We start from the raw sequence: 120,212 nt of genomic DNA, 5'->3' as shown, positions 1-120,212 counted from the left end.
ATCTAGTTTTACTTCGATTTTCAAGACCTTTATAGAAGAGAATGTATGGTTTTTCATTGCACACAAAGTCCATCAGCCACAACAAAATGATCTCAAGAACTTTTTATATATGCTCTTATTCCATACCAAGCTTGAGACAAACTATCACAAGAACTGTAACAAATCCATTCACACTTCAACCTTTTCTACAAAATCCTGTCTAGCTTTCTGCACACTAAGCTCATGCAAGATCTCTAAGGGTTTTACAAGATTAAGAGTGGCAAATATCAGGCATCTTTTTCAAGCATTTTTTTTTCCTTTGTACTTCAGAATTCATGCAACCCTGAAGTATAAATAAATGTATAAATAAAATAAATAAATAAATACAAATAAAAGTATATTTCCAATATACTTCAGAATTCATGCTTCAAATAGAGGCAAAGAAATCTATTTTTCCATTTATCCTACAAAGAACCTTCCTCTCTGAATTCTAACATCATTCTTGTCATAAATTTCTTCATTCTACCTAAAGGGCAATTTCTACAAGAATCTAAACTAACAGTAGAAAAAACAAATTTGCAACAATTTAACTGTATCTACAAGACACAAGTGTAAGATGCCAATCTACAGCAGTAGTTCATACATTTCTTGTATATATATCATAGAATGGAATCATCAAATCATTTAGATTGGAAAAGATCCACAAGATCATGAAGTCCAACCATCACTTAACACTACCAAGTCCACCACTAAGCCACGTCCTTAAGTGCCATATCCACACATCTCTTAAATATCTCAAGGGATGGCGACTCTACCACCTCCCTCAGCAACCCATTCCTATACCTAACCACCCCTTCTCTGTGAAGAAATTCTTCCTAGTATCCAATCTAAATCTCCCCTGCCACAACCTGAGGTTGTTTCCTCATGTCCTGTCACTTGTCACCTGAGAAAAGAGACCAACGAGAAACCAACCTTGCTGCAACGTCGCAGGTCATTGCAGAGAGCAATGAGGTCTCCCCTCAGCCTCCTCTTCTCCAGACTAAACAGCCCCAGTTCCCTCAGCTGCTCCTCAGTTCCACCTAGCTCTCCATCCATTGATTGAGCAGTCTGAAAATTCCAGCCTGAATCAACACGATCGAGTTTCAGAAGGTTCTGTGTTATAATTATACACAGAACCACTGTCAAACCTTTATGTATTATTTTAAACTCTTTGAATGACAAGGCCATGGAAATATATATATATATTTTTAATATTTTCACTATTGCTAAAGCTTTTTAACATACAATAAGTACATTTCAGCTATTCAAGAACTGCAATCATGAACTGCAGAGCAATGCTGTGAATTAACATAATCGGAGACTGCATTAAGAAAGGAATAATGATGATAATGGTATCTTGCAAACGCAGAAGAAAAGATAAGCATTACAGATGATGTAACTGAAGTTGACAAAGATCATCAAAGTCAACAAGGTTGTATTCTAACTTCTTTGGAACTGGGGCAACTTAAAAACAAATTGTTTAATGAGCACAGGGATGAAGAATTAAGTAAACTATGAGCTGGGGATCTTGCCAAAAATCACTTCTATTTAATCATGAGTTCAACAAATTACCTGGAAACAACAGCTGGAATATGTTTTAAGTACAGTGTCTTAGAACAGCTTGTAACCCACTCTTTGTTCATTACAAAACATGACAGCAGACTAAATGCTGGAAGCTGAAGAAGTGTTTAACAAGCACAGTTATTATTACAACTCTGCTAACACCATCACTAAAACATGATCTTCCAAAGAAAAATAAAGAGCAAGTTGAATCAAAAAATACAGGACACCAATGACTTGAGTTTTGGGACAGTAACTTCAATAAAAATAACACAAAATACTATTTTTCCATTTATGCGAATACAACTATGTACTTGTTTATTGATATTTGGCACGATTAAACACTTTCAGGTTGTTTTAAATTTTATGGGCACTATTGCAAAAACAGTAAATACTACAATTTATCTTAATATTCTTAATATTGAAATGCAAAATTAAGTAAGGAATTGTAAAAACTTAAATTTTAAAATTATATTATTCCATGTGCTTCACATATTGGTGAGAGCTACTTGTGATGCAGTTTAAGTATTTTAAGTAAGTTCTCATAACTGTGAGGAACTTTACAGTTATAAGAACAGGCTTCAGTAGCAGTTACTCCAAAACAATCAAGGAGCCAGAGGAAAGAATTTATAGACTGATGATAATTATCTCAAATGTTTTTCAAACAAAATCTAGGGTTGCGAGATTGACAGCATATCACTTTGCTTTAAAAATAATGAGAATAGGGTAGAGTTCAGAACATGCCTATAAAGCTGTGAGCCTCATACCAATAATGTCTTTTTTTTTTAAATCAATATTATAATTTATATCATGCATGTCGTATAATGGATGTCCAACCAAGTGGAAAAGTTCAATATCAATACCAACCCTAGGCAAATTCATTAAGTTGCCTGTTTATAACAGAAACTGTAACTATCCAAATACAGTTTCTCAAGAGCTCTGACAGATTCTCAGCCTTTGCCATTTTTAAACTTAAACATCATGTGCTTTTTCAGTAAAATATGGTTCTAGCTCAAACACAAGTTAACATATTTCAGTACGTAAGTAATGATTCTTTTTGAGATAAGGAAAGAAACAGTGAAGCAAAGCTACTTCACCAGCTGCTTATTGTACAGGATTTGCTGCATGGGTAGATGCCATCTCTCCTGAATGTCTGTTTGGAATTTATCATCAGTATGCAATTCTCTCCTGAAAAGGAATTTCAGCCGTCAAACCTATAAACATTATTCCACTTAGCTCATGGGTCAACCTCTCGATACTGCACATAGTTTTCCCTACAGTTGGTACTATGTCTATTATCATCTGATTTGTATAATGTATAAAGGCACTAGGTTTGTAGTGAAGTCTGTGGCCTCTATTATTCTGCTTTCTGCCAAATTTTAATATATATATATATATATATATATGTATCAACAATTAACTTGAGATATAATGCTGCTTATTTAAAAGGCTCTTAAGACAAATTAATGAATTGCATTCATTGGCACTTACTGATTTGTACTGCACAAGTCTCTTTTGGTTTAACAAACTCTCAGTAATCCCAAAGAGATGAAATTAAGAAACCCTAAAAAAAGCACAAACCAAAAGAGAATAGGCATCTAAATGATAAACAAAGTATATAAGCAAGATTCAGAGTGGCAGTGATATGTCACCTGACAATCTGGCAGTTGTTGCACAAAAATTTAGAATATGGCAGACTTCCAAGGGGAACAAACTCCAAAAGGTGATACCTTCAGATGGGAAAGAGCTGTCATCTTCCTCCTCAATTTTCTTCCCCAAAACCTGTAATGCCATCTCAGCTGTCACTATAGGATGAGGTAAAAAAAATGCAAAATCCTCCTGGGCCTAAAGCATGCAAGGCTTTGAATATTGGTAGCCATTAGTCAACAGTACTCTGACTTGCACACTGAAGTGAGTAAGAAGCTAGTGCTGTATTTCACTGTTGATATAAAATCTGTAAAGATTGCTGTTTATGAAAGCCAGTATTTCAAAATCATTACTGCAGCAGAAGATTGTCTATAGACTCATTTTGCAAGGAGAGAAAACACAAAGTTTACTTTCACATACCTCTCCAGATTGACTCCTCCTCATAATTTGAAACAGTAGGAGTATGTGTCATTATCTGGTTCAAGAAATCACACATGATCTGTACAAGTATAATAACACATTACCATTTCATTGTCATCTCAAGGCAATTGTAGGTGTGCATAGAAGTACGCTGTAAGGCAATAGTTGTTTCTGTATGCAGCATTAGCATTTAGTGGTAGGATGGTTTGAAGAGTAATCTCAAGATCCAAAAGGAGTTTTTTCATTTTTAGTTGAAGTTCAAGTTTTGTATGAACAAAACCGCTATCAATAGATGTTAGTTAAGCACATATTAAGCATAACAACTGTGTTTTACCTGTAGGAAATTCTTTTGCAGATGAGTTACAGACTTAATGTTTTAGTGATTCTAAAGATCCCCCCCATTATACTTTATATCTTATTATTATTTGCATGCATGCAACAATTTCAGACTTGTCTAAGGGAAAGAACTGGTACCACAGGCAATGCTCTAGACATTTGCTCAACTCACCTACCTCATTAGAGATAAAATTAAAAGCAATTTTGCATTTGCTGAAGAGCAAAAAATGAAACCTGAATGTTTCTTCATGAAGAGCAAAACCAAAACTGGTTACTATCTGATCCCCTAAGACACTTTATAATGGAAGCAGAACACGTCACTTTGATACAACATTGTCTCCTGAGAAGGACACAGATCTGAAAGAAGCATAAAGTGTACACTACATAAGAACTTATATTTGGCTCCAAGCTCACTATAACAGGCTGCCATCCCTGAAGCCAACTATGCATCTGCTACTTCTGGGATTCAGGAACAAAGGTACAGAAGACCATATTTGCTGCATGCATCATAACTTTTCCAAGTATCTGTATCTCTGTTGTGTTTGATTTATCGCATTTCCATGGCACTAGATATGTTGTCTGATTTGACTTTCCACTTCAGAAAAAGTTTTGAAATATTTCATAAATGTGGTAATATCACTTTCTAGTAAAATAGTTATATTGTAAGCTAGTAACTGAACAATTTACTGGTTTGCATTGTCACAAATTATGTGACAAGCTGATTTTGTTGTATTCTTGTTGCATCTTCTGGTGAAGTAATGGGGAGTTTTGTTATTTCAGGCTTGACTCTGTGTACTGTATCTTTACAGAGGTAATGCTCCACCATCCAAAAAAGGCTGAGAAGAGAATAAGAATTTACCTTCTCAAAATGTTTCCTGCAGAGCATACCATAGTAGCTCATCCTTAATGCAGCTGAAGCAGTCTATAGAATGCAACAAAGAGAACATGTCCCCATTTCTCTTAGTGACACATTTCAGGTTTCATAAGATTTCATAGATAGCACTGACATCCTCCAGAATCTGCAAAACCTGACCAGCTCAGGTTGTTTAATCTTCTCTGCCTTCACAGTGCTGTGTTTGCCTAACACATACCACATCACCATGAGCCTTCTCTTCTACCTTTACTAGCATGTAGTAAAAGAAAGACATTAACACATAAATCAGAATATACAGATTGTCTGCTTCTTTCCATCCTGTATTGTTCCTCACTCATTATTACCCTTGCACAATAACTTTTTCTAGCTTCCAATTAAGAAACCTACATTGTAATGCTGCACTATCACATGCCATGTCTTTCCTTTCTGATAGATAAAAGGATTCATATTTAGGAGGTGTTCTTTTTGTTTGTTTTGGTACATTTTCAAAAACAGAAAATTATCATAACATTCAAAATAAAACTGTAAACATTCAGCTGCTCTCCTCAGGAAAAAGAAAAAAAAAAAACATAATCATATAAATTATTGATCCATTAAGGAAAAAAACAACCAAACAAAAAAAACACAACACTAGTGCACGTTAAGCCAGGTTGTACTTTCAATAGCTGTAGGATTTTGCAGACACCAGTAAAGCAGCAGCTCAATAACATGCTTTTGGGTGCCTATAGCAACCACCAATAATATAAAAATCCCCAAATTATTAACATTTCAGCAATTTTCCAAAGTATATATGAAATTACGTTTTTAAAAGAATGTCTGGGATATTGGGGAAAATATCCTACAGTAGACAAAAATGAGGAAAAAGAGTCTACGGTATATATTTGCTGGCTAAAATATATGCATTCCTGGAAGAGGAACATAACCAGCAGATTATTAACATGAAGTGGTGACAGCGTGTTGCTATGTGAATCAAAGTGTCTGTTATTCTTAAGAACACAATTAATTTTCTAAAATGTTGTGCTAGGCTGACAGATAATTATAAGAAAGTTTAAGAACTGGATCAAGTGCCAGAAAATGGCAGTGGAATAAGAAATGTTAAATCATCTGATTTTAGGTACAAAGATTGGCAGGAGAAAAACAAAAACAGAAGAGAAAAATGGAAAGAAAAAAAAAGGTGTAGGATATGACATGCCTTTTTGTGCTGACATTTTTTACAATGCATCTGCTTCTCAATTATTTTTTGGAAGAGGAACCTTTTGCAAAGGTTGAATTTCAAGGAAATAAATAAATAAATGTACAGTTTTGCTCAGAAGTGCACAGAGACTTTACTCCAAAACAGAACTAGTATTAGAAATGTGTAGTAGTTTTGTCACTTTCTGAAAACTAAACAAGTCATCTGTCTCTCTATAGGCTCTTGCATACATTTAATTATTACACTGAGAACCTAGTGCCACATCTATCATGCAAACCACCTCTGACATAATTCAGACTGCACTTTAAATACTGGTTAACTGTTCTCAGTAAGAAAATTATTTTAATGTATTCCATCCTTTTGAAATTTAAAAAAGAAAAATAATCACGGTCAAAGGAAAAAGTTTGTTCCTTTTAGTCCAAAGAGAGGGAAAAGATCTTAGATTGATATATCTCAATTTTTAAAAAAAAAAACTTCTTTCTTACCATCAGAACGATGAGCATTTTAAAAAGTACAGTCAAAACTCAAGATATTTACTGTATACAAATTGTGATCTGCCTCCCTCTTCTCTCATGATTTTGGAATACTGAAATCTGCTATGATATATCAATTTAAGAAATAACTTCTTAAACTTTGTCATTTCACTGATTGATTCAAAGAAGAAATTCTGATAACATTCCAGTAACAAGAAATATTAAGACTGCCATCGACTATAATTTTTTTTGTATCGACTTGCTCAACATATTATATGTCTTCATTGCTGAGACCTCTTGCTTTAAGGCAGGGGTACTTTGTAAAGTTCAATAACAACTACCCATACAATTAACAGATAGACAAAACCGGTGCAAATTCTGACTTCACAAAGAATGCCTTGTAAAGCACAACAAAGTTTCAGCATAGCTGCAGCAAAATATCAGAAGGGCCTAAAGACTTCTCTATAGTACATCTTCTGTAAAGTTCTCCATCCATGCTTCTATATAGTACTTCTTACAATATTGCACTCCTCCAGACATAGACTAACCCAGATTTACCAAAAGCTCTGTATCTTCTGAAAACATTCAGCTATTAGAGCATAGAGATCAAGGGTAATAAAAATTTTCTCCAGCTAGAAGAAGAATGAAAAAAAAAAAAAAGGACAAATATATGCAAAGTTCAGAGAGCATACATTAAAATAAAATAAAATAAAATAAAATAAAATAAAATAAAATAAAATAAAATAAAATAAAATAAAATAAAATAAAATAAAATAAAATAAAATAAAATAAAATAAAATAAAATAACAAGAACTTAATTTCTTCTGCAGCTACTCAAATTTAATCCCACAGTTAATTCTGGGTTCAAAGGAATGAAGACAGAATTTGGCCACTGCCTTGGATGTAAGAACTTCAAGTTCTGTATAAAGCCTGCCTGAAACTACCAGAAGCTAGATATCAGCTATGTTGAATGAACAAAATAGACAGACCCTGCTGAACTGTTTAGCTTCGACTTTTCCAATGAAGAGTAGTATATCCATTTTCAGCCACAGTAGCTAAAACTTACAGAGTAAACCTGACTATAATTTTACATCTGAAATCTCCCCAAACATTGATTCAACAGAACATCTATGCATGCTGTGAAGCCACAGTGCTTTCTTTGGGTATCAAGAATTAAACTGCAGGTTCAAGTCTTCATGCATCCTTCCAGAAGCACAGAACAAGGCTCACAGTCACAGAAAAACAATTCTGTCAACAATAGTGAGATTCCAAGGCTTAAAACCTCCATTTGCAGGCATAGAAATGCTGTTTGGTAGCTGGTGATAGATAATTCTTTCTGCTCAGGAAAGCAAAGGGAAAAGTACCTGCTTTTTTTGCTTGACTGATCAGATTCTTAATTCAGTCACACCTTCAAAATGCCACTGTCTCCAATAATGTTACACAAGCATAGCCAAGAATAACATTCAGGACCACAGACTTTGGATAATATGTAAACATAAATTACTACCAAAGGATAACAATCAGCACAGAAGAATGTATTGTATAATCCCCTTGTGCAGCATCAAAGCAGAACTAGTGTGATTAAAATAGAAACCTATATATTTTACTAGGAATTAACAGGGAAAAAATGCTTCTTACTAAACCAGGATCCCCGAGGATCCATGAAATATGTACCTCAAACCCTGTGGATAAAAGAAGGACTGTGCTTCTGCTGTCTCTGACACTGCAGAATACTGACAACTCTTCTTCTAAAAATGTAATCACGTCACACGGATTGCTATAGGTTAAATCCTGATTTTTGTAACATAGACAATAATCCAGAAAAGTTCCATTGACTACTGCTAAAAGACAATCTCCTAAAAGTCCATTTAAAAATACTAGGACGCTAAGAGAACAGTAGTAAATTTACATATATCAGTTAAGTATCTGGAACAAATGGAGCTAAGCACAAAGAAAAGGCAGAACACAAACCTGAGAACAAGAAACCTGAGAATCCTATGTTATGAAAAACAGTTGATATATGGCGAAAGTCAAGCCTGTTGCAATGATGGGTACATCCATGCAGCATAAACTGGACTTAAGAATAGTGTCACACATTGAGCTTTTAACAGAATTACTGTACAGACAATACGGTTGATAAAATTGTCAATGCATGTTATAGTCTGCCAGCTTTGTAAAAGAAAAAAATATAGGAATATAGTCCCTATATTCTGAACTTTTGCCTGCATGCATGGACCTGAGAATACTTTTTTCTTGGACAATAGGGATTTTCCTTCTTTAATATTATCCCTATCAGGAAGCTTCACAAAGCAAAGAAGTTTTTAGTACCTAGATTCTATTCACTCATTTTCTATTAACTAAAAATGTGCTGAGTCGGTTTTATAGACAAAAAAAAAAAAAAAAAAAAAAAAAAAAAAAAAAACCAGCCTATGGTACAAAAAGATTACAAACTAAGCCTCATATACTGTAACTCAGTGAGTGCATTTGGACAGTGTTTGAGTAGAATTTGATGGGGTGGAGCTCCCCACTTGTACAGAATTTGTGGGTTAAGCACTTACTAATAACTTAATATTTTAACATCAGAAGTATTGTTCCAATATAAGCATTAGAAAATTCCAGTGCATAATCATGACCTAAACAGACATGGCTAAGTGATGACAGGACACAGAGAATGAAAACGAAGGCACGTTAATCCACGTGTAAGAAAACACCAGAAATTACCTTGAATGCAACACTGCCATATAAAGAATTATCCTTTACTTGAGCAGAAAAAGAATGTTTAAATTGTAAAATATAATGTACATCCTGTCAAGTTACACAATTACATAGTGGACCCAACAGTATTACAGAATAACAACAAAAGCAGTAAATTATAGTTAGGGCAGTACGTTGATTAGTATTACCTCAAGTATATGTCAAATCACTCAATGGCAAATGTTGACTTCACTAGAGTTAGAAATCATTAGAACTCATTAGTCAATTAATAATATTTCACATTCTTCATCTTATGAAACACATACCCACTGTAAATCTAACTTACTCAGCTTAAATACAGTTTTCCTCAATAACTCTAATAATCAGTAGCAGACAAATAATTTAAAAAAAAAAAAACTCTGTACAGAGGTAAAAGAAAATATATACATGAAATAGGAAACGGAATGGAAAGGAAACTTAGTACTGTATATACTGAGGAGAACCACAAGAACTAAAAGTTGGAAGGAACTGGTATGTATTTCATATGCTTTAAGGGATATTTTATAACAAGTACTATTTGCAGAGGCCTGTTACAGAGTCAGGACTTGAGCAAAGGCTTCCTTCAAAGCAGGCTGCACAAACAGACTGAGAAATCAACGGAATTCAAGGGCCTGAATTGAGGGCTCCCACACAGTTCTTATTGTCTTCAGCAACAGTAAAGGTTGTTCACTAAATTATAGTGTGAATAAAATTAAAGTCAGAGGACTAATATGATGAACAGAAACACAAGTTCAGCAGTAAAGTCACCTCTAAATTTGATTTCCCTTTCCCCCACTGGCTTGACAGAAGCTGTGAATCTTTATGATGCTACCCCTCAGCAATGGTCTGCAAACTGAAAATGTGGCTACCATTCCTCTATCCTCATATGGCAGTAACAGGAAAAGCAAGCTATTAGGCTTGTACAGGCAACAGAAGTCAGAGCAATGCAACAGCTGGAAGACAACAGAAAAGAAACCAGCACTTTAACAGGGAGCCAGAGGACTTCAGTGAGCTAGAGAATATGAAATAGTGCTATTAAGGATCCACATGCTGCTAACACAATGTTTTGTGTGTGCATGTGTACATGTGTAATTGTGCTGAACAGCTGAATTCTTCAATTACTTTCCTCTCTGCCACATCTCATTAATGTTTGTACATGTGAATGTCTGTGCACATAACCAAAGCACATTTTGGTTAGTCTTGCTTTCTGTCTTCATTCTGTTTCAAGACCCTCAGCAGCAAAGTAAGCACAATTTCTAACAAATATCTCTACATGGGTTATCAGCACTGTTCTGCATAACACAACTGTTCCTACTTTATCTAAGTCCTGACTCAGGTAATAGAATTGCACTGATAAAAATAAAAGGATCTTAACCTGAGGATCTAAGATACTTTCTAGTCATTAATCTGTGAAGAGAGGATACTGACTTGCATCACAAGCAGCTCTAAATTATCTTTGACTATATTAATTAAAACATACAGCCTTGCAAACATCAATATTACTATAAAACAAACAAACTTTGAGTATCTTTTCAAAACAGACAGCTGCGTCTCTATAGACTTCTGGGCTCTGTATCTAGGATACAAGGATGGTCCCATCCTTGTCACTGTCTCATCATTTGCAATGCAGCCATCCCACTTCATGGCGAGTTAACTGGCACACATAGTGGTTAAACAGTCTGCCCAAGGCTTAGGCTTACAAACTGCAATGTCACACACAGCTACTAGATCACTCTCCCTCTGATAGCTACAATACTCTGCTTATATGAAGCAACTGTCAGGTTTATGGTATAATAAGCTTTCCTTTTCTCTGTTCTCATACAGAATAACTCCAGGAACAACCTGGACAACATGTATAAAAATAACTTCAGGAACAACTATCAAAAATGATATCAACTTCATATAAGGAGTTTTGGTCATTATTGCAGTTAAAACTGTCAAGAAGTAAAACACATCATGAATAATGCTCTATTCTGCTCAAGAAACTTCAAAAGAAAAACTTAAGTCTGAAGTACCTAAAGCTTAGACATTGTTTGCTTTCCCTTACATTGATTTTATTTCCAAAGCTGTGTTAAATTTTGATGTTTATGATTTATCAATATAGTTTCATAAGAAATAATAACTATTAAAACTAAAACTATTGAGATAAAATAGATAAAGAAAAAAAAAAAAGTAAACTTTTAAGCCGTACAAAAGAAAACTGTATTTGCAGATTTAAGTGGCATTCTTCACTCTAGGTTCTTGGCTCTATGGGTAACTTTCCAATATATACTTACATCCTTGTCATTATATCAAATCTGGGAATAAAAAACATTCCTCTCCTTATAGCCATCTTCGAGGCCTGTGGACTGATAGATGCATAGATTCTAGGAAGCAGAGCCCGGATCTCCCTTGTCTTCAACTTTTACTAGGAGATATGTTTTCTCTCTTAATGAATTAACCTGCAGTTTACATAAGCAAAGAACTAAATGTCCTAAATGTTTGGGGCATGTCAGAAAGATATTACCTCCCAAGATGGCAAAAGAAACAAATAAGAATCTACTGCCAAGGTGCTCTGAAAAGATCCCAGGCAGCTTGTCTTGAAATGAAACTTCAGCTTCAGCGGAAGGCTAAAAACTAAGGATACACAACTCCTTTTTTTCCACACAAGATATAACTTATACAAGCAGGATTCAATAAAAACTGTCATCCTAAATTCAAACAAGGATAACAAGTTACTGATGCTTTAAAAATTTACCTCTATTCCACTAGCATACAGTGAGCTAAATGAATAGGAATTATATTCATGAGTACAGCCAGGCACAGCAGTAGAGCTGATGTGGACTTTTAGTGTTAACAATGTATTAACACTAATGAGTACCAGGATCTTAAAAAGAAAATTCTCTGAATGATTTTATTTAGAGAATTTATTAATGAAAACAGACAAACCGGTCAGGAAACTCAATTAACTTTGGTGCACTGAAATAGTATAGTTATACAATTTATTTCCCTCCTGCCAACAGGCTGAAAGTTGATAAGATCCATCATGCAAACAGAATCCTGAGGCACAATCAAGTTTAAATTTGAGTACAGGATTATGTTCAGTCCACTATTTGATTAAGTTAATCCTGATCTTTAGAGCTGGCTTCTTTCACCAACTCATTCCAGACCAATGAACTGCTGAGAAATACAAAGCTTCTGAAAGTGGCAGTTATAGGCAGAAGAGAACATTTTTCGCTCAATGAAATCCATGGACTTCCTTGATTTATGCTTCCAACTGAACTGATTTGATTAAAATTTTGTTCCATTTTCTTTTAATTGGTCAGGACAGCTTAAATTAATTATTAGCCTTAAGTATAGAAGCAGTATCAGGAAGTTCCATGCAGGCTGCATACAAACATGACACTAAAAAATAAAACAAACAAAAATGTTTAGTATAAATATTGTTCAACCTAAGTTAAAAAGCAAGATAAACTGAAATGTATTATCGATTTAGCTTTATAGATAAAAATTTCAAAAACACAGGCCACAGTTTAAAACTCAGTGATTTAAATGTTGTCATGGTCAGGGCTGCAGAAAGAAACACACAAAACTCTGCCTACTGACACTGGGTGTTAAGTAGGAGGTTAACCCCGTGCAGTCACCAGCCTGGAGCAGTCACTGCTCTCCTGATTACAAGGACAGAGCCTGTACGTGAACCTGGCTCAGGGACAGCAAAGCAAAAGCTCTCTGTTTTCCGCCTCCACTACCTATTTGCATAAAGCTAAATACAATCTAGTACACATTTAGATATGAGTAAGTTCTGAGGTACTCAATCGAATTCTACTGAGCTATAATCTGTATAAATAAAAGCAAAACCTAGTCTTAATTGCATAAATGCTATCTATATTGCTAGAATATATAGGCATTTCTCATGGACAAATGGACTGTTGAAAGTTATTGGCATAGCATTCACTGTTAAAGCAGTTAAATATGCTGACCTAATTTGTCTTTGATGGTTACATCACGTTAAGACAACTGAGGACAAATCTCACTTTCCGGTGCTACTGTTTCAAGCTGTTCTGTAGCAAGCACCAGTAGATAACAAGCACCACGCTGAACTCTCACAGTCAAAGCTGCCTGAAGAGAGGTATGCCTTGTTTTAGCCAAAATAAAAAATTGATTGGCAAGTTGCCAAAGAATCAGTTGTAACTTAAGTCTCCTATTTCTCTAAGACAAACATACATGGAATACCCTCCCCTTCATTGTACGTAGATACAGAGCTCCTTCTTTTTTCTACCAACCATAGCTGTTTTGTGTCTTTCTAACTACTGAGTCACAGTCCAAAGCACAGCTTTTCAGTACTTTTTACTTCACAGCTGGTATCTATTTTATACAGGAATATTTTACTTGCTGGCTACAGTAATTTTGCTTTACACTGCAGTAGCCATACTGTATTATATATTGTAGTGCACAGTTTGCATATTTTACCATAACAATTGCAGCCGGATAGCTAATATGGTAAAAAATACAGTCCCCAAGAAAGAAACTATAGAAGAAATTGCTAGGACTGGAGCAGTATGCTAGTACACTCTAGAAGTAACCTCACATGCCACACTTGCAAATTAGTGGGAATAGGAAGCATAGGTGCCTATTAAAATGTATTATTTTCCATGTAAGAGGTTCCTATATGTATGACTTTAAACGTGTTGTTTTTGTTTTGTTTTTTTTTTTCCTTTTACCTTGTATTGAAAGCTTGGCATTCCAGGCTGTGAAGTTTAAAAAAGCCGACCTTGAAAACACAGTCACATTTATTTTTGAATGTTAGTTTACTTTCACACCCTGGAACTGGTTTCCTGCCTTCCAGATTTTGCTGAACGTGGTATGACCAGCCATGCCTGAACCTGCTGCACAGCTCTGCTCAGGCTGCACCACAATCCTAAAGGACCTATCCTCTTATGGCTTGAAATATGAAAAAGGTCTGTTTTACTAACCAATGCTATGATGCTTATCACCTCCTTCAAGGAAAGAATGATCTCATGGCTCACACACTACTGCTTTTGGACGTGGCAGGCCAACAATATTTTTCTGAGATCTTCCCCAGCCCTGGAAGAAGGAGATTTTTACTCCCACATAGGTTTCATGCAGTGCTGTCACTGATTTCACAACAGGTAGGTATTTCAAAGATACCTACCTAGGGAACCTTTCTCCATGAAGAAAAAAAAAATAAAAATTTCATGCACTGTGCAGATTAAGCACACCACAGTACACTCTTGCACCCTGCTAAGCTGTGAGAATGTTTGTTCATTAAAGCAATCTGTTGGGCTAATGTAAGGGTGAAAGGGTTGCTCTGTGCTAACATGAACTTGTAAAGAAACATTTCCATGAGACTTCCCTAATGACAATCGGGCTACTATCTACACAGCAATTTTGATAGCACAGCGAGAAGCAAAACCTTGACTATATATACAGAGTGTTCTACAGGGAAATGTGGGATTATAGCAATGATGTTGATACAGCAGGAGTAGTGATATATGTACAGCACTCAATGCAGGCATTAAGTGTATGCTCCCAAACGTTCCCAGACACTAAGGATGCTGGCCTAAAGGCACTCAGAAATAGACACAATTCCCAAAGATGGCTGCTCAGACACTGAATGCTGCCCTAATTCCTGAGATTTCCAGTTAGCTTCAAGATCTGCCCATCTACATTTGACAGCTGTGAAAGAATCAACAGCACATTACATGTCAATTTATATTTCTTTCATGCATGACCCAATTTAGACAGACTTCCTTGAGAAGTATTTTCCCATCTTACAAAATGCCTTATTCACAGTTCAAATGGACCTAATTCTCACCTCACACTTTGCATCACGTTTAGCTTCATATTTAATTAGATTTACAGCACTACTCCTGATATGCATTAATGTAGTTCATGACTAGGAAATAAGCACACGACCTAGCAAAACCAGGATAGAGTAGCTTACCTGCTCTTGCTTGTCAGATGAGCTATTATAACTGATTGTATGTACAGACTTAGCTTATCCCCATTATGAAGTAAAGCAGGCTTACTTAAACCTGAATTGAAGAATGAGAAGATAAAACATAGCTGAAAACTTATTAACTTGCACTGAAGCTACTAGTCATCACCTAATAATGTTACAGAGGAACATTATTGACGTGAACAGTGAGAAATCACCCTCCACCACCAAATTCTCAGGGAACAATTACTGCAACTCATGATGGGGGAAAAACAATGGGAAAAAAAAAAAAAAAAAAAAAAAAGGAAAATAAGCATTAATTATAATGCTCCTGCGTTAGAACAGAGAAAAAAAAATCTGCTGCTCAATTTTTTTTTGTTTTTCCTGTTCTTACCACTAGAATATATATTGTGAAAATAAAACTTCTATGTCAACTCTCATCTGTCAAATCACATCTACCTCTTAGCCACTTGAATCATTTACACAGATTTATTAGATTTAAATAGTCCACGCAAGCTTGTACCCAAGCACATCACTTTGATGAGAATCAGACATCTGCAAGTTTGGCATAATCACAGCAGTTGAGGTAGGATAGAAGAGTACAGTAGCTCAAGCTGGAGTAGCTCAAGTAAAGCAAACAGGCTTCAACAGTGTTGAAATTGCTGATACTGTAGGCATCAGAATCCAGCACTGCTGCAACTTCTAAACCACTAGTGTCACGTCAGGAAACAAGCAATGGTATTAGGAAAAATGGTCCAAAATCAACGTGAAAATATTTGAGAGCAGGACACATTTTTGAAAAAATAAAATAAAATAGATCAGAAGTCTTCCAGTGGCTTCATGCTTTGTTGGTATAAAGAACTTCCCTTTACAACACACTACTTCTCCCTTGCTCCCTCTCCTGCCCCTCACTCCCCCGTCCCACACACACTCAGAGGCAAAACACACTTGCAGACCCCCAGTCTTCTGACTGTAAAGTCTACAGACATCAGAGAGAGCTGCCTGGCCAGGGAGAACTGCACATATTGCACCCCCATTCTTCAGGTGGAGGCAGCATACATGCCTAAGTGACGTTGCTCCAGAAGGCATCATTGCCGAATGGCTGCAGCTGAAAAGTTTGTCAGGGTGGTATTGCTGAGCTAGGGCTTTAACTCAGTTCTTTCTTCAGCAGTTTGAAACTTCCAATTGTAAAACATGTGCCTCAGAGGTAGGAGAAATTTTGTGACTCCTTTAAAATGCGGGTCTTAGTATATTGAAACAGATTCCAAATCATTTGGTTAGTGTATGGGGTATAATAAAGAGGTTCATTGTGGGATCAATTCATCTTATCTGCAAGAATATTGGAATCAGCATTTTTATAAGTTTAATTCTGAGTAACCAGAAGCAGTGCCGTTATTTAACAAGCCATTACATTAGTCCCTTCTAAATACACAAACATTAGAAAACACGAATTTCAGATTCATTTATGTTTGGCTCATGAAAGACTCAATATTTGCTTGACTCTTACCCCAGGTAGTGTGGTATGAGTTTATTTAACTCCATTTAAATAAATGGAGTACTGCCAATTACTGCTAGTTCAGGAGTGTGACTCTATATTAAATGAACATTTCTAAATATCTTTTTTTTTTTTTTTTTTTTTTTTATCTTAAGCAAAACTAATGCTGAGCTATCTAACACAGCATTCTAGCTTGTCAGAATAACACTTCAGCGCATGAGGGTTGTAATTCTCCCCACAGAGATGGGCTGAGAACACTGAGATCCACAGCAGGTATGAAAACTCAGCTCCACAACACTGACAGAAGCAAACTGCAAAATTTCAACATGGTAAACTACACAGCACACAGGCACAGAGCCAAAAAGCATCTGTCATTTAGAGATTGCTGTAAAACATACAGAAATATGAGAACAGCATGTTCTCACTCATTCTAACAAACTGGCAGAGACCCACTATGAATGGAAATTAATAACTACTACACACACAAAAAAAAAAAGCCAACCAATTTTTTAGCCTTTTTACAGCTCCCCATTATATGCTGTGCCAGTACCACAAACAGACCAAGAAAAGTAGTTATTGGAACTGGCAGACAGTCATAAATAACATTTAGTGGGTAGCATCAGTTATGTGATTTAACACTGGGGTCAAGTTGGTTTCAAAACCACAAATATTTATAGATAACTGGCTACAAACATTGGAAACAACCAAATAGCCAGAGAACGAAAAATTGGTTGTTTCTGGACAGAGCGTAGGCTTTCCCAAAATCAAATGCGTAACAGTTTATTTCAAAGCATCTAGAATAACTGCTGAAGCCAGTGTTTATATAAGATCTGAACAAACTTGACACAGATGGAAAAACTGCTTTGAGTTACACACATACAGCTAATGTGAAGAGCAGAATTTGTCCCCAAGGACACGTACTGTACCTCAGAGCCAGAAGTAATGTAACTGGGCGCAGTTCCATTCTCAGCTATACCCTGTTAACTGTGTTTTCATAGCATAAAGAAACATGGCACAGACTTCTTAAAAACAACCAAGTCAAAGAAAGAAGGTATTTGAAAAGCCACTGTCAGATCTTTGAGGAAAACCAAGGGGCCACCTACCATCAATGACAGCTTAATAATGCAGGTAAATAAATACTGGCAGCATTTTTGGTGGCATATTTCCCCAACTTTAGTCACACAGCAGACCTTCTAGAATAAACATAAAACTTCAAGATGTTTGTAAGGTACAGACAAGAAAACCAGATTTATGCTAAACTGTACAGAAAACTTCAATCAATCTCACAAAAAACACTGGGGCACATTTAAAAAAAAAAAATAGTACAAGAGGAAGCTTGGGAGGCAAGCAAGAGGAATAAACTGCGGTAGGGAGTTTAAGTTGACAAATAATTGTAAAGCATATCCTGTAAATCTGGAAAGCCAAAGCAAAACAATGTTTTCTACCTCCATCTATGTTACATGGCTCGTGTGTCTGACTACAACCCTGTAATTTGCTTTGTTTTTGCCAGTTCTCCAGAAGTTGCTTCTACATTTTTCTATTCTTCAGCTCTTAAATACTGCAGTCCTTTTTCTTTATTCTTGAGTCCCTCTTTCAGCACTGCTCTCAGCCCTTTTCAGTTACTGGAGTATTCATTCATCAATTTTAAAGGAGCTCAGGGAGCTCAAGAATGATTTTAAAAATTTATTTCTTTTGCAAATTATATTACAAACATTCATTCTTTTGCTCATTCTACCACTTCACTGGTCTTCTAACCAAGCATTTCCTGAGTATTCTCCACTTTGTCTAAATTAAAAGCTTGTCTTTGAAACTCTTCAGCATACTGTTGTTTTTACTGCCTTGCATGGGAGCTGAAATCACATGGGTCTGAATTTGCCTAAACTTTTACTGGATTGGCAAGTAAAATTGTCATTCATTTTAAAGGAATATTTTAAGAATGACAGTGCCACACTAACAACTCTCTGTGGTATTACCTTCCACAAGCGTGAGCCTCAAAACATTCCTATGGATCTGAGAGAATTGTTTTGCTGAATTATTGTTATCTGCAAGTTCGTGCCCATTTGTAGTGTCTTTCAAAGCACCTCTGATCACCAAACATAGAGATTTTTAAATTGTAATCTGTCCTTTTATGGTACTGTGATGGTTGCTTTCACTTGCTGACAGCATCTGCAACAACTACTTTAAATGTTTATAATCCATCTTGGTGTAATGTTGAAGTAGGTGTGGTGAAGCCATAGGAATGCCTCCTCACAAACTCCAGCAGTGCAAAGCAGCCCTCAGAACAGCATTTAAAAAAAAATAAAAAATAAAATAAAATAAAATAAAATAAAATAAAATAAAATAAAAGCCCTGTCAAATACACACAGAGCAAATTTTGATGTTAAATAACCTTCAATGTTATTGACAGCATTGGAAACTGCCGAGACACTACCTGCCAGCATCCCTAAAAGCCTGATTACTGAGGAAAATGAAGGAAGCAACAAACTTGCCTTTGGAAGCCATACAAACACAAAGACCTAAGGCAGAACGACTGCAGTTGAACTCCAACTAGCAGGAGAAAGTGCTGGTCTAGCTTTGTTGGGGAAGAATGACATACCAAATAGCATGAAAAGGCACAGAAAGAGGGAAGAGTAAGACTAATCCCCCATGATTTCCTGACAACATCCTTTTCCACAAGGACTAGATCTCAGCATTAAGTTGTTACTCTGGGAAATGACTGATAGAGCTCAACAGTTTTTGAAATATTCACATAAAGTATGTATAATTAACACAGTCCCTCAGCTGCAGTTTATGAAATAATATTTCTTACTGTAAATGCAGAGGGTATCATATTTAAATCTACTATCAAACGATAACACAGTTTAATTGAATAAATCGAATTTCTTTCAATTTAACTTTTTTTGCCTAAACCAGATGTATGAATAATCTAAGGTTGGTGCATCACCTTCCTCCTGATTACAAACTTCTAAAAATAGTGTCTTAAGCCAAACAAGATCACAAGCAATTATACTCTAATACTATCTTGAACCGCCTTCTACATTACCCTCTCCAACTCTTTTTAATTCATATGCATTTCAAAGCAAAGATTACTGCACTGGCTGACCGCAGTGACTTACTCATCTATCACACACGTGCATTGCTTTCACGATACTACATAAACAACACTCTGCAGGAAGTTCACAGCAGTTTCTGAATGTCTTGCTTCTGGGGTCACTCTTCTTTACACTTTTAGCTCCTACCGCCTACTTTGCCATGCATTTCCTGAACAACAGGAGAGTCAGCATTCTGACTTGGAAGACAGTGAATGGGTTTTCTGCAGCTTTACAGAAGTGTAGAGAAAGACACTTTTTTTCTAGCCTAACAAACCAGGTAGCAAAGGGCTGTTGTCATCAGGTGATGCACTTTACTGAAAAGACAGGGGTCAATATTTACTAGTCTACAAGTGAGAAAAAAAAATCTATAGCACTGCAAGTGGGAAAAAATGATTTCTATAACATTAAGTAACTGGATACAGAGGTCATAAAAAGTGATGTAAGACAAACTACAGTGCATGCTTCCTAACATCTGTGAATTAATGTCCATATGTGGATTTTTTTTTAATTTTTTTTTTTGTTAATTCAAAAGTATTCTGAAGATTAGCTTATGGCAGAAAGACACTATAATAATTAATCACTGTAATGCACCAAATATACAAATATCACACAAAAACTATTTTTTAAAAGTTATATAATTTGCATACACAAACTAAACCAACATCCAGCATTAAATGTTGCAGTGTTACCTCCATTAAATAAGCAAATCTTCCAGAGAGGCAAGGAAGAAAAAGCCACATTTCTGACAAAGAAGTTCCTGACTAACTATAAACTATTTGTTTAACTGTCAAACTGTTATTCCTCCAGCAATTATGATGTGAAAATAACTAAATATTTCAGCTACTAAGTCAGAACAAAAACTGTATTCATAACCTAGAGGCTGGTTACTAGAAGACTTTTTCCAGTGCAAACAATGGACCACAAAGATGAGCTTTATTTTCCAATACCTATCCTTAATTAATGATCTTTCCTCAAAAGTTGCATTTACACTATTTACATTTTCTGTAACTAAGTCTTACACAAAATTGTATAATTTGTCTGTGAATCTATATTTACACAGAAATCAATAGCTAAGTTATGAAATGGGATCACTTCATTTTATATAATACAATTGCAAATGCTAACTCAGGATAACAATTGCAGCCAAGTCAGAAAGAAGTTAGGATGCCTGTATGAGAGTGGATGTTTGTGGTACATGCGAACACAGAAGACAACTGACAGGCTACTATAAACTGTGGTAATGACTAAAAGTATTTCTAATCAGTATTGAATCCTTGATCACCACAATAAATTAATCAGTATTTTCTAACCAGTACAGACAGAGAGAAGGTGGTACAATAAATCTTTGTTTAAACTAAACAAAAAAGTAAAAAAAAAAAAAAAAAAAAAAAAAAAGTAAGAAGTCTTCTCAACCAGAGGACTGTGCTCAGTACGTTTTAGCATTGACTGGTTTGTCTTTACATTTTAAGAATTTTTTAATTGTGTTGAAACCTATGTGTATTCGGTTACTATGTTATAATTGCAATTCTGTTCTTTTGCAACTTATTTCAAGGCTAAAGTTCTAATAACTACATAAACATCAATATAAGACACTATGCTATTCTGGACAGAAATTCACACTTTGCAGCACTAGGCAAAATACTTCAGTAAATTTAGAACCTATCCATAATAATAACGTACTGCATATTTAAGCCATCTTGTGTCATCAGTTCCTGAACAGAACATATTAGTGACTGATAGCACTAATCAGAGTGCAGTAAAGCTTGATATTGCTTTTCATAATTAGAATTTTTTTAGTCATTTTAGGAACATCAAAAATATTATAACAACCAAATTCCCCAAACTTTGTGGGACTTAATTTTCCTCACTTCTCATAAAAGTCATCTTTCTTGTATATCTGCATTTCTCCATAGTCCTTATAAGAACGTCATCATAGCAAGAGAACCACAGCAAAGAATGGACTAGAAACAAAAGTAAAAAGAGAACCTTTAGCAAGATATTGAATTCACTTTTATATTGCCATCATTTTCCAAGTCAGATAGCATTTTACAATTGCTTTTGAGTTTATTTGTATTCTTTGACTACTCACTTTCCTATGCAGCTAAGTAAAAGACACCTGAAAGAGGTTAGTAATGATATTCTTTACTGTAAAAGAAACCAAATACATCCAATGTAATTTGTTCTCTGCTAAAATGATACTTCTCTTGTTAGTTACTGAGTTTTCTTACTAGGTCACGTACAGTTAAGAACACTGAAAAAACGTGTAGATGTAGTGCTTAATGACATGCTTTTATGGTGGACTTGGCAGTGCCAGGTTGGACTAGATGATCTTAGAGGTCTTTTCAAATGGAAATGATTCTATATCCCATCAGTTCATTTTTGTGACAACAGAACATTACCTCTCCCCTTCCAAGGCTTCAGATAGAAAAAAAAAAAAAACATAGCATATAGAAATGTCTCTTCAGTGATCACCTCTTAGCCAACCAAGGGTAATTCAGTTAAAAATGCATGCTGATACAGGCTGAAAAAGAGATGACCCTCAAGAAGTAAGTTTCATAACTGGTAATCACTTTGGATTAGGAAGAGAAAAATCTAGCTAATGGAAAAGAAAGGACTCCTCATCTCAACTGTCATATCTGGTGCCTGAAATTCGCTTCTTCTATCTGAGGAAATTGCCAAGCAGTTATGTACTTAAAACCTGGTAGGACAAATCATATAGTTCTGGAAGAGTTGTCTGCAAAGTAAATGATGAGTAGAAAACAAACAATATCCCTCATTCTTTATAATCACATGTAAGTAAGGGTTACCTATTCTCACAGCACTCTCTTCTACCCACCCCCCCACCCCCCGAAGTCTCTTTCTTATAAAAGAACGCAATAAAGACTGAGTGGATTCAGGAGCAACAGGTAGAGCATGCCCAAATAGATTTATAATTTCTGCAGCTCCTCAAAGAATCCTCCTTTGCAGTAATACAGGCTGTAATCATGGAGAAACACTGCAAATAGGCAATATTGGTAGTGTGCTGGACCTGCAAGGAGTACCAGAGCCTTTGCAGAAATGCATCATTACTGAGTGGTTCATTTTATCACTCACGACCATTTTGGATCCATTAAATTTGAAAATAGCTCTTCAGGGAGTTGGATGTAATATATACTTTTCTTTCTACAGTAACGAGAGAGATACTATGAATGGAACCTCCTAGATGTTATGATGGCAGATGATAATCTAAATCACTTTTTTTAATTTGGTCTGCAGTACCATTTAATGTTTTATGTTGATGATGGCCAGTCCACCAAACTCTGCATTTATAAAATAAATGGAAAAAATTCTCCATGAATGTAACAATAGCAGAAGGAACTACTGAGTAGTGTGAGAAATTCTGTATAAATTTAACTACAGCATTAAGAATCAGCATATTGTTCATTTCATACAATCTCCTTTGTATAGACTGAAAATATAAAATATTCCTTAGTTTAGAAATCTCAAAACAGAAATGTTTGGAACAAGTAAATGTTGTATTTATAAAAGTATAGCATTCACCAACCATGTGTAAATATTATTCAGTCAGAGTCGGTTCCCTGTACTCTAGTGCTCTGAATACATGCCAGCATGATTATGGCTTATTTGCAGGATGTTTGGTGAGGAAAAAAAAGAACATAAAAACCACCATATCTCATATGAAAAATACATAAACGCTTTCAGAAAACAAAAAGCACCCATAGAACAGGACTGTTGTGTCCCTAAAATAAAAATGCAAAAAATAGACTCTGATCAATAAAATCCAGTCAGCCTAAAATATCAACTATATCAGACTCCCAGAACATAAAATAAGTGGATATGCAAATAAGCACACAATTTCCCAAGAGCTGTAAAATCCAACTTGTTGCAACTGCCTGTGTCTAAAGAAAATATAAAACTCAGTTCATGACAAATGTATACAGATGCTTGTTCTTATACAAATCAATTTATCATTTAAAGATCTGACTGAATAATGTCTGTAGACCAAAAAGAAATAGTTACAAGTCCTACTCCTCTATTCTCTTCTCAGCATCATTCTATTGGTATTAGAGTACCAAATCTTGTCTGCAACATTCTTAGCAGTAGAAAAACAAAAAGTGAATCCAAATGAAAACAGAAACAAATCTAAAGGGAAGGCAGGGGAGGAAAGTTTGTACTAAACTCTTAAAGAACAAACAAAGAAAAAAAACAGAAGGCCCACTCTTTCACAGGGATGTTCCTTTTCATTTTAGTTCCATCTCACAAAGAAAATAAAAATATCACTTCAAGAAAGCATTCCAGAAATCCACAAATGTTATATTAATTTACTCTAGCTGATAAGCAGGCACACACATTAAAAAAAAATAAATAAATATCTCTGTAGCACAAAGCAATAACTTTCAAAGGGATTTGTGTTATCTCAGGACAGGAAACGTTACAGAAGATACATTTCACAGTGACCCACACAAATAGCCCGTACATTCTGGGCCTGGCTGTACCAGCTTCTCAGCAAATCTGTTCAGAACCAGCCCAAATACCTGAGCACTGCGCCATGTCCTGTACATGCCGTGTCGCGTTAACATACTCAGAATTCCACTTCTGCATTTGTGATCTCCTCCCTCTCTCAAAAAATAAATGCTACTTTTACATGGCCCAATATTAAAGTCAGTGGTATGAAAAGAAATGAGGCCAAGCTCCAAAACATGTTCCTCCATGAACCAGTTCGGTTCAGACTTTTGGGGATCAGGTTCTGCAAAATGATGCAGATCTTCCTATCTTTGTAAATAAGGTTCTTAATCCTGCAGAATGTAACGCCCTGCTTGATGCTCATCTCTGCATAAGAATGTATATATATTATATATGGAGCTACATTTAACCATATAAATTATCCTATAAATAGTGATAAATAATTTAGTGGGGTTTTTTTGTTTTGTTTTGTTTTTTTTTCCTTTTAGCACAGAGAGCATGCATGTTTGTATGGGTGAGGAAAACAAAATTCTGAACGTGTTTGTTACAAGTCTATTTGGGTAATAACATCTAGTAAAACAGAAACATGATCTACCTTAAGTGATTTCAGGCAAGTATTACCTCAGACCACTACCTGTGAATCTATCTGAAAAAAGGTATCTGAACTTTCAGAAAGAAAAAGCAAAGTATCTCCACAATCTGAAGCATCAAGGGTCACTGCAGATGCAAAGTAATTCCTGACAAGTTCTCCACAATCCTGGGATTTAAACGTATTTTCCCCGAGTGTATGAAATATTATCAATGTGAAAAGGTTTAGTATCTAATACTAGCTGTATCAGCTCAAAAGATCTACCCTCAGCATTTCTTCTCACAGTGTGTGAGCAGAAGGTATATAGGTTCAGAGCAATGCAATGACACTTTTTTTTTTTTATCCTGTTTGAGCTGAGCTGAGCTTCTGCTGAAGGAACAAGGTGCAAATGCAGTCACCGGGCAGCTCCTCCAATTCACTTCCAGTGAGACTTCTTCTGTAGCCCTCCCTTCCTCCAAGGACTGAGTACCACTGACAAACTGCTACAGCACTGCCTTAACAGCATGAAATTACAGGACATAAACTGCCTATTTATATAAACAAACAAAAAGGTTCCAAATGAGAAAAGGATGCTAATCCTTCATGTTGTACATCAGGAAGTGCTCAAAGTATTGTATTTCAAAGACTGGAGAGAGCATAATATGAATCTACCTCTGAAGGCAGCTGTGAATCTCTCTAATTAAAGTATTTTTTTTAAGTTGTTAGTGAAAAATAATTAAAAAAAATCATCTTCTCTCACAGCATACTGAATTTGTGAATTTTTCTGTCATTCTGCACGAATTCTGGACTTAGTTTCTGAACCCTCTTGGACTCATTTATCCTAGAAAGCCACATAAACTAAGTGCTCCTCACAGAGAAAGGATCCAGAGAACACTCACAGCACTGTGCCAGACGCTGTGAGTTCACAGAAAGCTAAACTTTTGGGTTCAATCTCCTTTTCAACGGCTAGTCATATTCTACCTGCAGAAATGACATACAAGCTGCATAAGTCACCTCCCACCCTTGGAAAACAAAATGAAGATAATCCTGGCATTTTTTATGAAGCACAGAAAACCACTAGTTATCTCAGTCAAAAGTTATAAAAATACTACCTAAAACTCTGTAACACCTTTCTAGAGGTCATTCCAAATCAGAGCATCCTTAATTATTTCCCAACTTCCCAATAACAAACAATAGCATCTTTGGGACCCCACCATTCCACAGCTCAAAACCAGCTTTGCCTTTGACGAGGTTCTGGACAAGTAATTTCTCTCCACAAAACAAACAGCAGCACGGGCTAGGAGAATAATCATAGACATACCAGCATCAGCAAAGGTAGCTAAGTAGAAGAAAGGAAATGCAGAAGAAATAAGACTCAATGTTTAAGAGACAAAAATCAATCCAACCTGCAGACTGACTTCTTGGCTTGACCTTAGACAAGGTCGTGCCTTGTCACCACAACCGTGGTGATGTTCCAAGCCGTGGGCTGCCCCTGTGTGCCCCTGACAGTCCTGCCCTGCTACCTCACTTGGGGCGCAGCTGGAGAGGCCCCTGCCCTGCAGCTGTGTGATCACGCCCAGCTCCTGGCTCCCTGCCCCCTAGGGAAAAGCCACTCCTCACTGCTTCCTAGTACTTTTTGCCACCTCAACTTGCTGTTCATGTTACGTGCATTTTCAGTGTAAGTCTGATATCTTATATATGAAAAGGGAAGCTTTTCATACATAGAGCGGAGGTCAAAAATATTAGAAGTATTTCTTTAGACAATGCTACAATCTAGCACACATTAAAGCATGCATAAGGCAAACCTTTTAAGTCACTCTATTGTTTCATGTGCCAGTACAACCAAGAGCATGCTTAAAAACATTGTGGATTCTCTGGTCACCTCCCTTAGACATAGTTCAAAACTACTAAAAGCCGCAGAAATCAAAAATGTTGAAATATGTCTTGTTCTTTCCTCCCAAGAAACAAAATCAGTAGAGTCATCAGGATAGAAATTTTCAAGAAGAGCTAGTGATCTGAACATCCTAATTTCTGTGTGCCATGAACTAGACAATTTAAAATGCTTTTTTTTTTTTTTTTTTGCATCCATTTGAAAGCAAATCTGTTCAGAGAGACACCATTTCACTTGAGAATTCACTTCACCAGTATCACTAAACAAGACTAGAAATATTTTCTTGTAAGATAGGTCAAGGAGCAACAATTCAGTATTACTTCTACTTACTAGTGTCTTTTCCCATTTTCACCATATTTCAAAGCTAGGAAAAACATTGATCCTCCATTAAGCTATGAGCAATAAGAAAATATTTTCCTAGACAGAGAAAACACATTTGCCTTCTAACCTATTGAATCAGCATATCACTTATTAGAGCAGATGTTCACAAATTAACATCATCTAGAAATTATTCAGAAGAATAAAATCTCTTTTACTGAAACCCTTGTAGCATTTTTGTCTTTAATTTTGCGATCTGTAAGTCCCAAATCACAATAGTGCTGATAAATAACAGAGATATATGGATGTAGAACTATATCCTGAACTATAAATTGTTATATAATACCTGTAGCATACTCTCTGCAGTGAGATAAACATTATTTTACTGAAAATCTGTTTGCTACAATAAAATATGATGATGCTTTTTAAACAGGCAATCAAAAATCTTTTCTACCCCTTACTTGTGATCAAAGCATATTTTTCATAGTGTATCTGCAGCTCATATTTAATAATTAACAGAGGAGCTACTATCCCTTAGCCACCTTAAATTTGAAAGATATGATAGATTTCTGCCTTACAATCCTTGCCTTTTTCAACGCAAAACAGATCAACTTTCCTCATGCTTGAGACCTGAAAAATATTCAGTGTCTTAAATTCCAAATGAATTCAGGGCAAATCGAAGGCACTTTGAAAGAGCACACCCATTAAGGAAACAGAATTTATATACCCTGACGAGTACAGTCTGTGGAATGTGTAACTTGTTGTAATGCAAATATATCTTATTGTATTTGGAAAAACAAAAGGTACCTTTATTTCACATCAACAGTCCTCTGCAGTTTTCTCTATTCAGGCTCCACTGTGCAAGAAGAAACTGTCACTGAATGACACCCTGAATTCATTACAAAGCTGTACCAATAAGGAGACAACAAAAGGCAGAAATTAAAGTTCATTCATATGGTGGATGCACCACACTAAGGGCAGATATCATGGGCTCTGACTGAAATCAAATCTTCAAAGACTTAACTAGAACAGAAGTGAGACATACGGTTGAGGCTACAGAGTAGGGCAAGGATATAGCAGTGTATTGAGCAAGCATTTTCCCTTGATTGTACAAGGCAGAGAAGAAAGGGCAACGATGCCTCTCCACACATGTGCTTGGATTTCTTTCCAAAGCATATTGTGGGGTGTTGGTCACCTATCAATGAAGATACACACACAGTGAAGCACTCTGGAGCATCCCTTCTCTACAGCATAGATCTGCATCACAATTCGATAAGTATAAATACATACAAGCAAAAGCAGTTGTCTTCTCCATTGTCATGTACTGCGTTATTAGGTAGAGTATTATCTGTTATTGACACAACAAGTTTTATATGACTTCAGTGCAAAAGCATTAGACTCAAATCCAGCATACTTAAGGCAAGTTAGAAACACAAGAGTGATAGCGAATATCTGTGATTTGATTTTCTTCATTCTCAGCTAATGTCCACATCCAGAATGGTTAATTCAGAGTAAATGTATGTTCTTCCACTGAAATGGTTAGTTCTTTGGCTAAATAAAGAGTAAGCTTACTGTGACAGAAGAAAAAAAGTATCTAAAAGACTCCTTTGACCTATCCTACTGAATCTATTCATTCTTCTTCTCGTCTCAACACCCCATGAAACTTCAAACAGGATTGAAAACAAAGAGAGACCTAAATCTATCTTCAATATGTGCTGCCACTTCCTACACTCCTTGGGGAACCACTGTAACACTTGGGAAACACTTGTAACTCCTGCTCCACCACAGTCTTCATTTTGACCTTAAGCAAATCGCTTGGTCCCAGCTTCATTTTGCAACCTAATTCCTAATGAAATGAATGGAAGTAAGGTGTCTGAAAGTACATTTCACGAGCGTGGACCTGAATCCCTCTGTAGCTTAGGAGCTAGCTAGCTAGATTGGAAGGTTTAGGACCTCCCTATCTGAAACGGTCACAAGGCATTCAGAACAAATAATCAAAAAACTGTTTGGCACTCAGGATAATTGCGGTAGGAGCACAGATCTACCAGATAATAGGCTAAAAACTTCACAATATCCTCTCTGCCCCACTTGGTCCTACCTGGCACAACGAGTATCTTCCCAGTTACATGATGTACTAGCATCAGCTGAACCTCTATTGGCAGCTGATGAAGTTCCTGAGATCTGAGTACCTTGAATAGACATAATGCACGAAGAACCTCACTTGCAGCTGCAGATTTAATCAAATTGCCCCTGATTTGTTTTCAACTGAAGTACTGCACATGCAGAAGTGAGTAAATATTAAAAAAAAAAAAGTTTTTACTTACCTTCTTTCCCTCTATTAGAATGTTTTATCAGATTTTGACATGTAACTTAAGATTTCTCTTCTTTCCTTCTTATACACTTATGTATTTATTTTCCAAAGAACCTGTTGCAGAAAAAGGTCTCAAGGTACATTATAATTTTACAGAAAATAATTTAAAATAAAAATTAATTCAACCATCTCAGTACATAATGCTTTAATGACTTTTCTTTCAGAATTAGTATCATCAGAGTTCTGAATACACAGAAAGCATGGTTGCAATATGTAAAGTTTCATGTTTGTACCTGGTTACCAGGCACAAAACATTTATGCGCTTTAACCCAGAATTAATATGTCAACAGTTTTTTCCACATTAGATGATCTCTGTGGAAATTAATTCTTTTCAAAAAAAGAATCTCAACTTTTCTAGAAGCAGTTGTTTCAAACAGAGGTACACAAACATGGTAAGTCAATAAACTAGATCTTATTTGTTGCAAAATCAGAAATATTTGACCACTCAGTTATAGCAACAGGAAAATGCATATCCTGTCTGACATCTACAGATGTTACAGGCTGTCATTTAGGTTTATTTTATGACAATAAGAATATGTAATTTATATGCTGGGTATAATAGATTTTTTTTGTAAAATCTTTGCTTTCATTTTATTATTGTTTTTGTCTTATGCCAATTAATTAAAAAAAAATAGGCCTGTATTTATAACTGGACAAAATGAAAGGAGAAGTGATAAGGAACCAGTAAGAAATAGACAGAGGAAGCTAGTTACATAGTCTAAAGCACCATGAATAGTTCATATTTAATTTGAGGACTATCAATTACCTCTGTAAAGCTTATGTTAAAAAGTCATTTACACTCAGAATTAGTTTTACAAGTCTGGGATCACCATAAAGACACATTTCCTATTCCAATGCTGTGTAGGAAATACTTTCACAAACTAGTTACACACAGAATAGACTTTCTGACATTTTTCTTCCTGTAACTCCACAGTGCATTTATCCTATATTTAACCAAATACAAAAAGTAAGTATTTCATAGTCTTGGGCAGCTTAATGCTGATTTCTCATGTCCCAGGTCAAGTGACTTTCAACTCCTGAAAGCATACTTGACAGGAACTTTCCATGTCACCAGTAACAAGATAATTTTTCATTCAAGATTATGACCTGATCACAAATTCTTTGAACACCAGTATTATGCAAAACAATCATTTTCATGTTCCAAAGCTAGTTCAATAGTTTTGCTGACTGCAACCACACTCAAGTCTCGTGACCACAAGAAGTTTGTAACAGCCATTAGTATCCCTAGACGCCAAGAACATCGTTGTCGTGAATTAGATGTAATCATGGCAGCAGTGGGTTCCTTCACTCCCTTGAGATCCCAAAATGATTTCACGCTATTTGTATGTCACAGAAATGGACAGTGCACAATAAAACAATGCAGGAGAATTTTCCTTCAAATACAAAAAAAAAAAAAAAAAAAAAAAAAAAAAACCTACACTGTCCATCAAATGGAATTGGCCTCTTGTGGAATCATTCTAAGAAAGCTTAACCAGACACTTAGCCAGGAACTGCCTAGCAGGGTGACATAACACTTTTTTCAATATAAATTTCAGCATCCAGGCTGAAATTTTCAAGTAATCAAAGAAGCATCATAGAACTTGATGACTATAATACAGAAAAAGATATGCATCTCTGAAGTCATGCGTTAAATCCAATTCTTCAGCTGGCAAACACCGTCCTTCCGTGCCTGGCCTTGGCACTTAAGACTGCTATAAAAAGATTTATGAATTTCTTTACATGAGGGCCAGTAGACATTTAACTATGAACCTATATTTGAAATCTGATTGGAATCTGCTGTGATTTCATGAATTCAGATGGAGCTTCTCAAGTTTTTTTTCCTACTGCAAGTGAACGGGAAATATCAAAATATCTCATTTTGCATTATTTTTAGCTGAAATGTATGTCAATGTGAAATAATTTGAACTACATTACTAGAACTAAAACATTCCCTAGTGTAACTCCCATTCACGTCAGTTACACCAGGAATGCATTTCACCACTATAATTTAATATGTAAAAGCCCAAGTGATTACAAAATTATTTTTTCTGATAGTTGTATCCAGTCACACTGGATAAAAAAACTCTGAGAGGAGCAGTAGTAGTAGTAATTTGGAGCCATAACGGCTCAAATACAGTGTTTCTGTAGCACACAATTTCAACCTAAGTGATACTTAAGGGAAATTTCAGTCTCTTGCTAAGCACTTGGGATCTTTGGGTTTTAGCATGTTAGGGGTAGGACTTTGGCATTTAAAAGATGACTTGCAACTGCCTGGACTGATGGGTAGATGAATAATCAAATTAAAAGCTAGCCCAAGTGAAGGTATTTGCTTCCATTCCAAAATGCTCAATTCCGTGCATTTCTGTGATTCAGAATGGTCTACCAAACTGGTAGTACAAGCTAGCATGAAGCTATACTAGTTCTTATTTATAATGACAGTTACAAGTACAAAGGCTTATACGTTGCAGGAGGCAGAGCAGGCTCCACTATTACCTTAGGATATGTTTCCACAGTACTGCAGTATGCAGTGCTGACACACCCAGAATGTTGCTCTGCAATGAGGTCCTCCAGGAAGAACTTTTCTTTCAAGGAGTAAGGTATTGCTACGGTCACAGCATAATGTAGACATCACCGTGCTTGCTTTAAATTAAAAGATTTTGTACTGGTAGCAGAACACCTGCAGGACTTATTGGATAAGCTGGGTAACTACTTAAGCAGATACCTCATGCGGAGCTCCGTGTCCAATGTGTGAACATTCTCAAACAGTTATTCAAAGAGCTTTCTTCTTTATTTCCATTAGACATCAAAAATTCCCTCTCTTATAATCCACCTTCCCTTTCAACCAGTTAATACCGCAAAACCATACTACTTATTTTCTCTGTGTACTTTATTTGCCTAGTTATTTCTTTTATTCTTACATTCTTGCTATGGTCCACTCCTGGTATTATATGGTTGTTGGTACTATGCAGAACTACTGGCAAACTAGCTTACAAGGGAACCTTTATGCCCCTTACCTTAAAACTGTAAAAGCTGTTAAAGAAACACTCATTTACAGATTTTTGCTGGATTTTATAGAATGCTCACACTCATTGCTGATATTGCCTCTGTACAAAAAAAAAAAAAAAAAGCATTTAGTACATTTACCCAGGTGAGCTATAAAAAATGCAGTATTTAATTTTGGCAAACATCTATGCATAAAATTACTGAGGTGTTTGACTCAAAACATAGTTGGAAATAATATTATCATATTAAAAAGGAGCTTTGTTTAACAGTTTACATTAAAAATATAGTGAAGCCTGCTCTATGATTTTAAAATAGGAATCAGATATTTACAAACAAGTTTCAAATCAGGGCTCAGCACAATGCAGTCTTTTCTGTGTCTTGTTTTTTATTACTCCTTCTGAAGTGATAGAAGACGAGTGGAGAAAGTTTTCCAAGAGGTGATTCACAGAAAATCCATGAAAGCAAAAATCAAAGCTTAAGGAAAATCCTGTGCCTCTGGTTCTGTTCTGTATCACTCACTGGATGCTGCATACAGCAAGCAAAGCTTATCTGATAGATTATGCATACCGTCACAGGTACCCAATTTGGACTGTTTATATTGTTGCTTTTCAGCTTCAGAACTGCAAGTCACTAACTAGTTCTCCCCCACAAAAACCCCTTCACAGCTTTAAATGGATATTGCAAAACTACTGGAATTCAGTAGTGTTGGTAAGCCCTATTTTCTCTCACAATGTGCTGTCCCGGCCCTTAAAGTGCATATGCCGATTTGGTTCAAGTTTTATGATTTGGAATGTTCCACAGTACCTCCTCAAAAACAGCTTCAGTTTAATTGTGCCTTCCCCAGACAATTTTGAGTCTGAAAAAAAACATCTGTTCTGAATCTATTATTTATGCTAAATACAGTAATATCTGACTTATTTCATTCTGGAGTCTGGATGTGCTGTAGGTCAGATAATCCTTAACTAACTTAATCTCCTATAAAGGGCAGTGGAAGTTTTTGACACAGGAAGATATGGCTGGTCTAAGAATTACGGAAAAGAAATCATGGGATGTTTTCCCTAGGACTACATGGGACCCAACATGTTCATTGTGAATCCCAGAATGTCTATTTAAGATCTTAATTGTTGCTTCAAATGCACACGGGTGAAAGCTGTAATTAAGGGAGAAAATGCAGCACCAATAACATGTTAGAAGTCAGCAATTTTGAATTGTCAGAACTGTAACAACTGAGTATCTTATTATTTTTGCCTTCTCCTCGCATACCCTGAATTACTTCAATACTGACAAAGTGCATGTACTAACCATTGCCTCTCAATGTTAAACTAACCAGGCAAAAAGATGTAAGATGTAAGATATAGGTTGGTGTTTCTTGAGAACGTCTATAGAAAAGAGTGATTTCAAATAATTTTGATTATAAAATTTTACTTCACAATCCTTTTGCAGATCACAGATATTCATAATTAAAAGAGTATGGAATTAATGTAATGTTAGCTGTTTTGCCATCAGCATCACATAAAGGAAAAAATAAAAAATAAAAACAAACAAACAAAAAACAATAAAATATGATGCAGAATTCACTCTTCCAATGATTGTCATTGAACTATTACATTAGTAAACATTCACAGTATGAAGTCTCTTTCAATATATCTCCAGCATATAAAGTAGTGCAAAAAAGCATTCCAGTCATTTTGCCTTTGCAGTCAGACCAGGTTAAATGATTCTCTTACTTCATTTCTTCCATTATTAGACAACAAATGCTGCAATGCCTCCAAAGAGAGTTATAAAAATAAACAATTTCTGGAGGTTCAGCAGCCTTTTCAAAGTAAATTTCCAGTTAAAAACAAGCATTATAGATTTCAAGAAAAAAATTTAGAACTATCTTCTGTAGAGTATCTTTTTACAATAAATTTGAAAAACAATGACTATGGTATCCAATGATTTATGGTAGCTGCTATTAAAGCACTGATAAATAGATAAATGACTACCAAACTTCATTGCTTCTTACATAGTAAATACCTCTGAATGCCAACTTTTACCACAGAGCTGTTATTAGTGATGTCGACAGTTCATGCACCCACTTTAAAACTGACTTGGTTTTAATAAATTTTTCAGCCTCATGTGCAAAACACTTGCATTCTAATAAAAATATAGTCAAGTTATATCAGATCTAGCAATCCCTTCCTCAAGTTATATCACTTACTTGATATGTTATACAAGTTTAGCAATGCTTTTTATTTGTATTTAACCATTAAATGGCATACTACTGTATGCTGTGGACTTCTGTTTGCATATTTCATTATTTTCACTGCACTCTTTAATGCATAAATATATTTGGAAACATTCAAAATTACACATCAGTTTCCACAGAATTTGAATTTACACAGTTTTTCTTCTCTGACTCACTGCTATTCCCCGTGTCCTGACTTTTTTTCTCCTTTACACAGAGAGATTCTTTAACTCCTTCTTCCATCTCCAAATATTCTGATTTATCCTCTGTGGATGAAGATGATGCACTTCTAAATTTCTTCAGTAAATTTGTTGGGAGGTAAGGGCAACTGACTGCATTTTGCATCAGCTGCGTTTGTTCTTCATTCTCAGTCTCTCTGTGGTAGAAATAGTTAAAATTGGAGACAATCACTGGCACTGGTAAAGCAATGGTTAACACTCCCGCGATGGCACACAGCGACCCAACAATTTTCCCACCCACAGTTATGGGTTTCATGTCCCCATAACCAACTGTAGTCATGGTCACTACAGCCCACCAAAAGGCATCTGGGATGCTTTGAAAATGGGTGGCAGGCTCATCAGCTTCTGCGAAGTAAACAGCACTGGAAAACAAAATTACTCCAATGAAAAGAAAAAAAATGAGGAGGCCAAGTTCCCTCATGCTGGCCCTGAGTGTGTGACCCAGGATCTGCAAACCCTTGGAGTGCCTGGAGAGCTTGAAGATGCGAAACACCCTGACCAGACGGATGATCCTCAGGATGGCAAAAGACATGGCCTGTTGACCATTACTGCCCTGCTCCTGCGCCAAGTCAGTGCCCAGAGTAATGAAGTAAGGCAAGATGGAGACAATGTCTATGATGTTCATGATGTTCTTGAAGAAGTGTGCTTTGCTTGGACATGCAAAGCAGCGCACTGTAAACTCAAAGGAGAACCAAATGATGCATACTGTCTCTACAATGAAAAAAGGGTCATTGAAGATGGTGTGCTCCCCAGCATCCAGGTGAAGTGACTCATTGGAAAGCCCCTTCCCTAAGCTCAGGGACATCACGAATTCCTTATCGTCTCTGAACTCTGGCAAAGTCTCCAGACAAAAGATGACGATGGAGATCAAGATGACCAAGACAGAGACAATGGCAATGCCTCTGGCTGGACTGGAGCTCTCCGGGTACTCAAACAGTAGCCAGACCTGCCTCTTAAATTCATTCTCCGGCAAAGCTTTGTCCTCTTCCTCTTTGACAAACCCTTCATCCTCCCTAAACTTGAGCATGGCCTCCTCCCCAAGCTGGTAGAATTTCACCTCCTCAGTGAAGATGTCAAAAGGTACATTGACTGGCCTCTTCAGCCGACCACCACTCTGGTAGTAGTAGAGTATGGCATCAAAGCTTGGCCGGTTCCTATCAAAGAAGTATTCGTTTCTGAGAGGGTCAAAGTATCTGCCTCGCTTCGCTGGATCACCCAACAACGTTTCCGGGAATTGAGCTAACGTCTTGAGTTGAGTTTCAAACCGCAGTCCTGACACGTTGATTACCACACGCTCACAACACTCGTACTCACTGTAGCGAACAGAGCTGTAACCCCCAGGGCCTCCACCATCATCAGGTGGCTGGTCTGAATATGAGAACTCATCCTCCCCATAGTCAGCACCGTAGTACAGCTTTCCTTCTTCCTCATCGTCTTCATCCTCATCTTCATCCTCCTCTTCCTCCTCACTCAAGTCCTTCAGTATTCTCTCTTCAGAACCACTCAGAGGCAGCAGCTCAGAACAGGGGAAGGAGGCCCCGCACTCCCTACTTCCCAAGTGGTGACTCCTCTTTTTCCCTTTCTTCCATCTCTTACCACTCTGGCGGTTGGGCAGGCTGCTGCGTGATGCATTCCCACCGTGAGAAGAGGATGCACCTCGACTCTGTTCCTGATGGTAGTGGTGATACGGTCCACCTCCACCTGTTGCCCCTGCTTCTACTGCTGCCGTTGCTGCTGCTACGGCTGCAGCTGCTGCAGCTCTTGACTGTGCCAGCCGCTCCCTCTCTCGGGCCCGAGCTTGGACTGCATATCCATAGGGCATGTGGCTGTTGCACCCAGAGCTATCTGCACTCACCATTGCAACCTCCATTTTGCAACTGCTTTTTTTTTTTTTTTTTTTTTAATCACTTAATACAAAAGCTTATCTTTACAGTGCAAACTTAACTTTCAGCATAGGAAGTTCAAAGCCATTTGCATTTGGAGGACAGTGCACTGGACACAGCGCAGGGCAATACAGTTATAATGCTGAATCTATGTTCTGCAAAACCACAGATCTGCATTTTCTTATTGTCCAGAACGTTTGACACAAACTACTGTTTTGCTAATACGAAAAGATGAAACTCTCAAAATTGGAGCAGGGAACAGCTGAGGCCTTGTCCTTTCATCCACTAAGTCCCTTTACTTTCATTTATCTCCCGTGGCTACCACAGATCTGATCAGACTCATGACCACCTTCGTGAAGAAAAATACATGCATATCAAAGGGTACCTGCTCTGCACAGATGTTTTTAGTTCATCGTCACAACCAAACGCGAGTAGTGTCTTTCCTCATAATTTGTTCCTGGTAATGCTTTGGCCTAGAAATCTTATTATTGTTTATTATCATTACGTGGGGAGTTGAAATTAATTCCAGCCATCACTCTATTTACACAGTGAGAAGGTCTTTGCAAATCCTTTCTTCAGCCTGTCAACGTCTCAAACCTGGGAGCAGCACCCAGGGCGTCAGCAGCAGTGGTAAGAGGAGGAGGAGGAGGAGGAGGAGATGAAGACTGAGAAACTGGCTCTGAGGTCCCCATAGGACAAAAGGGAGTGGATGGGTCACCCTTTGGTTATGGTCATGCAGAAGAAGCACTTAACCTGAGGCACATGCACAAACACACAAAAATAAACAAAACAAAAAGGGAAAAGATTGGATTGTTTTCCTAAAAGGTCACACTGATCAAATGAAACTGTGTCATCTATTACCACGGCATTCTAATCTTCCCCTACCCACACTATTCACACTTCTACATTACACACACACCCACATCACATGCACAGAGATTTTGAACCACTCTGTTGGTAGGGATGTGGGTGGGTATGTCATATATATATAGACAGAGTTACAAAATCCCCACCCATATAAGCACTTGCATCCATACACAAACGCATGCTTCTGAAACACCAATACATATAAACACTAATGAAATTACTGCAATACACGATGCACTCAGATCTTTGAGTACATACATAAAACATACACCTACATGTATCTACATGAAATATTGAAATAAATGTGTCTGTACAAAGAGCTTTTCATATATTTGTAAAAACACAAGATGCAAGAATGTTACATTTTAATCTATAACTGAATTGTGTTTCAACCATAACGAACATCTCACTGAATTTGATTTGGATACGGGCACGTACAGTGTTCACTCAAGTGAAAACACTGTGATATGGTGTGTCAAACACAACTGCAGGTGCACTGAAGCAACATCTACATGCAAACGCACACAAAAATACACATGCACACACCCCTTTGAAACAGAACCCTCATTTATAGCTGTACCTATTAATATATGATAAAAGGTGGCTATGGACTATTAAGAGACAATGCTATTTTTAAAATCATACCTATCTGTCATGCAAAAAAAAGGTCTTTAAATTGCTGTTATACTTACTGTTCGTAGGCAGAGAAATAGCAATGCTGCTCTTGCTAGCGTAAGGATCTGGTGACAGTGGTCCTGAGGAGGGGGCTGTGCCAACTGATCTACACCTGCAGGCGTGTAAGGTCAGTCAGCACCACAGGTTGGTGAGTTATTTTTCTGCCTTCTTTCCGGGTGCAACAAGAGTGCCAAGAATGAGCCAGGGAGGCAGCTTAAGCTGGGGGCATTCTGCACAGCTACAGACACCGCTTCTCACCGAGGCATTTGCAGAAAGGCAACAAGCAAGAGTCTTTTCCGAAAGGAAAAAAACGAAAGACGTGAGCGTGTTTGTGTGTGTGAGAGAGAAGGAATGAATGGATGAGTGTGATCACTAGGCTTTCCGAGCCCAGCTTTTGCTGTAGATTTGTAAATCAACGTTAAATAATCCGTGTACCGAGCCTGTTTCCACTGATGGGAGGATGAGTGCCGCTCCTTGCAGTTTCTCCCCGACACGTCCAGCCAGCAGCTGCTCAGCCAGCAGCCCGCATCTTGCACTTGTCGTGCCGCTTTGTGGCAGCGCTTACCAACCCCCCCCCCCCCCCAAAAAAAAAAAAAAACAACAAAAAAAATAACGATAACAATAATTAAAAACCCCAAAACCAGAGGAGGAAGCGGCTGTCTACCACACGGCGCCCGCTGCCCCGCTGTACAGCTGCAGCCAGCAGCGGCGGCGCTGCCGGAGCGAGCCCTGTTGCTCGGCGGAGGCGCCGCCCGCCGGCTCTGCGCGCCGCCGGGGCCGGGGCCGGGGCCGGGGCCGGGGCCGCTTTATGGCGCCGCTGCCGGCTCCGCGCCGCCCCCTGGCGGCCGCCGCCCCGCACTGCGCGCCCCCGGCCCGGCCCGGCCCGGCCGTGTGGGAGCTGTGCGTTAGCCACAGGCGTGTGCCGCGGCTCAGTAATGCAGACGCTGGCTAGCCGAGCTTGGTGCTCAAAGCCACGCCACAAGCCCTGGCTTCTGTTTTTTGTTTTGGTTTGTTTTGTTTTTGTTTCCTTTTTTTTTCTTTTCTGTGTGTTTTTTTCTTGTTGTTTTTTAAAGGAAGAAAAAGACGTTGTCAAGGTGGCTCCGAAGTGGGAAAACGAAGTGCAAATCGCATCTTCCAGAAAGATCAAACAGCTGGCCCTACCTCTGTCCTGCTGATGCGTTCACCACAAGCCCTCAGATGGCACAGGCACATGAGAGAGGTACCCTCACAGCTCCAGCCCAGCGCTCCCCTGCTCGCATGCAGCGTGTACGGTCTTGCACACAAAGCCAATTTAACTCTTACCCCTAATTCTGTATCTGCACAAAGAAGTAGGTCCTAGCTCATGAATAGGATACCGTCATGTATATGGTAAGGGAGACCTAAAATCACAGAGGTTTAGCACCCCTGACAAGATGTCACATCTTTTCTCCCTCTGCCCTCCGCCCGTACCACAAGCTGTTCCTTCCCCGTCTGGAAAACCCAAGCAGTGACCGATTCCACCTTCTGTGAGCAAGCACCACGAAAATGCAGCTTGGCCATATTTGATGGTACAGCTACACTTCTACCATCTCGATGAAGAGTAAGCGTAGGCACGCCTGCTTAATGTAGAAAAACAAAAGAAAGATGGGATCATAACAGGGACAAACCAAGAGCGGTGCTCACTCCAGACACTTGCCTCAAGGTGCTCGCACCTGGTCAGGCATTTTTTCATTGCATAGGTCCACACCTTTCCCACAGTCCAGAAGAACCTAGAGAGCCTGGTGACTATTCCTCTTCAGATCCCGCATGGTACAACCCAAATTATCCACAATGCCTCTGTCTCTACTGCCTACAGCAGTTAGTGCTCAAACTCTTCATCCCATTCCTTTCAGTAGGCTGACTTATGACTATAAAAGGGAGATCTAAGGATCAACCAAATAAACATCAAGTTCATAATTGTCAGGTCAAAAACACTTAAATGCTTAAAAGGCAGCTATATCTAACCAATTTTTCAAAAATCCTAATTCTTCAAATTCTGTAATCAATATACAGCAAAAGACATTCGGTATTCTAAACTCATCCCACATTCCATTACAATAGAAACTGGCATCATCACAGGAACAGTTCGAATTTTGGTGCTCCCTTCGGTGCAATTTGAAAACACCCTACTAATTCACTTCTGATACCAACATACAGATTATTCAGCAACCTGGCACAAGAGTACACCAAAGACAGAGATGAAGCCCCTAACATGATTTAGTCACAAGGAAATGTCCAATGCCATAAAAATAGGAAAGATACCATAGGTATAAGTTTTTACAATTAGAAACACCTAGAGATCCTTCCTACTTCAGTAAAATCTAATTCTAGGGGCAAAAAATTTTGCAGAATTCAATAACTTCATTCTCTCTGAAGTACTGTATTGCTTTCTATCAGCAAGACCTGAACATATGGTTTTTTTATTCCTTTTTGATGTACTTCTGGAGACTGGACCAAAGAAAACCCTCACCTATCTTTTACCTTTGTTGCGGTTTCAGATGCATTTCAGACACATTCCTCAGGGCTCAATTCTAAGGCAGGTTCTCTTCAAATTTTATTAATGATATGGATGCAGGTATTGAACGCATCCGTAGCAAGTTTGCTGACAGTACTGAACTAGGGGGTACTTGTTGACTCGGGGGGGACAAGAGGCCTTGCAGTGGGATTTAGATAGATTGGAGCACTGGGCAATCAGCAACAGCATGAAGTTCACCAAAGGAAATGCCGGGTGCTGCCCCTGGGCACAGACTGGGAGCTGAGCGGCTGGAGAGCAGCCCTGCAGAAAGGGTGCTGGTGCCAGCAGGCTCAGCAGGAGCCAGCAGCGTGCCCTGGCTGCCAGGAAGGCAAACTGCACTTTGGGGTGCATTAAGTACAGCATAGCCAGATGGTTAAAAGAGGTGATCCTCCTGCTATACTTAATGTTTGTGCAGCCTCACTTTCAGTATCGTGTGCAGTTCTGGGCTCCACAATATAAAAAGGGAAATTGAAAGCATCCAGAGGAAGGCAGCAAAATTGACACAAGGGCTGGAAGGCGTGTCCTGTGGCTGAGGACACTTGGGTTGTCCATTCTGGAGAAGAGGAAATGCCAGAGGTGACCTCAATACTCTCTGCAACTCCCTGAGGAGGGGAAGCAGAGAGGAAGGTGCCCTGGTTAGCTCTCTGGTAACCAGTGACAAGATGCACAGGAAAGGCACAAAGTTGCACCGGGGGATGTTCAGATTGGACATTAGTAAAAAATTCTTTACTGTTAGAGTGATCAAAACCTGGAATAGGCTTCCTAGTGAGGTGGTTGATGCTCCATACTGGTCAGTGTTCAAGAGGCATTTGGACAATGCCCTCAATAATATGCTTGAATTTTTGATTAGCCCTGAAGGGGTCAGGCCATTGGACTACATGGTCTTTGAAGGTCCCTTCTAGCTAAACTGTTCTATTCCGTTCTATTTTCTAGTCATTATCTCACACCACTGTTAAACTGAAAATTTCACTGGCTATCTCAGTATAGAGACAAGTTGAAATAGATCAATCTCTTTGGTATGCCATTTTTTAATCATTACTCTCCTTTTTTTTTTTAATAACTATAGTATATTCTTGAGCAAAGAGGAATAAAAAGTGATATGATGGGATACACACATAACAGATAATGTAAGAAGCAGAAGAGCTTTTTTGTACCTTTTTTTAAAGTCCATTCTAATGTGCTATAGATGACGTAACTACACACAATTCAATCAAAATCACAAGTCTTATCAGATCCAATTTTTCTTTAACTTATTTAACAGCTAAAAACAAGCTTTGCATATTTACAAATGAATACTGTGAGTCATTTCATTCAGCTTTATATTTTCATAGTATTCAAAGAATTTTTTTTTTAAAGATACTACATTATCTCTGCTCCTTTATATTCATAAGGGATACTATTATAGGTAGAACAAAGAGGGAATATGTACATGTCATTATCTCCAATAGTACTGTACTAAGAACATCATAGCATAGCAAAGGATCTGTAAGGTATGCTATTGTACAGACTTGTTCTGTTTTACAATGACGTGGAGGAGAAATATGCATCATTGTTGCTTATCTATGTATACAGTACCAGAAAAAAAAATAATAATAATAGCATTTTTAGGCAAAGGAAAGACGAGATTCAAAAAGCCTAACTTAAGCTGCTATACCCAATATTAATTTATGCTATCTCCCAATTGCTGCAATTCACACTGGCAGAGTCTGGCCTCAGTCCAACACTAATCTTCCTGCTGTAATCAAGAGTTCTGTGCAGAGAATAAGACTGCACTACAGCTCAGTACTTACAGCACTTCTAGACCATGAATTATTCTATTTCCATTTTAGCTTTCCCTTTTTACTCTTCTGCTCCTCCCTATGCTTGCTTCATTCTTATTTCTATTAGCCTCTCAAGGCACCTTGGCCAACTTCCCGTAAGATATGAAACTCCCTTCAAATCAAGTAAAATGTTGCACTAGTGGGTACTCAAAGAAAATCAAATGAAAGAACCATGGTTATTGCATCACTTCAAATGTGATGAAACATTTTTTGTTGTTGTTACTGTTGTGACTTTTGTTGTTGTTGTTTGCAGTACTGGAGACTAATAGGTACCAAAGTAGCCATGAATTCCTGTCCCTGCAGCTAGGTTTTTCCTCCCAGTGTTTGTATTGCTTTAGGGAGTTTGTATTTTATTCATATTTCACTAACCATACCCAGTAAGACATATTTGTCAAAGAATCTGGCTCTAATACTGTTCTTTTGAATATGACTGTCACTACATAATGAGGTACTTAAAGAAAATGCAGCCTATCTGTAGTTAGTTCTTGTACACAACATACATGAATAGCGCATCTGTTTGTTACTTGTACTGCAACAGGCTAATCAGAAGAAGTTGACACGGCACATAACAGTAGGTCTTTTACATGTTCTTAGGAACGTATGCAAAACCACTGCTATTTACCACTGAGTTTAGGATGAATACCAGTAAAAACACTGATGATGTTTATATTTCAAGAATAATTTCTTGCATCAGAGTATGGAACTATTTAGAAACTATACTAAAAATACCATGCATGGTTTATTTTTGGATTTGAATATTTCTCAGTTCATTCTGGGCAGACAGGGACTCATATCAAGGAGATTTTTCAAATCAACAATAGGAAAAAAAAAAAAGGAAAGAAAGAAATAAAAATGCAGAAAAAGCATCTAAATAAGGAACTGCTTGAGAACAGAGAGACCAGCCACATCACTGTCAATGCTAACATCCCCCCTTCCAGTGTAACAAGGGTAGTTCCCCTGCCTTTTTTTTTTTTTCCCCCTAACAAAGTGTGTTTATCTAGAGTACAAGAATTTTGGAGCAGGCAACTCCCCTTCTTACAGATATGCCAAGCAGTAGTGAGCAGTATGGATCTCAAGTTTGGATACTGTTACTGTAATTATCTCATGAGGGAAATCAATTAAACTCACAGAATTACTTAAATGACCATCTCATTTCAAATCCTGGAAGAATGCATTACTTTTTTTTTTTTAACCAATCTTTTTTTAACCAGCCTTGCACATCAGAAAAAAACATAAGCAATTTTAACTAGGAGAATTACACTGACAAAAATGAGAAACTATTCAACCTTATTCCTAAGAACTTCAAGATCAGATTCATGTGGGAGCTAGTAGCCTAGCCTAGAAGTTTTATATGCCCTGTGTACAGATACACAAGTGAAAGATCATCAAACAAACTGTTCCCAAATAAATTCTTTAAACTTGTTTATTCCAGATCCATTGTTGTCTGATCTCACATATGTATTAAGCACAAAGTTAACACAGAAAAAAACGTTCCCAGCTTGATCAAACAGGCAGAACTAACTGACCTTGGCAGGGTACAACAATGGTTATTGCCATACAAAGTTGGAGAAAAATAATATCTCAAGATTTCCAAGCAAGGTAACTATTCTTGTGGCTAATTTTGAACCAGCAAACAGTGCAGAAGGATTCTAATGACAGACTTCATTTTGTTTTATTTTGGTGTAAGATAAATGTATAATTTTTTTTGTTGTTGTCAGTATTATATTTACTAAGGAAGACCTTTCTAGAATGGAAATGTCCTTTCTAGAGGGCTGCAACTGAGAATGAAATTGATCTGGGTGGGAATATGGGACTAGCAAGAAATCAAGAAAGTAAAATACGTATCGTGAGGGCAATGTTAAAATTGTTTATAATACTGTGGTATATGTATATAAGTACTATAAATACTTTGGGAATGACCCCTTTGAAAGACACCTGCATTTCAGGACATTGAATTTACATTTACAATAACGTTTAGGGAGCACCAAGGTACAATTAAGATAATAAACTTATATACTCTCTACATCAGATCTAACCTGTTGAATGAATCGTCTGTCTTCTTGTCTTTTCTTCAGAGCAAACAGGAAATATTGTTCTGTACATGCCATCGTACCAGTGTTTTTCCTCATGTTCAGGCAAAGCTGTCACAATTCAGTGAGGGAAGGAACTGCAGCCAGAAGCAACTTTTCTCCTTGTATGCATCAGGGTAGGTAAAGCTGTGAGATAAAATTGTTTCAGTCTCATTAGTACAGCCCAGCACAGATGTCCCAGAAGTGACACCTTATCATTGCAGTCCAAATAAATAGGCTGCATATACACATCAGATATGATCTGCGCAGAGCTGATCTTAATTTGTACCCATGGAATAGAGTAACTCCTGAGAAATCCTAGGTAGTCAGCTCATTCCTATCCTATTCTTATCTCAGGACAGTAAAAAACTCTCTATTAAACCCTAAACTTTGAGCAATCTTTTGTTATTCATCTACAGTTTACTATAACAAATTTCCTCATACCTGCGTATAAACATGTTAACACTTGTCATATTATTATTAGGTGTCTCTGGGCATTGATTAACTATTGTTGAATACAAATAGAGAAAGGAGTTTTTATACAGAGACCAAAAACTAAACCAGTTGTACTTTATGAACACAATTATATTTCATGCAATCCTGCAAACCGAATTAAGCTTAGCTCTTTTTAAAAATTGCCACATTACCTGTGTCAAAGTTATGTGTCAGAAATTAGGATGTGCCAATTCTAACGCAAATGTTAAACTGAGCATGGAAGCCTAGCATCAAAAGTCTTAATGAGTGTGTTGCTAAATTCTGAAAGTTAAGTGGATCTAAGGCCCAGGTAGTCCAGAGCCTTTCAGCCTAACACAGATTAATTTATTTCCTATACTGAGGTCAAAAGCCTCACTGAATTGTTCAGGATTAGTTCTGTTTAGTAACTTAGTTGGGACTAGAACCTTTAATAACTAGCAGATAACTTGCTCGGTGGGATACATGGCTAAGTATATAATTTAAGAAGTAGTTTATATTCCCCATGTGGATCTGTATAACCAGCACATAAAGCTATTAGACATCTATCCCTCACGTGAATCCACTAGGAATCAAGCTGTAAATGGATTCTCATTTTGTCAACATAATTCTCCAACCTTATTGGCAAAAAGGCCTACTGCTGAAGAAATCAGCAAGGTGTCTGACCTCAAAATGAGCTATAAATCCCTCACGAGAAACTGAAAGGGCCTCATCTACCCAGACTCTTAGATTATCTGACTAGACTCAGTTTAACATTCTCCATATGAATATATTAGTACCTCACTCAAGGGATTATTTATGTGTCAGTTGCAAAAACATACTCTGCACTAACTGTGCCCTGAACATTAATCATATTTGTCTGCACCAATATCTAAACATAGCATGAAATGAATTATCAGTGAATATTGCACACAGACACCAGGCTAACAATATAACAGCTTCTGCATGCAAGTAAAGATAACAACTTGAAGCTAGACTGAAGCTATTCCCCCTCAATAAATAAATAAATAAATAAATAAATAAAAATGTATATATATATATATATATCGTGTGCTGGCTGTGTTACTGTACCATTGTCTTTCTTATCTGTTGAATATGCACTCTCTTAGGTAAAATAATTTCAGATAATTATAGTTATAAAATAAATAGATAGCTGTTACAGGAATAGGCTTCCTTCTGATTAAAATGACCTTTACAAGGCAAACTCATGTTCAGCAACATTCATAAGCAGTTACAATAAGGTAAAAGACAAGAGAAATCATGTATAAAAATCTAGTACACTTTTACTGCAAAAGGCTTGACCTCCTCTCTGCCATGCACGCTTCAGGCAGCTGCCTTCACATGTTCTATAAAAAATTGTAAAAAATAACATTTTATATTATTTCCTTTCCTGAAAGAAAGGGAAGACTGATGAGTTTCCTCAGACACTTGCCATAAAACAGAGAATGAATATTTGAGAATGAATTTAGTGCTGATGAAAGTACTCTAGAGACAAAATTTTTCTCTCTTTAACCACAGCCAAACCACATGAAATGCAACAAGCAACATTTCTGGTCACTGCTGTCATTTTATGCCTCTCTTCTGACCTGGAAGGTGAGAAGGTTCTGTGATTATTTTATGAGTCCTACAGCAACTAATATGTTTGTAAAACTCAGCTAGCACTTCGGTAAGAGAAGTGAACTTAGAGATGCTGCGATTAGTGCTTATACTGCAATAAGTACGCCAACTGGAGCTACTTTATTCCTGAATGAGATCACTTTCTCAGGAGTTAACTCACATACATTAAAGTATTTACTTTAACACAGATATATTTAACATGACAGCTCCAGTTAATCTTGCTGATTATCACCACATACACAGGCTTCAGACTGAAAGACTAATTAAGTTCATTGGTGTGTCTTGTTCAAAACTGTAGTTAAAATGCATACCAGTTATGAAAAAAACACTATATAGAGATGACCTGCAGTCAAACGTGTGGTGTCTAACTTGTGTCTGTCACAGCCAGACTTGACATAGTAACTACTTTTTTGAATGGCATGCATGAATCAGATGAACAAAGAACACCATACATCCCTTTTGCCAAGGTCTTTTATTCTAACATCCATCAGCCTGCACAAAATTAAGGTGTTTTTTTTTTGAGGTACACACACAGAAATCAAGCAAACTGAAGAGATATGGATTTGGAAATGAGATCCTTTCACAGGGTATCCCATTTAGAAAGAAACATGAATCAGATGAGACTATCCCTGTGGTAAATGTATTAGTCATGATGAAAGTCTTGAGCACTCATACTCAGGACAGAATATACAGCACCAACACAATGTTCACCTCACTCCCAATTTTAACTTGCTTTAGATGTTCTTAAAATACCAAAATTGCTTTACTTTTGTATGTATTGGCAATTAAAAATTCCAAACGCTAACCATGTGTCCTCAAAAGTAGCTCAGATTCATCCAGTTCAATTTTAAGCCCAATTTTAAGCAAAATTTCTTTTACAGATTATCAAGGAGAGAAATTAATCTTAGCAGCAAGTTTGGATTGAACTTCAAGGTACCTTCATATTTCAGTTTCAAATGCATAGATATACATTATTTATTAATACAAATATTTATAAAAACTATGCAGTTTACTAATTTAACCACCATCAAGAATTTTAAAATGAAAAGCATAAAAATGCACTACAACATTTGTTCTGACAATGTACTTTGATTATATATAGCAGCCTTAAATGCACTCCAAACAACGGGGTCTGAACAATCTAAATCCGTGTGCATTATACCTGGAGCTGAAATCTATACTCAGACCTCTTCGGTATAAACATACAAAAAATTTCAGCCAATTCAAGAGAAGTCTAACACGTCTCCCCCTTTTTTGCCAAGTGGAATTGATACTTTTCTGGTGCCTGTGTATGTGCAGGTATATGGACACACACATGTAGGGGCATGCATCACCCAGCTCACAGTTCTCTGATGGTTTCCTTTGTGCATCTGTGGAGTTATTAAATGACAGAACATGGTATGTGAATCACCTGTGGGAGGAAAAACATTCTTCAAAAATATATAGCATCATGCCTTGATCTTTGCCTTTCCCCCAGCCCTCTCCCCACATATGGCATGAATTCCAACTGTGGTTTAAAAACAAAACATAAACGTTTCACAGAAATAATTTGTATATCTTAAATTCTTAGTTTGCATACTGCTCTTGCTGGCAATGGCAAAAGGGTAAAACAAGGGTTAGCCGAACGTCAAGCTAAAGGTGGCTAAGGTAGTCCAGTATAAACCTTGAATATCTGAAGGTCGGAATTAGCATTCTAATGATCGGAAAGTGAGTAGATCCTGATAATAGCTTTCTCTGAATACAGTCAAAACAATCCGTTGCTTTAACCACAAATAAAGAAAAGAGCTTTTCTCATTGCATTTATATGCAAGAGTCCATTACCTATCTTTAGCTAGGAAGACAGATAAATAAGCAACTACCAGCTATGGGGTAATTTATAAAGTCTTGGTTCAGCAGAGTGGGAGTTCTAAATGAATGTTATTTTATATTTGAACAAATGCCTGACAGATCAGGTTTTTTTTAAGCAGTTCTGGAACTTTCTTTATATTAACAATGCACTATGTCAAACTAGTAGAAAACAATCTGGTATAAAAATGTCCATTATCTAGGGAAATCATAATTGGTTTTCATATCAGCTTTCCTTCTTAAATTACCCGAAAGAACAAAGTAGATAATTGCAAAGTTCATGGAGTAGCAATTATATTCTGACTACAGCAATTTAGATGATGACAAACTAAAGACCCACTATACACATAAATAGTCTGGTTTTTGTTTACAGGTAACAAGAAAGTTAACCTTTAAAAGGTATTTATGCCATCCTTTAATTTATTGTACTGAGATTTACGCACTGTGTTTGTGGTATTTTAGCACTTTCTACATATTGCACTAGGATTCTGATTTTACAAGATAAACATGTATCTTCTTTATTAAAGGAAGAGATTAATTTTGTGGATCCTCTTTTACGTCGGCAGATCCTGATAGTCCTTGCTGATCTGTGCTGCAACTAACTCAAAACACCTATGGAACTCGGTATCTTTCTTTTCTTCTTTCTCACACAATAGGAATTTGTCTATAATTATTTTTGTACAGCTCTATGTAACAAATTATTATCATGCATTCCCACTTCCTGTCGTATTAGCATTATTTGCGCAAGTGCAAAGCAGTTCAGTTTCCACTGGACCATAACTTATAAAATGACATGTGATAGCTTTTTGTTCCAGCAGGTGGATTTTTTTTGTTGTTGTTGTTACAGTTTTGCATTAAATTCAAAATTCTGACTCTTACTTCACCTTGCTGTTTTGATGGAAAAAACTGTTAATCCTTTAAGAAAAAAAATGTTTTGAAAATTCAGAGATGCCAAGACAAAGATAACTACTTAGTATTTTATATTTAGCATCATGATATGCTGTCATTCAGCTGCAATCTTCTGTCTGCTGCAACTTTTGCTAGGAAACTAGTATTTATTAAAATCTTTGCCACTGACATTAAACCATGATCTTTCTCATTTCTTTTGAAAAGACATGTTCCTGCTTCTAAAATGTGCCTGATTTTCAGCATACTACCTCATTTTCAGGTATTATTCGTTGTACATTTACCACTTCTTTCCAAATGTTTTTCTGGGGCAGCACAAAGAAACAAAAACATAAAAAATATAATGTATCCTATATTAACACATAAAAATAATAAAAAATACTAATTCTCACCTTTTACTTTACCAAAAACTCTGAACAATTCTCAGGGGCACTACACCTGAACACTCCTGCAGAACTGAGAGGTTCTACCACCAGGCTGTAGTCTACTCAATGAAAAATCTTTAAAAATACATTCATTGTATCTGGGAATTTCACGATAAAAACAATGACCAACATAGTCTAAACGGCAGCATTAAGAAACATCTTCCAAATAAGGTGGTGAGTGCAAATATAAAAGGCCTATTTTGCTAATGGCAAGTATCAGAAAATCCTCAGAGAAAATCAAACAAACAATAACCCCACTTTAGAAAAACATGCATTTTTTTCTCCTTGTCAGTAATCAAACAGGTTCCTTTTTTGCATAATTATACAGTTCTTCTAGTAAGCTTGTTTTTTTATTTGTTTGTTCTTCTCTAAAATAATCAGCAATTAAATCCATTCTGCCTACTGCCCATTTCCCATAATTAAACTCCCCTTTCATCTCTCTGGCAAGATGCACTTCTCTAAGGATACACATCATGCAAGGGTTGGTTCTTCCCACTCACCTGTAATTCAGAGCCCTGAAATTGTCCTCAAATTCTTCCTTGCCTATAGTGTTCTTTGTCCCTTTAGGTCAGCTTCCTGATGAAACTTTTTATAATGCAATAATTCATGCCACTTTTTTAATGGTAAATCTTCATTTCATATTACCCATACCCACGGTTTTTAAGCCTCATTTGATACATGGGTAACACTGGAATTCCTAAGTTTTATTCCTATGGCCTCTTTAATAGCTTTATTTTTGCACTGAATTGACAGGTAATGTCAAGCACAGGTAGCATTTAACAACTGTTTTACTCCACTATCAGGGTTGTTACTACTCTCTATCACTTGATTACTTTTATTTTTTTAAGTAGCTTAACTGAGCAGTACAATAGTCAAGTATTGCATTCAGCAAACACCACCACCAAATCAATTTTCAATTTTTTCCCAAGCGTTTATGGTAAACTCATATAAGCTAAGTCATAAGATATTGTTTTACATTCCTTTGACTTTTCAATGGAACTTGATGAAAAAAATATTATGGAAGCATCTACTTGTAGCTAACAAAAGCAGATGAAGACAGTTGAAACCTTCAACTGATAAAGTCCATTCTCATCCAAAGGATACTCATGAGGTTTATTATATCTTGAAACATCTACTTATACTGCACCAAGCAGTATATCACAAGCATGAAAAATTCAGGTGTACAAACTAAAACAAAAGACTGAAATGCCACAGTGAAAATATGCCAAAACTTCAAGCCTTTTCCTGAGAAACTGCATTATAGCTCTTGATTTTTCCTCCAAATCTCTTCGCTGAAATTCATTTATGATTCCAAATATTAGTGGAAATTTCTCACATACCAACAGTATTCTGTTGTAGTGCTGCCTGCCACAGCATTTGTATGGCAGTCAAGATTTAAGTCCAGATGTAATGGTGAGGAGGTACTGGATGAAATAATTGGACAAAATTGGAAAACAATTGAAGTTTTCAAAAGCACACGCCTGTGTAAGAATTTATGCCTCTGTGTACTTTTCTGACCATTCCGTGATCTAATAAAAAAATGTTAATTGTCCCTACAAGTTTTAATATGCAGTGTTTTGTACACTGACATAGATGTTTTTCAGTTCCAGTACCACATTGTATCCACAGTGATACTTCATTGCTTTGGTGTTTTGTTTTCCTCTTCTAGCTTGGGGCTATGTTATCCTCTTCTAGTTCACTTTCTATTTATAAGACTATCTAATTCACAGCTACATTCTAACCACAGAGATCATAAAATGATGTATGCTCCTAGATACGACCTGAGAGTAAAATAAGGAGCAAAAAAAAACACATTCCCTGGGAGAGTATTTCTTGTTCAGTTTTAAAAGAACAAGATGCAGTATTAGAGAAAGTCTTGGAGGAAATGTGACAAGACCCTACAGCATTTACTGATGAGTAACAAGCAGTGAGAGAAGCAGAGCTATCTATGTGGTAAATCTTTTAAAAGAAAGTATAGATCAAGATAGCCCAGAAATAAATCCTGACTGTGGTCAAGAACATATGAAATGAAAATATAGTTTGAGTGTGGAAAAGAACCTGATGCAAAAAAGAGAGAGAATAGTTTTTCCAAAGGTGGTGTATTCTGAAATTCTAGGGGGAGGACGGAATTCATTATGGACAACTCTGTATGCATTACGTTTGAAAACCTGTTTGGGCCAAATGTGACTGCAAAAAGAAGAAATCATCAGAAATTTTGAGCCTGAGCCAAGTACGAAAATAAATTAGCAGAAATTTGTTTTTTAGTGATGCACTTAGTACAACCTGGCAGCAATTGGCAATCCAATTATAATCAACACAAGCACAATCACAAGGCAACATTATAACTTAGCTAGAGCTACAAAAATCACACGTTACTTGAAACCAACTCATCCAAGGATAATTGTTGCAGCAATATGAACACTGGTATTTCTGGAATTCTTTGCTTCATATCCCCCATTCACAATTGCAAAGTAAAATGCTCATTTAAAAGAACACAGGTTAGACACAACATAGTACAGAGAGAAGAGTTAGATTAAATAAAATAGCTTAGCATAGCATCAAACCCTTATTCTGCATGTTGGATACTTCACATGAAATTGCAATCTGCTGCATAAGCAAGCTATATGTTGCAGCTTGTTGTTCATGTGTTGGATATTTGAGTTGGGGTTAAGAGAAAAGATCATTTAAAAGCTTTTCTGAAGAGAAAGTCTGTCCATTTTATACCATCCTGAGGGGGATTTTCCATAGTAGAAACTATGGAAAATGTCATAAAGTAGGAAAAAAAAAAAAGTTTTAAAATAGTTTTGCTATTTTTAAAGAAAAAGAAAAAGAAAAAGAAAAAGAAAAAGAAAAAGAAAAAGAAAAAGAAAAAGAAAAAGAAAAAGAAAAAGAAAAAGAAAAAGAAAAAGAAAAAGAAAAAGAAAAAGAAAAAGAAAAAGAAAAAGAAAAAGAAAAAGAAAAAGAAAAAGAAAAAGAAAAAGAAAAAGAAAAAGAAAAAGAAAAAGAAAAAGAAAAAGAAAAAGAAAAAGAAAAAAGAAAAAGAAAAAGAAAAAGAAAAAAAGAGTATGTCTAGTGTAGTACTGTTCTTATTAGCAGCTCTCCTTCAGAGGAAAACTAGACAAACATTCATTTCAAACATCATTCTTAGGCCACATTTTGCTTACTTGTTTTACTTTTTAACAGATGAGACGTTTATAAAATGAGGCAACATATTACAGACAGAAATGGGTTTGAAAGAGAGATTTTAACTTCTGCGTGTAACGACAGGATTGAGGAAATTATTATCTGCACTCTTGTTCTGATTTTACATTTTACAAAGCTGCTATTAGAATTAAGTTCCAGTTCTGAAGTCCTCGCATCACTTAAATTTCCATTGTTAGAAGAAAGATTTGTAGCAAATCACAAAAGCAAAACTCAGACCAAAACAGACCACGTTTTAAAAGGAAAAGTATTTTGTAACGTGATTATTATAGAAATCCTGCTTCACTATTTTTCTGATTACCTAGAATACTGTGCTTTCATAAAAGTAAATAAATAAATAAGTCTATCCAGATATTTGTCAGAGCAACATATAAATTCATCAGGTTTGGAATAATGTAATATCTAGGAATTAAAGTGGTTTTATTAAGTGGCCTCAGGTTCTAGACAGGAAGCCAGACTAACAAAACAGTCCTTAAGGGAAACAGTTACTTGAGGCGTTTTTCAGGATCAGATTAGCTTTTCATCATAAAGGCTTCCTTAAGAACTAAGTTTTAAAAATGCAGTCATGTATCATACTGGTATCTGTTTATTGTAGTTAATTCATCTGGAAGTTTGCTTTAGGATGTTATTGAAACTGAAGTTCTTTGTATTCATGGTAGACTTTCAGCATTGTCCTTGTGATATACAGATATACCCTCCTCTTTATTTCTCTTACCCACTTTCTTCCTACTCAATTTGCACTATTTGCTTGATGAAGCCACTTTTTGCAGCTGAAATGCAGTTAGGGCAAACATACAAACTTAGTAAGTGAGCATGTACTTTTTGTACACAAAATACAAAAGTACTCATTACCTCTCACAGTATGCTGGCAAGGCAAGCACCTACAATAGGAGACTTGAGATAATGAAGTTTAATAATTTTTCCATTGAGAATGAAAAGCTAGTCACTTTGAACTCAAGAACTGTAGGCATTGAAAGACTTTGATGGTACTATGTTTGTAGGGCAACTCAATTATTTATATGGCAACCACTGCTGTAACCCATTATCACTTCAAGAATCTGTAAGTAGTTGTCTTCGCATTCCTCGGAGGTTAAAATAACCCACTGAACCTTAACTTATAGTGGCTTTCTGAGGTTACATAGGAAGCATAATGTACTATGGGAACACGATTAGGATTTGGACTCTAACCCAATGTTAGTTTACGACTGTGAGGACATAGCAAAATCAGATTAAATATTCTCCTTAGGTTATAACCTTCCTATCTCCAGCTACCAGATTTCTAGGATTCCGTTGATCCCCAAAAATGTTGTAGACACCTGGTAAAAATTTTCTTCATATCTCTACACCTACAAAGACTTCAGAGGGTTACCCAGGTTCAAATGATGGCTATGTTCATCCATGCCATGATCAACACTGCACAGTAAAAGCAAGCTACTAACATCTGAACACACTGAAAAGTTTCTGTGAAATAAAGAGCAAACAGAGCTACAAAGGTCTTTAAAGCCTAAATGAAAGGACAAATCCAGGGAAATACTTCAGCCTCTTCACAACCTCTAGGTATTGGCTTTCAAGGATCATAGATGAAGCAATTTTATATGTTTGCAATGTGCCCTATACAGGGTAATTCAATATAGCATAAACCAGCCAAAGGATAATGGTCAGGAACACACAACACATGACATAAAGAAACCATCCGGGGCACAGAGTAAGCAGGCTGCAGTGCAAGCCACAAAGGTTTTCTCAGACCATTGCACTGTTCAAACATCCATTCACCTCTGAAGTATATCAGCAGGAGCTGTCTGGCTACATTTTAAAATGACTTTCTTTGGTTTCCATTCAGGCTGAAATGGACAAACTGTTTAACGCTGTTTTACAAATACAAGGAGCCTTATTTTCTCTCTCCCAGTGTGGGAAGAGAAAGTGAAGACTGGTGGAAGACTGGTGGTCTAAATCCCAGTTCTCCCATGTGTACCAAATGAATCAGATCTGGCAGACAAGCAGATGGTATGTGATTTAAACATTTCATTGCTCTCTTAACCTTGCCTAATGAATAATTTGGAACTAATTGCAGATTGTGTAAATACAGCTCATCATTTATGACTCAAGTAGCAAATGCTTCATTGAATTCAAACCTCACTTTAGCCAAATGGTACCTTCATTTTTGTGTCTGTATTAAGACAGTATGAAGTCTGTGAAGGGAAATCCAACAGAGAGTATTCCTGTGGGGAGCAAGTTTCTTGAGTTTGCAACACCCTACCTATTCTCTTAAGCTCTCTGTTTGTGTATATTTTAATTTTTAGAAGAAAGCAGATATTTATTTTCAATGACGTGACCTAAAAAATAGGCTGAAGAGTGCTTACTATGTATGTAATTTTTTTTGCAACACTTACTTTTTTTCCAGCATGGACCAAGCACCAGATTTGCAGTTATAGCTTCTGTAAAACAAACAAAAATGGCACATGTAATTCCACTACACTAAGCGATGAGTGTGTAGCAGTACAGGTTGGGTTTCATTGGAATTCTAAGAGATGCTGGGAATTAGTTTCACATTCCACAATTTCTGATTTTTTGCTTTCAAAGTACATAATCACGTAGTAATTCAGAGAATACATGAAAGGGAAGTAGCTTGTGTTGCTAATGATAACTAGCTAATTAAGTACCACTTTTTCTCAAATTTATTTGATGCCTACCTCCTTGTGTCTTGATCTTAAGCTACCACTACGTTTACCATCATCAGCAACCAATACTGTGTAATCCCAGGGCAAGAAGTATTCTTAAAATATTCCATCAAGGGTTTTTATTGTTGTTGTTTTGTGTTTTGTTGGTGGTGTGTTTTTGTTTTGTTTTGTTTTTTAACCAAGATTAAATCTCCAGGATTAGCCATGAATTGTATTTAAAAAAAAAAAAAAAAAAAAAAAAAAGAAATTTAGTTATTATTCAGGAGCAAAATTTCAACAAACAGGTAAAAAAAATGCATGAATACAGTTACTGTGAGGAGTAAAATGCACATGACAGTGCACAGACAAAGCATCATCAGCCCTAATCCCTGCCAGTGCAATGAAGAATCAGACTTCGAGTAGGACAACAAAAGATGATGTTTTTTCATCAATAACTGTGAAAAAGACTTTGGTCTTATATGGTACCTTTGGCAGCAACATGAATCTTCAGTGCATTCAGAGCAAAAGAAACACCGAAACCTTTTGGATTTAAAGAGAATTTTATGCACAGTGAAAGAAAAACATGCTCACAAAGTTCCTATCGCTCCAGATTTGGGTCCTAAAAGATGTAAAGATGTGCTAGATTGTTCTTTTGGAAAGAAGTGTTTCTATACATACATAAATACTACCTGAAGTTTTCTGCTATGGAAAAATGTTCTCTTGTCCAATAAAACAACTCTCCCTCTCACCTATATATACACACGTGTACATACATACGTTTCCATGGTTTTCCTTCTATCTTCATAAAGCATATTAAATGCTGTTTTCTTTGATCTATTTAAGACCATGTAGCTGTTCATCTTTGTAGCATGTTAAAAAAAAGGCAATGGAAAGCACTTTTGTGACAAATGGGCTAGGTTTGTAGCCATTGCAGAGAAGTTCTATATCACAGATCATTTGGAAAAACAGATAGTGGCTATCTACACAGATATGTATAGTCCTTAAAGCCGACATATTGAATGGAGTAATTTCCATTTGTATTTTTAATTATGAAGCCTAAGCAATATGTTATTTTGTTTAAAAAAAGTCTTTATTACAGTGATGCTGAATTTACTTTTCATATCCACAACAAAGAAATGCAATTTACATAGTGGTTTTAAATTAATTCTGTTGTGTTTTCTAGCTATAAATTAATTACCCTTTCAGTGATGTTAGACTATTGTTTGTGATACAGTGCTTCATTACAAGAGACATAGGAAAATAAATGTATAAGACATGGGTTTAGATTACCAGTCAAGATATATCCTTTTTCTCCCTGAGTGGTATAGTAACTTCGGTCATTTTCAAGGTGAGATCATTATTTAACTCCATCAACTCAATCAAATTAAATCTGACTTACACATCACATTAGTAAGGGTACCATTAGGTCAAATACTACAAAAATTACTTATTTATATCTCTAATTACAGCTTACTGTTGAGCTCTTGTCCTTGAGGAACTTCTTTTTCAGAAGATATGCAACACAAACTTGATAAATTCTTTATGAAGTGCAGGAACTCCTTCATCTTTGGAACCAGGGAAGCAATGATGTCTACTTTGCCAAGCAAAAAAGGCGGCCCTGCAAAGATAACAGCATAGCATGCTCAGGAAAATATGTTTCAATCAGTCTGAAATTAACTGAATTGTTCAGAATTAACTGAAATATTCTATTTGAACTCCATCATATAGACACAAGTATATAAAACATAACAGTTAAAATGGTCAATCTAGCTGGTAGATACCTCAAGATATTTATTCAGCAGTTGTAATATTGATAAGGCTTAAATTCCTGAAGAATAAACAGAAATCTAATTGGATTACCACTCAGACCATCAAAAATGGACATAAAACTCAAGCTTTTGAATCTGTCTCCTGAGATGAACTTCAGATTGATTAGATTCCACAGGAAAGCAAATGTAAAAAAGATTAAATAAAATGAGCAACGAGGTAGGTAGCAGGGACAAATCCATAGTAAAAACAACATTTAATCTTCTTTAAAAATAAAAATTGCTTACTTATTGCTTAAATAAAAATTGCTTGCTTACTTTTCTGCTTTGTACTGTTGCATCACAAAGAAATGAATAAAACAATGATGTCTCCCTTATGCTAGCTTTGGTTCTCCACACCTTAATCCTTTGAACTCTGCCTCCCAGATATCACATGTATTCTCTGAGCACAGAAAACTACTGTTTCCTTTTTTTTTTTTTTTATATATAGATCGTCAGAATGTATACATCATATGACTTGAGAACCACAAAAGTATCTAACTGTAACAGCATATAAGTGTTTTAAATGTTGGAAGAAATCAAAGCAAGTAATAAACAAATGCTACTAAGAAAGGACCATGAATTCCACTCTGATTGCCTGTCAAGTTTTGTGGAGAAACACACAAATTCTTCTTGGATTTTTCTTCTACAAAGATTTATGCTTTTATAAGTTTTACTGGAAGCAATATTCAAGAGGACAGAACTTTAAAATCACATGGGTGCATAGTTACTGGTATTAACATGTACACTTATTCACATAGTCACAACAGAAGTGTTTTCTCATATACTTAGTCAAGTAAATGCAAAATGATCGCAGTTAGTAAAGATCACTCACCAAGTATGAAATTTACCCCATCAATCAATGTCAGCACAAAGCTTAAGTAGCTCTAATTCCACTAAAACCTGGGTGAGGACCATCTCTTATATAAGATAATTCCACTTTTGTCCTCTATTTTTTTGATAAAGATAAGAAGATTGAAGATGAGACTGAAAAAAAAAAATGAATTTTAAAGATAAAATGACTCTGTATCATGGAACTAAGTGATTCATAAACAACTGATGATACCTAAAAACTACCACACAATCTATCCTCAAAAATGGTTTGAATTCTTCAGGTTGCTTATGTTCAATTTTCATGTATGTTCATGGCACCCAAGCCTTTTTGCACACCATTGGTAGAACTTCTGCAGGTTTCATCAATTGCAGCTATGAAAGTTTCTCAACAAGATTTTGAGGTGTCTGTTTATATTCCATCATTTATGATCTATTTTCTCTTTGAACTCCAACCACATAAGAAAACATTTTATATTCATTTACATTCATTATTCTCAGATTGTTCCTGAACTAAGTGTAGGAAAGAAGTAACAGGTAATGAATTATTAGCTTGTACCACACTCTCCTGTTGATCGCTTTGGCTCTGGATCATGTATTGTAAATACTAACCTCTGAGGATTTTAATTTATGCTGAATAGCAATGATGTGGATTTGGAACTCCAAAGTACTTACAGGTCTTTCTTAGTTCCATCATCACTCATTTACTTGGCTAACACTTCCTTTTCTGTTATATGCGCAATGACAGACAAAAACTTTAGCTTTATAAAACTAGGAAATCCCGTGGCTCTTAGAAAGGGAATTCTTAATCTTCTCCAGTAACTGCTTTGGCTCGGAAGCCTAAATTGGAAAAATTCATGCTTTACTATCGCAGTTACTTAACTGAACCTTTAAAGTTACAAAACACAATGGATTTATATTTTTATTGAGAAGTGTATGTTTTCCTTTTCCCACTTAAATTCTGCAGTACTGTTTTCTCATTCTCACATTACTCAACCCTGTCTTATGTGGAACCGGAAGTAACTGAATAGTAACAATTAGTAACAGCATAAAAATTCATCTAGTGGGTTCAAGGCAGTAATGAAAGCTTGCTCCACTCTCCCTCCCACTTTTTTGGTGGTACTCAACCCCAAAATTATTAGTAAATATGTCTAACTTTGTACTTTTTCATTCATAAATCAAGATTTGATGCAAGAAATTCTGAAACTGAGTCGTATTCTTCTGAGACACATAGCCATGCGCAGCAGAAGTAATGGAACCTTCTTCCTTACTAGGAAAAGATAATTTTGAAATAAAGGTATTGATCATATGTGATCTTGGAATTTGGTTTCATCTTCAGACTTGTATTTTTATAATTTAAGTCATCAACCTCTAGAAAAAAATTAATAATATCACCACTGATAAATATTTTTCTGCTATTTGTAATCAAGCTCCGTTTTTCTCTTGTTTTCTTCTGTTACTTAAAAGCTGTTGAGAATGTTGAGCAATACCCTAATTGCTTGAATTTATCTATAGGGGATTTCCAAAATGAGTTAACGCTTGCTGAAAATTTAAGTTAACTATACTTGGAAGTTTCACAATATATTTACTAATTCAAATATTCCAGTTTAGTACAGGTACACTGATTATAGCTGCAAAGATAATTGATTATATTCCTGTTATATGTACAAATGCACTGATACTCTGCACATTGTAGGTACTATATGATATGGTACCATATGATGTACCATGTTTGATGTACCATGTATGTACCATGTGATACGGTACATTTTGAGCCACACCAGCCTCTACCTTTTCCAACCTTTTCTCACAAACCTAATTCTGAGAAACAGAAATCAGCACATGAAACAACCTTCATTCCATTTTACTCTTCAAACTTTCTTCTGAGATGGTACACAAAATCTGTCAAAACTGAGGTATTTTGTGAAAAGGGATTGATTTCTATCTCTTGTTGGACTGATATCATCAACACATTTGGCAACTGTAAGATGATCCTTTGTTATTCCTGACTGATGTCAGATTATTGCCTGGCTTTGAATCTGCTGTATATTTCAAAAAGGTACTGAAGATAATTTTAGTGTGATACAACAGTGGAAAAAAATAAAACCACGACAAAGAGGAAAAAAGTTCACATGAAATTGGTGCAAATACATTATCAACACTGGAGAAATGTAAAGAGCTGTTGTTATTTTCTCCACTCACACTACAGCAAATTGCTCCGCTCCCAATAACAGTTGTGCCATCAGAAACTTTCATTAATTCCCGATAATTCCTGAAGAACCAGTTACATTTTGAATTCCCACAGCTACCATCAAAAAAGACACATAAGTTTGAAAGTTCTGCTTTCATTCGGTCTTCACAGAAGAAGCAGAATAGAATCAATCCATAACATCAAAGAATCTCATGATGACTTTCAATTCAGATATTCAGTTGATTTCACAAGACTCAGTACTGTGAAAATAGCTATGTCCAAATAAATTCATTCATGTGAGCAGTCCCATTGGATTATAGTGGGACAAAATGTTAACATTTTGTGTTAGAAAAATAAAAATAAAAATCTGACAAAAATAAACGTTTTTAACAATGTATTTGCCTTCAACTAGACCTTCAACTGAAAATGAGTGTTTACGTTTTGCAGCAAGTCAAGGTCAAAAAGATTGCCAGTATAGTCAGAACTGAACCATATTAAATGAAGCAAAAATTGAACTGGCTGTACCATATTCATGTGGTGCTTCAGGCCTCCAACCTGCCACCTTTTTAGTAACAGTCATAAACTTTTAATCTTACAAAAGATTCCATTTGTGACCACAGGGCTGGCTGTGTCTTTCAGCATACAGGCACAAGTGAAGCATGCTGCTATATGATGTGCACTGCCCTAGGAGGTGCTCAGGGACGTATAGCGCGTGACTCACATACAAGCCTTTTTCTCTTCTCCACTGGCTGGCAAAGCCATAAATTTAAACTGGACTCTTTTTGTAACAAGCAATGTCATTCTTGCAGCAAGCAAGCTGCTTACTTTTTCCCCCCATACTCACTTGTTTGCAGACATGCCCCACAGCAGGTACATCTACTTTGCAAATTAAAGGTCTGAGCCTTTTCTCATGTTCAGCCTGTTTATGTGCTTTCATGTTTAAACGGACAGACCACCAGTAAAAAATGTTACAGACTTGTACATAAGCATCAGCTCCAAATAGAACTCTTCCTAAGCACTGTGAGGATGATCTACACCTGACCTGTATCTTTGCTTGGTCAGAAAATGTGGACAGAATGTATACAGATCACTGGCACTTTTATGCTTACCTTGTCCTTGACCCATCATCACATGTTCTTTTCTAGATCTTTTAACTGATGTTTTATTTAATAGAAATAGTGGAAAAATTAGAGCTTATCTAGCTCTAACTCCATTACAATGTGTAACAAATTTTGAAGCTTGAAAAGTAAATCTATTTCTCGGTGCTTCATTAAGTTGTGTCAAATATATGGGTGTTTGTGACTATGTGCTAATTTATGCACTTGTCTTAGCTATACAGCCCAACAAAACCAAGTCAGGGTGCTCTGGAACCATATGATTATGGAGCCCTATTCTGATACTGCTGACAGGAGACGCTTCAATAGAAATTCCTAATACCTGGTAATATTAGAACCCATGACCAGAAAAAAAGGCAATGCAGTACAGAAGGCAATAGTGAATGGAACTCATCTAATTTAATCTTTTCTTCTAAAAATAAGCATCAGAAAACATGCCTCTGAGTAGGAGAATTCCTCAGTAGGAATCTGTATGAAATATTGGAGAGGTTTGTGGTCCAGGTCTTTTATATTCATAGCAAGAGGAAATGATTAAAGAACAGTTTGACACTATAAAATTATGGTGTGAAACTTCACAAGCAGTATGGAAGATATACGATCAGTGGACTATCATACAGTGCGAAACGTGAAATTGGATAATCAAATTTCTGTCACAGATCCCGGATTCAGCAATCATATCAGACACAACCTCATTAACTGTGGTAGGCTACGTAAAATAAAAGAACAGGCGGGTTTTCAGATACGATGCAGTAGTCTTTTTGACCACTGATGCAAAACACATCTCAGTGTTCTCTTGTTACTTGTTGCTATTTTTGCATGTCTATAAAGAATTCTCTGGATATAATTCTGAATGCAAACCTCAGAATCCCAAAATATTTTTAGTATATGGGTTCTATTATGTAAAAGATAATGTCTAATTTTACCGAGCATAATTTAGAATTGGCAAGTCACCTGGTAGCAAGGAGTAAGGAAAGGAAAGACTCATTATGCTGTATTACCCATAGACAGACATGCCTGCACAGCAGCAATCAAATATGACCGTATTATGAGGGACGTATAATTAGCATAATATCCATCAAAGGAAGCAATTCACCATCTTTTCTAGATCACTTGAGGAGACTTTAGACTGAACTGTACAAAAGGCCTCCTCTTTACTTCACAGTGTAATAGAACTTGCATCCATAAAAACAGCGGATGCAAGTCACCAAAACAAACTGTCTCAAAGACAACCAGAAAGGCTCTTTCTGGGAACTATGACTAAAGAAAGCACATGTTAAAAATTAAAGAAATCAATCTTTAAATTTTTGTTACCCACAATAATATTCATTAAACTCCTTGTCCTCATATTCACTGGAAATGTAGACTTACAGGAATTCAGCTTTTTATTCTTTACCTTACTGATATAAAAAATTGTTTCATTCTTCGAGGCTTAAATAAGACATGCACGCTGAAAAACATTGTTTTTAAATGACTCTTGTTTTTTCACCCATATAGAGACACATTTTGTACTTGCTGTTGGTCTGATTTTATATTCTGAAAATATTAGGAGAATCAGGATAAGCCATTGCAGTCAAACCTTCACTCCTTTGTTACAATTAATTTGATCAAACTTTTTGATTTCTCAATCTTTAATACGGTTTTTGAAAAACATACTAATAAAATAATTGATTATGGGTGGTAACATTATTTGCATTTTCTCTAATAAAGGCAGTTTCAGAAATCACAGAATCATTAGGTTAGAAGAAAATTAAGGAGTTCATGTAGCTCATCCTCCTGCTCAAAGCAGACTGAGACTAAGACAGATTTCCTTGGGCTTTGTCCAAATGGGTCTTGAAATTCTCCAAGAACACAGATTCCACTACATCTGGCAAACCTGTCCTAATGCTTAATTATCCCACAATGATATATTTTTTTCCTCAACATACCTAATTCAAGCCACTCTTGTTTCCACCTATGACCACTATCTCTCTTTCTTCCACCTCAGTTAAGAACCTGTCTTCATTTTCTTGGTAACTCCTTAGGTTTTGAAAGTCTTGTTTGTCTGTTAATGGATGCAGGATCTACATGTGTTTAGAAATGCAAATGGATTAATTAGCAATGCCTGTAAATGGGAAAAAATCACACTGCAGTAAGTTTTACATTCTTGCCTATTGAAGTTTTTAAAAATTTTGCACAATACTGTTCATATTTTATAATTGTTTTTAAAGTATGCGCGCTAAAAAAAATTGGGGAGGGACAGCAACGTATGACTCAGTTTGATTGACAGATAGATCACAACTAAATGGTGGGAGTTGAACTACTTTCAGTTTCCTTATTACACATTCCCCTACCTAGTATCGGCATTCCCACTCACATTACAGCCAGCAGCTGTGAAGACAGAACATGTATCTTTAAATCTGGAACATAAAGAGAGAACCTTGGTTCAAATGATGCTGTAGTAATTCACAAGACAGAAACAGTATGAAAATAATAGACAGATGGCCTTTTGAATAGGACTTTCTTAAACATTTCCAATCAGTTGTCAGAGAAGGTTCATTCCAAAGTATTCATTCTGGGCACATTCCTTTTTCCACTACGTTACAAAGAACATCTCGTGAATACTGCCACTTCTGGATCAGCGGTGTCTTATCAGAGGCACATGTAAGCTTTGACATCAGTAGATACCATGCTGTTGTTGTGCTCTTTATGTGCTTAGAAGTTCAGTGCATTCACTTTCCCCTGTCCAATTTCTTTGGTTTTTTATTAACTCTTTTACCATTAATATTTTTTTTTACTCTTTTTAATGAGAGAAAAGCCTCCTTGAGCCTGCAGGTACAACAATCAATTTTTTAAAATGTCAGAGCTCTGATAACGGCCTGGTTCTTTAGCAACTATTAAATAATTAAGAGGTTGCAGCAGCAGTTTGAAGTGGCCCACGTCCATGCTTGATAATTTATTTTCGTATCAAAACCATTAATCATGGACAACCTGCCTTTCCATGTCATTTGAGGACAGATTGTTTTAAGGCTGTCTTGATGAGAAGGAAAAGAAAACACACTGTACTAATAAACAAGTAAAAGAAAAATCTTTTTAGGTTAAAATTAGATTCTACAGCTAAAGTTTGTTTCCCTTTCACACATCTGCCTTTCCATTTTCCTGCTATAGTGAAAACGAATCTACTTTGCATCAAATGAGAACAGACCGAGACTGCAGAACAGCATGTCTTGGTTTATCACCCCACATTCTTTCAACTTTTTTCTTAGTTACTGCAGCCCAACTCCTGTGAAACCAGTGACTTCCTATCCTTGATAAAGGAAGGGCAATGGATCGTTTCGATATGTAGGCTCTGTGAGATAGTAAGACATGAGCCAGCAGAGGAGAAAGCATGGGGTTGACAATTCCAAGAACACGTGAATCTTCAAGAAAAATGGGAACTGTGAAGCTATTTGAGGAATTAATCCTTTCCCTTTCTAGTCCCTATACATTTCTCAATATTCTGGTGCTTTCACAATTCACTGCAGACAGCTTCTACCTGGGTTGATTTAGTTGTGTGTGTCATCAGGATAACTGCACGTTTGAATAGCCATAGGATTCCTCACGTAACAGCTTGCATACTCATAAGGTGACAGTTCTTGAGGAAGACAGTGAACTTCCAACAAGGTTATATCTGTCAGCAGGGGAGCTTTCTCATGGAGCAGGGCTCCACCCAACTCTCCTCTGCCATTATTCAGCAATTTTGGTCAATCAAGACAGCCTTCCCATTTCGGAGTATGCTGCAATTAAAACCAATACACTGGGGCTCTTGGACACTCAATAACAAATGTAAAAAACACAAAGGAGACCTAATTATGTCACCTAATTTACAACAGTTCCTCATGGCATCAGGAATGGGAAAGACCTGTCAAAGAAAGCAATTTTTTCTATTCACAGAAAACTTACTTTCAGCTTTTGAGAATTTTTACTGCATGAGTATTCCTTTAAATTCTCCTTTTGAATTAAAATGTCTGGCTTTCCAAGAAGTTAATAACTAAGCCAATCCTAGAGGAGGAACAGAGTCAAATTCTTTCACTCACAACACATGATTTTTTTGTTCTAAAAACTAGATCCATAATGCATCCAAATTTTCATCAGATTTTCAGTTATTCTGAAATAAAATTTATTTATAATGAAAAGCAAATATATATTTGAAGTAACTCTGCTTTCTCCAGTCTTTTCAGGCAGAGAGACCTAAATTATTTTTACAGTAATCTTAATGCCATAAAGAAGAAACCACAATAGAACAAAGCATTATGGTTCTATTTATTCATTTGCTCCTCCATAAAACATGGTAAAAGATCCCTTGGCAAAGGATGGAAAGGGTCCAGTTCAGGTAGAATTCAAAAAGGAACATACAAATTCTGGAAACTAAAGTCACTTCCTAAGAGCGACAAGTGTCATTGTAAGCATAATATAACCGCATGTTCTTCTTTCTTCTTTTTCTCTTCAAGCAAACAGAAATCAAGGTCAACACCAAATATTCAGCTACTGTCAGTCAATAGTCCTCAACCCAGCTGATGGTATCACTCCACAACTTAGACAATATTGAGGCTGAGAAACACTCAGCTGCATCATAAAAAGAAAAAAAAAAAAAAAAGAAAAAAAAAAAAAAAAACAAAGAAAAGAAAAAAGATAAACAGATAAACTAACATTGCCACAAAGCTTACTAAATCAGATTGTTCACTTGCAGTCCTTTGTATTCAAAATTCCTCAGTTGAAAATAAACACTAGTGTATTGCTATTCAGTAAGAGTGCAAGAGCAGTACACTACCTACAAAAATAAACCACTCTCGTGTTAAAGAAAAATGCTGCTGGCAATGAGATCCAAATATGCACAGTTTACCTTACAGAATTTCTGGAAAAAATTAATTACTCATTTTTCCTCTAAGCTAAAGCAAGCTTCACAGGGTATCAAAGCAGCACATAGCAACATAGGAAGTAACTGCAATATTTAACTCTATAATTGAATGAGAAGCAAGTTATAGCTAATAAGACCTGTCAACCAATTTTATTTCAATGCACACTAAAAGCTCAAAAAAAACTTTGATAAAGGATTCTGATTTTTTTTTTTTTTTTTTTTTTTTTTTACAACAAGTGATACAAATAAGGTAACACAAACAAAATAATTCAGAAGGAAAACAAATGCTTTAGGAGGAAAAAAAAAAATGCTGCTATCATGTTTTCTAGCTTCATCACCAAAAAGCTGATCAGAATTTCTTCAGAGAAAGATCGTGACGGTGAAGGCAGGTTCCAAAATAAAAATCTCAAAATCGAACTAAGGTTAGCTGACATTAACAATGAAAGGACAAGAAGAGGAAGTTGAAAACAATGGAAAATAAATGAAAATGATGAGTGATCTGCAAACAACACAAGGGAAATTCAGGAAACAACACACATGATGACAGTATTGGAACTCAGAAACTAGATCTGTGCAGGAAGAGGATCAGAAATACATTACAACTGTAAGATACTACAAAAACCAGAATGATCTTTATATTCTCAATGCATGCAGCCTCAGTGAAGGAAGTGTATTCACTGAAGTTTTTTACACCAGAAACACATTTCTGATCTAAATACTACATTTCATAAAATCCTTAAGGACAGAATGGGAGACACTTGCACAATAGTAAGATGAGAAATGCAAACACCAGATTTATAACATGCCTTAAAATGTAGTCATCCCACATGATAAAGGAGTGCTAGATATTCACAGGTTATTTGCTCTTTAGTTAAAGGAATAGCTCAGAGCAAATATCCCATTAGAAAAACAAATCTGCTCAAATCCTTCCTTCTTAAGACAGAGCAAATTATTTGATTGTCAGAATTATGGTAAAAACAAGACACTAAAAAATAGAATTAGTCTGCTTGGAAAATTTCCCCTCTTCTTCTGCCACTTCACAGCTGCAATCAACTGGTATAAAATTGAAAGGGCTACTGCATTTCTCCCTGCATAAAAGAAACTATTCTTTCTGAATGCAAGAGCCATCTGTAAGAACATGATCCAAAAACTAGAATGAGCAGACACACCCTGCTACAATATATTTCTACTAATTAAAGTATCATGCTGTGTGCTAAAGCCCAGTGCTATTTTCAGGCTAAATGTATCCATTAGCAGGTTTAGAACCCTTTATCCTGGAGCTGACACTGTTCCTTAGCTTAAGCATTTAGCCAGCCTGATACACACACCCACCATGTTTATAGAGAGAAGACATCTCTTTTAGCCTTACTTTGCTGGCTTACGAAAGCAGTTTTCTGGCCTATTTCCACATCAGCAGGTGCCTACAGTCACATGCAGCGCGGCCTCTGTTTCAGACTCACAACACCCAAATCAGCCCTAGTCCTAGAACTATAACCCATGGGCAAACTATCCTGCCCATGCTAGTCTGCTAATCAGTTACAGGCAAAGCTCTTCACTTCCTTTACTCTTCTTATTAATGCATATGCTACAGCTTACTTTCATCCGGTTTAGCTGACCTGATTCAAAGATCGAAGCCGAAATTCCTTTAAGTGGTATATTCTTTATTGCAGCGCTGGATGCACGGGGGATCTCTCCACCTATCGTGCATACCTAAAGCGGAAAGCAGTCTTGAATTTATACAATCAATCTATCAATATTCTACAAGCACCTATACATATGCATTACCTATCCCCGCCTTCCCTCGCTTCTCATGCTAATTAGCCTTTTGGCACCTTGCGCCTGCGTAGAGCCTTCCAAGAATTGTGGGCAGGGGTCTTTGGGACGTGGGCAGGGGTCTTTGGGAGGAAGACCCCGAGTCTTCCTCACAGTGTACTTTTCACCTTTGGTCAGGAATCTGCTGAATTGGCATGTTTCTTAATTGCGAGAGCTGGTTGTTGCCAATTCTTCCGTTTGTTGTATCTTTATAATGAATTCCAATGTCCAGTTTTGAGATTTATAGTCCTTACGTTTGTTTCTCTGTCCGTCTGCCGCTTCCTTATCATGAGTTCCAGTGTCTTGTTTCGAGATATACAGTCCATGTCTGGGGATTGTCCTTGCCTCCCCAATGCCTCCCCAATACCTCCTTAATCAGACCAGAACCACATATGTGATGATATGATATGCCTGAGGAAATCTTACCAGTACAACACCACTACTAATTTCTCCTGTCTGCTATATCTGAGCATCATGTTTGCTATTTTCACTGTCATATCTTTACTAAAAAATAATTATTTTGCAGCTAATTAGTACACTCATGTGTTGCTTCTTATCAATTATTATACATCAATGAAGCTCTAGTTGACAGCAGAAACCCTTGCAATTGGTCCCTAACTGCATGACCTTGCAGTTTAATACTGCATTTCATCCTGTTTCTATTAGTTCACTTCCAATTCATTTAGCCAGTTTCACCTCATCTTTGAATCAAATGATGCTTTCCAGCTTTAAGACATCAATGAATTTGCCTATTTACAACAAGGTAAAAATGAAAAAAAAAGAAAAAAAAAAGAAAAAAAAAGAAAAAAAAAAGCTGAATAAGATTGATGCTTACCCTGATTATGGAGTCTTTTGTTCAGTCCACTAGTTCTCATTTCATTAAGGATTTCATTATTATCACATTGATTTTTTTTAATTACATCACAATTAATCCGTTATACACCGCCTTTTTAAGCTGAACAAGTTATGTTGCGCAATACAAATACAATACATTCCCAGATACCTTAGAAGTGAGAACTTCTGTAGTCCTTTTGTTTAGAAAGGAGTCAAAGCAAACAATGATATCAGGCTGCTCTATCACACTCTTTCCTAGTTAACTTTTTTTGTTGTTGTTCCCTTATTATTTTCTTTTATGTCTTTATTGACTCATTTGGTTGATAAATTCCCAATCCTTGCATAGTACTAATTCAGACTCATGGGTTTACAGTTGTCTGAATGTTTTTGTTATTTTTAATATAGATGTTATGTACAGTACTCTCCAACTTCTGTACATCAGTCAGGTTTTAACAGATTAATTATACGATCCTTGCTAGTAGTAGTTTCATGCGACAGTTTTTCCACTACTACAGAGTGAGATGTATGTGACTATCGAGTTCTTTCATAAAACTTTCTACCTATAGATATCAATGGTAAAAGTTGTTATTTATGGAACTGGGGGATCTTTTTGAGTAATCGTTGAGGTATCGCTTCATTATCTGAGAAATCGTTCTTAACTTTGCTGAAGTATGACATTACGCCTTGCATAGAAACTTGTGGTCAGCTTATGGCAAAAGTTTCTGAAGCACAGAAAGATTTCAGTTCTCACACAGATAGATACTGAGAAATACTTAAAATGGAATATTTTTAAATAAGCACAGGTTTGCTTCACTGGTGATAACTCCATTTAGTTGTAGCTTACAGTTCATTGCAGAGCAAAGGATATAAAAATCTCTTCACTTAAAACTTACTATATGTGAAAAAAAATGGATGCATTCATTTCCTTAAGATATCAAGTAATTCTCTTGAGATGCAGAATCCAATTATTCCCTAATTAAGCAAATTTGCATCCTTTGTTTAATTGGAAGAGATCCAGACTCAAATAGTTGAATGTTCTTTTTTATCACCATTAACAAAAATGAACTCTTTGTGTGTTCAGGAATTAAATCTAGAAGAAAGAATTGACGCTAATTCCTGGAAAATTACTTCTATTTCAGACCTGGAAACACCAAATATCGTGGACAGTTTTACACCATTGATCTAGACTCAAATTATTGTATCTGCATGTCATAAATATGCCAATTTGTTTACCTAAGAGTTCAATTTTTTTTACATAAGCTGCTACAGAGAGATCTTTGAACGTCGTGCAAAGGCCAGATTTGCAAATGTCTGTGCATATTTGACCTGACGTCGCTGAGGGCTGGGGGTTATGGCCTGACATTAAAATTCTGCACTGCACAGGTGGACTGCTAGATACATGTATTATTTCATTTGCATGCAGAAGTGCATGTACATGTATGCTTTTGAAATTCTGCAGGTTTTAACTATTGCTTGTTGGTAACATATAAATTCTTTCTAAAACTTGTTTAATCCCCATGGGGTACTCTGAATCAGGACTTGAGAATACCTGGTAGACATAATTATTTATATACCTTAAAAACACGGACTCCTTTCCTCTCCTTTTCTCAGTTTTATAGTACCCATGATAAATTTGTCTTTAATTTCCTTATAAAGCGATCACAGATTATACAGGGATCAGCGCCTCACAGAAGTATATAATAATCTTTCACAATTCCTCTGTTTTATGCTAAGAGGGGGTGGGAGGGAAGAAATTCAGCAGATGAGGGAGGAAAAAAAACATCATTCAAAATTCAGAACAGCTAAATAGGTCATTCAAGTCTTATAATAATCTCCAGTATCCAGGAGCAGGTGATGACATTGGTAGTCAGGCAGAGAAATTAAGAATACAGAACACACCAGCATTTTTTGCAGAGCTTATAGGTCTCTCAAACACTGGATCACCTCTACTACTTGTGGTGCTCTAGGTGGCAACCCCAAAATACATTAACAAATATATGAAGGCAAAAATATGCATAAGAATATGCAGAACAGCTCCACAAACTTAAAATATCTCCTTTCAAAGCCACTCAAATGTATTCCACTCAAAATGGTTTAAATATTACTTAAAATCCTTTAAAGTCATTACTGCAGGTAATGACTAGTCCTCACTGTCATTGTGACAACCACCACTTCTCTGATCTCACTTTTGTTCTAGCTAATATTGACTAATGATTCATGGTATATTAAAAGATCACTTCAGTTAGCCAGCCAAGAAATTAATTGAAAAGCTTGCTCTCTTACAGTCTGCAGAAGGTAACCAATCAGCCAATTTCATTAGCAACTTGCAACTTGGCCCTACTCACAAGAGTGCGGTAGTACACTCTGTGACCTCACCTGAGTCCATAAAGGTTGTCCATAATGGGAGAATGGTTGTGGACATTTGACAAAACTTTTCTTCACTGATCTCAGAAATACACATTGAGTCTTCTGTATGCTTTTTTGTTTGATTTCTAAAATATTCAAAGCCATCAGCTTGATAACTGAGACCCAAGGCTCTCCCTTCCTGCACTCCCTGACCTCAGTGCAGGTAGATCCCAGTGTTCTTGACCAATGAAAGATCTGCATGCAGCATTTTACAAGTCTATGAAAATGACAGCTTATTAAGTTGCCCATCAGTATTCCCTGGGGCTGAATGAAGACAGCAGTTCTCATCTCTACTTCCAGGACTGCGTCTATGGCACCATCACATTGTAGCCTCTCCAGATTACTTCAGAAAGAATGTTATGCAGTAGAATTCATTTTCCCTTTCAGTGCTCTGCCTGCTCAGCTCTCTTGTGATGATTTTATGTCTACTACCTATATGGAAACAGAGCTGTTAAGCAAAAAACTTTTCTTTGGAGCTATTCAGTCATACACGGCCAGCAATTCTGGGATTCATAATTTTTACAAGCACCAAGAAATTTTATTATAGATGGATAAACATCTTCTTTGTTAAGTCCTATTTGTTGTGTTTGTTTGTTTGTTTTTATATACAGACACTTAGAATTCAGGAAAAAACAAATATAATGAAGATTTTTCTGAAAATGCCTGTTAATTTTCAGGATGCAATAAAAAAAAAAAAAAGTGAGACAATATTATCACAAAAAAGAATAGGGAACAATGGACAACATCAACAAAATAGGAGGCTGTGAAATAACAATTTTAATGCTATTTCAAGTTTCCTATTTTTGAGGCTTGAAGGGAAAAATAAAACCCAATAAAAACAGACTTTCATTAATAATCTACTTGTCAACATGACTTTGGAAGAAAAGGAATATATCTCAGAGTAAACATTGTTTTTCAAGCTTTAGACAGAAGTAAGACAAGTGAGGCTCCCTAAGCAGGAAAGGAAGCAGAAAGACTGCTGGAAATTAGGAGAAACACCCCTCAGCATACAACCTCTGCAATGTGTAGGTGGAAATGAGATGGAGAGAACCAGTATATACACTTTCCTATAAATCTTTTTTTCTTATTTCAACCAAGGCACATAAGCAGCAGGAAGACTGTACTTGCTTATTTACTTTGAGAGAAATTCTGTTCTTAAGTGACCAGCAGGAATGATTATACTTAATGTTCCACAGTTTAGAGAGAACGAATAAAGAAGGCATGTTTTCCTGAGTGTAGATCTCCTTGCCTCTTATACACAGGGACAAGCAAAACGGCCTGAAGTAATTAACACCGCTGCATTTAAGGACTGTTATCACTACTCGGGCTCCTTGGTGAGAGTTCTGAAACTTCTTTTTACCCAGAGGCCTTACCTGATGCAGAAAGGATTGAACACAGCGGGCATGTGGCCGAGAGGCAGGAGGCTTGAAGTGCTGTTTAAGTTCTAAGCACTCTCATTCGGTTTGGCTTGCCGCAATGCCGTAGAATCTGCTTTAGCTGTGAAAGAACTTTCCCAAGTGCGTGAACTTTTACTCGACAACCACTAGATGGCACCACAACTAGCCACAACAAGCCCTTTAATTACCAGCAGCTAAGGTCTTGCCCATTTATATAATTAATAAAGCAATCGAGTAGCACTGTTTCTTCTTCAGGCATTACTACAGAGATTACAGGTGGATTTGTGCTCTGTGACTTTCCTATTCCTATAAAGCCGATCAGGCAGTGTTTAGACTTCTATTTCAAACAGCTGGTTAATACCATGCCGAAACAGACACAACATAGATCGGTATTTTAAAAGGTGATCCGTGACGACAGGTACCCAATTTCAAGGTAATTTTAATCATACTTTGGAACCCCCCTTTTACAGGCTGTCTCATTCAGCTTAGCCTGCAGGATGCCTACCCTGTTCATTCCTCCTACAACTCTTTTCAACAATCCCTGCCTACTCTGGTGCCCTGCTTGGCATCCCACGCTGCCCAGTCCCCACACAGAGCCTACCAAGTGGGTCTTTGGTGCCTGACACCTGCCATGGAGGTAGGAGAAAAGGATCCCAAGCTCTTAACAGATTAGGAGTTTCCAGGGTTCTTGGAGAAGGAAAAAAAAAAGGGGGGGGGGGGGGGGGGGGGGGGGAAGTTACTCCAGGATCCTAAAGGGAACTATGGGCAGTATTTTCTGATGGCATTAATGGCACTATGGCCAAGACTCTGGCTGGAGGCTCCAGTTGTCAAGTAGCATTACTTTTCTGGCATAAGAAAGCTTTCCATCTTCTGACATCACGTAGGTACAAGAGTATTTACTAGACAGGCTGAGCAGCATTTATGTCCCCCTATGGCCTGGTGCAGTGCGTGCTCTCTGTCACTTGCCATGGAAGGCTCCTGCTGTCTAACAGACCCTCCCAGCTATTTCTTTATGCCCTTAGATAATAGAGTGCTTCTGGTCACTATAATTTACATCCCCTAGATGTGCTTCATCAGTGCTTCATCTTCCTGCTTCTCAGAAAGAGTATTTCTTGATTTTCTCTGTACACTGGAGAAGACAAAAGAATGACATTATGCCACGGGACTGTGCTCTCCCTCCTCAACTTCCAATGATCACCAAAGAAACAACCTCAAATCCAGAAGACTGAATAACCGAACACACAATACCTAAAATAATATATATTCAAATAACCTTTCTAGATGTGTATGTCTGAATAAAGGCTGTCTGTATTGCTGCCCATGAGTTCAACCCTCAGTGAGCAGTTCCCAATACTTGATTAAATTAAAGCAATTTTCTGATAGATATCACACTGTGCTTTTTTGGAAATTCAGTGACAATGAGGTGTTTCAGATATATTTTTTTTTCTTTTTTTTTTTTCTTTTAAATTGATTGCTGAAAAATCATGGATGCAATTATTTCTGTAGTAAAAATACCACTTGGCAGTACCAGACCAATTCTTCTAGAAATGCGCAAAACTGCACTGGTGGTCCTCCAAACTGGGATTCTGAAGTCTGAATGCTGCTGCCAGGAAAACAAACAAAACAGGAATCTTGGGGTCTTGGTATGGCTAAAGCCAGGAAGATATCCAGAGGAGTGAAACAGATAATTGTTTCCTCTACAGGAGAACTAACCCCAGAACTCTCACTCTCTCACAGACCTGCTTCCAGCTCTGTCACAGGCAGAGAAGACAAGAAGGTCATGGTTCTTTTCCTCGCTCTAGAAGTCTGCTTCCCTGCCACAGCTTGCTTTGGTTATGCCTGGACTAATTCTGCATAAAAACAGCAGTATTCCTACACTGTGGTTAATGAGAAGACAGTATCACATGAACAAAAAAAAAAAAAAAAAAAAAAAAAGAACAGGAGGAAAAGGAAAGAGCTGCACCCTTCACTGAGAAAAGTAACCGTATTTTGCTAACCACTGAGTTGGTGGAACAGTCCATAATGGTGTACAATGTAAACAAATGGTAGGAATTCAGATCAAGCCTGAGCTGCCAAGTCTGCATCTCCTTTATTTAAGAATAAATCCTCTGGCTTTATTATACTTTTCCTGGAAAAATATACCTCCATTAGGAGTTTAGACTAATACAGTGCTTGGTTTTGTATTTCATCATTCTGCTAATGCAACCTATCAAATAAGATTTGTTTATTTGAACTATAGACTGGGCTGATACTTGCCAAGCTTTTCCTGTAATAAAAATCTGTTCCCTCATTAGATCCCTGGAATTCTGCTTCCTGTAGTACGGTTTTGTGAAATTCTTTTTGCAAATTTGCAATCTGTATTGATTACAATCAAACTCCTACTTGATGAAAATCCCCATGAGTCAGTTAAGTAGGAATTTCTGCTGCTTACAGAGCAATGCCACCACCTTATATTTTATTCATTAATGGATCCGTGCCCTGGAACAAAAATTTGATTAGACCACTGAGAAAATATCCTAAAAAACAAACAAAAAAAAAAGCAATGCTCTGAATCCTTAAATGCAGCTAATATTGCAGAGGTAAGTGGTCGGTCAGATAAGAAGTAAAAGTCACAGCTAAAGGTGGCTGTGGCTCTATACATTCTCTTTGCCCTATTTTCCTTAAATAATTTGACCTAAAATTTGCAGCACCTGAAAAAAGAATATGGGTCAGGCATCTCCAACCTAAGCCTAGGACTTTATATAGCATCCCAAATATGATCTTTTTCTCAATTATCCAGTGTGCTGAATCATTCTACATCAACTTCCATGTGCTATCAATGCACACTGTCAGCAAGATTCAAATAAGCCTTATACTACGTATCATAGACATAGTTTGAAATCAATTAGCACATACTGTTGTCTATTTGTGAGTAAAGGCATAGTCCTGCCAGACTTACTGTTTAAGAAATGCATGCTATTTTTATTAAAAAAGAAAGGAGCCTTCTTGCTCCTAAACTGACAGGTATGCCACCCAGCAAGCTGCATGAAAGCAGCTAAGTATTTCAGCTTTCTCTTAAGCACTTACTTTTCAGTGTATGCAGTAACAGTGTGCTCCAACAGTCTAATTAGACTCTGCCCTTCAAATGAATACTCGGGTATGTTTGGTTTTCATTTTGGTTTGGGTTTCAAAATTCAGTCAGCTCCTGATCAATATGGTTTAATAGAGTAATTAATACACACTTAAAAGCTTCATTCGCAACTTAGGAACACTGTTCTCCAAAACACAAGACCAAAAATTTCTGACATTTTTTTCTAGAAATTTACCATTTTTGGAGGTAAATGGCAAATTCCAAGTTGGTTGAAAACCGATCCTACAAAAACTATTTCCATGAAGTTCTTTTAAATCTAGGCTTCCTGCCAGCTTTCCCATCTGCCTGCCCCGAAGCCTACCAAGCTGGGTTGCTGAGCATACTACACTTCCAAGGCCGGGGAACCCAGCGCTTCCGCAACTGGCAGCTGCCTCGGCAGTCCATGTGTATGCTCTGGCTTCAACTTACCGTAACTTGAGAGAGAAATACGGCAACCTGAAGCAACTCTGCAAAGTAAAAAGCTTTCCTTCTATGGAGGGTTTCAAACTTTTCAGATTCGTTTTGTAAGAATGAAATAAACATTTAAAAAACAAACTGCTCTTCCTCTCTGACAGTTTTGCTTCCACTCACACTGAACTGTTTAACAACCCATGACCCCAGTAAATCCAGAGGGGTCTCTGCTTCTGCTCAGTGTGGAAGATGAAAACACTTAGCACAGCTCCTGCTTTACAGGCATGCAGGTACCGCTTGTATTGGAGTGTGACAGTTCTGCACAGGTCTCTGTATTCTGCACAAAATCAGCAAAGACGATTCATAATGAATCATATCAGGTGAAGCCTCATGCTCCTATTTCTGGTTTCTTCAACTCACATCCCAGCAGAAATATTTTTGCTCTTTAGCTATCAACATCTTAACAGCAAACCTATATAGCCCCAAGAACTGCTTACATAATGAAAAGGAAACCCTAGCTGGTTATGTATCAGTGGCACATGTGACTTGGAAGATATTTTCCATCAGATCTCTCCCTTGCTTTTTCAATTCTTTTCTAATATGACTAATCTTTTTTGTCAAGTCCATGAAAATGCTTTCTTGTTCCTTTTGAGAAAAATAAAATAAAACAAAATAAAATAAACACTGCTCTCATACTTACAGCCAAATATAGAACCATATTTCTCCAGGACAGTCACAGGAGCAAAACTGCTACTTTATTTACATACACAGAAATTAATCCAAAAAGATATATGTATATAAAAAAAAAAAAAAAAAAGGAAAAAATACTCTGAAATAAAGTGAAATGCTAAAAATTTCTAAAAATGAAAGAATGCAGGCTGGTTTAGCATGTCAGGAAAAACAAAAAAAACCAAACATTTGTAACAAACATACATTCAGTGCTCAACAGAATCTTAACACACTTTCTATCAGATACCACTGGAGTTATCAAATTATGTTACATAAGAAGCCAAGATCATACAGGGGTTTTACAACAGCAAAGAGCTGCAGGTTGTAAGGATCACGTCACTGAACAGGGTAAGAAAACACAGCTGTTATATATTCAGAAATGTGGTATTAAATTCGGACAGGAATGAATTTACATCATGAGAGCCAAAACTACATGAAAAATAACTGAATGCCATTGTTCTTTGTATTGTTCTGTGTATACTAAACACATTTCAGAGGGATTAGCTTCTGCTGCTGTTGATTGCAAGCAGAATATTTACAAGACTTAAAAAGACGAACAGTTTATGTAGGTATTGCCTAGGGAATATGGGAAGCATAACCTCTGCACTAAGCAATGGAAACTGACATCTCAAAAGCTTTCTAAACTTCTGTGCTACCAAACATGTAGCTGATGCATTTTGTGATTTTCTTTATCCTCCTAAGGCTGCAATATTCTATTTGCATATAGGTGCATACTGCAATTCTTTATTAATTAATAACTCTTTAGCTGATGACGACTAGTTTCAGCTATCCAGCTCTGTGCTTGGCAAGCACAAGCTACTCCACAATTCTGCATCATCAGTGCTGGGAAATTAAACCAGTATCAGCAAAAATAGTATTGAACAGTAGTGACCAACTACCCAACACAATTACTACTAAAGTCACGAGGGGTTTCTCCAGTGACTTGGATAAGAATCACAGTAAATCCCAAAGGCACCTAGAGGGGCAATGCAAGGACATAAGTCATCTGTTGTAAGCAGCAATAACAGAAGGCAAAGACTACACTCCAGTGAACTTATTTAACATTGAAACACAGGCCTGTGCTGCTGTGCTGTGAAACATCAACCCCACACAGAGACTGCAAATTGCCTCTGAATCTGTGCTTTATGAATCTGCGTACTTCAAGGATATCAATTAGCAAAACACTGGGTAGCAGCAAAAAGGTCTGTTGCTTTAAATAGCTCAGGTTAAATTTGGGCCTCTGCAGAAAAACATTTGAACAAAAAATAAGAAAGGAGAGAGGAAGAGTACTCAGTCAAGGAAGGCCACCCATAGAAGAAACTTGACACAAAAGCCATTATACTCAGCGAAGCACACAACTCCCAACTTGAAGAACCAGCTCTTCATTCTGTTCTAGTCCCTAGGAACTTAGCTAAAGCCATAGTTTTAAGCATCTTTAAAAATGTCTTGAGGCATACTTGCCATGAGAAAAAGCTCTCAGATGAAGAAACCATTAAATTTCCCAGTAACATAATATTTGACAAGACCTAAAACATGTAACCACAACCAAACTTAAACCCAAGGTCCCTTGACACTTTTTAAAAATATATAAGCTATTTTTTTTCTGCAGCTGGAATAATTTGCAGATAAGTTTCAACCAGACAGAGTCAGATTTATTACTCACAGTGTACAAGTTACACACATAAAGACAAGTTTTCCAATAGTACTTTTATAGATGCTGAACTTCTCTGAAAGATATAAAGCACATTCTTTAAAGCAAGGCAGATTTATGACTTCTAGTAACAGAACTGCTAGCCTTACCACCACCTCTCTTGAAGGCAGGAATTTCATTAGTTTAAGCTATATAAACAAAACAAAGTTTTCAGTCCTGTGTTAAATGCTTTGGGGGAAAAAAAGAAAAAAAAAAAAAAGAAAAATAAAAGGCAGAAACATTAACTACTACATAGGAAACAATAGCAGAACTGTGTCACACCACTTCTGGTTGAAATAAGTGATTAGAAACAGCAAAGCAAGTGCTCCCTTGTGGCAGCACTGGTAACAATAGCTTGCTAGGTTACAATAATAAACAGTCCAAGGGAAACAACCAAAGAACACAAAAGATAGCAATACAGAGAAGTTTTTTATTTCCCTGAGAAGTTACTAAGATATTAACGCAACCGTATGAATGTGATGTCTGCTCTGTCTTGTAAAAAATGCTGTCATGTCTTTTAATTTCCTAGGCTGCATACATTAACAACCATAATGACAACTGCTATATCTGGGAGGAGCAACACTGCTTAAGAACTACATAGATAATACCACTACTTAACACGTACAGATGCTGTAGCATGTAAGGTGGGAGGGTTCGTCCCTCTGCATCTATTCCCAAAATAAGTATAAAGCATTTAAAATGGAAAACATTTCTATTACTGAAAACACTACAAAATCCGGTAACACAGAGCCTACGTGTAATATTCATATATGTGGGATAAAGAAAGTTTCCTGAATCAGTAACATCTGTGACTCCCTTCACAACAACCATAAACTTTGTTTTAACCTACTGGGAATATAAACTTGAGGGAGTATGATCCATTTAGAACATGAGGATTTCCCAGAGATATGAACTAATAGTCTTAGAAAAAAAATAAATACAGCACTTTACCCAACATGAGAAGGAATTCATTTCATGTATCTTTCCAAGAAAAGGAATGGGAATGATATCAAAGTCACTATCAAAGTAACGACTCTCCAAATTACCACTCCTTGAATGATGTATTGCAAATGAACTGGCTTCAATTTGTAATTTCTTATTAGCCTTAAAAATACATATTCATATACTTGAACAATCAATTTAGCAGAGATAATAGCTGGCTCACCAACTTGAAAACAGAAACAACCGCTCTTGAATTGAGGGTAGCAGTGGAATCCACCCGTTAAGAGCGTATTGCAGTTACCACATGGCTTCAGGAATTCTTCAGTGAGAAGGCTGTGCAAGCATTTTCTGTTTACCTCCCTACTCATTCTCACTCCCCAAGCAATCCCATCAATTGCACTGCTGCAGCTGTGTATTTTGTTGGGGAACAAGCTGATACAGCAGTATTGAAAGCAAAGCTGTAGAAGAGGGTTGGTTGGTTCTTTTTTTTTTTTTTTTTTTCCTTTTAATCAGAATGATTTCCCTAATTCACATTGCCACAATTGAAGAGGCTGTGTGAGACACAACAAAGTAACATGGGGAAGAAAGCATGGCAGGGGCTAAGTTTGCACGCTCTGCTTGTGAAACTATGGTGTTAGTGAACGTGTATGACTTCTTCAGATCATGAAACAGACCACTGCAAATTAGAGATTTGATATTTTCTGTATTGCCCTTTTGTAAATATAGTTCATTTGGCTTTATTTAATTTGCGTAAGTTAGTACCAGGTACTCTGTAGGGATATAATTACTTTTAATCAGCTTTTGTCTGGCATCTATGAAATTAGCGAGAATCTTTCCTGAGAAGCGTGACTATATCAACTCTAAAAAACAGAAAAGACCATTATTCAATCATAGAGTTTATGTTATCAGTAAAAAAGGTAGATATCTGCTTTCTTGACTTCTTTATACATTTAATTGGGCTGGATTTTCATTTAAACAAAACTATTATTACAGATGTCTAGGGAGAAATTGCAGATCACCTCCTAATTTTGTTGTGACAGGAAATTCAGTAACAAATTACAGTATTGCAGACTGGATCAGCGCTGGAACAGATGGCCAGACTGCAGGACCGCAGGAAGGTATGAGACACTTAAAGGGTTCGCTTGTAAAAGACATTCTGGAAAGCATCCCGTCTGCAGGACAACTAATAAGCTGGTGAGAATTTCTTTTCATGATGAAATGCTTTTAACTGCATGTCCTTGTCTAGTTTTCTTTTGTGGATAGATTTCTGTAAAAAGTCAGACTGACCATAATAGAACAGTCATAACAAAGCAAGACTGGCTGTTCTGGGCAGGTGATAGTAAATACAGTCCTACTGTGAGTCATTTTCCCCAGAAGTGATCATATGTGAAGCTCAACAAAGTTATTTCTCTGTCATTATTCTGGTAAAGAGGCACACATCGCTAGCTTTGACAGCAGAAAAAGGGCAGTGAACAGGGAACATTGGTCATAGAACCTTATTATAATGACAAACTAGGGAATGCATTCAAGTTGGGTTACACGATTGCCTGTTAGAAATATTTTTAAGTTTCCCTGTAATGTGACAATACTTGATCTGAGATCACTGGCAGAAAACACAGATCTAGAGTCTAATTATGACATCTTTATAGTCCCTTTCCACAATACAGATCCCCCTTACATAATTTTTTTAAAAAGTGACAATGTGACAGACAGGAACCAGGAGTGCCTACACTGGGATAGAAATCAGAACCATGATGAGCTATGGTGGTATTGTAGATGGTAAAGAAATGTCAGGTTTGGTTTAACAAAACACATACTCCTAGCCTTCTTGGACCCCTGATCAATAAACAAGTACACACACAGCCTACTGAGTAAAGTCACTCATACCTAACTTAGAGAAAAGCAATTAAGACTGGTATCCTGAAAGTCTCAGGAACATACTCTTTAGATAAGAAACGCTCTGGCAATGTCTGCTGTGATTTACCAGAGGACCAGCTTGCACCCTAGCATATCCCTTTGGTAGCTGACACAGAACAGTTAAAATACCCAAGCATTTTCACAAAAAATAGACTTCTCAACCCATTTCCAAATTGTGAAATGGGTCAGCTATTTCTAAATGCCAGCGAATAAAACCCAAGCAAATTTCTAAAAAGACATTGTAACAGTAACCTTCACGATCACTTCCTAAGTGTGTTTTGCTTTTCTTTTTTCCCCCCGTCTTAACAAGGCTTGATCTCACTGTCTGGCTGAGCATTAATCCTCTTTCACCAAGTACCAAACTAATGCTTGCTGCATTAATTCTCTGCAAATCCTCAAGGTATAAGTTACACATGATTTAGTATAAAAGGTAAGCTTGGGGCTTTCTTTTCACTATAGCTATTACCAGGAAGGCAAGTAGAATACAGGTGAGTTTTCATCAGATCTTGATCTGGAAATATTTTTTTGAAATTGTGAATGCTGTATGCAATTAATTTCTTTTTTAAAGCAGGTTATCCTTTGCTCTTTTTTTTTTCCCTTGTTTCATTTTCTTTCTCCTAAAAGACAGGACACATTATCTGTACCGAAACTTAGATGAAGTTATTTCATTGAAAGTAGTATAATGTTCAGCTGTTCTTACTCTACAAAGATTGCTGATATACCATTTCAGTTGCTTAAGAAAATCAAACTCCTTTAACAATAAGCATACAGATAGATCTACTTAATTACTTTATCCTCTGAAAGCTTGCTATTATAGAAACACTTGAGGGTAATGTGAAGACTTAATTTATCCCTGTCTCTATAAATATTTCCTGTTGTAAATAATTATATGTTTCTCCAATACAGATCCATTTTCTGCTTTATGCACAAGATGAAGACGCTTAACTGCTATGTGCTGTTATTTTGCTGGAAAGCAATTTGTTGCTACAGCTGTGAGCTCACCAATATTACCATAGCAGTGGAAAGAGAAGAATGTGAATTCTGTATTACAGTGAATGCCACATGGTGCTCAGGATACTGCTTCACAAGGGTGAGACTCTTAAGTTTAAACTTCAGGCATCAGAATTAAGTACTGAAGTGATTTATGAATAACCAATTTCTCCAGTTCATAATATACACATGGGCAGGATGAGCCTTGTGAAAGAACAGGCTGAATAATGGCTATGTTATTTGATAGGAAAGTAGATATACTGACAGTCTGAACAGTAAAGGGAAGGGTGAAAAGACACTAGTTGAATTCAGACATTTATTTGGCTGCATACATTGTTTATATTGTATGACTAGAGTTGAAAGTATGAGAATCTGGATCTCTGCTTTCTGTTCAGTTTGTGGTTGCAAACAGACACAATAAAGCAGTGATCACTATGTAGACTCTACTTTTCCAATAGAAAATAATTTAAAGAATCAAGCCATTGATCTGCACCTTTGTCTGGTGATGGTATGAAACCTATCTTGCACAACCATTCTCCTGAAAGGAGAAGTATATGGATCTAGGTGCAATCCAAATAGCCTAATCCAAACCCTTTTTATCTCAGTGGGATTTTCCCCACTGGTTTTACAAGACTTCACATTAGGTCTTCTATTTTGTAAAAACTAAGAATTCTGCCCTGTAATGAATTTCAAAATAAATATTTCCTTCTTGTAATTTTCAGGATCCTGTATATAAATATCCACCAGTATCATCCGTTCAGCAAACATGTACCTTCAAGGAGGTTGTGTACGAAACAGTGAAGATCCCTGGCTGTGGTGACCATCCTGAATCTTTTTATTCATACCCAGTAGCTACAGAGTGCCACTGTGAGACCTGTGACACTGACAGCACTGACTGCACTGTGAGGGGACTGGGGCCATCCTACTGCTCCTTCAGTCAGAATGGAAGCAACCAATGAAGGGTACTTGAGATAGCAGTTTGACTTTAAATGTGTTCTTCTAAATAGTGCTGACCAGGCTTAAGTGGAAGTTAATAGCCGAGGCTATTTAGAAACAGACAAGATTGAAAAAGATTTTTTAGGCCAAAATGGAGAGCTACTGACTATACTTCTCTTCAGGCCTCCCCTACTTCTAGTTTCCTTAAAATCACTTTCTATAGAATGTCTATAGAATGTTGCTTATGATTCCTTCTGCTCTTGCCTCCTCTTCTTTTCTATTCCACCTTCATTCTTTATATTTCTGTACTTCCACAGCATAGTTTGCTTGGCTTACTCTATACTATCCCATACTTTTAAGAAGTTCACAATCTCCATGCCTTTATTATGCCTTGCATCTCTCCTTAGAATTCACTTATCCTAAAAAGCCTTGCAGCACTGTTTTTTATCAAGTCCAACATCAATAGTGTTAATAACTACAGGCTGGACTGTAAACCTCTCTCAGATGAGATTCTGATTTATTTTTTTTTTTTTTTGGCAAAATATTTCTTAGTCATTATGCTCTTTAAACGATAACAACATGTTTATTTAAGAGCCAAAATCCTGTGTTCAAATGTTGAAAGTCACCAAACTCTTGTGCTCTCTTATTAAGGATTGTTAGCTAAGGCTCAATGACACGAAATCCAGGTCCTACCTGGCTAACTTGCTACTTGAAATGCTTGGAAGTTTACCTTCACCTGGGTAAACAAATGTCCTAAGTCAGTTAAACAATTCTGAAAAAAAAAAAAATTGCCATGCATTTGAAATGCTGCATTTCCTCTTATTATGCAAGAGAACTTAAGAATGAGAATTATTTCAATGCTATTTAATAGAGGAGTCTCACAAATGGTTTAGGGATGAACCTAGAAGAATCTGACCCTGGTTATGCAAACCTGGTGTGAGAGCATACCTTCAAAGTCATTCACAGTAGTGCCTCTGAGACTGAAGTGAATTCATACAATTCTGCAGCAATCAGTATGAATGGAACAGGCTGGAAGCAAGCTGGAGAGCTAAATGAGAATGGAAAGTTACCTAAAATTATTGGGAAAATGGTCAGAAATTTACAGAATGAAATCCTACCAGAAAAAAGAAGATATGTCTCTTCAACAGAAACAACCACCTACACAAATACACAACTGACAGCAACTGGTTCAACAGCAGTTCTGCACGGAAGACTCTGAGGTTATACAAGCTAAGCATGAGTCAACAGTACCACACTACTATGGAAAAGCAGAGATGTAAGAACAGGAGCAGAACTGACATGATGCACAACCTACATCCTCTACTCTGTTCAATCTTCTAAGGGTCTCAGATGAGACATTATTTCCAGTTTTGGACACAGAACATCAAGGTATTGAAAAACTGGAGAAAGTCCGCAGAAGAGTAATAAGAATGAATGGAGACCTAAATTATATGACTTAGAAGAAAGATCTTTTTTTAAAAGTGTAGTTGTTTGTCTTATGGATGGTAATAGGGAAAAAAAAAAAAAAAAAAAAAAAAAAAAAAAAACAGTGAAACGTTTTACATGCTTGAAAACTGTTACAAAGAGAAAAGGAACAGTCAGTTTGCCATGTTCATAGCAAACAGAACAACTAATGCAAGATTCAGAGTAGTCACTAGCAAATCTCCCAAAAGGAAAAGATAAATAGACCCTGAAATAAATAGTCAGGGGAAGGAAAGAAGAGAGAAGGGGGTCTGTGTAGTGGCAGGTCTTCAATAATATGTTCACCTGTCAGGAATGACAGCAGTAAAGTTAACCTGCCATGAGGCAAGGGAAGGAAGTAGACCGCCTCTTGAGGTGCCTTCCAACACTATTTTGGTATTACTCTACGAGCTGTCGTGACTGTTTTTGAGACCCTTATACAAATGTTTATTTAAAGGGAATTTGTTACTCTGGATCTCTCTTATTACAGATATTTTAACTTATTTCATTTGTAACTTTTTTACTGTAAGATATTAGCTCTTGTAACTTAATTTTATTTATAAGTTGTATCATCATGGGCATTTTCTTCGGTCTAGTGAAGTTTTAAAAATGGTAAAGTAATAGGTAAATCAAATTGTGTGTAATTTCAATTTTAAGCAAGAGTTGATTTCAGTTAAATACAAATATATTGTTTACATCAGGAATCATTTCATCTGGATGAGGGAATTCTGGATAAAAATTGCAAAACAGAGGAGCTTGAAGCAAAAAGTATGGAAAAAATATATGATTTATTTCTGTAAACATCTACACTGTTGTGCACTTTGGAATAATAAAAACAACTTTTTGTTGCACTTGTGTTATGTACGTCTTTCTTAAATTGTAAACTAAAAACTTAAAAGCCCATCAAAAGTCTACCTGTGCACTTAATAATGCTTTAAACCACACCTTTCTTCCCCAGAAGTATTTTCATGGGACCAATATACCCACCTGAGCCATCTGTCTTTTTTTGCTTTGCCAAAAAATATATATCCAAATCACATCAAATAAAAGATTGATACATTTTAGCCTGATCCGGTAACATTGTGATGAAGTACATTTTAGTTTCAACACAACAGAATTGTGAATCAGAATAATGATTATTACGAGTATATTTTTTGAACTATAGGGATTAGAACTTCTCCAGAGCTCAATCCACAACTCTCATGAATTTGCTTGCATGTGAAAACAAGAATTATACAGATATTATTTCATCTACCAGACAAACGCAACCCCTCATTTTCATTTTGCAAAGGAATCTATTCAGAACCTCAGAATTGCAACAAATGGAGTCAAAGGAGTAGTAAATTTAATACCAGAATGCTAACAAAAAACTCCTAATCATGCACCATTTCAAGCCCCCAGACTCACTTCTTATCTCTTACATATCTTAGGTACCAAATGCCGAGTAAAATACCGAGAGCTAGAGTCAGAAAGATGTAAATAAAAAGGTATTTCATATAAGCATTAACTTCTCATATAAAGGTGCTCTCCATACAAGCACAAGCGAAATACAGCCTTTGAAAATACCTGTCAAATGCTTCCTCAACCCCTGTCTAGTACTTAGAGATGAGTTCTACCAGACTCTTTTCCATATAGCTGGCTTTTGAAAAGATGAGTATTTCATGCAGCAAAAACATTGTGTATTTCAATATATCAATAGGAGAGCAGTAAAAGAATAAATTCTTGAATTTAGCTTCTTTCTCTGATCATAGGTGATCACAAAAAAAAAAAAAAAAAGGTTTAGAAAACATGCAAGCCCCATTGAAATCTTCCTGTTAAAAACAGTAAGCCTTGAACACACACCTCAATTTTTATGAAACTAGCAATGACATTCTACTCCAAAGTAAAATCCATTCCACATCAAGTCAACAGTTATTTGCTGTTCTGTAGACTGATTGCAAACATTTCAGTAGTTTCACTGACAAATTCAGAAATTCTTACAGAAGCAGCGCTGGCTTGACTTGAAGATACCACGGACTACCTTCAACAGTTTGTCTGACAGACTTTGTCTTATCAATGTTCACTTTCCATTCAGTTCCCAATAATCGTTTCATTAAACTTAATTATACTTCAATGTGTTTCAAAAACTTTAGTGTAATTTGAGGTTCAAATCTGCTTGGAACTATTATTTAAAAAAAAAATTTAAGAAGTAGTTCGTATGCCTAGTGCTATTATAATGAATAAATGGCAACTCTGTCAGAGGTATAAGTCTTAGTATGATATGCTATTAAGTAGTAAATTAGTGGGAAAGCTGTTAGACACATTCCTTATAGATTCAGAAGGACATTGGCAAAAGTTCTCACCATGGGCCTAACCCTTTCCACTGAAATCAATAGGTAAAAGTTTTTCAGCTTTGATGCAACTGTTCTGCTAACACAAAGCTTTTCAAAAATCTCATACAAATTCTAACTTTAAAGGCAGGCTCTGAAAAAAAAAAAAAAAAAAGAAAAGAAAAGAAAAAAAAACTTTTTAATATGTCAGCATTAATCACCAACCTACAGAAATTAACTTTTTAGAGAAATGTCACGCCCCTGAGGTAGCAAAAACTAAAATGGATTAACCTATCTTCATTCTTACACAATTTATTTACTCCCAGGTAAATATAATCCTCTCTTTTCTTGCTTGAAAGCAGGAAACCTGGAAAACTGTTACTTATAATCCCCTGCTGAATGCATGCAACATAGAGGCAGGCCGTACATAGCATTGAACTGTCCCTTAAAGACCTTTGGGAGGAGCACAATGTAGGATTCAATATGTTGTAATTAACTGAGTCTTTCAAATACCCAGATGTACAGATAAACCGCATGAAGATTATTCATCTCTGCCACCACATCTATGAGTGAATTAATATTTTCTATCATTTATTATGCAGACAGTTTGACCTTGATCTTATGAGTGTCCGTGCCAGTCGTACTTGAAGCTCTCCAGACATCAAGATGGGAACATGAAGTTCAGCAGCAGTGTTCATAGTCCTACTAATTGAAATGACCATTTAATCCTAACCGCCTTTTAGGTATAAAGCACACCCTGATTCTACAGGGATGCAAAGAAAAATGCATTCCTCACCTATAAGCTATCAATAAAGCATCAGCATAATAGCATCGCCCCGCTGCTGTCAATGCTCAACTGTTATTCTCAGACTAAAATCTGTAAACCTTTAATCCTATCTTTAAACAGGTTGCCACTTGTCTTTATAATGTTGGCATAAAACCGGGCTCACAACATTATTTTTATTTTGCCATAATTAAAGCATATATATATAAATGCCACCTGGTATTAACCCAACTGACACATAAGAATGTATTAGTCATTAAAAAAAAAAAAAAAAAAAAAAACACACATACAGATCTAAGCTGAAAGAGAGGTAAGTACAAACAACAGGTGGAAAACAGGAATGTTAGAACTGTGGTTTGTACCTGTGAGGTAGAGGCAGCACTTATCTGGGGCTATTTATATGGGAAAAGGAAAGACAGTTGAGAGTGTGGTTACTGTGCCATATTTCTTCACCCGCACACCTCAGGAAGTGCATTTTGCTTTGGCAGTACACAATGTTTAGCCACATGCTTTATTTTCATTAAAAATACAATTAATTAACATCTTGTTTGAAACTACAAATAAAGAAAAAAAAGAAAGAGATGAGCAGTTAACCTGAAAAATTCATTTGGAGATGGTAGCCTTGAGATTAGTGGCTCCCCTCCACTCAGGCAATGGGATCTATAATTTTTTTCTGTGTATCTCATGTTTCTCTTCAATTTATGTTAATAACATAAGCTATCAAAGCCTTGGTCTTTTAATGTGACTTACACTGACAGACATTACAGCAGCTCACAAGGCTGCAGTCTCTGGGAAATACAGCAAACAAAGCAGCAGGGCTAGAGAAAGAACATACTTTCAAGAAATCAAATGTCAGTGTTTTATTATGTGTAGGTGGAGAAGAGACAGAATTAACTAGCTATGCTTTACCACCTTTAACTGTTGGTTTCCTTACATGCTACAGCTCTAAAGGGCAAGAACAAAGTTTTTACTTCACACTAATGACTTCTTAATTCACTGAAAAATACTGTTTTTCCAGATGCATTACATACGTAGCATAATGTTATTCTATAAGAGAAAACTTGAACAACTTGAGAAAACTGATTTTCCCTTTCCTCTGTGTATTTTTTAAAAAAAAAGTTTCATTCAACTATCGTATTAGTTTTCATTGTTTCCTTCTCTCATAGTAAAACATTAGCAGGTCTTCATGCTTTTGTGAATGCTAAGAAGCAAGAAAGAACTTTTTTGGTTTAGACGCTGTCAAAATTTTTGTCAATGATGCAAAAGGCTAAGGATTAGGTCTATGCCCTGGCAGCAACAGCCTTTTCAAACAGGCCTTTAAGAACATCAACAGCATGATTCCACGTAACACAAAAGTAGGGTCTGCATTTCCACTAGCGTAATGATCAAGAAATAATTAAGAAAATTTAATATGAACTCTGCCCCCACTTCCAAGTAGTATCAAAGACACATCTACCAAGCAATTGATCTGGTCCAATCTGTTCCAATTTCTTTCTCACCATATGACTTCTCCTTTTAGAATAAATATCTGAGTCTTCATGAGAATTCTCAGTCACAGGCAATCTAATGCTTCAGATGGGAGACTGATTTACACCATCAGTGTTACCACACAGTGTGGTAAACCACACTGGCTTTGTTTATGCAATCTAGCCTTAAGACAAGTAGATCTTTATCTATGAGTAGCTGGATGTGTTCATATACTTGGATTATTATGTCTGGAACTTGAAACCACTTTATGCTGAGATGCTTAGTTCAGGGACAACATAAAAGTATAATGAAACCAGTTCCTGTCTATGCACAATCTAGTCAGTTTTTGTCAGTAGGCGTGTACAGCACACAGAGGACTGTCATTTTAAGGCATATATTCATACAAACACCAATACGCAACAATTTATTTACAAGTTATGTTGGCTATTGCAGATTTTGACCCCACCAAAGCTATTTTGTGATGCTTCCATACAGTGATAACCCATTATTCTCAAACTGTTTCCAATTTATCCTAATCAGCCTATACCTTAGTATCAAAATTTTAAGACAGACAAGATGACAACGTAAAGCTATGTAAGGTCAGAATGATCTTTCTCATAGAAATGGAGTGCTTCTACTATCAGCAATACCATCTAGCATTTTAGCAAATCCTAGAAGGGAAATGTAGTCCAGAAAAGAATTCCATTTATTAAAGTTCAGTCACCCTTATTTAACTCTCTTATGCAGCAATAAGAAATACACATGACCAGAGACCTAATTTGAGATAAAGTTGGGTCACAAATTTTTCTGGTCCATTTTCTAAAAATAAAATAAAATAAAATAAAATGCTATTTTAAAAATATTTCAAGTGATGATATTCTAATAAATATTTTAATAATAACAAACAGGAAAAAAAAAAACTTATAAAAAGGCCAGTAGTCTCTATAAGTGTCAATAAAGTTAAGATTTCTTATAATTAGTATTCTTCTCCATAACATGTCTGAGTTAGAAGCTACCCTGTCAAGTTCCCATACTCAGGTGTTAAATTCATTAGAGTTAATGAAGATTCAGGAGCCTGACAAAGGTTCTGTTCACCTCCATGCAAGCACCAAACACCACCTCTGAAAACAAGCACTGCAGGAATGGAAAATGCATTGCCTGGAATGGTCTAACAGACTCATAGGAATCACTGTTTTCTTCAGAGCATGTTTCAGGAGTATCAGGATAGCTAGCAGGATTACAAAGCGTTTCTATAAGCATCTCAAGAATATCCATTTAGTTTTCCTTGTAGTTTCTAGACCAATACTGCTTTAGTAATAAATAAAAAAAAAAAAAAATAGCACGAGAGCAACTCTGGGAATGAACATCAATACATCAGAATAACTAAGCCTCAGTTATGAATTTCAATATTTCGGGGGTTAAATACCCAAGGGTTTGAGATGCCCTTAAATAATTCAGTCCACGTCCTTTCAGTAGATGTCTGATCTATTAAATATTCACTAACACTTTGAAGACTGGAATAGTGTCAGATCTCAAATTAGAAAATTTCCTTTTAATGTCACTCTTGCGTTAATTTCTGCCATATTATTTCAGGTTATTTGCCACATCTCAAACCAGGTAATATTAATAGCACAAAAAAAGTAAAAAAAAAAAAAAAAAAAGAAAGGATTTTTCTTTCTTATGTATGCAGTATGCAGAGGGGAGGTTAGTAACCAATAATTCTGCAATTGACATCTGCAGCCCCATCAACTTCAAAACAGGAAAAGTAACCTGCCCAAGGATGTGTCAATCAGTAAGAGAGACTTTAGGACCTCCCTGACTTCTAACTTCAGCAAAGCAACACAAAAACACAGTTTGAAGCATAATTTAGCTGGCAATATTATTAAACTACACCAGTTTATTAAAAATGTATCCATATATTTGGTCTGAAAATAAAATAAAAGCTTATTGCCTGTGAAAAAAGGAAGAACAAAGGATAAGAGTCAAATTATAACTCTACTATTAGATGAAAAGAGCCTACTGTAGAGCTGCCAAGATTTTGAAAACAGACAACTAAACTGGGAAATCCCTTCCAGTCTTGATACAGCGTTACTACATAAATCCTTATTATGTTATATGGCTACAAAACCATTATGCAAACAGCTGTTGGGAAAGCACTGAAACAAGATCTTTTACACATCAGGAGCTTTGTGCCACAAAACAACTCTTCTGCTTGAAATATGTCGCATTCTCCTGGTGAACAACGGGTCTGTGCTGGCAAAGGATTTCCTGTTCACTTCAGCTGATTCCTGATGTTTTCATTTATGCAATTTAGTTCTTTCAAATTGTGAATTATTTTCAGGTAGATACTAATAAGTGTTTTGATTACATGGGTTTCAGGTCCAGTTTGTACAGATAATGGATGAATTATGGACGGCTACCTACAACTATTGGCTAGAATATTTAGTAGAGTTAAAAGTCAGTAATATTTCCAAAATTGAACAATCCAACAAGACTAGAAAGCAAGATGCCTCATTAGTTACACTTCTTCGTATTAATGAGGGAACACAGTAAGGGACCTGTTTTCCTGGTACACTCTGACCAGTGTGTAAGTAATGATGTGGCAATAAATATTGCTCTTCCCCTGCATCTCACAGTGTCCCCTGTGCCTAAGGCAGCAACCCCTCTCTGTAAAATACCCAAATATTATTTGGGTATTTTACACTTTTACTCAAATTAAGAAAAAAAAAAAAAAAAAAAGCAGCTTTGCTCTTCCTTTTCTCACCACTTTTTCTGCCTACTGCTAGTAGCAGAAAGAGACATTCTTGCACATTTTCTGTCATGACTTCATTAAGAAATCACACGTACTCAGAATAAAGCCTTTTGAAGTGCAATTCTAGTAGAGTTTTCATGTCAGTAGCTGTTCTCATTCTTTTCACAAAAGCACCTGAAATCATGCCTGCTTCTCCAAATCATGTGGATAGCTGCATGTCCACCTTATTCCCATTTACAGAATATGCATATATCCAGTTATTCAATAGCTTTTCTAGCTTTTGCTGTAATACTAACTGGATGCATAGCTGCACTCTCACATTTGGGCACACAGAGCTGCATGTCTGAAAGTCAAAATTTCAGTAACTGATAAATGGCAATAACATAAGGTACCAAGAGCCATCATCATGGTCAAATGCAAGGTCCTGCACCTGGGCTGGGGCAATCCCAAACACGAATACAGGCTGTGTGATGACTGGCTAGAGAGCAGGCCTGTGGAGAAGGACTTGGGGGTACTCATGGATGAAAAGCTCAACAGGAGCTGCCAATGTGCACTTGCAGCCCAGAAAGCCAGCTGTATCCCAGGCTGCATCAAAAGAAGCATAGCTAGCACATTGAGGGAGGTGATTCTTTAGCAGGGAGTGCTGTGCCAGGACAAGGGGTAATGGTTTAAATTAAAAAAGAGTAGACTCAGATTAGACATTAGGTAGAAATTATTTCCTATAAGGGTGGTGAGGCCCTGGAACAGGTTGCCCAGAGAAGCTGTGGATGCCCCATCCCTGGCAGTGTTCATGTCCAGGCTGGATGGGCCTTTGGGCAGCCTAGTCTGATGGGAGGTGTCCCTGCCCACGGCAGAGGGTTGGAACGGAATGATCCTTAAGGGTCCCTTCCAACCCAAACCACTCTATGCTTCTATGATAATTCATCTTCTGCTTAAGATGCTAAATGGCTATTTTCAGTATTGCTTTTGATTTAAATGCACAACAGACTGTGTTCTTTTTAAAAGTTCTCAGATGAAGGACATATGACAAAAGTGAGTTAGCTCATGCACAACTATACAATGCTTGTATTTGGCAGTGAAGATAAAATAAAAACTTTCTGAAGGACTCCCAACCCTGGTTCTCTTTGGAAAAAAATATGTTTAAGTAAAATAAAAATATGTTTAAGTAAATCCCCCCAGATCAGGAAGAGGTACAATAAATTCTATAAATAAGCTACCACTTATTTAAGCTACCACTTCTATAAATAAGCTACCACATTTTCAAATGCTTCTTTAAGTGGCTTTCCACCTCTGCTGAGTACCACACTGAGTCTGTTTTACTGCTGTTCTAGCAAGAACAGAATGAAATTGATACTGTGACAAGAAATGCACATGTGAGTAATGAAACTCACACAGTCTGCATTCACAGTAGAACAAAAGATAATTTTCCCTTTCACCTCTTTAGCTCAGACACCCTTTGGCATTCATTGAGCATAATGTTTTGATTTCAAGTAATGTTTTTCTTTGCTTGGATGAGTATGACCTTTATGTGGCACCTGCACTAAAGTAAAATTCATTGGCAAACCAAGGTCGGACAGATTTTCCTGGTGAACACTTGAGTTTCCAAAACAATTCACACTAATTCATCGTAAGCAATCCTTTCAGGAACCCAGCTTTAGCTATCTAAATTAAAATCTCCACAACTCAGGTTTCCTAAGTCAGATTTACTCAGTGCTACACAAATATGTCCTCAGGTATCTCACCAGATCAAGCTATGAGTCTGTGTATCACTTTCCTGAAGTTAGGCTCTGAAATTACAACCAACTTATAAGATTTCCCACACTTGAATAGCCCTTCCTTAACGCATAATTCTTTTTTGAAAACAAGACAAACTTGAAATCACAAATGAGCTTTTGAACATACAATCCCTTCTGATTTGCCTATATAGCATTAAGCACAGCAATGAATTTATGCAAGTCAAATGTTTTGTGCTTAATTCCAAAATTCACTTCTGGATGACTTCTTATTATCTTTATGATATAAGTAGTCAATTCAACTCCATTGCAACTTAAGAATATCTTTGGTCTATGTCACATTATTATGATCCACCCAGGAAGTTGAAAAGAGATGAAATGGAGCCAACTATTTATCATGTGACAGCACCTTGGCACTAAATATTATCAATTATTTGAAACTGAAGCACAAGACTTAAAAAGAAACTACCTAAGGATTTATCCTTGATGCATCACCTACGGAATTTGTACTTGCTTTTCCAGATCATATAGCTACTGTTAAATTTCTGTCACAGAAATGTATTTAGATATTTTAGTTTTGCTGGGACCCGAATAGGGGACTTGGCTTTCCAACATAAGCCACACTGTATGTCCTTATCTTCCTGATACCAATGAGCACAGGTATAAATATGAAATTTCCTTCATATGATCATTCTCACACATAAACAGAAATTCATACTCCTGAATTTAACTTAAGTAAAAAGAGAGACTGAAACTAGTTGATCATAGCAGAAGCACATTCATTGTGGGTGGGCAGGGGAATAAACAAACCAAATATACTCACAGAACTTGGTTCCTAAAAATTGTTCTTAGATAGCAGCAAATACTGTCAATGTAGCAGATACTAAACAATAGGTATCGGGCACACTATACGACCAAGGATGAGGGGGTTATTTCATATTCCTAGGACAATATTTGCCTGTTTATTTACTTCCGCTCAAGTTATGCAGTTACTGTGTGGTAAGAAACCAACAGAAAGTCAGAGAATTAAGCATTGCTGTTTCATCTGTGCTATATATAAGCATCTGTAAACATCTATGTCATATAGGGAATATTATTGTTTCCTTGGATAGATTTCTGCTGCAGAGCTTCCAGAGAATATGCCTTCCCCCAAGTGATATTGTCCAATAACGAAACATTTGACAGATGGGACAAAAAATTGTCCATGATTATATTAACATAGAGCAGTAAAACACATGGAAAAATAGTAAACCTTTGGGCTTGCTATAGACGAGAGTTTCATGAAGAATGCTCCTACACCGATCATCAGCCTTGCTTGCCAACCTACCTGTGTCATTGCTTTCTGCAGCCTTACACTGACCACGCCTTCTCTATTTTACCAACTGTAAGATATTTTTGCCATCACTTTCAAGGCTCTTTAGGATCGATCCTTCCTACCCATCAACTCTTATAAAGTATTTAGAGGTCTCTGATCAAGCTACAGTGACAGCTTCCATCATCTAGTAGTTAATTTTCCAGATAATCACCTGTATTCCTTCTGTCATCAAGTTTAGAGTTGACACATGAAAAAAGATAGTTTGTGGTTCTCCTTCATATCTTTCTTTCAAATTCTCCTTTATTGCGATGCCAGTAAAAAGCATATTATGATGTATGAAGATACATATTTAACACATTGATCAGGAATATTAAATTGTCTCCTTGACGATCTGTCTATAAGTGTCTATGTTATTTTAAAGCTATGAATTATTTATTCCTCTCAATAATGCTTTAGAGCCTGGTGGTTCATTCTACCACTTATGACACGATAAATGTGCAGGCATCCCCCCGAGGCAAAGGAAGCACTCGCCAAACCCGCAGACTTCACCCATTTTAATTTAGAGTAATACAACAATATCTCCACAAGATGGCACTCCTCCACGCCCAGATGGAGGAATGTGCAGCATTGGCACTCACTCTCTTGACTGCTTATTTTCAGGAAGGATTCACTACTCACTGAATTGTATAGAAGTAGTCAGCACGCAGAAAAGACATCCCAGTCTCTTGGAAGTACATAAGAAAATGTATAAAGGGAAGGAAAACGCAGGACAGTGAAAACTGCAGTTTTTCGTTTTAGAAAATATGGAGTACATATTTCATAATATGTGAGCAGTCTATGAAATATGATTGTCTCGCTGCCACTGCAAGACCAATTCAATTACTTCAGATGCTCACTCAGTCCCTGACAAAGACAATTCTCTACCTGACGCTCTATTTTTCACCCATGCAGACTGGCCCATAAGGAATGCAAGATTAACATTCAAGTAGGGTGAAAATTATCAAAGCACACAATTATTAAAAGTATCCAGTTAGCAAGGAAACCCCAACAACAACAAAAAACTGCAGTGTAATTTCAATGTCCTCCTAAGAGTCAAGTAAAGTCTTTGTAAATTGTTGCAAGTGCAGAAGATGCATGGTACCTCTGCAGTAAGAACATAGTACGATGAGATTTCAGGGTGTTACTGAAGATAAACCAGTAGCACACTGAGATTAAGACAGTATCTTCTCAGAGGCTCTGGCAGGACAACGGTCTTGAAGGATGCATGCAGAGGCTGCGACAGAATCCTAGAGCAGGAGAGAGATCCTATGAACTGTAACATCTCAGGCTGAACAAGATAATCTACACAGCTAGAACTATGCTCCTTTATCTAATTCTACCTTCACTACTCCCAGCGCCCAAGGAAGGGCAAGGAAGCTAGTGAAGTGTCTAGAGAACAAGCCTCATATGGAGCAGGTGAGTGAACTGTGGCTACTTAACCTGGACAAAGGGAGGCTCAGGGGAGACCTTGTCACTCCTTACGATTACTTCAAAGGAAGTTGTAGAAGAGTGGGAGTTGGTCTTTTCTTCCAGGAAGCAAGCGATATAGCAAGAAGAAATGGCCTCAAGTTGCACCAGCGGAGTTTTAGGTTGGATGGTAGGAAATTTCTCCACTGAAAGAGTTGTGAGACATTGTAACAGGCTGCCCAGGGATGGAGTTGAGTCACTACCTCTGGAGGTATTCAAGACATGTAGATGTGGTGCTTGGGGACATGGCCCAGTGGTAGATTTAGCAGGGCTAGGTTAACAGTTGGGCTTGCCAATCTTGGAGATGTTTTACAACCTAAACAATTCCATGATTCTATGTTCAAATAAAACAGATTTGTACCAAAGCTGTAACTTACTTGGTCACTGTCCTGTTCGATAGTGCACAGAGTCACAGAATCAGCAGTACAGTTGTGAATTAAACTTTGTGTCAGGAAAGACTCAGACCTCCCAGTAAGAAGTACTAAAACTGACTAACATGATCTACCTCTTTCCCAAAGATCAAGTGAAGGGAGAATCAATTAAAACAAACAGCCATGGCAGTTTCTGCTTTATTGTTAGTTTTATCTGAAGCACTGCAGGCTGTATCTAATTCAAAGACACCTGCTGACCTCAGCGGGCTCTGGATCAAGCCTGAGTTGAGGAATACTTCTCAGTTGTCTTTAACAAGACACTCAGTTGATTAACAGCCCTCCTGCCTGCTACTCTAATGGGAATGCTTTCATTTTTATGCTTCTCAGGGCAGCAGATATGCTTGCACAATCATCAGCAAGAAAACTTTAAAGAAAAACTGTGTAACTGCAGCATCCCCTAGTGTATTTACACTGCTTACCTGTTACAGAAGATCCTAAGATCACTGGGGGCAGATCCTCATTTCAGGATGAAGCTATCGTTATAGTGATTGAAATGCTGATTCTAACAGAGTAGGTTAGCTGATCTTTTTACAGCACACCTTTCTCTGCATATCAAAAATACTGATATTAAAAAAAAAAAAAAAAAAAAAAAAAAAAAATTAGAGACAACAGCATGAAAAAGCGAAAACTCTCAAGACCTTCTGGACTGAACAGTCGAGGGAAGCTTAACAGAGACCACAGATTTTCCATAAACTGCAAGATAATAATGTGAGCTCACTGTTCAGAAGATATTTGATGGATTAAAAAAAAAAAAAAAAAAAAAAAAAAAAAAAAAAGCAGAAAGGATATCAAGGGGCAAGCAGTTAGAAGAAGTAGAAGCTTGTAGAGAGGGCAAACCAAGGCTGAATACAGCAGCACTATATTCCCACCAGAAAGGCTACAATTAGTGTGTAAGGGAGTGAAAGGAACAGTCTGAAGTAGCTTTTAGTAATAACAAAGCAAGTAGCCTGAAATTGTTTGCTCTAGTTTAGCTCTTAACTCATGCTTCAGAGAAAACTACATGCGTAACATGTTGTTTCAAATGCACCAAAAAATGAAGACATGAAAGCTGATACAAAAGGTTGGACACGTGAGAAACACTTTGTAGCCAGTAACTTCGGCTCAGGCTAGGATCTCGGTGAAGTAGTAATTTACTTGCAATTGCAAAGACCAGCACCCCACAAACAAGAGAGCATGCCTACTAGTTCCAAAACACAGTTTATGTACTTCTTGATGACAGGACCCTCCCCTGTTTCCCCACTGAGTGGGTAATCCAGGTTCACAACCTGTCTGATGCTTCACAGACAACGCATGGCCTTCAGTTGCCGGCCTATTAAATTTCAAATTTCTTTTGACATTTTTACTGTTTAAAGTGGTAATGTTTTTTCACTTACCTGACTTAACACTGTGATTTTCACCTAATTGCTCTGAAGAGTTTGGTTGTCTGCATTTTACAATGTTGCCTGCTAAGCTTTCTTATCACTGTAAGCATATCTCAATACTACATTCCTTTCCTCCAAACAATGTAACTCTGCAAAAACATTTCTATTCCCACAAACACATAGTAGGTCTTGCTTTCTGAAGAATGAACGTAAGAGTGAAGTACAGAAATACTCAGAGCACTTTGTTTTTCATTTCTTTTAGATGTAGACTCAACTAGGTTTTCTGTTTGACTATCTTGCTAATGCAAACATTACTGCTCAGAATACTGTTATATTTCAAATAATAGAAAGGGTGATTTCCACTGGCACAACACTGTGATTCAAAGCATGTATAAAAATAAAAACTAAATGGGCTGATATTACTTATTTCCTTTGAAATTATGCTGCTTGTCTTACAGAGAACTTTTCATTTCCAAACTGCTCGCTTTCTTTCTGCTTCATCTCATGGAAGTCATTGCCATTAATAGCAAAAGAAACAGACATTATTCCATAAATTATCCACTGATGAGTAAATAGTCTGTTGCTCCAGAAGAGAAGGGACAATAATACCCATATTTTAACCAGCATGCACAGGAAAACCTTTCTTGCATAGAAAAACTGCTGTCTGGGCTGTTTCAGCATGTACTCATGAATCATCCAGTTAGCAACTTGGAATTCAGATCCTCCTCCAAGAAGATCAAGTCCCTGTCACTGGAACAAACAGATTTCACTTAACTGACAACACTCTTGGAATACAACATGAATTCACACTAAGAATGGAATCAGAAACAAAAAGGAACAACGGTTGCTCAGTCTAGCGTGATATGTATGATCAACAAGTGCTTTGCAACATCAGTACAACCACTTACTTTATGGAGGCTTTAGGGATACAGCTAAAATCCATCCAAAAATATCAGTGGCTCTGAATTTGTAAGTAAATCTAATTTTGGTTACACTGAAGAATATGCCATTTCTTCAGTAGTAACAAGGTGATGGAAAATAAAACGTATTCTGTATTTGGCCAAGCAAGGACTACTACTAGCAGAAATACAGGCATATACTTTATCATCTCATTCCTACAGCACAGTGATATGCCAAAGAGACATGTTCCAGCTCAACAAGAAGTTTTACATTTAATCCAGGAATTAATTTGTTTTATTTTTTAATCATTATAGGAAATAAAATTGAATGACCTTAATGATACTTCCTGAGTTTATAGACTTTGACTATGAGCCTATTTATGCCTGTGAAAGGTAATAAAAAAATCGCTATCAGATTCAAACTGTTTAGTAAGGGCATACTCTGTTAATACTCAGGGGAGACCTTTTCTTCTTCCACTTTAGTGGGAACTAAAGTGACCCCTCAAAGCTGACAGTTGTTTATATACTTCTTGAAATCTTTTTTCAGTAGTTGTAAATAACTGCAAGAGAAGAAAGATAAGAGAATTTGGCCCATATTGTTGCATTCTAGTAAAAAAAGATGTGTTGACATTTCTTTCCCCTTATCAACATAAATTAGAGGATATTATCTCTCCCCTGCACTTGACATTCAAATGAGTGATTGGGAAGGCAATGAATGGTAAAGGGAAGTGTAATTACACAGGTATGACAACACATACCTGTGTAATAAGTGGGGTAAGACTGGTAAATCTTGACTAAATACTCCAGGAGGAGCAACCAAATTTTCTGGTTCCTGGTATCTGAAAAAACTAACCCATACAGTTTAGTAATCTGAATGGAGCATTTGATGACAGACTCCTACAACCCACTTTAGGCTTTTTGTTTGTTTCCTTGGGAGTTACGAGAAATAAACTGATCTACCTATTGAATAATATCCACCCCTAGCTGCTTTGAATGCTGTATATACCTGTATTAAATGGACTTTTACATTAGAATTTTAACCTGTTTCCTTCTCCCCACCCCCATTCAACTCTATGATTTTGTTGTTGTTTTTTTTTTTTTAATTTATCTCTAGAGTCCTAAAAATAACTAGAATTGATTGATGACACTGAATAATGTTTCTCAAGTTTTAAACACATTCAGTTTGAAATCTAGCATGACCTAGTGTAAAATTAAACATTCGACTTCAAATCAGAAATCTACTACGTATGTCTGCTGCTTATGCTTTGGTTTTGCAGTGTGACATTGCATAGAAATTTTAGAATGCATCTGACCAGAAAAACCCTTACCAAATGTACAAAGAGGAATTTGTGGCAATTTATCAGCTTGTCACCAAGACTAGGCAGGGTGCTCACGGAAACCACAAAGTAACACTGATGGAACATCAGCATGTGACTGCTGACGCCTCTAATTTGCTCCTTGGGAACCAAGTTATTCTACAAGCTGGATGTCAGCAAAAAGCCAAATCAGTGCTTCCATCACTTTCAACCCTGTGTCTTGTATAATGCAGCTCAGGAGCATTTGAGCTCTCCTTTTGTGAGCTTTAGTGACTTTTCTGCTGGTCGTGATGCTAACTGGAGAGTAAAGGCAAAAGTAAAAATGTTTAATACCCATCCTGTCTGGTGGTATAAATAATCTATTTCCCATTAAGAAAATATTTCTACTTTTTTTTTTCCCTTTAAACAGAACAAAAATCAATGTTTGCCATTTTCTAACACTTTCCACTATACCAAAAAAATCAGTGCTAAGATCCAAAACCACCCGGAAAACATACTGTTAAACACAGTTCTGACCTAACTCTAGAATACTCACCCTGACTCAAGCCCATTACACAGTAGCCACATTTCACTTCACAAAATTAGTTTCCTTCTCTTTCTGCAAAGAGAGGCAAAAAGAATGAAACACTGTGTAAAGTACAAGTTACCTCATGGGAACAAACACTGAACAAAGCAAAGGCTGCTGTGTACTCCACTGAACTGTAACACTCCAAAGAGTTTGTCATTACTAAACAGAAAAGAAAAAAAAACCAGACACACAAAAATAATACATTTACCAGAAAATATTGTCCTGAGACTGAATAGTACGGTTTCCTTGCATATCCCTCACTTGAGTAGGCACTGATCTGAGAAAAGATAAACCTGCATCCTGCCATGCGCAGTCTGAACCTTGGGAAGGTTCAGGTGAAGCCCAGATTAAAAACATCTCTTGGTGTCTTGGTACCATTTAGATAAACAAGTGTCTTGGTGCCATTTAGATAAACACAAAACATTAAAACAATTCTAGGAAAAAAAAAAAAAAGGAAAGAAAAAAAAAGGCACTAAAATATTAACAATACTAATAATTCCTTTGATGGATAATTTACCTCAGCCTAACTATAGCCCTCATATCCTATTTGCTGAACCATCTGCTGGACAGGTTTCCCAATACCTATTTGCTTACAGCAACAGAAGATTTTATTCTTTTTTTTTTTTTTTTTTTTTTTTTTTAAATATTGCACTTGACACAAATTATAGCCCACAAGCATGGCTCCTGGCTGCTAGATTAATAACATACCAATAAAAACAAAATTATTGTGAAATACAGGCAGAATTTGAGTAAGGGATTCAATCTGATCTCCGTGCCTAGATGTGTGCTGGATACAGCAACATTTCTGTGCTCCTAGATCCAAATAAGCAGTTTAGGAGCAACTTGAGTTACAGGGGCCAAACAGAACCACTGACAGCCTTCCCTTTTTTCTATTCCCCTTCAGCTGCAAATGCTTTCAATTTACCCAAGACAGAACTCTAAAGCACACTGCACATGCATCTTTAGATACAACCACTGTCTTTTTAATTTCTTTTGTGTAGCACTTTGCTCATTTAAAAATACACATATTCTGATGTGTTATTTAATAGGTCGAACAACATAGGGTAAGACACTGGCTTCATCAATCTTGCTCATAACTGCATGCTGCTTAGCTGAACTAGAACTTTACTCTTAACTGCTGCTTTAAGGAAAAAAAAAAAAAAAAAAAAAAAAAGAAAGAAAGAAAGAAAAAAAGGAACAAGAAATTTGCTGGGTTTCAATAGCCTAACTATCAATGCTGGCCATAAAACTGAAAAATCACACCATCCAAGCCACCCTATATTCTGTGAACTCCAGTGTCTGCATGTGTATCCGCCAATGGGCGGTAAGTTATTGCTCAGCTGTTAGATTGCCTATTGCTCTCCTCAGATTTTGCACTTGCACATGACTTACATTTTCAATAGGACACTAATACCAAGCTGACAGCTATGTAATATTCTAAGGACTTTTCCAAGGACATTCTAGATTTTCAAAATCAATGGAAAGCATTATAAAATAAGTCAATGCATGCTTATCGTTCAGAATAAGAATAATAAGGAGACTTAAAAAATTATCCTGCTCATTCTAATACAGTAGCATAAAGAGGCTGCATGACAATAACACTCAAACTCTGAAATAAAAGAAAGCAATATAAAACACCGTAAACATCGAGATTGCAGAAAGAAAATGGGAATTGCACAAAAGGAAAACAACATTTTGGTCACAGTCCATTAAAGTGAATAAATAAGGAAATGTTCCAGTGGTATGCTTATATACTTAAAATGACGTGAATTCAAGATGACAAATGGCCCAAATGTTCATCTCCTATAGCTGGAGGATAATAAAGATAGGAAAACAAAACAAAGCAAAGCAAAGAAAGGATAATATTCATTTCAAATATCTGAGATGTCAGGCTTCCAACTCCCCCCTCCATAAGCATGCCAAGTCATTTCATTAGCATACTTGACAGTCATTATGTTTATTTACAAAATAGTTCATAATTGGATAACCTATGCACCTCTGTGCTATGCATATTTCTTCAAGCACAAGTGTGGGCTCTTGGAGCTGTTCCCATCTTTCAGATCATGTCTTCATAGGTGGCCAACATCCCATTCTTCCCTTTCAGACTGACCCACACATGGCAAGAGCTGCCACACATTCCAACAGGTCTGTCCTGGTTTCAGTTAGGACAGAGTTAATTTTCCTCCTACTAGCTGGTAGGGTGCTATGTTTTGGATTAGGATGAGAGCTGGGAGGGGACAGACCCAGGACAGCAGACCCAAACTGGCCAAAGGGGTATTCCGTCCCATCTGAAATCATGCTAAACAATATATAGGGGTGGCTAGCCGGGGAGGGGGCCTCAGTCAGTGGGTGGTAAGCAATTGCATCGTGCATCACTTGTTTCATACACATTAGTAGTAGTAGTAGTACTATTATCATTATTATTATTATTATTATTATTTTCCTGTCTTAATAGACCATCTTTGTCTCAGCTCACAGGCTTCACTTTCCCCTTTTCTCTCCCCCATCCCAGAGAGAGAGAGGGGAGGGTGAGTGAACAGCTGTGTGGTGTTTAGCTGCCAGCCAGGTTAAACCACAACAAGGTCCCTCAATCCAGACAATCAGCAACCACAACAAGCACACTGAGCAATCTTCTTGGCCTGCAATGTAGACAAGACACTATTACCTCCATATGATGTGGGAATTTTGGTGTTCAGCCAGCCAGTTTATCATGCACTTATAAAGGAGGTTTTAAGTATTGGGAATGGGGAGGGTATTGTGTTTACTAAACCTTTGAGATGAGTTATCAGCTACTGCTCTTCTCCACATCTGATCTTCAGAGGTCTCAGAGAAGTGACCACCCTGAACCAAGAGCCAATGACAAAAAATCCTGGAGTATAATTTGAGTGCAAGTGTTCAGCCAAGATCTGACTCTACAATGGCACCCAACAGCATGGTGGTTCTGTCCAAATAGTGGAGATGCAAACAAGCAACAAGAAAGATTATCAAGAAAAATGTCCTATCAAACCTACTTAAATACAAAACAACAGAAATGAAAATAAGAGTCTAATATTAATTCCATAAAACAGAAAGGCACACGCTCCTTTAAAAATAAAAACTGGGAAAGTACCAGCAGTTTTTTTCAAAGTAATCAGTAACTGTGTTACTATGGAAAACCTACAATGACGTATAGCTGCCTAGGCATCAGCTGGACAAGTAGATAAAGGGAATCCTTCTGATCTTGCTAAACAATGAGGATATGGAGTTTTGATGCAGTGGTATTACTCGCAATGTCAGAATTGTTCGTTGTAATTCAGGATTGCATGACACCAGCTTCAGAAGCAGTATTAACCCTGTGACATCATGACACTATCATTTCCCTGGGATTTCAGTCACCACTGAGACTGTTTTTATTAGCTTTGAAAAAGCATGTCATGCTTCCTAATGTAAACAACTTTTGAGGAGGCTGGACAACTTTTTGAGGAGGCTCACTAACCACAAGCATCTCAGTGATTTTAACAGAAGTCTCTACCATCACCAACAAGAGCTGGTGATGGTAGTAGTTGTTGCTGAGTATCACGAGAGATAAGTGTGTTCTCCCCTCAGTCACACAGAAGGTAGTACGGACACATCATGAACAAATTGCACAAAGGAGGTGAAATCTCCTCGTCTCTCTGAACTATCTCAGGTGCACTGATCATACATCAATCTTTGCTATGGACAACGAGCATTGGAGTTGGCTAAAAAATGTTGAGAAATGCTAATGATCCTGCGAGGACAGAGCATTAACACAGTACACTGACTTAAGAAAATGGTACCAACAATCAAAATGTGAGTACAAAAATTATCTGAGAGTGAAATGAAGCTGTTCTGAAGAAAGAAAGAGTGTTAAACAGCTTACTGCAGTTCAGGAGGACATGAATTTATTTAAATGGAGAAATAATTTATTTTCCCACAGTAACTTGTGTTTAAGGATCAGGGTAAATTCACATCACTGACACAAGAAACAAAACATTCGAGACATGATGGTGACAAAGACATCTTAGAAGATGACAAGGAATGATTACATCAGAAGTATTATTGGGAAAAAATAAAATTTTGTCAGCAGTCAACCAGACAACTTACATGCTGGGATAACCTCCAAGACAGAAGAATAGCCTTGAGGAAATCATTACAGATAAAATTATAGCAGGTCATTACTGTACAACTAATATACAACACACCCAGAGAAAAAAAAAATAAAAAGAAAATTTGAAGTTGGCAATGAAGAGAGAATATTAAAACATAAGTAAAACCAGCCAGTGGTATGAGCTTTCTTCTCAAGCCATTTGGGGCTTTCTTATTTTTTCCTATTTTTTCCCATGTTATTTTTAAATAAAACTGTCTAATACAGTATGTATTGGTTTTACATTAGTTTTTGAAAGTTAAAAACCACTACATTTAGGCTGTGACTATTTGCAGTACTTGCTGGTACCTGCTCACAGGCCTATGAGCCTGCTGCGGCCAAATACACCATTTTCTCTCCAAATACATAATGACGCATGAAATCCAGGGGCAGGCGGTGTGTTGTTAGGCCACCAATTTGTCACGAGGCTGTAAAATTGCTGGACAATGTAATTGTCTCCCACACTTCAAGACACATACACAAAAATTACTCCTTAATGTAAAACCAGAAAGGATATAAATAAACTTGATTTCAGTAAGGGTTTCATGGGATAACCGCCTCATTTCTATAAGGATTAAGGAACCATGGTGATTCCCACAGCTACAGTTGACAGAAAAGTTGAATAGGAACATCATTGTGCAGCAAGCAATGTAGAAAAGGGCTGTAGAACTGAAGGACGGACTTACAGAACTTTGTGTAGAACCCAATCCCTCTAACAGACGAGGACTAAACAAAATCTAAGCTCACAGATACTTTTCATTTCAGGTGATGCATACACACATCTGCACTGACCACTTCATTACCAAGGCTTTATGTTTGATAGGAAGTCATGCAACACACAGAGTTAAAAATATGAGTCAGTTTCTGACATTCCTCATCACAAACATTTCAGGACTTGCTGTTTCACAAGTGTAACTGAGGAAGAGGGGCAGAACTCATCTGTTAGCAACAACAAGATTAGCAAGCAAATGTATTCTTGCAGCAAAGTCTGACTAAAGCAACAGGCCATACTAAAACATGTCTCATATGAATTATACCAATGCAACAGCACCAATAAAACCTTGCACAGCTGCTCCCAGGGATATAAGTCCACTCTGAGACTTGCTAGATCTTATTTCTACTTGGCTACTGAACTACTTCAGAATTTCAGAAAGTCATTTAAAATCTCTAAGTGCCATTTTGCCAGCTATAATAAAATGGTGGTAATGACTAGGACCTCCTTAATAAGGTAATAAACTGATGAGTGTAAGATCAGGGACTGGCCCTGGAAAAAACATGCTATTTAAACTACAGTCTGTATCAGCTACCCTCAGCAGCAGAGACACTTTCGTGCCAGTATAACTATGCCAATAAAACAAAACTTTTCCTTACATAAAAATATCAGAGGAGAAAAATTTCTTCTTTTCCAGACAGTATCACAGAGCAAGAGTTTCCAAGATACTGCTGATAATCACTGGAGCAGTTTGTGCTGAATACCTTTTCAAAAACTAGGATTTAACTACAGTCCTTGTCAATGATCCAAATCTGGTGGCAGCTGTACAGCCAACACTCCTAGATGTGAATGCTGATCTGTCCGTTTCTTCCCCTGAACTTTGGTGTTCAATTCAGGGAGCCTTACAGTTTGCTCTCTCTGGCAGACAGCATAAAAGAAATGCAGAATAACCATGAATCACGCCCTGCTCTTTAATGGGAAACAAACTTACCAGGCTTCCTCGAACGATGTATGACCTCTAAATCCACACTTGCATTCAGAAATAATGCCCCCTGATGGGCACATATTCATTATTTATTTGCTTCCTCAGGCACAAGAGAGCATTGGGAAGCAGTAGCAGATAAATAGACAAATGCTCGAGCACGAACCAATGTGAAAACAGCAGTTTCTCCGTTCGTATTCAGTGTGCCTGTCAGATTAACAACCTGCAATGTCCAGCAATCCAAACATGGAGAAGACATTTTTCTTAGTAAAGGTCAAAGCCTAAATTCCTTGAACACCCTAACCTGTTACCAGTGAGTAAGCACTAACTGCACTTAGGTCTGTGCAAGTATTAGCTGCTCTCCAAAGAGCCTGAAAAGAGGCTGAATGAGACTGCTTTTACTAACATTCAGAATTAATGTCCCTGTTTTTTGAATCAGAAAAAAATCAGTATTTTTACAGATGGGTAAGAAAACTGAAAATCAGCACCATACAAGACTAATGTCAGAAATGCTACCTTACTTGGGCTTCCTCATGAGACACAAACCTGACAGAGAGATGTTGCATGGATTGCAAAGCATAGCAGACACCCATGTTTCAAAGCACGTTCTCGTCAGCCCTGAAACAAAGAACACAGTATACCAACAGGGTGATGATGCATTTGTTGCTACAACATCTGTGAAGTTGCTCAAACAAGAGGAGTAGATTGGAAGCAAAAGCCCAAATCCTGCTCAACGCAAAAAGAAAAATCTCACTGAGTAGACAGAACATGCCAGGACGTTCATTTATAAAGGGTAGCAAGAAATCAGCCTACAAAGGGCAAAAGATTCCCAGAGAGGAAACCCAAAGTCAAATGCCATTAAAGCAGATGATTCTCAATGTGACATATCCAGTATCAAAGCACTGAGAGGATTTTAGTGGTTTTTTTCAGCCTGACAGAATAGAAATATGTTACCCTAAAAATAAAGTGTAATATGAATCCAAACACTCAATATTTGTGGGTCGGAATTCAAATCCAGATTTTGAAAATAATCAATAATTTTTATAATACTGCCAAATTAGAATAAAACTAGCACACTCCCAGGCTGGAAAGTGATTTAAGCCAGTATGTAAACGGGGCCTAGAACAAAGCTGGGGAGGGACTCTTTGTCAGGGAGTGCAGTGACAGCACATGGGATACTGGTTTAAATTTAAAAGGGTAGCCTTGGATTAGACATTATGAAGAAATTCTTCCCTCAGAGGGCAGTGAGGCCCTGGAACAGGTTTCCCAGAGAAGCTGTGGATGCCCCATCCCTGGAGGTGTTCAAGGCCAGGCTGGATGGGGCCCTAGGCACTCTGGTCTGGTGGGAGGTGTCCCAGCCCATGGCAGGGGGCTGGAACTGGGTGATCCTTAACATAACATCTCTTCCAACACCCAAACCATCCATTCTATGATTTTATGTATGCTTTTATATCCAGTCTGACAAAACAGTGACTATTACATCCACATTATGCATAGTATATGTATTATATCCGTATCTTACAAAATAACAGGGTAACATTAAAAATACCCCAAAGAACTTTTAAAGACCTTCTGAAGTTATTTTAAACCAGTAGCCTTATGGTGATGCCTGCACTTTCAGCAGGTTTAAGATTTGGCGTGAAAGAAAGTTCTGCTGCTGACAATCATTAGTTCAATACTCTTAGATCGAACGCAGCACTTGCCATCACATTTTTCACGCGACGTGAAGGAGAAACTCATTATGTGCACTACTTACTTGCAGTTTTGTTAAGATTTACTGGATGTCTTTATGCTTACGAGTTTGTGTGGGCAAAAGGATATATCAACACTTTAATTTGTAACAAAATATATCTATTGAGGCATTGTGCAAATAAAACTGTAGCTCCTTGTAAAAGCTAAAGCCAAGACAGTTGAACAAATGGCAACACACAAAAAAAAAAAAGAAACAGTTGGACAACATGAAATTAATGGCATCAAAACAAAACCTCTAAGGTCTTTTTTTTTCATCCTTTCATAAACTAATGCTGCTCGATTCACAGCTGACACAAACAGGCTATTATTTACTCCTGTACTGTAACGATCAGTCCCAAAAGAATGAAGTCCCCCGAGTTAGGGATCCCCGTAGCATCAGGGAACGTACAAAGCACAGCAAGAGTGGCAGCTTGCTGACCACAAAAAAAGCTGAGTCTGACCGCAAACCAAGTAATACTTTCTTCAAACACATCTTAGGATTTACTCACAATTTATCATCAGTTTTTTTTTTTTTATTATTATTATTTTTTAAATCAAGAGCATAGTAATTCACTGCAACCCTGTCTTCCAACTCAGACAGCCCTCCTTTCTGCATTGAGCCTTCCTAACCCTTACGCAGCTTCAAAGGTTCTGAGCTGCACCTCACAGGATTCTGCCCCTTCACGCTGCTTTTACTGCTACACTCCCCCACCGTAAAGGCCTATTTTCCATCTGTGCTAAACTGCCCTCCCTACCAAAACTGTCAGCTCTTTTCTTCCTCCTTTCCTGCTACAATCACTCACCTTATCTCTGACATCACATATTTGAAACTTACATGAGCATATTTCACAGAAAAACTCAGAGCAGGCAATGCCTTATCCCTACCAGGTGTTCCAGCACATTTGCTAGGTGCTAGACACACAGAGGTGCTTGCTTCGAAAACTTTAAGAAAATAAACAGGAACTCTGGCTGCAACAGGAATATATAACCACAAGTAGGCACTTCTTCATATCAAATAGGCCAAATATCATATTCAAATTTTATTTTCAATTAATATCCAAATTTTAAAGACATGTCACGTGATACAAAAGGTTCTTCACAAGTAGAATATCTCTATCTGTTTCAGTTAAATAATAATAAAAAATAAATAAAATGAGCTTTAAAACTTAACTTAAAAGAAGAAATCAAGTCTCTCACCGTTATCAACATTTTCTAGTTTCTAGGCCAATTTACATGGATACCACATAGTTAAAATAAATTGATAGCATTTTTCTATGGGCACGGTTCAAGCTCTTTAAAAAACGTTATTGACATAAGTTACCAAAAACTTAAACCCCAGGAAGAAAAAAATAGCAAAAGATTTAGTTTCTATGCTTTCTCAGGCAATTCTGTCTCTCTCCCCCTCCCCCCCAAAAAAAAAAAAAATTTTTACTTGACCATCTTTCAAATTGGCCTGAGATACCTAGCATTTGCACTGAACGCAGTGCTAATACCATCGCTCCCCTTCATCTGTCCCGGTGTTCTGCAGGTCAGTAACAAACCTGCCACTGCTCTGGAAAATCAGGGCTATTTTTGTGTGCTGACAGATGTCAATATTACTTTATCCAATTTCACATGTGGGTGAACTTAGGTACATGCTAATTGCTGAATCTTAGCACGCAGATCAAAACTGGTTTCAGAGTATGACTTCTACTCCTCTCCAATTCCAGATCCATTAAAGATTACTATGACAGCATACATTCCTTCGCAGCACAGGCTTTGACAGTTTTCAGATGCATTTATGTATGAAAACAGCATATGGAGTCAACCAATGCTAGCAGAGTAACAAATTTAAATTCTAGCTCAAAAACCATGACAATATTTTTACTTAATATAGCTGATGATCCTACCTTTCATCTTCCATATCTAGAATCATTTTACTCTAACCCAGAACTTCTCCCTCATTAGGGTGCGTTTCCAGTTACACATATGAAAACTAATGCGATCAAAGCCAGTCTAAACCCATGGGTGGCAGACTCGTTACAAGCTAGCACACAGGTCAGACTCTGAACTCCAACTCAAACCCCACACAATCAGCCTCACTGATTGACACTAACACTGAAAAAGTGAATGCACACACCTCAGTGCTCTTCTTATATTTACTTAATACAAATTGATGTCATAACCTGTACCTCAAATATCTCCTCTCATGAATTATTCCCTTTCATTAATTCCACACATTTCATCCTAAGCAGCACAAGGCAGCAGAGGAAGCCTTATCACCCTCCTTGAATGATAGCACTTCACAGTCTCTCTGTCATCATTAAGCCAATGTGTGACTTAAGCAATATATATGGAATTTATAACAGCTTTCCATTAATGGTCAGATACACGGCTTACATCCCACCACTGTCACATTAGGATTAAAGCTTTATATTCCAGTGCTTTGGAATCCCGGCTATCCCCAGAAGTGCAAAATTCTCCCTCATCTCCATAGGCTTTTGCTTATTTCTAGACAACCATTCCACCGACTCTTCAACACTGTGGCAATAAGTTAGATGAAAAGGCATCCTAATTTATAATTTCTACCTTTGGATATCTTTTACAAAATCTCTTTATCAGTGATGCCAGAGGCTACGACAAGTAACAGACTAAAAGAGAACCCCACCAGCACCCTGTTACTTTGGCTCTTTCGAGCTGCTTCTAACATTTATGCCCAGTTGACTTCAGTACTTCCTTATGCCAAGAAATTTTTCTAGTTCGAAAATACAGCAGAGGGGAAAAAAATGCTAGGCTTCAAAAAGGTTGTGTATTATTAACTATTTGAGCTTAAATTGTCTATACACTTCAAGCCATTTGCTTTGCCCTTTTAGATAAATTGAGCTTTTTAGGGGGGTGTGGCTACTGTTTCTGACATTGCTAAAGAATGTTTCTGAGGAGACCAGGGCCAAAAGCTGTTGGAATAAATTTTAACCACCTGTATCTACTCCCAGATGTTTATGCTGAATCAAGACTGGTTTCTGTTGCTCTACTCTCTACCCTAGCTCAGCTCCAAAGTCTGTTTGTTTAGTAAAAGCTGTTAGCTGTTACTGTAACATCCATCAGCTGTGCCTTGCTGCAGGTAAATGGTATGGTGTTACTCAGTGCTCTGTTACTAACACCAGCTTGTACTGCTCCTTATGATGTTTCTAGGTTCCTGCTATGCCTGGCTGTACTTGCTCTGAGTACAGTTGAACTTTCTTATTCTTATCACCCACTCAAAGTCTGTTGTAAAGTCAATTAGTAATTACTTGGTTATAAATGACAGGGGAGGGAAACACAAGTGTAGAGCTGGTAACTGGGTGGCCTTACTTTGTTCACGTTGGGCTGTGAGACACAAGTTTTTGGGTGGGCAGAAATACAGTGAATTTTCTCTCTGATCTTTTCTTTCATTGTATGGCAACTCTGCAAAACACACGTACTGTGTAAAACACACGTACTGTGTAACACAGCGGCAGCAGGTGGAACAACTGAGTCCCTTAAATCCACCCGCTACAGCTCACCTATCGAAAGGCTATTCTGCCTTCGAAGAGGTTTGGGAAGAACAGTCCCTTTCTGTAAAAGAACATTGGTTGCGAATCCAGTCTGGAAAGAAAACTACTGGACAGGAGTTGAAGAAAGTTTCTATCCGATATTTTTTTGTTGTAAATGCTCAAATTCTAAATATAAACAGGGAGAGAGAAGAAGATGAAGAAGAAGAAGAAGAAGAAGAAGAAGAAGAAGAAGAAGAAGAAGAAGAAGAAGAAAAAAAACACTTTTTACCAGTGTAAGTGGTTATTTAAAGCCTTCTTTTAGGCATTGCTAACATCACCACGTTGGAACCCCTCACCTTCTCCACACGAAGAGGCACCGTCCTGACCGCCTCACGCCCCAACGGCCGCGCCTCGCGCCCAGCCCGGCAGCGCGCGCCGAAGGCGGGAACGTGCCGGCCGCCCGCTCCCTCCCCGCTCCGCCGGGGGGCGCCGCCGGCCGGAAGCGCCGCTCCGCGCCGAGCTGAGGCGGTGCCGGATGGAAGCGGCCGAGCGGCGCTGAGGCGCGGGGGGCCTGGTGTGGAGGCGCTGGCAGGTAGCGGCGGGTGGCGAGGGGTTTAACGGGCGCGGGGGGTGTGTGGGGTGGCTCCCTGACAGAGAGGGAAGCGCAGGCACGCTGAGGCGGCGCCGCGGTGGGAGCTCGTAAATGTTGCGCTGGCCGTGCCTGCTCGCGGGGCCACAGCCTGGTGCGCTGGGAAGCGGGCACCGAGGAAAAAAAACGTAAAAACTTCACCCGCGTCCACTCCTCGTCCTCTGCCCGGAGCATTCGGTGCGCGTCTGAGGAGCTGTGCAAGGCCGAGACTTCAAGGGGAGGTCTTTGTTAGCTGACTTAGGATACAGAAACCACGGCAAAGAGGAGGTCAGGTCAGCTAGCAATTCAGGACCGGGCTAGTTGTAGTCCTTAAAAACAGTCCTTAAAAAAGGGGTTTCGGTTTTGACCTGAGAAATCAATGTTAAATAAGCCTTAGCTATTAACTTGTTGACTTAAGTCTTTCTGTACAGATAAAGTGGAAAAAAGAAAAACAAAACTAACCTTATTTTCTTTTCAGAATGCTACTTGCTTTTCTTCTCAGACTCCGGTGTTTTCACGTTGTCCCTCCACATTCAGGACTCTTAGTGCCTCCGCTGTGCCTGCTGTAGATCTGAGAGCGCGAGCATTCATAACAGTAGGCTGAGACACCTGGTTTAAAAATAATTGTTATACTCTGCTCCATCTTGCACAAGATACAAACTTATTCCTTAAAACAAGCTGACTGGTCTAATATAGCCAAGTGTGTCGTTTATATTTGGAACAGGTGAAGCACTCAACAGTAGCACGTCCTGTGCAAAACGTTTAATTGCTGTGCATACACAGAAGTGTGTTGTGTAACTGCTTCAAATCACCTAGTTTAAAAAACAAACAAACAAACAAAAAAAACTAAAGTGTTACAGTCAAGGGGATTTCTGCTGCAAAAATGCCCTAGGAAGTGACTTTGGGTGTTGTGTAAGGCCTATTAACTTCTTGTTGCTCCGTGATAAGGTTTTGCACTAAAGTTGCTGTGGTCATGTTTCTTTTTACTGGTTAAACTTACATATTTCATGTCATTAGGTCGTGTGTGATGCTGCTTGCTTTTATTTTATTGAAGTAGCATCCCGGTCTGTCTCTTCCTGTTAGACAACTGGCTGATATCTTCATTGATTAAAAAGATGTTAGAACCAATAACTGTGCTTTTTCATTTCTCTGATTTTTGTCTTTGCAGAGTAGCTTATAGGTGAACATTACAATCCAGTTAGGTCATAGTCACATTAAGGCTTTCAGAGGTTTTGGAAGGCAAATTAATTCCTTTCTTGGGTAGAATTTTTTTCCCATTTTGTTATGGTAGAAAATAGCACAAGATTGGCTCAGGCTCTTATTTTTGGGGCTAGCACTGGACTTGCAACAAGCGTTGGCATGGGCAAAACCACGCTGCAATAGCTAGCTTTATTTTTTGTAGTTGTTTTTGTGTTCAAGTAACTTTAAATGACTGCTCAGTATGCTTCGTATTTACACAGAACTCAGGTGGAAAGAGCTGCATGCACAGGCCAAACGACCAGAACAACTGCACACATGCAGAGCTACCACTCTTCACATATACCGTGGGCTGATGTTTCTTGGAAAGGCTCAGGGGCATTCTCTGTGCATTGACTTGCTCCTGTTCAGGAAACTGGTGTCTGGAGCAGGCTCCCATCTGAGCAACTCGTCCACCTCACACCTCCCTTCCAGATTGCCTTTGAGAAAGCAATGCTGCTACTAGCATAAACATTTTGAATCAATACTTACAATGGCTGGAAAAAATTGCCTCCGAAGGGAGTATAAAATGCATGGCTTAATTCTAAAATGACATTCAGTGTATTTTTAGTCTTATCTAGACTGGAAGAATATAGTACAATTTCTTTAAATTTATTTTAAGCTACTTAAACCTAGTCTGTCAAGCTTACAGGTAAAGGTTTGCAGCACAAATCTGATTGATTTTAATGCTTTCTCTAGGGTGATCTTCACAGAAACTACTAGAGACTTCAGAGAACTCATTTTAGGCAAAATAAGTGAAATAAGTTGTTCTGATAAAGTAAAATGGATCCTTGTTCAGTTGGAGTTCAGCTTCAAGCTGCCAATGAATGTCATAAGACCTATTACACCCGTCACACTGGCTTCAAGACTAAGCAAGATATATCATCATCTGATCTACTGTTACTTCAGCTTAGGACTGGAATGTCCCTTTCAGAGAACAACACTATCTGCTTCCATCACGCAAAAATCTACATTGAAAGATTTGAAGACTTGCAAAAGTCATGTTGTGATCCCTTTAACATGCACAGAAAGCTGTCAAAGAAAAACTTGCGTGCAATTGACTTAGACGACGCAACTTTTCTAAGTGCCAAGTTTGGAAGACAGTTTGTACCTGGCTGGAAGCTTTGTCCTAAATGCATGCAGGTCATAAATGGAAGCGTGGATGTCGAATCTGAGGAGCGCCAAAGAAGAAAACTTGATTCGGACGTATGTATATGGATCAGTTTTCCCACTCCCTCTAAATTCTGAAAACTATTGGAACTGAGCTTCATTCAGTGCTACATAAACTTTTTTTTTAATAGAATTATGAAAGGGTGTAGTCTTTTTGATGCATGGTAATTTACTGTATTTAATCCTTTACTTGAAGGACTGCTCGGTGAAATGAGTGCATACACACATTCCACTTGTTTTACCTTAAAAATCCTCTTCCCTAATTAAATATTGTGGCCTTGATAATTAAAGTAACTACACGTACCAGGGTGACTTACTCCTTTAAGATTATGTAAGTACCAGACTGCTGCTAGTATTTTAAGCTGTTACTCAAGCCTTGCAAAAAGCAAGCAAACTGAACACTGCGAAAGGTTGCTTCTAAGGATGTTGAGATAAACTTTATTTAGTCTCCAGTTTTAAAAACATCCACTGTTTCTAGCAGTTTGTTACCAAGTGGACCTGCTTTGAGACGAATTAAGTGTACTCTGGTGTGGTGTCTGAATGGCGAAGGCCACGGTGTCTGTTCAGGGGAACTGGTGTGGGAGGGTGACACTTCAAGTACTGAAATCAGAATACAGCTTGTACATTTTTGGATGCTTTGTTCAAGAAGTTTGCGGGTGTGGGAAACAAAATCAGCAAGAGCTCATCCTCATGTGCTCTATAGTAAAACAGCATTTGAGGAGCAGCTATCCAGCTATATTTCTCAATATGCCTATCAGCGTCCGATCACGACACTGATGGCAGGGGGGAGGGAAGGGTGAAGAAACGTGAAAATATTGATTAAAACTACTATAAAGCTTGTGGTAGTACTTTTTGAGACTGGTACAGTTCTCCAGTATAACACTTACAACTTAAGTCTTCTCCAATGCTTAGTAAACTGTTGACCTCAACGCTAAGTTACTGCAGTAATCTGGGTAAACTGTGTATTTTCTTATGAATTTACCTTTGTATTCATAATGAAGTGAGATTTTCTGTCTGTTCAGGGACGTACAGCTAAGGCTCTGAAGTCTCTTCAGTTTGCTAATCCAGGGCGGCAGACTGAATTCACTCCTGAGACCAGTAAGAGGGAAAAAAGAAGGCTGCAATCAAAAACTACATCATTTAATTCAGACAGGTGAGCAGCTTCCTGTATTTACAGGAATTATCTAATTTATAATTAGCTTTATCTTAAAAATAAAGAAATTGATAGTTGATGTCCCTATAACACTAATGTATTCTGTATAGAGGATGTTTTGCTTGTCTGGGGGTAGCTTTTTTGTTTTGAGGGTGTTGAAGGTTACTTACTGATGTAAACAAAACAAGGTAAAGTGATAGCAGACAGTCCATATTTCAGATGCTTAAAATACAAACAAGCTTTTTGTTAGGTGTGACAGTACTGCACAGATAATAGATGAAGCTATTAATTTACACATAAAAATCTGATAATAGATTAAACTTGAATACAGTAAGGTTAAGTACACTTGAAATAATGGAGTTGTCATATTTCAATAAACTCAGTAATTGCACTTCAGAAACAAAACTCTGCAAGTCAAATCCTTACATTTAATTAAAGGAGATCTTCACATCATTTGAAAAGTAATAAAAAGTTAACCTCATAAATATTCCTAAGTGTTATTACTAATAAATATTTGAAGTATTGAAGAAGTAAAAGCTTCCTGTTCCTGAAATGAGTTCAAAAGCACTATACTGGAAATATAATATAAAGCTGGGAAACATTGTCAAGTACATTAACATCTTAAATTAATGCAGTGTTAAAATTCAAAAAAAAAACTTCAAAAAAGCAAACTTCTGTCCACATCTGTTAGCTGCTGGGCATCAAAATGTGTGGATCTTTTTTAACAAGGAAATAAGTGTTGTTTTTCATCATACAGGCAAGTTATACCAGCCAAGAGTAAGGTCTACGATAGCCAGGGACTACTGCTTTACAGTGGGATGGACCTCTGTGACTGTCTTGATGAAGATTGCCTGGGGTGTTTCTATGCTTGCCCAAAATGTGGCTCCAATAAGTGTGGAGCTGAATGTCGCTGTGACCGCAAGTGGCTATATGAGCAGATTGAGATTGAAGGAGGAGAAATCATTCGAAATAAGCACCTTGGTTAGTGCATATGCTTTTTTTTTTTTAACCTGGATGTATAATGTTCCATGCTTAAACACAACAGATTAATTATTTTTTTATGAAATCCACTGGAATTTATCACAATCTACATGACTAGTGTGCTTTCACATTCAATCCCAGTATGATTATGAACATTTTCTTAATCATACTACTTGTTGCATTTCTCTCTATCTTGTACTGTCTTGTCATCTAAGTTCTCACTGAACAGTCTTGCACTATAATAACATATAAAGGTGCTATTTTCCTGTGACACATTAGCCACTCACCATCACTTCCTGTACTGCTTTTGCCATCTCCTTCATTTTTCAGAATCTCATGGTTTGGAATTATTTTGTGAAACTCTCCTATTTTAAGTTACCACTGAAGTTATATGCAGTATTAATAAAGCTCTCTCCAGTATTAATAGTGAATGCTACATCTTCTATAGATTACCCCAGCTACATCTGAAAGTCAGTCATTTCCATTTGATTCAAGGGTATTTAGAATAACAGATCCCATCCAAGCTACTGGGATCTGTGATTGAGTTATCCTTCTGAATTTAAGAACCTCACTCTTAAAGTGTTACTTTTCAATGCCTTGGCAGCTTAATATGTCAAAGTATTTCATTATGGTACTGTTTGTTTCAGTTGTTACACAGAAACCAATTTTGCTGTATTTGTAATCAGTCTATAATTGGACTGTACGGGTACTTCAACAGCCCTCTCCTCTTTTTTCTTTTTGCTTGTTTTTAAGGTAAAGGTTTACATGCTGCTGAAATGAATTCAAGTATCTGTTCCCAAACTAAGAATATCCAGACTGCTACAAAAAACAGTTGAATTTTTTTGCTTCATACAGCATTTATCTTCAGGAACTTTAAAACTTGCGAAATTACAAGATGTATGGAAATGAGATTTTGTAACTGAAATATTAGTTGACATTTGATGTGTTATTCCCTGGTATTTGTGTTATGTGCTGGATGAACTTTATACTTCTGTGACAGACTTGGAAGACCTGCATGTTTGTTGCATCAGATTTATTCAAGAATACTCTGAACTGTTGCTTTCTTAAGGCTTTTATGTGGTAAAGTTACATAATCTTGCTAGTTGTTTAGAGTATTTTATTTTCTGCTAAGTGTCACAAAGGTTCTCACCCCAAAATCCAAAGTTACGCTTTGAGTTTTACTGACATCTGCTGGTCCTAGTGAAGTATTGTTTCGTACTACATTTGTTAGGTCTTATATTTGTTATATTTTTATAACTATTTGTTAGTCTATATATTTAGAAAATAAATAGACTCTTTTTTGATCAGAACAAACAATGCATGCTTGTCTCATTAGCCTTGGTTTCCAGCCACAAGAATCATCATGCAGATTTTTTCACTCTTTTCCAGGTAGAAACACCAAAATAAGTAATATCTGTGGCTTCCGTTACATGCAAATAGCATTTAATACAACTCAATTTGTTGACTTCAAAACATGCTTATCCTAACAGTAGTTTAAGTCACGTGCTTGATCCATATTTGAAACTGTTACAGCTTGTAAATGATTTTGTATTAGATGAAAATACTAATATATTCCTCCATGAAAGGGAGGGAGGAAAGAAAGCCAGTTCAATCTTGTAAGTTTGATGGTGGTTATTTTTTTTATTTTTTTTTTTTTTTTTTTAAGATCTGACCAGAATCAGCAGTAGCTGTTCTTAACAAGCTTCCATTTGTTGAATAAAACTTATTAACACCTAATCCCATGGTTGGGCTTTTGAATGGCTGAGTGGCTGTTGAATTTCAATGAAGTGAAATGCTTTCAAGTCCACCCATAGCTTAAATTGTCCAGAGCATCCCATTATTAGAACATTTTTCTGCATCTCCATTAAGTCTCTGAAAAGCTAATACAGTCGGTCTCTCACTTTACACTAGTAATGTTGACTTTCCCAAATAAATCACTCAAGTTCTTTTCTAACAAATTGCATAGAACTGCTGTTTGACAGAAAACCTGTAGTAAGTACTGAGCACTGTTAATTGCTGCAGAAGCTAGAAGAAGCATTAGATTTTTCCTGTATAAAGTTTTTTAGTGTTGGCTGTTCAGTTGCCCTACTTACATATTTTGGACTCTCAGTTACGGAGTACTTCCTTAGCAAGCCTAGCATTCAGCACTGTATTGAGTTGAATATTATGTCTTTATACACTACCATGTCCCCCTGCTGTTTGCATCTGTTAGAGACATACTGTTACAAGTCAAATTTTACCCTCCTGCTAGATTTAAAACTTAGAG

General features: G+C 37.1%; 3 protein-coding genes across 11 annotated transcripts; 2 read left to right on the top strand and 1 right to left on the bottom strand.

Moving 5' to 3' along the window:
* Positions 1–32,654: 32,654 nt before the first annotated feature.
* KCNA4 (potassium voltage-gated channel subfamily A member 4) lies at positions 32,655–116,906 on the bottom strand. 5 transcript variants are annotated; one of them, XM_084522148.1, is made up of 6 exons: positions 113,869–113,979; positions 84,765–84,864; positions 57,303–57,446; positions 55,562–55,606; positions 44,674–44,853; positions 32,655–37,495 (listed from the first exon to the last, which is right to left on the bottom strand). In XM_084522148.1, the coding sequence occupies exon 6, from the start codon at positions 36,727–36,729 to the stop codon at positions 34,741–34,743; it is 1,989 nt and encodes a 662-aa protein (XP_084378274.1). In that variant the 5' UTR covers positions 36,730–37,495; positions 44,674–44,853; positions 55,562–55,606; positions 57,303–57,446; positions 84,765–84,864; positions 113,869–113,979; the 3' UTR covers positions 32,655–34,740. The 5 variants fall into 5 exon arrangements, 3 of the variants coding, with proteins under 3 accessions (XP_084378274.1, XP_084378275.1, XP_084378276.1); XM_084522149.1 differs by lacking the exons at positions 55,562–55,606; positions 84,765–84,864 and adding an exon at positions 116,795–116,906 and having other exon boundaries at positions 113,869–113,977; XR_014693920.1 differs by lacking the exons at positions 32,655–37,495; positions 44,674–44,853; positions 55,562–55,606; positions 84,765–84,864 and adding an exon at positions 47,738–48,205 and having other exon boundaries at positions 113,869–114,008.
* On the top strand, positions 82,822–83,839 carry FSHB (follicle stimulating hormone subunit beta; the record flags this gene model as incomplete). The annotated part of the gene is made up of 2 exons (XM_084522132.1): positions 82,822–82,980; positions 83,603–83,839. The coding sequence occupies 2 exons, from the start codon at positions 82,822–82,824 to the stop codon at positions 83,837–83,839; spliced, it is 396 nt and encodes a 131-aa protein (XP_084378258.1).
* ARL14EP (ARF like GTPase 14 effector protein) lies at positions 113,882–119,683 on the top strand. 5 transcript variants are annotated; one of them, XM_084522152.1, is made up of 5 exons: positions 113,882–114,318; positions 115,342–115,848; positions 116,835–116,965; positions 117,723–117,946; positions 118,700–119,683. In XM_084522152.1, exons 2-5 carry the CDS (start codon positions 115,426–115,428, stop codon positions 118,780–118,782), a joined length of 861 nt encoding a protein of 286 aa, XP_084378278.1. In that variant the 5' UTR covers positions 113,882–114,318; positions 115,342–115,425; the 3' UTR covers positions 118,783–119,683. The 5 variants fall into 5 exon arrangements, with proteins under 5 accessions (XP_084378278.1, XP_084378280.1, XP_084378279.1 ...); XM_084522154.1 differs by having other exon boundaries at positions 113,885–114,001; XM_084522153.1 differs by having other exon boundaries at positions 113,991–114,130.
* The last annotated feature ends 529 nt before the right edge of the window (positions 119,684–120,212 follow it).

Source organism: Aythya ferina, assembly GCF_964211825.1.
Source record: "Aythya ferina genome assembly, chromosome: 5".
Classification (NCBI taxonomy): Eukaryota; Metazoa; Chordata; class Aves; order Anseriformes; family Anatidae; genus Aythya; species Aythya ferina.
The sequence above is the reverse complement of the archived record's forward strand: the minus strand, read 5'-3'. Positions and strand labels throughout refer to the sequence as shown.

Excerpts from the sequence above, each read along its gene's own strand:
- KCNA4 (XM_084522149.1), bottom strand. The coding sequence starts at position 36,729 with ATGGAGGTTGCAATGGTGAGTGCAGATAGCTCTGGGTGCAACAGCCAC.
- ARL14EP (XM_084522152.1), top strand. The coding sequence starts at position 115,426 with ATGGATCCTTGTTCAGTTGGAGTTCAGCTTCAAGCTGCCAATGAATGT. Across the intron at positions 115,849-116,834 it reads GAAGAAAACTTGATTCGGAC|GGACGTACAGCTAAGGCTCT; the intron begins GTATGTATATGG and ends CTGTCTGTTCAG. Across the intron at positions 117,947-118,699 it reads CATTCGAAATAAGCACCTTG|GTAAAGGTTTACATGCTGCT; the intron begins GTTAGTGCATAT and ends CTTGTTTTTAAG.